Source organism: Leopardus geoffroyi, chromosome E1 (assembly GCF_018350155.1).
Source record: "Leopardus geoffroyi isolate Oge1 chromosome E1, O.geoffroyi_Oge1_pat1.0, whole genome shotgun sequence".
NCBI classification, from domain to species: Eukaryota; Metazoa; Chordata; class Mammalia; order Carnivora; family Felidae; genus Leopardus; species Leopardus geoffroyi.
Window position 1 is genome coordinate 22,572,170 of NC_059330.1, and position 112,006 is coordinate 22,684,175.

Genomic DNA, 112,006 nt, shown 5'->3' on the forward strand with positions numbered 1-112,006 from the left:
TTTTTTTGTCTTACTATCAACAGGTCATCAGGCTTGTTTGTCCATCTCCTCTGAGTTAAGTTCATGAGACTCAACCTCTGGAACATGCTGGAGTGTCTGAGTCTTTAAGATTGAGGACCACTGCCTCCCCCAGACCCCCTCCAGTGTGTTCAACTAAGGTGATATTCCACTGGGAGGCTGCTTGCCAGTCGGCCTGGAGGCCAGCTCTAACCTCGTCTCGGTGTCTACCTACTGGTTCAAGTGTGTTGGGAGGAAGGGACAGGAGGGGTTGGTACCACCCTGACTCTAGTCCAGCACACTGGTGTTTCTGAATAGGCACCATTCAGTCTCACATCAGTATTGAGAATAAGACTCTCTTTATTCTGTCCTTTGTGGAGACAAAAGCTGCTGCTCCTTTGAGCACTGACCTACATAAATTTCCACCCCCTTCTCCAGCCTCCTCGGGCCAAGCAGCCAGACAGGGCAGCAGAACAAAGTGTGCCCCTTGGGATTCTGCCAAAGGACACTGTCACTGCCCTTTGGCCCAGCTGACTTAGACCCAACCTACCTGCCCTTACCACTTAGACTCCAGGTGTGCCCTCATGGCAGAGGGGCCCTGCCAGCCACAGGGGATCATCTTAGTAATGAGCCTGGCCCTTTTTGGCCCTTCCTGGTCTTGCTGGGTGTTCTTTCAGTTCGCTGTTCAAGGTACTATGTCTGTTTCCTTCTAGTCTCTCTCCTGCGTGTTTTTTTCTGCCGCTGAGATTATACTGTCTACACAGCTTCATTTCCCAGACCCTGGGCAACGTCATCTTACACCTCCCCAGCACAGTGCTGGAGGCCTGCCCTCCTTGAAGACTGTTGACATGCTGCTGGTTGGCAGCGGACAGGAGGTGGTCCTGGGTGCTCAGTGGGGTGCTCAGCAAGCCGGTCCCCCAGAATAAGGACAGCTGCAGCTCAGCCTCCGGCCTTTACATCCGCCAGGCAAGATTGCTTCCTCGAGTCCCAGGGTAGATGTGCACGGAATCTAGCTCTCCCCACACAGGCCTGTGTGCACACAGCCATCTGCCCACGAGGCTCGGTGACCTCTGAGCCATAACTACTACAGCTGTATCCAAAAACTACCTTCTGTCTCCCAGGGTCACCTGAAGTCTTGACTGGGCACACTGGCTGTCCTCAGATTCCTTTCTGCCCACGTCTTCGAGGCCCATCTCTGTGAGATCAGTGTCAAGTGTCTGAACTCAGTTGGTGTTTCTTGCTATTTAGTCTTAAGGCTGGTTCTTTTGCTACGCAGCTCCCGTCCTCTCGTAGGCTGTTCCGTGGCTTCTCCCATACTCTAGCTGTGAGACCTCGAACAAGTCAAAAGCACCAAACTTCAGTTTCCTCATCTGCTGAACGGGAATATCAATAAGGCCACAGTGGCCCAAGCATCTCCACAAATAATGCAGTCTCTCAAGAGCATGCCTGTGTGCACACAGCCTGGGATTAGCCTGTGGTGTATCAACTCTCTTGTCAGTCTTAACTCTCAGACCTCTGGTGTTCTCTCACCAGATGAGACAGGCTTCTATAGTGAAATTTTATTACAAAATTATAAAGCAGAGCTCTGTAACAAAAAATACACATTTGGGTTTGCTTTAACACCCAAGTAATTCTGAAGACTCTTAATATAAGCCACTTGAAGTAACACATTCACGTCCCCATGATTTCAACCAATTTATACAATATATATTGTGCATGAATTCCTGTACAGCTTATTCTTACTAGCTTGGATCCAACTATTCCAATATATTATGAACCAGTCAGCTCTCCTAAGTCTTGAAACAAGTCTCAAATGAAATCTCAGAACAATCACAGCAAAAGCCATGGAATAACTGGAAGAATTAGAGGTTTTCATGATAATTAAGACCCAAGGATCCATGAGGGGTGGGGGCGGGGGCAGGGGGCGGTGGTTACTCAGAGAGAAAAATCAGGTTTTCTACCTAGATTAGATAGTAACTGAAATGGGATCTTGAATTCCCAGCCTTTATTTGGTATGATAATGATGGATGATGACAAATCGGGGTGGTTTGACACCATTTTTCCTGAATGAAAACCTTCGTCAAAATAGATCAAAAGACTCCAAGGCAAGTTCTTTCTCCAGAATGAAACGATACCAGTTATAATTCTTACTGAGGTTACTAACCTTCAGGATATTATTCGTAACTTCTGTCTAGGAGAGGGACTGTGGGAGGTGGGGAGAGGGAAGGCCTCAGCAGTGAAAGCAAGTTTTAGGGAGAGAGCCAGCATCTGCCCTGAAGTTATTGCTAGATCTTAACTGAGTTGCATAAATATAGACCTGTTTCACAGTGGAATCGAGAAGTGGTGGAATTCTCTGCCAAACTGGTACGCATTGTAAACCATAATATTTACTGTCCAGCAGAAAGGTCAAAGGTCCTCTCACTGACCTCTTGATTCCCCCAATTCCTACAAAGGCTGAGTCCCAGAATCCAGTCATCCAGGGCTTGGTGTAATGTCAAGGTAAGTGGCCCAGTGGTTCAACTGGCAACCACCTTATGCAATCATTTCACTCCTCTGAAGGGGAATAGTGGTTGATGATGGGGGAAAGCCTAAGCACATCTGTACCGATAAACAGGTCCCCTTGGAGTTTCCCACTGTCTTCCAAAGTCATGCTAGGTTCCAGTCTGAGAGAACTTGACTGTTCGGCAGGGGAGTAGGGTGGGGGCGGTGGTCTGCCAAGGCCCTCGGTGTCTAGGGTTTGTGTAGTTCATCCACTGGTGATGGCCGCACACACGGCTCTTCGATAGCATGTGTGTGGGTTCTTGACTAAGCTTCTCCAGCAAACCTAAGCCCTTTGGCTCTCCCAGTGGTAGAACAACCCTAAAAGGGCTCAAGAATCCTCTAGCTCAATGTATGGTCTTTCTAAAGGACCTTGAGAATGCTTCTTCCTGACCTGCCCTCAAGTCAGTGTTCTGAGAAAGGAAATGGGAGTAGAGAGTCCCCACCAACCTGGGGAATTAAGACTTGCAGCTGTCTGCTCAACAGCTGACTCCAGTCTCATTCGGTACCTTCAGATACCCCTCGGGTGTTGAGGTTTGGTCTCCAGGAACTTCAGGAGAAGTCTGGCTAGAGGAGAGCAAGGCTCTCTGCCTTCAGTGAGACCATGGAAAAGAGTGGGACTTCATTCTCAGAGGAAAGTGGTTTGCTATTCCTGTCTGCTGGAGAAGTCAAAGTTAAGCAGAAAGCCCCTGCTTCCACCCAACACTTTCCCTTCTCTCAAACTAAACAGGGATGGCGTGCGGGCCCTAGAGAAGCAGAGAGGCTGTGCGAGCCGTCTCACGCAAACGGACTCAAACTTCCCAGCAGTTTGGGAGCCGGGGTTGGGGTCAGGAGACTCATCGCTTCCAGTCCCAGCACTTAAGGAAGCAACTCTTCATGACTTTGAAATTTTTCAGTAGCAGTTGAGTTTTGTTTCTCACCAGAGCTAAGTTTACTGGTCCAAATTCAGTCCCAAGGAGGATCACTCTCGGTCTGGTAAGCTAACATCTTTTTGGTCTGAAGAAACAAATGGATTTTAGGCAATGTAGCCAGAGACGTTAGCAAAGGTAGGTTAAAGCACAGAAAGCCAGAGCAGAAATAAATCCAAATGTGCTGGGGAGGAAAAGAACCATTTCTACCAGGACTTCTGACCGGTGAAGGCCAGAGGCAGGCAGCTCAGAAGGATGGGCGGGGTACACAAGGGTGAAACTGTTAGGCTTTCGGAGGAAAGGAGGAAGATGCGGTCCAAGTTCTGGCAAGTCCTCTCTTCATCAGGTGCCATCATTACCCCAAGATCACTGAGACAGGGACTTGCCCGTGCAGTCTGTTCCGGTTTCCACCGGCCTCCGGCGCTGCCAGCCAAGAGGTGCGCCTCCGCGGCAGGACAGGCATGCCCAGAGGTGACAGCATCCTTGCTTGCCCGGGTCTTACGAGCACTGCAGATTTTGTTAGCCTGCCCCTCCGCGAGCTGCCCAGTCTGGAGCCCAGACACCTCAAGCTACGTCCCCATAAGGCACTGAAGAAGCCGGTGCAAGCCCTCACGATCGGAAGACGTGTACGGCTCGGATCACGTACTGCCGGCAGATGGGACACTCGTTCATGCGCTTGCCGCACTTGGTGCAGGTCACCATGTGGCCGCACTCCAGCAGGACACAGTCGATGGGCGAGTCCATGCAGATCCTACACAGGTTCTCCTCCACGCTGGACGGCGCCGCTCCCCCTGTACAAACACCGGGCAGGAAGCAGGCGGAGGGGAGGGGAGGCTGTGAGTGCGGAAGAGAACAAACGCCCCAGTCCACACACTTCCCTCAACTGGAGCTCCAGGCAGACATCTCCCCCACCCAGTCCTCAATCCCGGCTGCGTGCTTAATCTGCGCCTCTGTGGGGCAGGCTACAGATCTGAAGAATAAAGTACTTGGAGATCAAACACAAGCCAGCACAGGAGAACTAAATAAGGCCAAGTCCTCAAAGCTTAAAAGAATTTTCAGACAGTTGAGGATGTAATATGGTGAGAAAGTGGCACTTGGGGACTCATTATCCCCTGAGGCAGAACATGCTGAAAAGATAAAGAACTGGTTCCAAAAAGTTTAGATCTAAATGGTACTGTAGTGAACGGCTTGTTAACGATGGCAGGGCTTATCGGTAAACATATCCCCAATTTCATATAGCCAAGGATCAGGGGGGCCCCTGTGCTATCCCACAGACCTCCCCAGGGCCTCCTCCTCGGAGGGGACTTCCGGGCAGAAGAGCCCAGCAGAGATCATAGCTCCCTCTTCTGTGCCCACCCCTGACGCCTGCTCCTTCGCACTGGATCACAGTGTTTATCTCCCCCACCACACCAGGAGCTCCTTAATTCAACAAATCCCACCAATTTCTGCAGTTCTACACTTAGCATTTGTTGTGTGCTCTGAGGTCGGGTATTTCTCTTTGAATCCCTAACATGCCAGTCATGTGGTAGGTGTTCTCTAAATGTCTCATGAATGAACATCTCCCAAAGGAGTGCTAGCAGCTCACGTTTGCGGAATGCTGTGCCAGGCAGGGTCCTAAGAGCTTTGCGTATTTTCACTCTCTGATTCCTCATTAGAAACTAGGAAGTAGGTACTCTTGGCACCTGGGGCCAAGGAGTTAAGTGGCTTGCCCAAGGACACACAACTGCTAAGTAGAGGAGCCAGGATTCGAATCCCAGCAGGCAGGCCTTCCGGGCAAGTGGCCCGAGGACAGGGACTATGGAATTAGTATCAGCTGCTCCGTGCACAGGGCTAGTAGCAGCTGGCTGGCTTGGGCCAGTGATGAGGTGCAGTGGGCATGGCCAGGATCCTAGTTTAGTGCAAACAGAAAATCCACGTCCAAAATCCCAGCCATCCCCAGCATGTTTTAAATGGTAGCCCAAACCAGGTAGCCATAAGCAGGGAGCTGGCCGCGTGCCAGTCACCTGGCCCATGCCACTGCTGCTCTGCACTTTCTTCTGTTTCCTGGACTATTCAAAAAGTCAGGCAACATTTGAGGTGGCCTAGCTGTGAAAGGCAGTGAAACCTACTGGCCCCTTCGAGCAGTTGTTGGCCCCAACAGGGGTTTGGAAAGGACTGAACTATATACATAAAATGATCTAGAGCGAACTGCAGAATATCATACTGATTGCTGTTCCTAGGAACAACGATAAACCCATCTACTCAGTTGCCAGTATTCTCCCAGAGAAACAAACAAACAAAAAAGACAGCATGTGGATTAGCCTGATCTTGGCACCAGGAGAGGGGGTGAGTCTAGAACCCCCAAGGGTTTGTGGGGGCCGAGAACTCAATGTTTGAGGATTTATCTGAGCAAAAAGCCATTTTACTAAAGAACAAGTTTGGGAGAGTCTTCTGAAAGTTTTAAAATGGTCTGCAGGCCCCAACACTACTCTGAGAACATTCTCTCTTGGGGGCAGAGCTCAATCGCACAGCCTTGAGGCTTTCAAAAGGCAGAACGAAGGTATTTTTAGAATGAAGCCCAGGCCCCGCCAGATTTCTGTAGTGCTTTCTGGGGTACCTGCAGGCCCAGTGGCTGTCTTTAACACCCAGGTGGGGGTGTGGCAGCAGGGTGGTATAGGAGTCTTGTGGTCAGAGAGCACCACATGTGACACCTTTCCTGCTCCATCCCGAGAGCAGCTCCAGCCACCGCCCAGCCCTGTATGAACAAGGCTCAGGTCACCTCCCTCTCTTTTTGGTTGGTACCAGGAGCTGTGAAACATGTCAGGCGATTTCTCTGCAGGTACACGCAGAGACCCTCCCCACTCAGACCAGAACAGAGTGAAAACTGCAGGGGAAGGAGCGCCTTAGCAGCAGGAGTATGAAAAATGAAGTGAATGCAACACGCGCCGCTGCTCGCTTTGGTAAATATTTTACAGATGCTGGCTCCCAAGCTCTGGCAACCCTGAGACATGCACATCAGTCTGCCCCTGGGTAGGCTGCCACTCTTCACCTTCCCCAGCTTTCCCAGGGAGGCGAGAAGGACAGTTTTTAAAGATGCTGAGAAGCCCTGGTTCTCCGTGAAATTTTCCCTACGCTGTCTAGATGCCAATACGCTCACAATTCTTAGCCTGCTAAGAGGAAGCAGGGTTAGCAGAGGAGAAAAACAGAAGAGCTCAGAGTCCAAGCACGGTCCCAAATAGAAGCAACTACGTACCGTTCTGGTCTTCAGCACCACACACTGCAAAGGAAAGAAAAAGAAGATGTCTGAATGTGTGATGGCGTGAGGAACGTCTCCAACCAGCCTGTCCTCCCTTTGTGCTCGGACCGCTTCCCTGCTTGGGAGCCAGGCTGGCCAAGAGCCCAGCCAGACTCCCGCCCTCCTCGCTCACACGCTCAGAGCTCACACACAGCTCCCGCTGGCGTGTCCGGTCCAGTCTTGGTAAAAGGGATTCCACTGGTTTGGATGAACAACACTGCCAAGTAGGCAGGACCCTGCAGAGGCACAGTATCCTTTTCTATCACTTTTGAAGCAGCATTAACATCAAGAAGGAAGGAACAGTCAGCCAAGGAGTCTGGGTGAGGTACTCCCATGGGGCCGTGTCCTATTCCCCAGGACATCACAACTCTACAGGGATTTTGGGGACAATCCCAGAGAGGAAAGTGAGTCTGTGAGCAGGTGACTAGTCAGACATCCTCAACTCTGATAAACTAGTGGGACAGGAGAGCCTGAAATCGGATCTCGACCACCAACAGCATGCACGGAATCAAAATGCTGATTGCAGAAGCTAAATCAGGTGGGGAGGAGAGGGCTCTGGGTGAAATTTTAGGAAAAGAGGAGTTTAAAAACAGCTGAATACACACTCCTCTTCCACAGGACTTCTCTGCCTTTCTTATGGCATCCCTCATGAATCGGTAATAGGGAGACGAAGTTCTTTCCCCAAATTCATTCAACCACAGGCCTAGATATTTTGCTGAGCACTGCCTAAAACTGATGCCGTGTAGAATGCTTTGGGAAATGACTGCAGGGAAAGCCCACGATCAGGCAGAATAGATCTATTCCCCTGTACCACGTGTGCAGACGCACCTCCCCATCTCCCAACTGCTCAGGAGGGTATTGCTGGGCGGGGTATGGCGGGGTGGGAGGGGGGGAGGGGGACACGTGGTGGGAAAGGCTATGGACTCCGTCCGGGATGCCTTCAGTTCAAATACAGGCTCTACAATAAAAGGGTAATGCCAATCATGCCTATTTCGTAGGCAGCTCTGAGGATTAAATGAATGTACACAGTGCCTAACCCGGTCCTGGCACTCAACTTCAAATGGCAGCTATTACTGGCCGGTGCAGATGCGTAAGGTGACTCCTTCCTTGGCTAAAAGCACGGAAATCTAGTCAGGTCGGTGCCGTCAGGCTTTAGAGTGAGAGCAAGCAAGCGGTCCGGGTCCGTGTGCAGCTGCCGCGCAGCCGGCCCCTCACCCAGGTGCTGGAGGCCCTTCTGGTCCTTGTACAGCCGCGTCACCCTCTCCATCAGCTCCCACTTCTCACAGCAGCCCTTGTAGTTGACGAAGTTACGCGCCAGGATCTCCTTCAGCTGCCGCACGGTCAGACCTTCAATGTCCTCCAGGTCGGTCAGGTCAGACAGAGAGGCCCTCCGGCCTGGGACGAAGCCGTCCTCTGAGTCGACAGACTGCAATGGCAATGGTGAGATCGGTGGGCTCAGCTCTTACCTCCCAAGCTCTCGCCAAGAGACCGTGCTTCTGGGCCCGACCTCAAGAAGTAAGTAGGAACAGAGGCAGGAAGAGGACCTGGCCTGGTGCTTTGCTTTGCAAAAGAGCCCCCAGTCTCTTCCTGACCCACAGTCCTGGGCTCAGGCACAGCCAGCCCCAAACCCACCAACCGGTGTCATACAGGAGAAGGCGCACCGGTTTGAGTCACGCGGCCCGAATTTTGACTCCTCCACCGACTGATGCTAAACACCATCGAGCAAGTTGCTCGCCTCTCTAAGCCCGTCTTCCCCTCCGTAAAGGAGAAATTGCCGTCCTGCCGCACAGGGTTCCTGTGAAGATTAAAGGTAGCAACACAAGAAACCACCAAGCATAGTGCTGGCCTTTCCCCTCTTCCCTGGAGTGAGTTCTGCTTCCCTCTGGAAGAGGCAGACTTCCCTGGCCAGCACTCCTCTGTACGCGACCTCGACCACAGCTTCGTGGCCCTGCTGGCTGTGCCCTCTGGACTGGCCCCGCCGTGGCTGAAGCCTGAACTCCGTCTCATCTTTCCTCCTGATTTTCTGACCTCCTTCTCCTGACAATAGCTACTGTGTGCTAGAAGCAGAAGAAAAGAACGACAAGATTTGCGCGGCAGCACCAGGAGCCTGCCCTCTGGCGACTTACAGAAAGGCAAGAGACTAGAAACAAAGGGGCCGCGAGGCTCCCTGGTCTCCACTGTGACCTCACAACTCCTCACTTAACAACTAACGGCTTCCAAGGTTTATCTGGAACGCTAACACTAAGCTCCACCCCTGAAAACAGATTGGTAAGACTATCATCACAGGCTGATTCTTCACTTCTGAGTCCGCTGAGAGGGTCCCAATCACAGCCTGGCAACACCAGTGAAAGAACAAAGGCAAAGGCACAGACCCGAGCAGAGGCCCCACCTGGGTCTCATCCTCAGCAGGTGCTCTGGCTGTGCTCTCCGGGTAGACGAGTTCCTCTTGGTCCTGAGACACATGGCCATTGGCCTGTGGGAAGAGAAAGGTGCCATCACATCCACAGAGACGACCCAGGGATTTGCACAGCATGGCCCTCTTCCCAGCTCATACCATATCCAAACGTTTTCCCATCTCCCCCGGAAATCTGGTGTCTCGAACCACAGCATTACAAAAGACTGCTCTTTAATACTGACTCTGTCGGGGGGAGAAACAATACAAACAGATTTCAACTCTAAAAAACAAGCAATACATTACTTCTGCTCACCACCAGGGTGGCATTAGTGGCCACTCACCATCAATGTGATCTCAGCTTGAACAGTCCAAGTGAGGGGAGGACCACAGGTCCACTGCACTGCAGGCTGCTCTCTAACTGCCATCCAGGTTCTCCTTGATGCTGATCCCAAACTGCCCTTCCTGTAACTTCTACCCACCATCCTTGGTTCTACCCCTGGAACCAATGTCCACGATCTTCTCACAAATTGTTCAAGTCATGTCTTCTTGCCTCCACACCATATCTTCCTGGCTTCCTCATTTGACCCAGATGAGACTTTTTAGACCCTTATCACTCTGTTCCCTCTCTTCCATCCAGTCACTGCTCTTACATTCTAGAAATGTGCTCCGACCAGCAGTGCACACTATTACTAAGAGCTATCTTGATACCTGGTCAAAAATTACCTTAATGCACCAGAGAATCTATTAGCCTAAAACTATAAAGACAGATGTCTATGCTTAAGGAGTTTAGAATTCTAACTTCTCAAAAGGCTTTGTCAAAGAGGAGTTAAAACTGTGAGCCTCCTAGTTCCATCACCATTTTTTTAATGTATATTTTGAGAGACAAAGAGAGAATAAGTGGGGAAGGGGCAGAGAGAGAGGAAGAGAGAATCCCAAGCAGGCCTGCACTGTCAGTAAGCAGAGCCTGACACGGGGCTCAATCTCACAAAGTGGGAGATCAGGACCTGAGCCAAAATCAAGAGTCAGATGCTTAACCAACTAAACCACGCAGGCACCCCACCCCACCCCCGCATCACCATTTAAGCCACAACCCCCTTAACTAGAGCCTCTTCACCCACTGCTCCCTCCAAGCAAAGGTCCTGGTGTGAGCCAGGAGCGAACAGGTGTCTGAGCTCACAGGCCTTTCCTCCAGACTCTCAGAACAATAAAGGGACAGCCCAGGAAACCAGTCCCCCATGGCCCCAACCACTCATCCCAGATTACGATGCATGACATAGAGCTAATTAAGAAGAGGCCAATAACTACAATGGAAATGAAAAGTAAAAATCACCACCACCACCAAAAATGCCAGGTGGTGGTGAGATCACACATGTAGCATACATGTACGGGGATGCACCCAAAACAGTATCTGGTTCTCCCTTAGCTTTACGTGGATGTGGTACCCACCAGTCTCCTGGAGTTACAAAGCCTTTCCGAGCCTAACCTCCTAAGTAGACAGCTTCTGTATGTCCTTTTTTCCTAGAAAGAGAAACTGGAATCCACACTGCAAAGCATGCTCTTGTCTTTTCAGTTTGCCCACTGGCTAAATCAAAATCTGTAACTAGTGTCTACCCACTATTTTGCTTATTCCACCCACTTCTACCCCTAGTAGTGATGGCCAGGGTGCTAAGGGAAAGGGAAAGAAGCCTGGAGCGGACGCCATGGCAGATTTGCGTCCTCGGTGCAGGTAGTCTGCACGAGTTACTTGACTTCCCATGTCTCTTCTCCTGGTTTGAAAACTGCAGATGTCACCAGAACAGGGGATGTGAGCTGTGACCTGCGGGTGCAGCCTGGAACTTCTGCTTAAGGGCAGGAAGTTAAGAACCTACTCCTTTTCATGGAAAAACCCACCTGAAAGTTCTTTAGGGAACAGCAATTTCCTCAAGTTACTTTCCGGGCTCCCCATAAACAGGAGTGCTCAACCCAGCCAAGGGAGGAAATCATACTAGGGGGTAAAACCTGCCAGGAGACAGAGCCCCAGTGTAGGGAAGAGTTAAACTCCAGCTGGGGAGAGGGCACACCACAGCCCCCAAGAGAGCTACGTGAGTTTACTGCAGGTGAAGTAAGCCAGCACCCTGGCCTTTATGCCTCAGTGCCTGCCAGAGCTGAATCAGGGGCCCAGTCCCGGCGAAGGAGGGGGTCACAAGCAAGAGGCAGCGGCCAGCCACGGCCTGCACTGGACCTAACACTAGTGCTAAGCCAGCTGTAAGAGGTTCCCAGCTCTTCAGACCCGCTGTCACGCCAGCCAGTCCTCCCAACATCCTGGTGAGAGCAAAAGTGGTCTGGGATCGCTAACCCCATTTCATCGATGAAGGCTCAAAGCTTGCCCAAGGTGACCAAAGAGTCAGTGACAGATTGGATATGGAAACCAGATCTTCTAGGTCCTAATGCCAAAAAAACAAAAGGGTCACCGAGGCACTTCAGTGTATCTCTGGGGCGCCACCACTCCTGACACGCTGGGTAAGTGTACTGGCCTCGCTCTAACCCAGTAGCTGGTTTGCACATCTACCTTCCCTCTCACAGGGGCTTCCTGAAGGCACGGGCAGCTCTGTACTCCCCAGGCCTGGTTCACAGCTCTGCCAATGTGCTGCTCTTTGCCTGCTGTTTCTAAGCCCCCTGGGAGGATGCCAAGGCCACTTCCCATTCCATAGTATACCAACCACAACCTGACCCAAACGGTGACTGGCGAGAGAAGCAGCGACCGTGTTTTGGTCGCAGTGTTCCTCCGTTCTCCCTTCCCTCTCCATGTGCCTTTTCCTACGTGCCTTGTGACGGTTACTAAGGCACCGAGCTCCCCACCTGGCTAAGGAAGACTGATAACAAAGATAAGCAGGAGGGCAGTCTGCACAGAACTAAATTTGGAATTAACAGCTTTCTCACAATATTTCTGGAACAATGAGTTTTTAAAAACTAACAGGGATATATGTCTGTATTGAGAAGATACAAAAACCACAAAAATACCTGATGCTGTGCATTATCGTCTCTGAAAGAAACAAAACCGGGGTCTGATGTCCAGAAAACATGCCTGCATCAGTAGGCAGAAGGGACACTTAGCCTCACGCCCACTCGCACACAGCGAGCAGGAGAGCGCATTGAGCCCCCTGACCGGCCGAGGGCGGCCGTGACCCGGTGCATACCTGCTGGGTTTCCTGAGCCTGGGCTGGGGGAACAGAGGTGGCCTGTGCGGACGAAGAGGCGAGGTGAGGCGAGGTAGGAGGTACCGTGCTGGCGCGAGGCTGGGTCAGGAAGGCCTGCTGCTCGGGGACATCCGCGGACAAGGTGGGCGCGCGAGTCCTGCCCTCCTGGGAGATTACGGGCTGCTGGCCAAGCACCAAGAACACCAGCTCCTCTTTCTCCCGGCACATTTCGGTGGAGGTGTCATGGAGGCTGAGATAGTCCCTGAGGTCCTTCACCTTCATCTTCATGAGCTCCTCCCGCCGAAAGGCCGTGGCTCGGAACCGCTGGCACAGAAGGCAGAGGCGGGGCCCGTTTCCCACCTGGCTCGAACAGCTCAGGCAGAAATTCTTCTTGCAGTCCAGGCAGGTCTGCTGCTTAGAGCAAGAGGCAGCGGAAGCCATGTCAGACTGAGGACAAGAGGGGTGGGATGGGGGCCTACGGCTGCATGCCCAGCAAGGCCTCCCCCAATCACTCCTACTTGTACTAAGCTACCTATTTTTTAGGCTATTTTATTTTTTTTTTTTTAATTTTTTTTTTTCAACGTTTATTTATTTTTGGGACAGAGAGAGACAGAGCATGAACGGGGGAGGGGCAGAGAGAGAGGGAGACACAGAATCGGAAACAGGCTCCAGGCTCTGAGCCATCAGCCCAGAGCCCAACGCGGGGCTCGAACTCACGGACCGCGAGATGGTGACCTGGCTGAAGTCGGACGCTCAACCGACTGCGCCACCCAGGCGCCCCTTTTAGGCTATTTTAAAGTAGGCCCCGCGGCCCGACATGGGGCTTGAACGCACGTCCCCGAGATCAAGAGTCGGACGCTCTACCGACTGAGCCAGCCAGGCGCCCCAGGATGCGGGTGCCAGCTCCCTTTTTCAGGTTGAACACCACCCCCAGACGGCAGACCTCCCCCCGCCCCGTATGCATCTGTGTATCCATGTACAGGACGCTACGTTTATTATTCCAGTTGAGGCTTACTTTTTCATTGTACAGATAGAGAAACAGAGGTACTAAGAATACCAGCTTTAGGGTCAGAAAAAAAAACAACATTTTTATTTAGTCTCCCCCCTCCATTGTTTTCAAAAGTTTATTTATTTATTTTTTGAGAGACAGCACAAGCAGGGGAGGGGCACAGAGAGACAGAGGATCATAAGCATGCTCTGCACCATCAGCACAGAGCCCAACTCGGGACTCGATCTCACAAAGCTGTGAGATCATGACTTGAGTGGAAATCAAGAGTTGGACGCTTAACTGACTGAACCACCCAGGTGCCCCTCTTCCCCATTTTTTATGGTGTCACCTTGGGTGTGTAACTTAGCCTCTCTAGCCCTCAGTTTCCTCATCTGTAAAATGGGGGCAGTAATAGTATCTACTTCATATGACCGTTGTATAGTTAAGAGAGAATGCATTTAGCATATCTGACACATGATTCTTCAAAGTGTTAACTCTTTTAATTATTATTTCTAGGAAATGGGAGATAATTTTGACAGCCAGGATTCAAACTCTGAACTACGACTCTTTCTACTTTACTGCTGAGAAAAGAAAGCAAATGCATATGTATGATGGTGGTTACTACTATTATTAATTAAATTTACTGAGAGGCCACGATGTGCTAGGGCCTGTCATTTAATTCTCAAAGCAACCCCGCAAAGCACTACTGTAGCACTGTATTATGTATTAATGTACATAATCATTAATCAATCATTATTAACAGGCCTCCCTGTTTCACCAAGCAGGCGAGGCCCAGAGAAATTAAGCACCGTACTCGAGGGCAGGCAGGGAACAGCAGAGCTGGGACTCACACTGCAGGCCTGTCCATGTGGAATGTCCGCAGCCACGCCCGTTGCACCAGGCCATGCTGCCTAACTCAGTCCCGGTCAAGCCTACAGCAGGACCTAGTCCAGGGCCTGGCTCTCCATCTCCAAACCCCGCCCAGGAAGGCCCAGAGTGCTGGCAATCCAGAGACACACGGCAGCATACCGAAGGCAAATACTTAGACAGCTACAGGGGCCCCCCAGACGCGATTAAGGAGCTCTCATCTGCGCAAGTGCAGAGTGTCCCAGCCGCACGACGAGAGCACCTAGCAGGTAGGAGGTACTGCATGACAGCAGCCTCTCCCATAATGGCAGACCACACAGCACATGAGGGCTTGCTCAACTCACAGGAAGCAAATCCTCAGCCTCTCGCCCTACAGGCTGAGCCAGCACAGCGACATCTGACTGAGCTCTGTCCCAGCCAAGAGCAGGCCACACTCCCACGGCAGAGGTAATCCATGGGCACGCTGGCATGGCCCTGGAAGCAGACACTAGTCCTCTAAAGAAATTAAAAACTTTTCATCCTCTGGTGACTTGAGCATTAACTAAATATTTCTGTTCCCTCTCTTCTAAATATAGAAAGCTGAATTCAAACTCGCAAGAATGCCCGAGAGACTTAGGTTCTCCTAGGCGAGATCAGATACCCCTGTGCAGGCTGAAGAAGGCTCCAAGTGGCATTTGTGTCATAAAGGGAAACGGGCATGACTACCACCCAGTTTTGACCACTCATACTTAGAAGGCGTTTTGAAAGGGCACATATCCAGCTCCCTCACTCTCTACAGTCATAACCAGACAATAAAATGGTCAGAGCCCAAGTTAAAAGGACACATGGCTGCACGAGCATCATAACAGTCCTGAAACCTGTAGCCACTCAGGTGGAAAATAGATGTTTTGGGGTCCTGGGGGGTTCATTTAGATCTAAAGCTTTTCTATTGGGAAATGAAATACGTTTAGGATGACTGATCATGAAATGACGAGGCTTTGGTGTCATAAAGCTGCAGGTCCTGACGTGGAACATTACTTAAGTCAATGCAGTTTGACAAGACCTAGCCTGATGCAATTAAAAACCCTGAGTTGCTCAATCAGCCAGATCTAAACAACTCTCTATTCTTTCTTCAAATGTGCCCAGCTTATTGGATTATTGGATACAAGATCAGAATGCAAAGGCAGCCACCCAGCTTCTCCATATCCCCTTGCTCGCAGGGGACTCTCAAGTCAGCCGGCATCTGAAACACCCCCTCAAGGAGTGAGACAGCCTCCAGGCTAGCATACCAGCCTGCAGAGCCAGGACAGAACAAAGGGAAAGGAGAAAACGGCTGTCAACAAACGTGGGCAGAATGAGCAAAGGCAACACATGTGTATAAATTCTAGCAAACCCTGCAAACCAACTGAGTAACAAGGAAGCATGAAAGATGAGTTAGCGGAGCCAACGTCCCTGCAAAATTGCCAGGAGTACAGCACCTCCAGGCAGGCACCGCCCTTCAAGGGATGCCCGGCGTGGGGGGCGGGTCGCTCTCCTTGGCTAATCTGCCCTTGTTATTCCTCCCCACTCCCCGCACAGGTGGGACAGCCCCTCCTCCGCACCAGCCTTCCTATGGGCATTTCTCCCTGCAGCCCACTGCGGGGGGAAGAGGACAGCCTGAGGAGTGACACAGTTAGGATTCATTCCTGGCAGGTCCCTTCCTCGCTAAGGGAACTTGTACAAAACAAGTAAATTCCCAGGGCATCAGATTCCTCACCTGTAACATCAGAAGGTCAACCCACCTCTAAGGGTTACTGAAAGCATTACATGAGGTCATGCATAGGAAACCTTAGCATAAGGTGGGCACTCACAAAAAAAGGTAACACAGTCACCTTTTATTCCCTTCCCCCCTTTGCCTTATCTCTGAGCTTCTGCCAGTACTCTGAGATCCCAAGATCTCTTCCAGTTTCTAAGTACGACCTCCTCCTCCGCAGCCTCCCCCAACTGGTCCAACTAAAGAGGCTGAGCACCAGCCCCCCCACCCCACTTTCCAAAACGGTCGGGGCCCCTGCCAAACTACGGATGGGTATTGCAAATACAGAGGAGGTTTTGGCTTGGGGCAAAACCTTTGGCTTGTCATCCCTCTCTAGGACTAAAAACTCTAAGGCAGGGGGTACAAGCTATGTTCTCTCCAGATAGTCCTGAATGTTATCTGTGTATTGTACTGGATGAGTATTCAGAAGATACTGACCACAATGAAGAAAAGAAAAACAGCAGGATCCTCGTAATCATTTCCTTTCAACCAACTTCTAGAAAACACATTTTAAAAGCCTGTGGTTGTTATTTGCCAAGCCCTAAAGATATGAATGCTGATCCACTTAAGAAGGAAGTTACAAATGAAAAATTCTCTTAGGAGAAAACATCCTTAATATTCACAAAGTCCACTGTGAATTACACAAAATTAATTCTTATTTTTGTGGCAAGACAACATCGTACCACTAGCCATCTTTTTCCGTTCAAATTGGAACTTTTCTTCCTCTCATACCCCCAAAAGCTCTTTTTGCTACAGAAGCTTTCTCCTTATCTCTTTGATCTCTTTTGTTTCTCTGTTCAAAATCTTTCTTATGCTTCCTTGCTATCTGGTGACAAGCTCCTTCCAGCGGAAGTCATGGCCTTTCACCATCTGATCCCAGCGTGGTCCACCCTAACTCCTCGAGGATCTTGCACTCTGGCCAAACAGGCCACTCACAGTTCCCAAACACACCTGGCACTTGCCCCACCTCTGGTGTCTTTACTTCAGCCGCTGCTTTGCAGATCAATAAACTTTCTTTCATCCAGCTAGAATTATCTGGTGTCTCAATTTACCAGCAATGCCTGATTCCCTAGTACACAACTTGCACAGTTGCTATGAGGGCCTCCTTAGCCAGCCAGGGAGCTCCCCGAGGGAAAGGCCGACTCAGCTCCGTCTCCACAAACCTGTAACCTCTAGCTGCAAGCACACTGCTGCAGCAGCAGAGTTGGGCCCTCAATGAAAATCTTCAGCATGGAATTATCAACCCCGAAGTAATGAAAACAAACTCTCCAGCCTACTTCCTCCTTTACAAACTGTTCGCAACTCAACTGCCTAGTCATTCATTCATTTATCAAATCATATTGCCTATGACTGCATGTCAGTCACTGTTCTACTAGCACTGGGGACAAAGTTGCAAACAAAATCAACAGAATCCCCATCCTGTGCTCCACCTCTGAAGATGGGCCATGCACAAACATTTACGTCAGGTGGAAACAGGCACCATACACAAAAATGAAGCCTACTCCCACGTTCACCTACCCGCCATTCTCTCTTCTCGGGGGGCAGTTTCCTTGCTCACTCATTCTCTTTTCTGGCTCAGAAATGTCAGGAACTCTCCAGATCCCTTGGTTCTCTCAACATGCTTTTCAACATGCTTAGTGTGCTGGTGCCTGAGCTGATCACCATCACTGCGCTCGCTCTCTGCTCCCCTCCATTCGCCTTCCACAGGGTATAACTGATGTTTTCAAGAAAAGGTCATACAAACCTAGAGCAAATTCACGCAGCCTCACTGAAACAAATGTCTTTCCTGTTCCAAAGGAACAGGAAGTTACTTTGCCACTTCTTCCCGGAGTTGTTCCCAGCATTTCTCGTTGAAAACAGCAAGGTCTTGGACTATCCAACAGACTCTAGTTGCACCTGAGGAGTCCTGGAAACTACTGACTACCTTAAACAGAGCAATTTCTTCATCTCTAAAATGGGAACAAACAATACACACGTTTCATAGGCTGTGTTAAGGGGTCAAAGAGGGAACGCATTTGAAACACCAAGCTCAGTGCCCGGCAGGTGACAAGCAGCCCATGGGCCTCCTGCCCATCTCGCTTCGGCTCCCGAACCCACCCCACCGTCTCCATCACTAAGAGGACTCCCAGCTCCTTCTAGTCTCCGCATCAGCCTCCGTCCAAGGACTCGACCTTCCAGTCTAAGTGTAAGGGGAACAGTGTCGCAGCCACTGAACCACAGCTCCCCTGGCCACCTGCAGTGGCCTCTCTGGTGGCATTCTAGCAGTGACCAGGGCGGCCAAGCAAATCGTGGCAAAGCTCTGCTGAGAGCCCACCTTCGCTGCATTGGAGCGTAGGCAAAACACAACCTACGAGGCAAAATGCCAGTCCTCCTCCACCTTATGGGGACAAAAGGGTGGTCAGCACTACAGGAATTCTCTGACGTGCTGAATGTCTTCTGGGAGGCAGCTTGGGAATTCAAAGAGCTGGGTGTGAATCCTGGCTCTGCCCTCTACTAACCACATGATCTTGGGGGCACTACCTAAGTGGAGGGAAAAGACGGAGTCATTCAATCCCTCTTACGCCATCTGCCAGGAACTTGACAAACAGTCTCCTTCTTAACAGTTAAACTCTAAAGCCTCAGTTTCTTATTTGTAAAATGGGAGTTTCGGGACCCTGAAACCTCTATCACAGAGACACTGCGAGGATGAAATGAAACCAAAACATCCACACAGCTCACAGCAGACCCTGGCATACAGCACGTGGCTTAAAAAGTAGCTCTTCCGGGGGCACCTGGGTGGCGCAGTCGGTTAAGCATCCGACTTCAGCCAGGTCACGATCTCGCGGTCCGTGAGTTCGAGCCCCGCGTCAGGCTCTGGGCTGATGGCTCAGAGCCTGGAGCCTGTTTCCGATTCTGTGTCTCCCTCTCTCTCTGCCCCTCCCCCATTCATGCTCTGTCTCTCTCTGTCCCAAAAATAAATAAACGTTGAAAAAAAAAAATTTTTTTTTAAAAAAAAGTAGCTCTTCCTCTCAAAGTCCCCGTCAGCGCCATTCTAACATCACATCCAGGGCTGCAAACCGCCCGCTCTGCAGAAGAATGCAGGAATTCCCAGGTCAGGGTTCACCTTCAGCCCCGGCCGTGCTTGACTGAGGAGAATATGCCGCCTCTGAGCCCTAACCAGGGACGCCCGCACCCAGGCACAACTCCCCAGCCACTGGTCTCCCCTGCTGCTTGCTAATCTGGAAAACATGATGACTACCGCGCATGGCCAGTGAAGTCGCTACAGTAAAGGAGCCCCGGTCTTTGTCCTGTCAGGGTCTTGATGTACCTGAGATGTCCTCGGCACTACGAGTGATAAAAAGAACAAGTTAATCTGCGCCCGGGCTTTTTATGACGACAGCGAATGAAGGGAGTAACACTGAGTGCCTGGTCCGTTCCAAGCATCATGCTGGATACCCCTGGTGGCCTAACCATTTTATTCTCACAACACTGTCCGATGCGTATGACTATTACACCCCCATTTTAGAGACGGGGGAGGGAAAGAATCTCCAGAAAAGTTAGGTCATATGGCTTGTAAGCAGCAAAGCTGACATCTGAATTCAGGCCTGTCTGGCTCCAAATCTACGCTGAGATGCTCTGCTTTGGGCTAGTTTTTCTTTAACAATCTTGTGAAGGGATCAGGTGTGGGTTATGGGATCAGGCAACAGCAAGGCGACAGGCATTACAGAGGGGTCGGCAGGCTTGCCCGAGGACCTGAGGCTGTAGCGGCCCAGCGGGCCATGAGGTCAACACTCACCTTCCTGGCCATGTTCGCGAAGTGGGCCCCGCAAGCCTTGCAGCTTGGTTCCGAGCCTGTGGGGGAGGGGAAGGAGCTGTACCCAGGGTTGGAATAGGCCTGCGTCCTGGCTCCCTGGGGCGGGGGGACCTCCTCAGGCTGTCCATCCAGGCAGAACCAGTTGCAGCAGGTTGCCCACATGATAAAATCTGGTGCGAGGGAGGAAGGGGAAAAGGGTCAGAGTTAAGACACACCTCTACTGCATTCCCCCATTCCCGAGGGCACAAGTGAGCCGGGATACTCCATCCACACCTGCTGCCAGAGTCGAGCGTCGAGGTGAAGACATGTTTTCAGGGGCCGTAGGTTTCTCGCCACCTCCTGCTTCACCAGTGGCCATTGCACACAAGACAGACGCCTGATCTACCAGGACGACACGGACGGCCGAGATGGCACCCTACCTTTGAAAGGTTGCTGAGCTATGTTTTGGTTTAATCTGAGACCGGACTTCAAGTAAAGAACTACCTTAGCAATCATAAGTGACCTAATTCCCACTTTATTCAGGAAGATGAATTTGCTCCTAGAACTCAGGTAGATAGAACTTTATCAGGGGCGCCAGTGTGGCTGAGTGAGTTAAGCGTCTGACTCGGATTCAGCTCAGGTCATGATCCCATAGTTTGTGAGTTCAAGCCCCACATCAGGCTCTGTGCAGGCAGCTCGGAGCCTGCTTAGGATTCCCTCTCTCCCTCTGCTCCTCCCCTACTTGTGTTCTCTCTCTCTCTCTCAAAATAAACAAAAGTTTTTTTTTTTTAACTTAAAAAAAGAAAGGACTTTATCATACATGCACATGCACACACACAAGTATAATCCCATATTCACAATGACCATGGAGAGGAACTATTATTATTTCCTTCAGAGATGAGGCAACCCAGGCTCAAAGAAGTCAAGGTCACCCAGCTAATATACAGAGAACTGAGATTCTGAAAACCCAGGTCTTCTGACTCTAAACCTAATGTTCTTTTCCTGTACCATGCCACCCACCTTGATTTCCCCTCTGCCAGCCAGCAGAGCAAACTGCTCTGACGTTTTTTCTTCCAGTCCTTCCTAAACCTCTCTCCCAGCAGCTTAAACAGTTTGTTGCACAGACATTCTTACCCTCTATTTTCTGCCACTAAAGCATAAATTCCTTGAGGGCAGGGATGACTTCTTAGCCACGTGTGTACTGCATCCTAGCAGTGTCCTGCACACAGAAGACGCTCAACCAATGTTTGTAACCTTGCTGAAGAGGTGCCTCTATGGGTTTATTAAGAAATTCTGGAATATTATTCCCATTTAACATATCAAATAGGGGTGCTCCTTTGTCCAAAGGAGATTTTTTTTTAAGTTTATTTATTTTTGAGAGAAAGAAAGAGTGTAAGTGGGGAAGGGACAGAGAGAGAGAGACAGAGGGAGATAGAGAGAGAAAGAGAGAGAATCCCAAGCAGTCTCCACACCACCAGTGCAGAGCCCAATAAGGGGCTCAAACTCACGAATGGCTGGTTCATGACCTGAGCCAAAGTCGGATGGATACTTAACTGATTGAGCCACCCAGGCGCCCCCGATTTTCTTTTTTAATTTTAGAGAGAAAGAGTGAGAGGGAAAAAGAGAGAATCCTAAGTAGGCTCCATGCTCAGCATGATGCAGGGCTCAATCCTACGACCGTGGGATCATGACCTGAACTGAAATCAAGAGTCCGGGGGCGCCTGGGTGGCGCAGTCGGTTAAGCGTCCGACTTCAGCCAGGTCACGATCTCGCGGTCCGTGAGTTCGAGCCCCGCGTCGGGCTCTGTGCTGTCAGCTCAGAGCCTGGAGCCTGTTTCCGATTCTGTGTCTCCCTCTCTCTCTGCCCCTCCCCCATTCATGCTCTGTCTCTCTCTGTCCCAAAAATAAATAAACGTTGGGGGAAAAAAAAAAAATCTTTAAAAAAATAAAAAAAATCAAGAGTCGGACACTCAGCCGACTGAGGCACCCAGGCACCCCAAATGCTTTAAGTAGGCTCCACACCCAGCACGGAGCCCAGTGTGGGGCTTGAACTCACAACTGAGATCAAGACCTGAGCTGAGATCAAGTTGCTTAAGCGATTGAGCCACCCAGATGCTTAAGATCACAGAACAAAGAAGATCCAATCCCTCAAATGTCAGAATAACCTAAAGTTGCAAAAGGGTCCCCTGAAATGCCAAGCATTGCCGTGATGAAGTAAGAGTGTGCTTTTCTTAGTACACCATGGCAGTCAATATGGACATTTTGAGCCTGAACTCTCTGCCTACAGAAATAATAAATGAAACATTTAGTGTTACTATTCAATAATCAGGTCACACAGAAGAATGGTACCTTCTGCTCTGCCTCCTGACTCATGCAAAGTGCCTTTGTAAATTATAGTTCAAACATGTGCTAAGCTGGGAAGTACTAACAGTAAGAAGCCGACTGGTTCAAGCTTGGTCATCTCACAGAGGAAAAGACAGAGGCCCAGCAGGAGGATTCACTTCCTGGTTCACACAGCTATAACCTTAGGTCTCCTGACTACTCTAGGGCCTTCTTAGCTTCTAGCATTTCCCAATATTCCTGATGGAGAATTCATTCCCTTTTGCAGGCATGTCTGATTCACATCCGCCTCCTCCCACCCCCCACTCCCCTCCCTCCCCTGAGAACAGGGACCATGACAGTCAGCCAGTGCCCAGCAGATAGATAGCTCAACAAAGACTACAGGATGAATCACACACGGTATTTAAACTTTTAATCGCATTCACTCCATTTCCTACACATCAAACACCTTGGTCTCGGCCTAGTACTTGTCCAAGGCCTCTCAGTTCCTAGAAGACAGTCTTAACTGCAATGAGTAGTTCACATGGAAAAACAAAGTGAGAAACAGTTAAATAAATGAGTTCTGTGTTGGCAAGATAATGGCGCTAACAGCAGAGTGGCCCCTCTGAAAGAGGGGTTGTACGATTCTCTCAATCACCTGGACAAGAGCATCTGGGACCATGTGTTGTAATGCAAGGAATGCAGGATCTGGAACCAAAAGACCTGGGCCCAAGCCTTGCTTTACTACACCTGCCTCTAGTAAGTCCTACCTTTCTGTTCTTCCTTTTTCTCACCTGGACATTCTCTGGGCTGAGAGCCACTAAACAAATATCAGTCGTTGCTACGAGCATTATAACAATAGCTCAGCCACGATTTCTCTGGCAAGGTTCAGATTAAAAAGTAAACCTAGAGATTTCCCCCACAATTACCATTGGCTTTCTGGGCTATCCTAAAAAGGGATATGGACATCTGTGACAAAATTAGCAGAAGGCGTCAAGTAACTGAAGGGGGTGGGGGCAAGGCAAGGATCAGCGCAGCCCGGCTGTGGATGGTCTGCAACTTTGGTCAGAATCTCCACTCCCCCACGCATGCAACCTTTATGGAAGCCAGTGCCTTGCTGTTTCCAATGCTAGGCAGGTAAAGGGAGAAATCTGACCCTCGAGGGGTTCACAGTCTGGCAGGGGAACAAGAAATGTAAAAGCAGGGGCACCTGGCTGGATCAGTCAGTAGAGCACATGACTCTTGATCTCTGGTGGTGAATCCGAGCTCCATGTTGGGTATAGAGATTACTTAAAATCTTTTTAAAAAGACAGAAAGAAAGGTAAAGCCAAAGCTAGAAATTTCAGGGTGCTCAGTGCTTTAACAGAGGTTCCTACAGCATATGGGAGGCTACAAAGATACAATCAACTCCCCAGGGGTGGAGGGATGACCAGAGAAGACTTCTCCAGTGAGACGCCACACATATCCTGCTGTTAGAGTAACTGGCCCAGAGTAAAAGGAATTTGCAAGAAAGAGCAAACTGCATGCAACATGGCATTAAAGAAACCTCAAAATGGGGGTGCCTGTGTGGCTGAGTCTGTTAAGCATCCGACTTCAGCTCAGGTCGTGATCTCATAATTTGTAAGTTCAAGCCCCGCTTGAAATGGGCAAGCTGTGCTGACGGCTCGGAGACTGGAACCTGCTTCAGATTCTGTATCTCCCTCTCTCTCTTTGCCCCTTCCCCGCTCGTGCTGTCTCTCTCTCTCTCTCTCTCTCTGTCTCTCAAATATAAACAAACATTAAACATTTGTTTTAAATTAAAAAAAAATACAAAAAGAAACTACAAAATGTTCAGTAGGGTCAAGAGTAAGGGTGGGGTGTGCAGCAGGCAAACGAGCAGCCACTAAAGACCACGATAAGGAATCTGGACTTTATCCTGCAAGTAATGGAACACGGTGAGGGGTTCAGGCAAGCAGGTTTTCTGATCTTATTTACATTTTAGAGTGGGCACTCTGCCGGTAAGCAGCCTGGGGAACAAGCCTGCAAGGGGAAGGCCAGGAGCAGGAAGCTGCTATAGTACAGTCAAGACACGAGGACACAGGCGTAAGAGAAAGGCACAGACAGATCTCTGACAAACTCGCGGGATGGGTTAGTGAACTGAAGCAGTGGGAGAATGGGGAGAGAAAGCAGTCTTGGACGAATCCTGGGGGTCTCTGAAAAAAACAACAGGACACGGTAGAATCCTTAACTGTAATGAGGGACAAGGCCCTCAGGAGGAGGCATGTGTCTGTGTGAAGGCAGGGGGCAGTTAAGACGACAAGTGGGGTTTTGTACCCAGGGGACTTGCTGATGGACGCAGCACACAGGAGCACAGTCCTGGTTGAGGAGGAAGGTCTGGGAATCCTCAGACTGCTGGAAGCATGACAAGCCAGAATGGGGCAGAAGACTGAATTAGACAGTGGGTGGCCAGGGAGTGCCCCGGGGAAGACCCGACCTAAAGGGCTAGTGGAGGAAAACCATCACAACAGTGGAAGGAAGAATGCTCAAAGGTGGGCGATCTGGGGGCGCCTGGATGGCTCAGTCGGTTAAATGGCTGACTTTAGCTCAGGTCATGATCTCACGGTTCACAAGTTAGAGCCCCGCGTTGGGCTCTGCGCTGACAGCTCAGAGCCTGGAGCCTGCTTCGGATTCTGTGTTTCTGTCTCTCCCTGACCATCCCCTGCTCACGCTCTGTCTCTCTCGGTCTCTCTCTCTCAGAAATAAATTTAAAAAATCAAACAAAAAACCAAAACTAAACAAAACAAACAAATAAAAACAAAGCGGGGGGGGGGGGGGGGCACCTGGAAGAGGGTTGTGTTTCAGGAAGAAATGATCGATGCTGTCAAATGACCCGGAGATTAGAACGCATGGAATACAAAATGTCCAATGGACCCAGGCCCCAGTTTCAAGAAAACGTGAATGTGTTCTTCATCTGAGCAGTTAAGGAAGAGAGAACCTGATGGCTAACCACAGGTCAGATGTGAGGATGAGCCAGGCCCTAAGGATTAACTATTCTCTGAAGAAACTTCTGGCCATGAAGGGAAGAGAGAAGGCCAGAGCTAAAGAGGATGCAGGTTACTAACACAAGACAGAGAAATGCAGAAACTGCAGGAGACCCCCAAAGAGGAAGAGGTTACAGGGGAAGGGAAGCTGGCAACACAAGGTGGGAGTCAGGGCCAGGAGGAGAAAGAAAGACTGGGGGTGGGCGGGGAGGAGAAAGGTCACCTCTTTCACCAGAGACTGGAAGCAAGGGGAGACAGATGTCACCAAAGATAAGCTGCCAGCAGACAAAGGTGAACGGATGAAGTAAAAAGACAAGGCGGTGGGGGGGGGGATGTTAACCACAAGAAGAAAACAAACTTTTCCTTCGCACAAGGAATCTGCACGTTGCAATTTTTTCTGAGAGCCAAGGACTTTGCCACACGATGGGTAGGCCCGGAGAGCAAGGCGTGATCAACAGGAAAACAGCCAGAAGGCCAGCCAGCTGTACAGTGTTTAAATTCCTGTGCTTTCCCAAGCACTTAGGGAGCACCAGCGCGGTGCTGGGCACTGGGAATACCAAAAGTGAGGTCGACTAGGTCCTTGCCCCCAGGGGACTCTGGGCCCAATGAGGCACAACTATACAGCTCAACTCGGCCATCCTGACAGAAGAGCTAAGAAAGGTCTTCCTCAGTCGAGAACCAAGACAATCTATCTTCCACGGCGGTATTTTCATTCTCTCAACTTTGGTTCTAATCTTAACTGCCTCCTCTGAAGAGCTGTGAAAGAAAAGCCATCAGCCTATCCAAGTATGTGGCCTGGCTCAGGAGGTCTTGGCTCTGGGAGAAGACTTGAAGATTGCCTCTGGGTTCTTCCCCCGGCCCCATGTAGAGGTGGAGAACAGAGTCTTATCCCGGGCATATTGAGTACGTGGGGACGGGACTATTACAGAAAGGGCTGGGGTGGGGGGAGGTCTCCAGTGCTGAAGTAGCTAACTTCAGTAACTGGTGACCCTGTCACCAATGTCAGGAGACCAGGCTTTTACTCTTTTTGACATATAATTAAAATACCATTTCCTAATGTGGCCAGTTAAAAGTACTCTCTTGCCAAACCGGAAAATACGAAGCCTAAATTACAACTGTATTCAGGATTACCTCAGGGAGTAAAAGGAAAGCGTTTGTAATTTTAACATTGCCATACAAACCAAACGCTTTTCTCTTGGCAATATTTTTTCATCCCTCAGCCCTAAACAGACACACACACTTGGCATCTGATCGTGTTACCAAAGGGCTGGAAGTGGAACCAACCGTGGGTGTATAACGAATTTTGCCCATGGCGCCATCATCAGAAAGTTCCCTTTCTGATCTGCAAATCTCCTGATCTTGAAAGAAAATGATCAAATCTTCTTTGAGGGTTTGAAAATTCCTTCCCCGATTCCCCTCACCCTCTTCGGAACAGACGGACTTGGGGATTTAATCCCCAAATACAGTCTCTGACCGCGGTCCCAGGGAGCTTGTTTGAAGCCTGCGAGGCTCTCCTCTCCCGCTCTGCAGGACCGGGAGGAAGACGGGAGGTGTAAGGCCAAGATGAACAAGAAAACTTGCTCCTCCCTGTGGAGGAACCCTGCGGTCCGGGGGCCGAGAAGGCTAGTCAGCATGTGGGAGTGTGTCAGCTTGACAAGTATGCTGGCATTTCTTGAGAGACTAAGCTCTGCTGAACAGGAAAATTACAGTTTTAATAACAGGGTTAAGATAAATGATCTATCCCAGGTAGGCTGAGTACAGTCGTAGTTAGAGGCAAGAAGGGAGATAATGTGATTTCTCCCCATTAAGTCCTAGAATCCTAAGTAATTTTAAAACAGTCACTTCTGCACTCGTTCACCTGCCCAAGGCAAATAATTTTAAGCAGATCAGTGGTTGTCATGGGCTTTACCGAGGAGGAGGAGGGAAGGGTCAGAATGGACCCATGGAGTAGAAGGGTCAGAATGTCAGTGCCCTAGTAAAATAAGTGCTAGTTTGCAATGCGACTCCAAACCACCTTGCTAACCTCCAAAATCTAAGGCAGTAAAGTCAAGTCCCCAAGGTTCTCATCCAATCTGTTCTGATTTTAATTAACTGCTCTGTGTGCCAAGGTACTTCGGCAACAACGAGCTTTACATAGATGCAACATCCTGGAATTAACATACTTATGGTGAACCACTGTGTAAGATTTCACAAAAATCCTTTTTAGAAAACCTAATTACAATGCCCACAATCCTCAAAGAAGTACCTTTCTGACAGGGCAAATCAGAAAGTGGCTACGAAGCAAGCCTTCAAGAATGTCTGCAGTTCCGTGAGGGAGGTTTGCCTATTGTCACTACCATATTCCTGGAATTGTTAAAAGCAGCTAGGCTGTAAGTGCATTACGGAAAGTATCCCACGTTATGGATCATTAATACAGAATAGGTTTTGCTTCATCTTGTATATTATCCTTAAAAAGCAATTAAAGTACAATTGCAATGACTTTGAAAGGAAATGCTATGAAAGCCTATCAATATGGCTTAGCTATGCCTCTTTGAAATAACTGATAAGTAATTACATGTTTTCAGAAGTAGAGAAGAAAGTAGTCATTCTCCACTTGAAGAATACTTCTGATCTGTCAGGCACTGAGCTAGGGACTACCTAGTGCTTTATCATGTGATCCTCACAATTCTGGCAAGGCAAATTAGATTAGTGCATTCCATTTACAGGTGAGAAAACCAAGGTTCAGAGAACTTAACTTGCTAAAGGTCATAGCTAGAGGGTAGTAAAGCCAAGATGTGAAACTAAATCGCTTATACCATGAAGCCCGTGCTCTGCAGGCTGCAAGAAGTAGTCCTGATTCCAGTCCATCAATCAGTCAAATAATAATAAAATCAGCCTAGGGCGCCTGGGTTGCACAGTTAAGCATCTGATTCTTGACCTCGGCTCAGGGCAGGATCTCATAGTTCATGAGTTCGAGCCCACACAGGGCTCTGTGCCGACGATGCAGCCTGCTTGGGATTCTCTCTCCCTCTCTCTCTGCCCCTCCCTTGCTCGATTGCTCTCAAAAATAAATAAATAAACCTTAAAAAAAAAAAACTCTCCCAATACTCAACTCACTTCATCAACTTCACTCTTTAAACCCTCCAGTCTCACTTGAACCACTCCACCTAATCTCTTCCTCTCAAGGTCACCAAGGAATCCCAAGTGGCCAGATCCAAGTGACACTTCTCTGTCTTCCTCTTAACCTCCTGGCAGAGCCAGACACAAGTTACCCTTGCCTCCTCCTTGAAACACTCTCCACAACTCCGTGCCCTTGGTTTGCCTCCCAGCTCAAAGCCTATTTGCTGCTCTCTCCCCTCCCTCTGCTCTTCAATGTTGGGAGCCCCTAGGCTGTCTTTGGCACCCTCTCCATCCATAGTCTCCCAAGAGGAGCCCTGTCGGGTGACTTTGGGTACTGTTTTTAAGCTGAAGATTCATAAATTCCTATCTCCATCTCCCCTGTCACCAACCCCCTTCCCTCCTCCCCCCCCCCCCCAATACGGCAGAGATCTCAACCGCCATCTCTGATCTATTATGCACACGGCACACTTCCCTCCTTAGACGTTGAATCTGCTGTTTGCTTCTGGAAGAGTCCTGCCTGGACTCTTCTCCCCAGGATATCACATACCTGGCTCCCTCCTGCCATTCACTCTTCAGTTTCAATGTCATTTTCTAGTCTCATGCCTAACAGCATGAACTGGTATTACTGGCTTACTTGTTAACTGCTTTTCTAACTAGAATTTAAAAAATACACGAGGGCAGGGATTTTACGCTCTACTATAATTCCAGAGTCTAGAAGGGCTTCTTGGGTAGAAGAACTGATCCTAACTAGCTTCCCAGCTTCTGTTCTTGCCTCTCTCCAATTCTTTCTCCCCAACACACACACACACACACACACACACACACACACACACACACACACACGCTCTTCAACAGAGTCCCACTGCATTTTAAAAGGAAAACTCAACTCCTTGCATGGTTAAAAGACCCTGCATGTGCCACCAGTCCTCTTCTCTGATTCGTGTCATGCTGCTTTTCTCCCTGCTCGCTAAGCTTCAAGCCATGGTGGCCTTTAGGAGGTCAAGCACACGGCTCCATCCTGCCTCCAGGTCTCCGCTTGTTCTCCCTGCCTGGGTTGTTCCTCCTCATCTTTCAGGATGCAACCCGGACACCACCAATTGAGAGGAGTCCTCCTCAGTCACACTGCCTCTCTCTCACTGCCCTTAGTTTCCTTCCTGAGCACTGCCGATATCTGCAATTATAAAGCTTTGTTTACAGCTGATCTACCCACAGACTGGAAACTCCAAGGGCAGGAACCCCACCTGTCCTCACTTTTTTATCCACATCTAGCACCGTGCCACTTTGCAGCAGGCACCCAAATAATTGGTGGAATGAACAAACAGAGGTCAGCAGAACGTTCAAGTATTTTATCAATACAGCCAATGAGGCAAGTACTAGTTATCTCTCCTTAGGGCCCAAAGCATTTTGTCAATATTTATAGTGACATAAAGGGACTATGAAAAAAAAAGCCCTTTATCAAAAACAAAGGGTAGCTAACCTTGGACAGGTGACTTAAGCTTTTTGAGTCTGTTTCCTCACCTCTATAGAAGGGATAATCCCTGCGTTGGGAGGTAATTGTAGGGATGAAAAATAATATTCAGAAAGTGCCTAACCCACAGTAAGTGATCACTGATCAATAAATAACATGCTAAAAGAAATTATCATTTAACTTTAAGTTACAATTCTAAAATGGCAACAGCCTAGATGTTTAACAGTGACTATGGGCCAGATCCATACGTCTCACGCTTTTTCTCTCTGATGCCCCAAAGCTTGAGTCTCCTACCACCTAAGGGACTGGGTTAGGTGGGGCTCCGGCACAGCTGATCACACCACCCACACGATAAAGAATCCTTATCTTGAGAACTCACCTGAAATTTACAATCATCTCTCAACTTGGAAGGCTGCTCACTTCTAAAGTTTGAAAAGAAACTTGAAATCCTTCAAAACTATTTAATTTAAAACCCAAACTCAAAGTCACAACTTGAATTTTCCAGCAAACCTGCCTAAGGTAACCACCCTGGCTGGGGAAGGTTTAAAGGGCTGGCGACAACACCATGAGCATGAAACAGGGCCACTGTTGCATCTGTGAGTAAGCAACCCACAAGTGCACCATATTACACACTGGTCTCACTTGCTGGGCGTGGGAGAGTGAAGCATGTTCTCTGTGATACGGACATTATTTCTGAGATATTTACTTTAGGATAAAGAATTCAGAACACCTAAGTCACAGAGAAGACAAGTATATTATAGAACTCTTAACACCCGAGGCCTGAATCAGATCAGCAGCCCTGGTAAAGTGGTGTCTGGGCTGGGCATAAACAAGGGATCTGTCACAAGGCTGGAACACAGCAGACGAAAACATTTCCAAAGGCTTTAAATCCTAATAGACATTGTCCATCCTCCCAAACAGTCCTTAGGATGTGGGGAGTGGATAATGCATATTTCCTAGCTAGGCATTTCATTTGGGGGCTAAATTTTTAGAAAATACAAGAGTTAAAAAAAAAAAATTCTCGGGGCACCTGGGTGGCTCAAGTCGGTTGAGCATTCATTCCACCTCAGCTCAGGTCATGATCTCAGGGTTCGTGGGTTCAAGCCCCATATCAGGCTTTGAGCTGAAAGCGCAGAGCCTGCTTCAAATTCTCTCTCCCTCTCCCATTTGCTCGCACTCTCTCTCAAAAACAAAAAAAAGGAAAAAAAAATTCCCAACTACATCTTACTCTGGTTTTAGCTTCAGTCAGACGTGACCTTAAATCCAACTCTAACAAGGAGTAACGGAATGAACTTGAGAAAGTGGGCTCTCTGAGTTTCGGCGGAACAGGAATAAACTTGCCTGTACCTCGCAAGCTGGACACAGAGTAGGTGCTCAGTATAAAGAGGGAGCGTACTTTACGAGCTAATTTTTAGTCTTACAAAAAGAGCAGAAGACGGTACTAGACATTCAGTAAATGGCTGGCCTTATAATAAGGCATGGGGCTAAGGAGGATTCAATGTTTGCCTCTCTCCAAACCAGCTCCCAGAGCCCCTATTCATTCTGAGATGTCAGACTTCAAAGATACTAGGACTCCTATGTCCTCCAGTTCCCAAGTTCTACTTTAATATAAAGGATCAAAGCTCTAGGTGAGAGAAAGAATTTCCTGTGCTGTTATTTCAGGGGTAGACAAGGGGAAAATAGGAGGTATTTAGACTCAGGGGTTCAGAAATCCCTTCTCAGATGATCCTAGAAAACAGTATTTTTTTCAGGAAAAGTAAAAACACTACAAAACACCTGAGTTGTTTTGTCGGCATCTGTTGTCTCATTTAATACAATAATCCTGCAAACATCGAAATTACAATGTTCTTTTTGTAAATCAAGAGGCTGGGCCCTTCGGGTTGGGTCAGCTAGGGGTGATTAATCTGTGGCCCTACAGAAAGAGGGCGATGCTTTCACCACCCACAACTCCCTCCCCATAGCACTACTAACAGAGCCTGTGTGCTGGAGAGCAAGGTAAATGAGTTGACCATAGGAGAGACAGTGGAAACCACATACCCGCCGAGCCAACCTTTCAACACTTGAGGACCTTGTAAAAGGGATGGCAGACAAACCATCCCTGGGAATACAGAATTTTAATTTATACATCCAGTAGGCCATCTGCATTTCCGACCCACTACAACTTCGGGGTACTGACGCTATGAAGAGACCCCCCAACTTTCTAAAGATAGAGCCCTTAATCAATATTTAAGATGTTTCGGTTTCCATCCTTGCCCACCTTGGTTCCAGCTGAGGAGGGGTTTTTCAGTTAATTGTCTCAACTACCTAACACTCTATTACTCTCCTTTTAATAAGTGTTTTCACTGGTACCCATTAAATAATAATGAAAGCAAATCCTTAGCAATCAGGGCCTCGCTCTCCTTGCTCTTAGCTCCAGCTACCCTGCTATTCCGTCGACCCCTCAAAGACCAAGCTTATGTGGGTTTTCAGGAACCTCCCTCACGCTATACCCTCGACCTTGACCTCCTCATACAGCATTTATTTCCTCAGGAAAACCTCCTCTGACCCTGTCTGTGCTCCCAAGGCATCTCGTACACCTCCCAAGAACTCTAATTCATTCACCTGACTGTCTGCTTAGCGCTACTTTCTGCAGAGCTCTCTTCCAGGTGCTGGGGACTCCAAGAGGAACAAAACCAGGCAAGGTCCCTTCACCACATGGTGATTACATTCTGAGGGGATGAGCATTCTAGCAGCACTGCATTTAATCAATTGGCTAACAATTTGTGTAATTTTTTTTTTTCAAGTATTCTTCTCCCATGGTTAGGGAGTGAAACAGGAAAAGAGTCTACAGCTTAATTCCCAGCCTTAGTGCCAGGTAAACGTGATCACCAGGTATTTGTTGAAGTCTTATTAATGATAACAACAACAGAGCTTTAAAAAGAGAGAGAGAGAGAGAGAGAGAGAGAGAGAGAGAGAGAGAAATTCATGCTTGAAAACTCTACAATCCTGATTACAGGGTGATGAGCAAATTAAGGGTTTTAAACCCAAATGACCATAGCAGTATGTTAAGGGAAAGGCTTAATAGGTACATGCCTACCTCACACTTGCTGAGGATTAAGTTTTTAAAGTGTCTGCTAAGAATGGTAACAGACTGAGTTTCTAGAAGTAACACACACATGTTAAAACTGCCAGTTACGATAGCATTAGAAAGCCAGAAAACCTCGAGGATGAACAGGATCGGCACGTCCATCCCCTCCCTGCATCGAAAGGCACAGAAGCCTTCAGTGACCTCCCAGTGGCTTCGGTTGGGAATAAATAGCACAGTGATAAGAACTGCAGAGAACACAAATTAAAGTGAAATCAACACATGGAGAAGAGAAACAACAGAGAAAAGCAATGCTAGACAATCAAAGAGACTCTACCAGATCCACCCAGGTCTAAGCAGAGCTTTGCCAGTCGCTACCGATGTGCGCAGCCTCAAGCAAGAGGAGGGAGAAGCAGGACACAAGGAACCACGGCAGCGGGTCTTGGAACACAAAGCGTTAAAATGACAGCATGAAGAAGGGGAAAGGAGGGAGGTTTCACTTTTCGCTAGTAATACATGAGCTCTTTTCCTGAAGTGATAACTGTTGTAAACAAGTGAAAAACATACACAATAATCCAAGTTATAAATGTTCTTGAAAACTCCCTCGTTTCAACTAGTCTATGACAAATACTTGCAGAGGGACCTCAGCATCTGCTGCGAAGTTCAGGGAAAAGTAATTCTAACCAATGGCCTTGTGCCAAAATCTCACCCTCGGGGTCTGACCAATTAAATGGCTGCTTCTTAGTGTGGCGTTCAGGAGAGATGACAGATTGAACACTGCAGCAGAGAAACCTACACATTTAATTTCAGCCCAGGCATTTTGCCCCAAAGGGCAAGTCAATCAGGAAAGAAAGCAGTTCAGAGGAGTCTTCAAACAAGCTGAAAACAGAATAAACGGACCTGTGGTTTAATTACCACAGGATCCTTCTTCCATCAAAACTGATGACAGAGCTCATCAAAAATAAAGAGATTCTGATCCCTCTGAACTCTCGTGCAGAAAACAGGATTTACCAGAGAGGCTATTCTGGACCCAAGAAGTTGTTCTCCTGAGCTACTATCACGGTGACGGGACTACTGGGTCACCAGGATAAGGAAGCCAGGGATTCACTGAGAGGGTTTCTGCCACATGCAAAGCCCTGGGGAAAGGCAGCGCTTCAGGGCGTGAATTCTGTCTAGGGTCAAAATGACCCCGTCTGCCTTTCCAAAGTGGACCGCACAAAAGTCACTGCGGCTAAACGTACAGTGGCGTGAACTCAACTGAGGACTCTAGCCCCTGGTGTTATTTAATCCCTTTAAACGTTATTTTTCTCAAAAACAACAGAGCTTGCTAGGTTGAAAGGATAATTGAAAGGATTAAAATAATGCAGGTCAAGCATGTACTCCAGAGCCTAGCACAGAACTAGTACTCAATAAAAGCTGGCTACAAGTAACTTAAAGAGAAGCTGTTTTAAGGTTCTTTAAAGGGACAAAATTTACCTGCTCTATCCCCTATCTGCTTTTTTCAAGACCTGCTAATACCTTTCTTTCATCAGGCAAAGTCTAGTTTTCTAATGATCCTCCAAGAACTAAATCACCCAGGCCCCTCCCACCAGCTCTTAACTTTATAATCCCTGGAGAAGGGGCAGAGGGGATCTGGAGGTGGTTTTCCCTTCATGCAGCCCAGCCTGCTACACTTCTTCCCAAGTCCACCGCTTTGCCAACAAGCTTGCCAATTTTCCCACGGCTCAGTTACTGGAGACTCTCCCTCAGCTCAACCCTTCCGTCCACCTGATGCAGAGGACTGAGCACACACACACCTCTGGCCCCCACCTGGAGCCCCATAACTGCCTGTGCTGCGCTGAAGTCTGATGGGAGTTTGTGATAAACCCAGGATAAATTCAGACTAACCACCCCCTTCCTCCCACAGACCTTTGGCTTGGTTTGATGTTTGATCTCAATCTAGAAATTATGCTGACTCTCTGAAATGTTTTCTGCTCCTGCCAGGATGTGATATGTCCACTATCTCTCCCAAGAGGCAGAAATGGAGATTTCTAGTTCACCTCATACCACAAAGAAATCCTTCATGTTCTCATCACCTTCCCTCCTTGGGAAGAACACCTGTGCTTAACCTGGTCTTCGGGTTTTATTCTTTGCCTGTATATCCCACAATGAAGTGCAAACTGGCTCATATTTACCACTCCTTGCGAGAGTCAAGAAAAGAGACACCTGTGCTGATATCGGTCTATCATAATACTGATACTGTAATGCTATTCTCATTGATGCCAATATGTGCCACTTTACCCATCTGCTCCTGGAATTACAAAGTGGAAGGACAGGGGTGCCTGGGTGGCTCAGTCAGTTGAGCACCCGACTCTTGGTTTCAGCTCAGGCCGTGATCTCACGGTTCATGAGTTTGAGACCCGCATAGGGCTCTAAATGCAGCCTGCTTGGGATTCTCTCTCCCTCTCTGCCACTACCCCCTCCCCAACCCCCTGGCCACATTCACGTGCACAAGTGCACACTCCCTCTCTCAAAATAAATAAACTTAAAAACAAGAAAAGAAGAAGGATAGTCTGCAATGTGGCAAGGATGTGGATTGCACAAAAAACATTACCCAGACTTGTACCTGCTCCATAGTCATTAGTTTATGGTTTGAGACCACCAGAATGGACCTGTTCTGAAATAGCTCAAGTGGTTATGATAATCCACAAAGATCCCAAGATTACTTCCCACAGGGAGTTATTCTATAGACCATCCAGTTCCCTAACGAACGTAATAAAGCAGATTTCAGCAGTGGGAAGCAATGAGGAATGAGAAGGGGTTTATCAAATAGAGGTTCCTAAGATTGTTTACCAGCTGAGTGACCTCCCCAACAAGCAAACTGCTTATTTAATCTCTTCTCCAGAAACATGCCTACAGGGGTAAAACAGTTCAGCAGTTAGCTTTAGATCCAGCCTCCAACATACAAGGAAATTTTCAATTCAAAGACTAAAAAGGCCTGGGGGTAATTTGTAAACTACCACACTTAGGAAGCACTCAAAAGGTGTGCTAGAAATCCTGGAATCCAACAAAAGGAACCTGTAATTTAAAAGGCTGGGGAATTATAGGCTAAGATTTTCTACTGTTATTAAGAAATAAATAGCCAAGCACAGCTTGGATCCCTCATCTACCAAAAGTAACACATCAGCAGGCAATTCAGTGGTTTCATTTTATGAAACATATGGATGCAATACGGTGTAAGGGAGGAAAAAAACCATCATGCACCAGGAAGAATGGCTTAATCCCTAGAAGAAAGATGTGTACCTGTATACAGGCAAGGGCAGTAAAGGACTAGTTAGTTGCCTTACCACCTTTTCAAACCAGAAACAGAGACATCTTTGGTCAAGCTCAAATACTAGAAGTCTTGACTTTTTAACCACACCAAGTTTCAAAACACAGATACACAAAGTTACAGTAAAGACAAGCACATCCTGTTTGCACTTGACTTCCTGTTCTGGGCAGTCTGATCTATTTACACTGCTGCTGCCTAGCCACAAAACAGGTAACCTTTCATATCTGCCAACAAATGGTTCACTGAACAGCAGTCCACTGACAACATTTGTTCTATGAGTTGGGTTAAAAAAGATTCACCTGAAGAGCACCAAAAAAACAATCATGAGCTCCTGAGCCACTTTCGGTCTCTCCTACGCTTCCTACTGACGCCTGACCTAAATAATAAAAACTGAACACAAACACGCGCTGAGATAAGAAGTCACGCCTGAAACAAAACGTGAAATATGAAGGCTGGGAAAAGAGCAAGGAAGATTGGAAATGTTTTTATTATTAAACGTGGGTCTCTTTTCAAATGTAGAAGAAACAGGTCTCTGTCGGCCCAGAATCCCCACTGAGCAGATGCCCAGAAGGGAACCACCCCAGTGATCACAACACTTAAAAGGGCCCTTCTGGTGAACACTGCCCCCAACCCAACCTGCTACCAATCTGGGTCTACTTGGCAGCAAAAGCCTTCTGGTTTTACAGACCTGAAGCCTCCACGTGAAGTGAAATTTTCACCGCTTTCAAAGAGTTAGCGGTGTCCCCCACAAGCCACATTCAGTGTTGGGAATAAATGCTGGGCCAACAAATATCCCAGTTTTTATGGACCCATCGGTTAGCCTCCTAGGGTCTGTTTTCTCATCTGGAAAATAGGAAGGCTGAACAACACAAATCCCTAATGTTTCTTCCAGCTGTAGATTCCAGGATTCAACACTAAGAGAGGAAGCTTCTGTGGCTTTCGGCGTTATTTCTTTGGTCAAAAAAGACACCTCCAACACCCCACAAATCCACAGTGTGAATACATGCCTTGATCTACCTCTCAAGTAATCCAAGGATTCTTTCCCCTTCCCTTGAAATGTGGATCGGAAAGTTTCCCATTTGCAAGCTAAATAACAAACCTTAAGGACTGTTCTCTTTACACATGGTCTTTTTATTAAAATCTTAATGTAGTCACCACTCGGTTCTCATGCTGGTCATATGATTCCTGTACAGAATAAAGCCACAAAAGGATGGAGACAATCTGACCAGCAGCTTGTGGCACTCCCACACAGTGATTGTTAATGGGGAAAAAATGAGGCAAAATCTGAGTAAGAAAAAGGAGTGGTAAAGACAAGTTCGGTGAGTCAGTACAAAGGAAAACACAGCAAGTTTAACAGAAAAGAAAAAGAAATGAGAAAGGAAAAAAAAAGGCGGGGCGGGGGGCAGAATCCAAATCAATGAGCAGAAACTTAAATCTTAATTTCTGCTTCAGGAGGGGCGCCTAAGTGGCTCAGTTGGTTAAATGTCCAACTTCAGCTCAGGCCATGACCTCCGGTTTGTGGGTTCAAGCCGGCGTCAGGCTCTGTGCTCTGGATTCTGTCTCCCTCCCTCTCTGCCCCTGCCCCACTCATGGCTCTGTCTGTCTCTCTCTCTAAGCAAATATTTTAAAAAAAATTTAGTTCTGCTTCTCCATTTACCTATTCATCCAACAGATATCGAATGCCTACTACGTGCAGGGAACTGAGTTAGACACTAGAGGAGATACAAAGGTCATCCGGGTAAATCTATTCAGTGAGGTTATGGTCTAGTAGGAGACATAAAGGCATGTACACAAACTATTGAAATATATAGCAGAAAGTGTACTGTGCCATAAAAGAGAATTCTCTACTATGAGACCCAGAGGAAGGAGTGATTACTCCCAGGGAGGGATCAGACAAAGAGGCTTCACAGGAAGAATGACATTCTAAGCCAAAAGCACAACAGAAAAGCAAGGACACCCAAGTATGAAATCAAGGACATAGAGGTACAGTGAGAAACTGGATTTGATTTGAGCTATAAGTGGGCATGAAGGGAGGGATGGTAATAATAACAGTTAGCAATCCACAGAGCCACAGCTAAATTGGATAGCTGGACTGGAGCCAGACAAGTATTCCAAAGTCAGACTCAGAATTTGAGTTTAAATCCAGTGGAGAAGGAAGGGGAAGGAGGGAGGGTGACTAGTTAGGAGCTTGGAGGAATCTCATGACCCATAAAATTAAGATAATAAAATTAATGCAAAATCAATGTGTACAGATTAGTACCTCCAAAGAGATACAATGTCTCCCAAACTAAAAGCAAGAAGACAGGAAGACAAAAGGGCTTGGGTGATGGTATTCACATATTTAAATAAAGAATGTGACCACTTTGGGGTGCCTGGCTGGCTCAGTCGGTACAGCACATGGCTCTAGACCTTGGGGTTATGAGTTCAAGCCCGACATTGGGGGTAGAGATTAGTTAAAAATAAAAAGAACACAATCACATCAAAATGTGGTCAACAAACTTAGAAAAACCTAGAAAAAAACAGAGGGGGCCATTTTGAGTCCAGAATAACCCAAGGTAGAGAAATACTTCAACTAGGTGGCACACCATCTTCTCTCCTGTGGGACAAGGTCTGTTCATGAAGCTTAAATGGGAATTGTGTACAGCAGCAGTTAGGGGGTATGGGCTCTTAGAACTGGAGGGACTGGGTTCCAATCTCAGTTTATCCTCTTACCGGCTGAGACAGAGCTTTGGTTTCTTTATTTATAAACTGAGGATAATTGGCCCACTGGGAGAATTAAATGTCCTACTCTATGCAAAAGCACTCAGTACCAAACTGAGCGTATAGTAGGCAATCAACAATCTTTTTTCTTTTTTTTTTTTTTTTAGTTTATTTACCTACTTTGATGGGGGTGTTGGACAGGAGAGAGGGGAGAGAGAGAATCCCAAACAGGCCCCACAAACCTTGAGATTACGACCTGAGCTAAAATCAAGAGTCAGACAGACGGTTAACCAACTGAGCCACCTAGGCGCCCCAGGCAATCAATAATCCTAGCTTGTTTTTTTTCTAACTTCCCTCACAAACTATTCTATTATTCCATGCTCATCAAGCAAGAGTGGTATTATTAAATTTCATTTCTCAGATCTCTTGATATAGAAAAGCAATACCCTAGCAAAATCCAGAATCCCGTCAATAGGAAAGGCCTCAGCCACCCTAAAATAATAAGTTGTCATTCCTTTCTGATCGCAGACACTGAAGTCTGAATACAGTGCTGTCCCCAAAAGACTGATCATTTCCAGGTACGAAACAAGACAAATGTTGTGCCTTGAACCGGACCTAAGACGTAGTGACCGAAACCCTGAGGGGTCTTCCTGAGGAAACAGATGGCACCCGCCGGGCCGCCCCTACCTAGTGCCACCCTCGATCTGCAACAAGCCAGTCTGTAGAATACTTCCCCATACTTCTTCCCCTTCTACCGCTCCATACCCTTCAATCATGCACCACAGTCAAACACTTTCTCTCTCTCTGACCTTCTAGAGGTCAAAGATCCCATCTTATCATCTTTGCATTCTTGCCTCCATATCCCAACATACCTTGCATCAAACAGAACCACATTTATTATAAAAATGAATTTCAAACACAACTTTCTTCGACACCACAATCCATTGCAATCCACCAGTCCTACACCCTGAGGCAGGATTTATTGAACTCTCTTGATTTACTGAACTCTTATTCTATGGTTTTCTTCCCTTCTAACTCCCCAACCTCTCCACACCTGACCTACCAAGTATTACAGAAACGTCAGAAGACTTTATTTACTGGGTACCCCACAAATTCATACAACTGGGACCAAACCACCACTGGCCTCAGAAATCTTTTATTCATCGTTAGTTGATGTCTCCACAGGAACTTTCCAAAGAGCAGTGTTCGGCAGGGTTTTGGGACATGGGGCCTGGAGTTAGACAGAACTCACAGTCTTCCTACGTGACCTCAGTCAAGGTGCTAAACTTTCCCAATCTTCGCGTCCACTTCTGTAAAATGGAATCCCTAAATGAGGTAATTAATGCAAGCCCTTAACAACACAAAATGCTCAAAAAGTGGGAACTATTACTCTTTTCTACTTTGTGTAAGCCCAACCAATCCCTCTCCCCTCTTCCACGCCTTGGTCGAATAACCAGCAACTGCCTCACCTACTTTACCGAAACAATTCAACAGGGTTCTATTTACTTTGAGGCAGTGGTGGTACCTTGGGAAGAACACGGTGATCAGGCGTGCCGCGCCGCTGGTGCCCTACCCTAGATATGGGACCATGTGCTAACCGTTTACCTTTGCCTCAGACTCTTCAACTGCAAAATGTGGATTTCATTTTTAGTTTTTTTTAATGTTTATTTATTTTTGAGACAGAGCACAAGGGGGTTGGGGCAGAGAGAGGGAGACACAGAATCCAAGGCAGGCTCTGAGCTGTCAGCGCAAAGCCCGATGGGAGCTCAAGCCCACAAAACATGAGATCATGACCTGAGCCAAAGTCAGATAGTCAACCGCCTGAGCCACCCACGGACACCCAAAATGTGTATTTTAAGATGTGAGAATTAAATGGAAAAATATGAAAGAGCCATCAAGCAGACGAGGGGAGGGGGAAAATATGTCAGGTAAGAAGGCTTTCAAGCAAAACAGACCTGGCTTCAAATTCCAGTTCTACCGCTTAACTAGCTGTGTGACGTCGGGCAAGTTAGTCTCTGGTCCTCAGTTTGTCTGTAAATGGCAGAAACAGCATCACAGGGTTTTGGACAGGTTTAAAACAACGTACAAACTACCTGGTATGCTGATTCCCCACCCCCCTTTCTGCCTCTTCTTTTCTTTCCATCTCAACAACTCCCCTTTATTCAGTAGACCAGGAGAGCACCATTTCTGACCATCAGTTAAAAAAAATTAGCACATCTCCAATATATCTATATGTAATATAGGTGCCCCTACTGTGTTCTTTCTAAAACCTAATACTAAGAAGAAATTTCAAAGAGTAAAATAAAAATATTTTTAAAAACTTAGTTCTGGGGCACCTGGGTGGCTCAGTCGGTTAAGTGTCTGACTTTGGCTCAGGTCATGATCTCGCGGTTCTTCAGTTCGAGCCTGGCGTCCGGCTGTGTGCTGACAGCTTAGAGCCTGGAGCCTGGAGCCTGCTTTGGATTCTGTGTGTGTCTCTCTCTCTTTGCTCCTTCCCCACTCACGCTCTGTCGCTCTCAAAAACAAACATTAAAAAAAATTAAAACACACAACAAAAAACTTAGTTCTGATGTCTCCTTCCCATACCCCAAAGGAAGTTCTTATATACCTTAGAATCTAGAAATTCATTTTGGAGGTCACTACACTATTAGGCAAACTGTTTAAAAACAAAGATAAATAGAACAGACTCAGTATAGTCCCTAGCACAGCAACTGGCATATAGTAGATGCTCGGTAAACACTGGTCCATTAAAGTTTTTATAAATCTGTTTCCACACACATGCTTCTCTGTGCAAGTTTGCACAAGTGGGCTCTCCGCTTAGTCTCCCTTTCTCTCGAACTCCCTACTTCTCCAAAAAAGAGTGGTGCTCTGCTTCACCTCCAGGTCACACACTCATTTGTTAGCTCCACTATCTTACCCAAAGCCCTTTCTCCAAGGTCACCAAAGATCTGATGGCTGGACGCATGACTTTTCCCCAAATCCTCCACCTTCCTGACCTCCCTGCAGCGCCATATGCCAATGACCTACCCGTGTTCTTCCTTCTGGCTCCTTCTTCCCCTTCGGTTTCCACTGAAAGTGCAGTAGCTAGACTCCCCTTTGACTTCAAAAACCAATCTTTCTCCCAGTCCTTCCTGGCTCCTCCTTTTTGCCCCCTAAGTGTCCCCTAGGACTCTGTACTTACCATTCTTCTTTTCCTTCTCTAGTGAATTCTACTGGGTCTTTTCAAATCTATCCTGCAAATATCCCGTTCTCACTCTATACATTGCCATACCCTGTCCTACGTACCATTATCTTTCTCAAGAACTAGGGCAAACACGTCCTGACTGGTCCCCTCTTTGCCACTCTCTTTTCTCCACACAGTACTCAGGATCACCTTTCATTAAAAAAACAAAAACAAAAAACAAAAAAACATACTGCTTGTTACTCTCCTGCTTTAAAACCTTCAGTGACTTTCCCACCACCATGCTTATTTTGGTAAAGCTTAGACACCCCATAGAGCCCACAAAGGCCTGTGTGATATGGGGCCTGCCTTTCTCTCCTGCTTTACCTCGCCCCCCATTGCTGCCCCGCTCCCCCATTCACCTCACTCTAATCCCCTGGTGATCCTCCTTTCAGGTCCTCAAAAAGAAAAGGACGATTTATTGCCCCCCACCCAGGTCTGCCCACTTGTGGTTCCTTTTCGTCCTGGAACATTCTCCATAGCTCTCTTCACCAAGCTGGCTCCTCTTCAGCGAGACTTGAGCTCACCTGCCCTGTAACACAGTTTTCTGGCACACAGTCGGAGCTCATGGAGTCTGTGTTGAATGAATGGATTCCACAGACTTTAGTCAGATAACTCCCAAATCTAAATATCTGGAATCAGTTCTCACCCTTCAGTGTCAGCACCTGACTTCTAAATGCTCCCTAGATATCCATACCTCAAATTTAGCACAGCAAATACACTCAAAACCAAACCCTTCATCTCCACCCAAACCAGTTCCTCTCGTCTTCTAGAATTACATGAGCAATTTAATCTGCACCTCCATTTCAGAACCATGAATTTCCCAGTCATTTGCTCCACCTGTCCACAATTCTAATCACCCTTTAAAACTGAATTCAAGTATCACTTCATTCATGCATGCATTCAATCAACCACTTATTCATTCAACAAATACTTGCTGAGTGCCTTTTATGAGGCAGGTACTATGTTAGCTACTGGAGAGCAAAGCAAACATATTTTTGTCTACTGCATATCAGTCAAATAATCACACAAATATTACAAATTGTAAAAACTGTAAACAAAAAATGTTATGAAGGAAAAAGGTGCTAGAAACTATGAGAAAAAATATGCGAGGTTTCAAAAAACATTCCTTAAATGATGTGCTGAATGAATGAGACATAATTTAGCCTAGGCAGACTAGAGGGCAGAGCATACCAGGCGGCGGGTTCAATCAGGTCCTGGAAGCAAGAGGAGACCAGCAGGCCTATCTTAAGGCACCCACCATTCTGCCTTATGTTGTACCTATCTGGATCAGTCTTGTTCCCTTTCTCAACCCCCACCCTCATTTTAAGGTTATCTGAGAGAAAGGACATAGACTGTCTCACACATGCCAACACCCTCCAGGAGATACTGATTAACATGCCCAGGCTTAGGCCTTAAGAGGCCCTGCAGCTTCCATTATGGCCACCTTGGAAACCAACCACCATGTAAAAGGAGCCTGATTTTGATTAATGAATGATGAGAGACCAAGAGAGTGTCAGAACTCATGGAGGAGAACCAAGATGTCTCAGCTAACGGCTAGCAGAGAGGCCCACGTATGTGAGTGAACCCATGTTGGATCCCCCAGTCAAGTCAAATCACATGGAGCAAAGCAATATGCCCTTCTTCCCTGAATATAACTCACAGATTCATAAGCAATAAAATGGTTGCCATTTGAAGCCACTCAAATTTTAAGATGATTTGCTACACGGTAATAGAAAACTGAAATCGTCAGAAATTCAACGCTTTTAGCAATCATTCAAATGTTTCCCAACTTGGATGATCAAGAAAATCTTCCTCATATGCATTACAATGACTCCTCCTTCAATTTAAGCCCATTTCCTCTTAGATCTTTGAAGTACCAAAGAACAATTAATCAAAACCCCCCTGGCAAAAACTATTCTTCTATTTTAAGATGGTAATCAAGCCATCCCTTAGCTTTTCCTTCAGTAGGCTAAAATCATTCCTTTTTTTTCTTAAACTTACAATGATAGGACTGGTTTTTAAACTTTGTAATCATTTTTATCCTCTCAAACATTGGGGCAGTGCGGGCAGGGGGACAAAAATTGGAAGTCACATGCCAGCATCTAACAGATTATTTCCTTGCTCTGTGGTTCATCGTATTGGTTCAAATTCCACACAGTCCCAAATATGGCATGTTAGCACGACAGAAGTTATTACCCTACAAATGCAATCATACGCTGACATTATTACGAAAACTTTTGGGCTCTTAACGTTCAGCTTACTCCACCTTGTTCCAACTCCCTTCACTCATCAACCTGGTTTCACACTCCATTACTGAAATAGATTTTAACAAATTCTAAATATAGGAAATACAACAGAAAAGCTAGAGGTTGGAGTGGGCACGCCATTAAAATTTCAGTCAAGGTCTCTAACCACAGTCAAGGCCTTTCTGTAGGTCAGGCGGGCTCAGGGTACCTCCTTCCACCTTGATGGCAAAGCGGTCTTGTAAAAGGCAAGATCCTTAGCACTTGCCTATTGAGCAAAGGCACCTTTTTTTTTTTGTAGAACCCAACAGGGTATATTTCACTACAAAGAGAAAAACCAGTTGCTTAAAGCAATGTAAAAACACATTTTCTCTCTGAAGTAGCACATGAATGTAGGCTTCAATGTCAAATGTAGCTTTATAATCACCAGTAAAATAGGGATAAATAAAGCCTACCCAAAACAGAGTATTGTAGGTATCAAATAAAATGATACAAGGGAAATAATTTTGTAAAGTACTATATAAAAATGGTAGGTGATACTGTAGAACTAAGTTTCAGCAAGCCCAAGAAATATTCAAATCAACTTTGAATGGTTACCTGATGGTTTCAGGTGAAATATATGGAATAGGCACCATGGGCTCAAGTTCATCCAATAGGAACTAAAAAGCTGCCACCTAATAAGAAAGCTTATGAATTTTCTAATACTGCCAAGACTAATAAAAATGTTTGGACTAGTGGTTGGACCCTGGGAACCCACTTCAAACACTGTCTGATGGTGTCAGGATCTAGGCCAGGGAACAGGCTCAGTCAAGGAATTCAACAGTCTACTGGAAGAAACCAAATAATAAACCGTGGAAGTCCAAATAATGAGGAATAACTCTACTTGAAGAAGGCAGGGAAGGTTTCACATATGAAGTAAGTCTCCTGGGGGATGAGTACTTTGCTAGTCTGAGGGGGAGGCCACCAGAAAAAGACACAGAGTCCTAGAAGAAAGTGCAATAACCAGGGATTCGGAAAATGAGAGAAGTTGGGAAGGGGTTGGACTGGAGAGAAATGACTGGGGACAGGAAGGAGATGAGACAGGTAGGATAGGGTCAAATTGTGAAGGACTTCACCTATCAAGCTAAGTTGGAAACAGGGAACCAATGGCACTCTGAAAACCTGAGAATGAAAAGATTTGATTTGGGCTTTTAGAATGATAACTTTGGCAACAATGTGAAGGAGACAGGAGCAGAGAAAGACCCATGGTAGAGTGGCAAAAGCCCAGTCAAGATTTGATAAGGGGGCAGGGGTGGTGGTGGCACCTGGCTGGCTCAGTCGTAGAGACTCTTGATTTTGGGGTCGTGAGTTTGAGCCCCACATTGGGAGTAGAGATTACTTTTTAAAACAATAAATAAATAAATAAATAAATAAATAAAGTCTTTAAAAAAAAAGATTTGATAAGGGTCTCAACCACAAGTTATAAACTCAAATTCCTGGAGGCAAAGTAGGTAAAATGTGACATCTTTAGTATTTAACATCTGGGAGAAGGGTTACCTGTAATCTTTTTTTTTTTTTTAATGTTTATTTATTCTTGAAAGAGAGACTGAGCGTGAGCAGGGAAGGGGGAGGAGAGACAGAGACAGAGAATCTGAAGCAGGCTCCAGGTTCTGAGCTGTCAGCACAGAGCCTGACGTGGGGCTCAAACTCATGAACTGTGAGATCATGACCTGAGCTGAAGTCGGACGCTTAAATGACTGAGTCACCCAGGCATCCCAGTTACCTGTAATCATTGAAGAGTGCAGGCCCTGCCTAAAACTATTTACACACATTTTAAGCCATTGGACTGGTTAAACAAAATGTCTACTTTCTGACCTCCGGTACAGTAATGCAATACAGTGGAAATGAAGGAAAGCCACACATCAAACAGTACTCCAATAATACAATCAAAAGGGTTTAAGCAACCATGGATTTAGCATATTTAGATGATGTGAGGCATTAAAAAGTATGAATAGGAAGATCTGGTAGACATCATTAACAGAGTTCAAACCTACAGCAATACAAGCAGATAACTGATACTGGGTAGTGGAGATAATGTATGTAACAATTTAAGATGCCTTTTGAACACTCTGGTAGGTTTGTCAAGTTGGACAAAGTCTATCAAGTTGGAAATAAGGATCTGAAGCGTGGGACAGACAGCTGGTTGGTAAGACATACTGAGGATAGCTGAATTTATGGGTATATTTGAGATCCTTGGAGTAAAGCTACGGGGAAGAGTGGAAAGACACCCAAGGCAAAGCCTTGGAGTATCTCAACATTTATGGGATAGTCAAAAGAGAATACAAAGAAATAATAGAAGGACACTGGAAACTCAGAAGAGACAAGGTAGCCTCAAAGCCAAATGAAGAGGGTTGGGGGTGGCAGGGAAGGAATGGTTCAACACTGCCACATGCCAAGCAGAGATTAAGTAAGGTGGAAGCTAAAACCACAACACTGGGTTTGGTAATCTGGAGTTTACTTGGGTTCTTCAGGAAAACACGAGCAAGGTAATGTGGGTAGAAGCCGAAATAACAAACGGTTTGGTAAGAGGATCAGAGCTGAGGAAGTACACTATAGGTTCTTCCTCATTCTACCCTGAGAACCATGTGCCAAGTAATATGGATAGAAGTCTAAGAAAACAGACGGTGATTCTTGATATACCCTATGGTCAGAGTAAATTCTGTGTTCTCCTGAGTACTCATCCAGTCTTGGTGAGTAAGAGACTTTGTGGAAGAAGTGACTTCCGGGCTAAAGCCAGTAGCTAGGTTAAGTTGGGGCAGGGTGTTTTAGAGACGGCTGGCTTATGTAAAGGCCTTAAAGGCCTGAGGTAAAAGAACATGCGCCACTTGGGGGGAACTGGAAGGAGCAGAAGCAAACTTTGAGAGGGGCAACTGCCTAGCATTGAAGCTGAAGACTTAAAAAGGTTAGAAGAGAGGGGCGCCTGGGTGGCTCAGTCAGTTAAGCGTCCGACTTCGGCTCAGGTCATGATCTCACGGTTCATGGGTTCCAGCCCCGCATCGGGCTCTGTGCTGACAGCTCAGAGCCTGGAGCCTTGTTTCAGATTCTGTCTTCCTCTCTCTGCCCCTCCCCCATTTGCACTCTGTCTGTCTCTGTCTCAAAAATAAATAAACATTAAAAAAAAAATTTTGTTTCAAAACAAGGTTAGAAGTGAAGAGCAGGAGGGAGAGAGAATAGTAGTCTGATCAGAATTAGGGATGAGGAGAGGTGCTTCATAGTACCTCAGAAATATGGAAACTCACTGATAAGACAGTGTTCCCTATAATTCGATATTCCCAATGATTAGGTAGATAATAAAATACCTTTGCTTCTCTCTCTTCCTTTAATAACGGTTCAGTTTGACCAAACTGCTTCTCAAAAAACATAGGACAGAAACTATAAGAGCAAAAGATGGATAAAGCTGTAACCCTGATGTGTTTGGCTTCTCTAAGGTTTCTGTAATAAATGGTCTAATTAGGTCTAAAACCACATCCAGATCCCAAATGAAGTGAAACTTCTCCCCTTCAGACACCCTCCAAAGGACTGAAGGACTGACTTTAAGACACCCAAATTGTTAAGGCATTAACGAACTTCTGAGACAAAGGACTGGCCCAGTTCGTCCTGCAGCTCAGTCTAGCTGATGAAAATGAAACTAAGAGAAAACAGTCTGGGGTTACCTGGTTTTGCCTGTTTCAAAACATTACCACAGCAGAGAGCAGGCTGCCTCCAGTTCCTGCCGCTGAGGTCCTTGGAGCCATTTCAGATGAGCTCATCTCAGGAGCCAACAGCAGCAGCTTTCAGGCAGAGTGAATGGTGCCGCCTGGGGACGTATCTTTGGTAAGCGAGATTGCAACAGAGCAGGCGGTTTACCCAGGGCAGTGCTGACTCATGCTAGGCAAAACTCCTCTTTCCCAAACAACCCAGCCTGAGCCAACCACAATCAAGTGCAACCTCGAAAAAGAAGAGGCGCCCCACTGATTTTTTTTTTTTTTTTAAATCCAGTGCTGATTACCGGGGGCAGCTTCCTCATGGCCCTCCTGCTGGTCGATCGGCTGCCTCTGGAGCCCTTACCTGGGAGGCTCCAGTGGTCACTTTCCAAAGTTTCATTTGAGAACAGCCCGGGGCTCAGGGCAGCAAGATTACAGAAGGTAGCAGGTTCACAGCCCTGAAGATTTCTCCAGAGTAGCTGATAAAGAAGTCACTTTGCATTTACAAATTAGAACATCTGGGTCAGAGGACTCCGGAGCTTGCCCAGTCATCCTTAGCTGGTCAAATCATCAGAGTGAATTTCTGTCAGCTATGACCAGGCTCACTCTTCTTTTTCCCTACTAGGCCCTCTCTGACCTTTCTATTTCCTTAGGCAATTCAAAATCTCAAATTAAGACAGAAATAACTGAAGGCTTTTTTGTTTAATCAGCTGCCACACACAGCTTAAGCTACATTATCCACCATCACACCTACCAGATGCTTAAGGAATACAGGAGTGTGTGAAAACTGTATTACCACTTACATTTAAAAATCCCTAAATCTAGGTCGATTCTCATTTATTGGCCAGCTTATTAAATAATCAATTCTAGAATGACTGGTTCATCAACAGCTATTAATTATTATTGAATTTGCCCTGACCAGCTAGAACGGCTTTGGTGCTATACCAAGAAAACAAAAGATTAAGCCCTTGCTTTCTGTGTTTTCTCATTTGATAAGAAAGAAACGAGATTTCGTATCAGATCCTTCTGTTGCCTGCTCAAAATTTCCCACGGCTACCAGCTCTTCCTTAGCATGGGCATTCAAGGCTCCCATTCCAAGCCTTGTCCATCCTTCAAGGCAGATCCCACATGCTATGAACTCGGGATATAACTACCAGCCCAGCCTGTCATTCAGTAAACGTTATTAGGTTAATTAAAATGTATGTGCAGACCGTCAGATTTTGGGTTTAATAACTATGCTACTTAATTCTATTCCTTTTCAAGGGTCTAGTTAAAGAAAAAAAAAGTTATTTATCCAACTTGCTTAATTCCCCTTAATTACATTATTCCAGTAGGATAGCCACACTGGGCTTTATAAGGTTTTATAAAATGTTCTCTCTTTTATTTCCTCCCTTTCAGCATTTTCTTTTTCAGAAAATGGCTGTTTAAAAGAAGTTTTCCTACAGTATGTGTTAATTAGTTCTTTTCAAATGATAAAAGCGTTTTACAGCAGCTGACAACCATTATCTCATGGACCACATTTTAAGAAATATTTCTGTAGTTGATGATAAACAACATTCTGGTATGGAGCAACTCTCAAGGTTCGTACAGTAATGGACAAATATGAAACCTCTTTTGGAAAAAACATTATTGTTAGAGGCTTCTGGCTCATTCTATATTAGTAACTGTAAAAAAGGAAGAGAAAATTCAGATGGTACTATACCCAGGAAGTAAATATAAATTATATAAACAGCAACACGGGGGCCAGAAGCATGAGAATCTCCTAATTCTGCTAAAATAAACACCATTAGCAGGTGAAGAGAAATATGGCAGATTATCATTTCCCGGTTTGGGATTCTGTACAGTTCCAATCAGTTTCCCCAAAATATAACCATACATACCCATCCCAGTTCCTTCTTTTAGACTGGAAAGGCTGAGGATTACACTGATTTAGGGCTTTCAAAAGATGCTAAATCTGAACAAATGGCTTCAGGCACTTGAAGTTTTATGAGGTTATATGAAAACTAGGAGGTATATGAAAACGAGAAATAAGAAAAATAATGGTGGCTTTGTGCTTATTAAGTTCTCTCAATGCATTATGTTAAAACTCAGACAAGTTATTCCTCACCTAAAGGTACATTTTATGGGTGGTCACAGGAGAGATTAAGTGTGTGTGTGTGTGTGTGTGTGTGTGTGTGTGTGTGTGTGTGATATCTGCACACACTCACACTCACTGTTTTTCTTGAACAGGAATATGTAATGCTATTTATAGGCCCCCCCTTTTTTTTTCTGCAAGAGATCTTAATGTTACAAACGTTAAGTAAGCCAGGTGTCAAAACAGAAAAAAAAATTCACATCTCTGGATTCTGTCATCTTCCAAATCCATAGAGAATTACCAAATACATACAAAAAGATATGGGAGGATACACACATCAGGGAGGGAACTGCAATGGGAGATCCAGGAGGTATTTTTAGTTTCGCGAGAATTTGAATTTTTTTGTTTTAACAAGGAACACGTATTCAAGTATTGGTAATTTTTTTTTTTTTAATTTTTTAATGTTGATTTTTGACAGAGAGAGAGACAGAGCATGAGCGGGGGAGGGGTAGAGAGAGAGAAGGAGACACAGAATCAGAAGCAGGCTCCAGGCTCTGAGCTGTCAGTAGAGTCCGACGCGGGGCTCGAACTCACAGACTGTGAGATCATGACCTGAGCTGAAGTTGGATGCTTAACCGACTGAGCCACCCAGGCACCCCAAGTATCGGTAATTTAAAACTGGGTTAAACGTTTTACCATTTATTAACTAATCTTTTCCCTTTCTCACTTTTTCCTCTAATCATCTCCCTTTTACCTACTTTCTCCTCCCCAACATCCTAAAGGATACTGCACATTTATTCTTTTCAACAAAATTAATCTTATTAATGTCCATATCCTTTCTCTTATGGAGAAGAGGTTGAATTGATAAATCCAAGTCTCCAGAAACCAGTGGCTGCCTCAGCTTGTTGAGTATTAGGGACATTGCCAAATTCTCATCTTTGGAGTTCTAGGATCTTCTAACCTTTTTTAAAAAACTAGAGTACCTCCCCTTCAAAAAAGACAGATGAGCATCAACCAAACATCTATCGTCTAATAAATCACAGAAACTAAATGTGAAAAATGAGTAAATTTTAGGATACTCAAGAATCCACTCTAGGGGTACTTAAGAATCCACAGGGGTGCCTACTGAAAATAATTCTTTCTCATCCGAGTCCCTCAGACATTCTGGATTAGCCCAAGTGGAGAGGCCCCAGAATCAGAATTTTCAATAATCATCTCCTGCTCCCACATGATTCTGATGCAGGTGGGACTCAAATATTTTGAGATACCAGTCATATAGTTATGTTCCCTGAGCACTGTTTACAATAAAATGAAAAGTTGTGTTTCAAAGACCACCAAAATGAGCCACAGTCTCCCTGAGTATGCCACAGACATTAGTCCTCTTACCCACAAGAATCACCAAGTATACAACAACTGAACTATATTTATTTTGTCAACTGGACCATTATTTTCTTCAAGCCTCCAGAGACAATTATTACCCTAACTACTCTTAAGGATTTTAGCTGTCACCCACAGTCATTATACTGAGACACTTTCACACCTGGGATGCAGTACAAGGGGCTTAATGGAATTTTTATGGCTGTAAAGATTAAAGTTCACTTGACTCAACAGAATAGTCAAATAAAACAAAGGATAAAACCTCCCAAAAGGCACAGGTTGAAAGTAGAGGCTTTTGACTTCCTGATGAGGCAGTTTTGCCCAGAAATTCAAACCATGGGATGCTATATAGCTCATATGTCTTGAGAGTACCCAAATGCCAACTTATCACCACAGCATCAGCCAATGCAGGCTTACTGTAACATTTGGAAGCACAAACCTCCTGTATAAAATGGCCTCTCCTGGGAGACAGAGGCTGTCGCCATGCCGGGGATCATTCCATCTTGGGGCCAGAAGGACCAGGCAGTCCTTTTAATCTTTAACGAGCCACTTTCATGTTCAGGTGTGGGAACCTGCTTCACAGCACTTTGCTGCAAAACAACACCCCCCCCCCCAACCAGCTGTGTGAGGGCACGTGACGTGAGTCTGTCCCTGATGGTACCGTGACCAGAATCTGGTCTATAATGTAATTGTGGGCATTTGATTATCCACTGCAGTGTAATAGTTCAGAAGGGTATCCAATATCGAGGGTACAGCAACTGCCTACCTCAGTCACAGTGAAATACTAGATCCCTAAATGTCAGGGAATTGTAAAAGTAGCAAGCCTGCGGGGAAAAGGAAGAATCCTAAGCTGACAGGACACAGTGGGAGGCCCTAATAACAAGATGGGGGGAAAGGAAGTCAGCAATGTGACCAATCTGCTATCCTGGGCAGCTCAACTTAGAAACCTGGCGATGGAAATGTGGGAACCGTCTGATAGTGTAATTTCCTTTACAAAGCTATTTCTTCATTTTTCTCTCCTGAGTTGTTAATACAGAAGAAGGGCAGGGACAGGCCCTTGTCCTCCAACTCCATCACGTAAACAACTCCCATAGCTTCATAATGAAGTGACTAGTAGGCTCACGTCCTATTCCCCAGTAACCACCCTCTCGGAACAAAGATTCTGTAATTCAACTCTGAAGATTTCCTGAATTCACAATTCTTCTTCACTGTGTACCTCTGGATTCTCCTCTTTAAATACATCCACACACACTCCTCTTTCTCTCTCTACTCCCTGCCACCTCCCATACCCATGCCCTGCCTCCCATAAGTCAAACTTTCTGACTTTTCACTTTGGTTTCCACTAAAATGCCACAAGATTTAAGTTACCTTCTCGCAGGTGCCCAAGTCTATGGGGCCTCTGTTGACATGTGTCTCATCTGGATGGGTGATTTCTGGCCAAGTAGATAAAACTACCTGTTCACCTACAGTTAATCTTCAAACTGGCTTGTGTAGGCTGTGGAAATAAAAGAGTAAGGCTGCACAGCTTGAATGTCCCATCAAGGTAATCAAAATAATGGAAGAGAGACAGTAGACAGGAGAGATTTCAAAATAAAGACTGAACTGTGCATTTCAGTAGCACTTAAGAAAACACTCCATCTGATTAAGCCCCTGATGAGTAGGCTAATACCCAAAGGACTGTACGTTCTCCAAAGATTATTGTGCTCACAGCTCTTGCTTCCCTCAAGGTTCATAAAATCAAACTTACATTACTTATAATAAAGTGGATAGGTAGATTCCAACATCCAGAATTCTGCTGATTTCCTTGCAAATAAAGCTACAACCTTATTTCAACCCAAACTCATGTAACGAAGAATAAAATACATTTTGTTTAGGTCTTTCAAAGGTACCTCTCATGCCTTCTCTCATGCCTTTTATAAGAGAACAAAAGGGGTTAGAAAAAGGAAAACAACACTATCCCAAGCTGAAGCACTTAAAAAAAAAAAAATCACAGCCAAAACGCCCATAATACATTCTCCACTGAAAACAAAAAAAGCATTAACACAACAGCAGATGGGGACTACGGGAACACGAACACACACACACACACACACACAGAATATACATACACATAGAGTGAAAAAAGATACAAAACACATATAGTTCAAAAGTTTAAAACCATTTCATAGTAGTTACTTCTGATAAGGATGGGGTTTACCTCCTGCTTTATATTACACTCTCGTGCTATTTTAGTATTTTTAAATGAGTGACATAAGCTAAGTAATATTACCAGAAGTGAGGTACCTAAGGTCACTTGACAAAAAAATAGCTATGTGAATAAGATGGTAGGGCCATTGTAAAATCAATTTTCAGCATATTTAAGGATATTTTCACTGAGGCAAATTTCTAAAGAACTCACCAGAAATTTGGGGCACCTGGGTGGCTCAGTTGGTTAAGCATCCAACTCTTAAAAAAAATTTTTTTTTAATGTTTATTCACTTTTTGAGAGACAGAGGCAGAGCGTGAATGGGGGAGGGGCAGAAAGAGAGGGAGACACAGAATCCAAAGCAGGCTCCAGGCTCTGAGCCGTCAGCACAGAGCCTGACGCAGGGCTCGAACTCACGGACTGTGAGATCATGACCTGAGCTGAAGTCAGACACTTAACCGACTGAGCCACCCAGGTGCCCCCAAGTATCCAACTCGATTTCAGCTCGGGTCATGATCTCATGGTTCATGAGTTTGAAGTCCCCGCCCCCCCTTGTCAGGCTTGCAATTCTCACTCCCCCTCTCTCTCTGCCCTTCCCCAACTCGTACCCTCGCAAAAATAAATAAAACATTAAAAAAATAAAAATTAATAAAATAAAGTAAGTAAAACATTAAAATAGTAAGTAAAAATTAATAAAATAAAATAAACATTTTTAAATTATACATAAGTATAAATTAAACATTTTTGAATTATAAATATAAAATAAAATAAAAATTTTATTATAAATAAATAAAAATAAAATAAAATAAAAAAATAAACATATATAAACCATCCAACTCAGCAATTGTACTCCTAGGCACTTAATCTAGAGAAATTAAAACTTGTATACACAAAACACCTCTAAACAAATGTCCGTGACAGTTTTATTTACATTCTGAAAACTGGAAACAACCAATAGGTGAATCGCTGAAAAAAACTTGTGGCACATCCATCCACTACTTCTCAACAAAAAGGAACGGGCTACTACAACACACAACTTGCATGGAAGGCATCGTGCTAAGTTAAAAATGCCAATCTCAGAAGGTCACATATTGTTGTGAATCCATTTCCATAACATTTCAGAAATGACAAAATTATACAGACAGAGAACAGATCGCTGGTTGCCAAGGATTAGGGATGATGTGACTATAAAAGTGCAATTACTCATTCAACTGTCCAATCACCACGGGGAACCCAGAAAGGCGAAAAGTTTGTAAAGCAAAGCACATTTCTTCTTATGTTGCAGTTCCTACCATGCCAGAAAAAAAAGAAAAAAGATTCTCTAAGCATGGATCAGTTGCTGGCCCAACCACCTGAAATACATTTCAGGCATTACCTGTGCCTCATCCCTCCCTATATTTCCGTCTGAGCTCCCCCAGAGCCATAAGCAATGAGCCAAAAGGCAGAAGTAACCCATACAGAATGAATTCTGCTGTAGTTTCAGCTCAGCATTCAGCCGAAAGTACCCTGCTGGAAATCAAAAGCATCTGAACACTGCAGCAACAAGACAAAGAAATTGTGAAAGACGTGGTTACCAGGTAGGGCACCTCACGTGTGACAGGCTTCTTACTACAAATAGCTTTCCTTACAAAAGTCTCAGGTGCATTCTCCAAAAATGTGAGGGAGAGGTTAGCAGAAAAAAATTAAATGATGCTTCTTCTGTGATTCTTCAAGCCAGTCCTCAAGGGTTTCATACGTAGGGGAAGCAGGACACGTGTCTCAAGCCCAGAGAGCAAAGTTTTACTTTCTATACTGATCAGGACTTCCTCCTGAAAATGGTCTATCACCATTTATTCCATTATCATTTACAACAGGAAGTCAGAACATCTACATGTCTTATGTAGAAGGCAATTTATTGAGGCCTAGTGACAAACAGGAAGACACTGCCCCCACCAGAAAAAAAATAATTGAAAAATGAAAAACCATCAATAAATCCTTCTCTAAGCCAAAGCTTTAGCTGTTTAGCCAAATGTGCTTTTAAGGGTGACTGGTTTATACACCAAATACAATTACAGGGGCACCTGGGTGGCTCAGTTGGTTGAGCATCCGAGTCTTGATTTTGACTTAGGTCATGATCTCATGGTTCGTGGGTTTGAGCCCCACACTGGGCTCTGTACTGACAATGCAGAGCCTGCTTGGGATTTTCTCTCTGCCCCTGCCCCACTTTCTCTCTCTCTCAAAAAAAATAAATAAATTTTTAAAAATACAATTATAATGTTAGAATTTGGAATAAACCATGAAACAACACTTCAGTGCTAACAGAACTAAAACTAGTAAGTAACAAGTGTTGCTAACTTTTTTTTTTTTTTTTTTTTTTTTTTTAAGAGAGAGAGCTAGAGAGCCAGCAGGGGAGAGGGGCAGAGGGAAGGAGAGAGGGAGAGTGGGAGAGGGAGAGAGAATCTTAAGCAGGCTCCATGTTCAGCATACAGCCCCAAGTGGGGCTTGATCCCATGACCCTGGGATCATGACCTGGGCCAAAACCAAGTCGTACACTCAACAAACTGAGCCACCCAGGCACCTAATACTCCTTTTAAATACCATTCCACACAAAGAGGCACACATATAAGAAATTTCAAAGCCCACCACTATATGAACTAGAACCTACTTCTGAAGACATACTCTGAAAAGTAATGGTAACGGATGTGTCAGTGGACCATGCGGCCACTATAGCCTGGTGGTTGAAAGCTTGGACTTCACAGCCAGAAGGGTTCAAACACTGTGTGGCCTTGCACCCATCACTTAACTTCTCTGTGCAGTGTTTTCACATCTGTGGAACAGAGAAACTAGTACCCATGCTTCATAAAACTGTTGGGAGGATTAAATAAGTTCATATAGTCAAGTCCCTGCACACAGCAAGTACACAGGGAGTGTTGGTAATTTTTATACAGGTAAAATATGGCACAAAGACAAGTATAACACAGCAAAAGAAATCTCAGTCTTTTCATCAGTCTTCCACCAAATTCTCTCATACTTTTAGACAAGAGTAAGCCTTCCCCTGACTCCCACCAAACAACGCATACAATTCCATTCAGAAAAAAAGTATCATTTTACACAACGGAATGAGTAAAATAAATCCTGCTGAGCAGGCCTAATGTTTCCCAAACTCTCGTGGGCAAAATATGATTTCAATAGGAAAGGGGGCTGTTTTGTCGAGACAGTTTTATAATGTCCTTCACCAAATCAAATGTTCAAAGTGCAAATTCAAGGCTTCACACAGCAGGCACAGACTTTCAAAAACATCTGTATCCTCACACTCATGTTCTCCATCCTTCTTTCCTAATCAAGGTTATAATAACCAAAGTCCTCTGTAGGTGGCACACTGCCGGACAACGTGCCATCCTACTGAATAGTCAGTAACTAGGAAAGAAAGGCCCAGGGAGTCAACATTCTCTTTACAGCCCCCCACCCCCACCCCACCCCACCCCACCCCAGTCAGAAAGATGGCGAGAGACATTTGTTCGAGAGACACTTAAAGAAAACAGTTTTGACTTGAATAATCTAGACACAATGCCATACCTTTCTCCACTTCTAGGTTTCCCAACTATTCAGGGAACAGCCAAGACGTTTTGGAATCAGAAACATAAATTGTTTCCAAAAGTGTTCAACAATGCTTGTCCAAAGGCCCCAACAGAGCTGGCAATTTAGACAGCTGTGCTAGGAGCCACAGAAGCTGCATTTTCTAACTAGTATTGCTTCTGAACAATTGAAACTTTCTCCAGTGCAAAGTCCAGACACAGGGAGCAGTGTTCCTTGAGAACATCCAAACAGTTTCATTTTTGTTTAACCACCAAAATAACAGCTCCAATAATCTATCAAGTTTGACATTTTATCCAACTAGGCAATTTAAACCAGGATGCGAAGCCTGCATAGATTATCCCCCCCTGCTCCATATAACATTCATGTTGACATTACAGCAACACAAACTAGGAAGATTTGTTCCTAGACTACTTATAAAAGGCTTCTAAAAAAGGCACCGCAAACTTTAGTGCCTCAAAAAAACTGCACATCCCCATATTTTATTTTGTCTTACACTTTTAAGCAGGTTTTATTAACTGTGAGTAAAGTTACTCACAGTTAGGCCAAGAGGTTGAAAACTCCTTTTTAGTGGTTAGTCAAAAGAGGTAAACATCCCTCCTGATCCAGGCACCAAATGCAAGTTGTACTGACTTATTCTTAAGCATATTAAAGGTAAGTATCCCTCACCTAATCTCCAAGTAGTAACACTGTGGTTCTGAATTAGCAAATCACCAGGTGATGGAACTTCTCTCCCCAAGCAGGGATGGGAGCTCAGGGCTGTTTCATTTACAGGTAAGAGGTAGCTGAGGAAGACAGTGATTTTCAATGTCCTCAGAACCACCTAGAACAATGCTATTCAAAGTGCCTTAAGCTCCTCTGGGCCTTAAAATCCTCCTCTGCAAAATAAAGGCAGCCTCCTAATTTCAGAATTTCTCAGCATCATCACCACCACCACCACCACCACCATCATCATTATGGTCGTCAGAAACCCAAGCCTCAGTCCCAAACACTGATTGTATAGGTCTAGGCTAAGAAGCAGGAAACTGAATTTTTTTACAAGTGCCCAGGGGATTATGGGGCACACTAAAATTTGAGATCAGCCATATATTTTTATATATTATAGCAATGTTTTTAGGAATAAAAAAGGTTACAATTTGTGTGTAATCCCTGATAAATTATCTTAGGTAAAGAATATTTTTAATTTCGTATATTAAAACTTACAGAAAGCATATTTTAATGTTTTAAAAAAATTTTTTCAATGTTTATTTTTTAGAGGGATGGAGTGTGATTGGGGGAAGGGCAGAGAGACAGGGAGACAGACTCTGAAGCAGGCTCCAGGCTCTGAGCTGCCAGCACAGAGCCCAACGCTGGGCTTGAACCCACGAAACATGAGATCATATCCTGAGCTGGTCCAGCACTTAACAGACCGAGCCACCCAGGTGCCCCTAATACACTTTTATAATATTTGTAATATGTAACAAATTTCAACTTTTCCCCATTTTTTAATTTTTTTTTTTAGTAATCTCTACATCAATGTGGGGCTCGAACTCATGACCCTGAGACCAAGAGTCACGTGCTCTACCGAGACAGCCAGATGCCCCAACTTTTCCCCATTTATAAAAATGACATTGGTGAGGGTGCCTGGCTGGCTCAGTAAGTGGAGCCTGTGGCTCTTGATTTCAGGGTTGTGAGTTTGGGCCCCACGTTGGGCACAGAAGTTAAAAAAAAAAAAAAACCAAAAAAATGATGTTTGGTTGGGAAGACCAAATGTAAATTAAAATACATGTAAATATGTACATGTTATGACATCAAAATTGTTTTGTTTGTTTTTAGAGAGAGTGCAAGCAGGGGTGGGGAGAGAGAGGGATGGAGGGAGAGAGGGGGAGAGAGACTCTTGAATTTTCTGCAATCCCTCCCAAATAAAACCAGTGGCTTATTTTTATGTTTGTGTTGTTTCTCAAAAGATGAGACAAGGAGGATTTCAGGCTACGGTTTATGAGCATTTCCAAAAGTATGTACAGTGCAGGTATGGACAGCCTATCTCAAATAAAAACCAATTTAAATATAATTGTCAGTGTATTTTCATTTTCAGTATTAGTTTTGGTACTACAAGAGACATGTTGATATGCTGTATGAAAAAAAAATGTTTAATGTTTATTTATTTATTTTGACAGGGGGTGGGGAGAAAAAGAGAGAGAGAGCGCCTATGTGCCTGCAAGCAGGGTAGAGAATCCCAAGCAGGCTCCACTCTGTCAGCACAGAGCCCAACACAAGGCTCGATTTCACAAACCCAGCCCATGAGATCATGACCTGATCCGAAATCAAGAGTCAGACACTTGGGGCGCCTGGGTGGCGCAGTCGGTTAAGCGTCCGACTTCAGCCAGGTCACGATCTCACGGCCCGTGAGTTCGAGCCCCGCGTCAGGCTCTGGGCTGATGGCTCAGAGCCTGGAGCCTGTTTCCGATTCTGTGTCTCCCTCTCTCTCTGCCCCTCCCCTGTTCATGCTCTGTCTCTCTCTGTCCCAAAAATAAATAAACGTTGAAAAAAAAAAAAAATTAAGAGTCAGACACTTAACTGAGCCACCCAGGCACCCCTCAAAAATTTTATCACACAAAGTTTAAGAATCTGATGAAGATCATCTGGAGGTGAAGTGGCAGAATGATACCATTTTTATGTCCCCTATTAACTGGCTGGCTCACTGTCCCTATTCATCAAGCTGCTGGTCCGCAACTGTGTCAACAACCCAGAGAGTTAGGAAACACCTAACTGGATCAGACCAGTGGGCATGGGAGTAGAGGATTCAGATTCATCTGGAGTGCTGGGTCCAACTATACAGTGAGGGCAGTAAGGAAGGTGGAGTGGCCTGTGTCAAGCTTTCTGGGAATATTCAGGCACCCCCTCACTCCACCCGTCCCGTAGCAAACACTGGCTAAGGCAAACTTCAGCTTGTACTCAGAATGATTAAGCAAATTCTTCCATCAGTAAATAAAATGACCAAGAATGGTACCTGAAGTCCAGTCATGCCCAAAAGGTAGAAACCAAGGCAAACAGGAGAGAAGCTGAAAGACTAAGAATTTCCCGCTATGGGCTGAGAGGGTCCTAGCATCCGCAATTCTTCCTGCCACCTTCTTCCAACTGTACAAAATGTTAGCCCCTAACTCTCTCTCTTCACCCCTCCAAAAAATCCCAAACGCCCAAACAATGGCTGCTACTTTACAAAAAAAACAATTCCCCCTCTTCCTAGAACCATCCTTGACTAAAGATTCCTCCAACTAACTGAACTTCAGCTGACCTATTGCTGCTAGAGCAAGCCCTAGAAAACACTCTGCTCTCTTTCTCCAAACTAGAATGCTCCTTTTGTCCAGCATTTTCGATTAAAGCCTTATGCTTTGGTGAATCTTCTTCCACACCCATAAAATAATAGTTTACCATGGTCAAGAGGAGGTATAATTAATTGGTTGTGGACCCACTGACTCAGGACCTAGGAAAAGGTTGGAAGCAGAAATAGGATGAGGCTATTTCCCAGGCAGATGTCTTAAACATTATCATAAAGAAAAAAGGTAAGATTCACAGAAAATGCTGGAGGGACAACACACTTCTATACATTTTAGGATCAAATCTTGTGCTGTTCGTCTGTATGCCTGTCATCTGGACTGAGACTGGAAAGATTTTCCAAAGCAAATGAGTAGAGCATGAAGAAGATGGGGTGGGAGAAAAGGATGCTCCATTTACTTAAGAAAAGCTTTTTTTTTTTTTTTTTTTTTGCAAGTCTTTTAACATAATCCAGCAGTTGCAAATAAACAATGGTGCTGATTACTAACGAACTGCATTAACCACTCAGAGGCCAGCAGAGCCTCCAGTTGGCCTAACTTCCTGTAAGTTTCAGGATGACTAGGCAGCATTTCTTTCAAGAGGATCAAGGCAGTTAAAATGTTTTCAGCGATCAGACTGGCTCCTGGTAGTTCAAATGGGGATGGGCTTCCCCTCCCTTTAGAACTGGACTGCGGGAAACAAACAGTTGTCCTAGGGAGCCCTGACCACTCCACAACCCAGAGACAATGAAATCGGGTCTTTATACGCGATTCCAGAAGGCCTGAGCATGTTAAACTGGGAGATGGGGGCCTAGCCCCCAGCACCAGAGAGGGGCAGCTTTAAAAAGTCAAGTAACACTTGCTCAACAAAATTTTTTAAAAGTTCAAAATCAGCACGAGGGGTAGCTGCTGAAAAAGGCTGCTGAGATTGCAAGAAGGTTTTGCTTATCTTTTTATAGGAGAGGACAATGGAGAAATTACCAGACCAAGGTCACTTTCCATTAAAAAAAAAAACACACACAAAAAGTGCCTGGAAGCCTTAACAGAGCTAAAAACCTGTGTAAAGTCATGACTCCATGAAATCAGCAGCCTGGTGAGAATCTCTGCAAGAATCCTATAGGAAATGAAGGGCGGATTAGAGTAATTAAACGTAAAGTCTCCTCGAGAGTAACTTCTGTTCCTGAAGACTAGAGCCATTTCTGTGAAACGTATCATAGAAATATTGTGAGGAGGATTTGCCAGGCAGCTCAGCCTCTCCACTTTCACATCAGGTCTGCAAATGCTATGATCTAAAAAGAACAGAGTGGTGATTTGGGGAGGGCATTAAATAATACACCTTATCAGAGAAACCCACTCCACTCTCCAGTCTTTGCAAAAGTCCACATGCTCGTGTAAGTGTAATATACTCAGAGGTTTCAAAAATTACACACATTTCCTCAAAAGAGATGTAAGGAAAAAATATAATCATGGGGTAAAGGCCAAACATTGTCTCTTCTGAATGCTTAAATAGCCAATTATGTGCCTTAATACATTAATTCTATGGAGAGAAAGAAGACTATTACAGGAAAGTTGAATAAGACATCTTAAAAAATGTACCCTGGGGCCTAAGTCCATTCAACTGACAGTAAAATCACCCCCTCAAAAAAGCAGTTTTATGCAACATCTAGTATTTTAATTTCCCAGCTGCCAAGAGAAATATATAAGGAGCAGAAATTAAACTAATTATGTCAGCAGTGCAGTGAACAAAACTTTAATTGTATTACACACCAGTTAGACATTTGCTGAACAATACAAAGGCCCTTAAGGGTAGAAACTTCTTTAGAATATAAATGATTCCCAATCAAATGACAAAAATTAGTCTGTTTGGGCAATAAACAGATTCATGGTTTAGACACAAACTTTCAACCAACATCATAATTCAATATAAAAAATAAATATATGGTATAAGAAAGAAATCTTGAAAATGGCTTTGAATCACTCTCTGATTTACATATGCTGTATCATTAATAGGTCCTTTAAGCCAGTATTGTACTAATCAGCTTTTTTAACATCCTGCCCACAAAAGGGCCTATTCATTTAGCTGGGAGACAGGTGTTAGCAACCAGCAACCTCTCTTTTAGCCTGGAGTTTCAGGGGCCTGGCCTGTGATTACTGGGGCATGATTGGCAAGTCGAAAGGAAGGGCACTTTGAAAGGGAGGAGAGAGGGAAAGAGAAACAAAAGAGACCGAAAGGGAGAACGGGAGATGAGGGAAGAAATGGATGTCAGCTGCTACTTAACGGGGCCACCCTTACAGCCTCCTAGACTGACGTGAGTGCCCGCGCACTACCACCCAGATAGACAGATACGTATGGCTGAATTTGGATGGCATTAATTCATTTCTGCAAACAGTAACTCTGGATATATGCCTATACTCCTCTCATTCTAAGAACACTTTTGCGTGTCCTATGACTCATTCTTCTTTACCCATATCATCCAGTTCCTAACTTTAGTCCTCACTTTCAGAGACTCTCTAAAAGAGCTGACAGAGTAGATATTCCTGGAAAGAGATACAGAGAAGGCCAGATTTAGAAAGACATCTTAAGCCTCTGGAATAGAAATCCTAGCAGAAAGTAGGAGAAGTGAACATTCATGGAGTTGCCTGCAATGTATAAAGAATGGATCTTCTCTCTTTTAATCCACGGAGCAATCCCATCAGGTATTATTTTCATCTCGGGGATGAAGAAAATGAAGCTGACAAAGATTAAGGAACGTGTCTTGAAGTAGCAGAGGCCAGGAGGTGGAAGAATTGGGATTCAAAACCAGGTTTGTCTATTTCCTCAACTGTTACACTTTTCCCAAGTTTAATTCCCTAACTAACATGTTGAGTGCCCCAATTCTGTTTTAACTGGGATGGTTCTGTACTTCAGCAATTGTGCTTCCTTCCATGAACTCCGCAAAGGACCCGTGACTAAATTTTATTGACTATTAAGCTTCCATTATTTTCAATAAAGCTCTTTGGCTATGAAGCAGTGAAACATCTGGCAAGTTGGCTTTATTTTTAAATCCTACACGCGGAGAATTCCCAGGCATCTCTCCTATCCAACACTGATCGTAACTAGATTCGACTACCGATTCAGACCTCCAGTTGTTTCCACATTATCATTCATTTGTCCACTCAGGAAATAAAGGAAGCTACTTTCACCAACCCTCCCTCATGACTCCAGATAGATAATACAGCGGGAGGGCGGGGGGTGGGGGGGGGGGCCTCTTTGTAAAGTAATTTACATAAAAGTTATAAAAGCTCTTTGTTATCTGTCATGACTAGGAAATGGGCTATTCTAGCAAATCAAACATCCTGGATACCATAATGATGCTTTTAAAGGGACTACCATTTGTAAAGAATTTCAAAGCAGTGCAACAGTGGCTCCCAAACCTGGCTGCATATCAGAATCGCTGTGGGGACCTTTTTGGAAATAGATGCCAGAATGGTTTTTAAAATGTAGATTCTTGGGGCGCCTGTGTGGCTCAGTCAGTTAAGCTTCTGACTCCGGCTCAGGTCATGGTCTCACTCAGGTCATGATCTCACAGTTCGTGGGTTGGAGCCCCCCATTGGGCTCTGTGCTGACAGCTCGGAGCATGGAGCCTGCTTTGGATTCTGTGTCTCCCTCTCTCTCTGCCCCTACACGGCTCATGCTCTGTGTCTCTCAAAAATAAAATAAACATTTTTACAAAATTAAAAAAATTAATAAATAAAATGTAGATTCTTGGTCATCACTCATTCACTCAATCAAATCTCCAGGAGGTGGGCTGGGGCGCCTGGGTGGCGCAGTCGGTTAAGCGTCCGACTTCAGCCAGGTCACGATCTCGCGGTCCGCAAGTTCGATCCCCGCGTGGGGCTCTGGGCTGATGGCTCAGAGCCTGGAGCCTGTTTCCGATTCTGTGTCTCCCTCTCTCTCTGCCCCTCCCCCGTTCATGCTCTGTCTCTCTCTGTCCCAAAAATAAATAAACGTTAAAAAAAAAAAAATTAAAAAAAAAAATCTCCAGGAGGTGGGGCTGGGAAATCTGTATTTTTAAAGAACCCCTTAGTGACTCGGCTGCAAACTGCAGCTTTCAAGGAATGGCTGGCTTTTGGGAACTCCTTGCAATAAAACACACTAAAAAGGCTAAAGGCTGCACTGAATACAATGTGACCTTTTTTTACTGATTCGGGAAGACTTGGGGATCTCCCAAAGGCTCTAGTTCATCATTCACTACTGTCACCAGTCACTGTACTGGCAAAACCAGAAAGGAAAGGTTAAGATTTTGTATTGGTACAAAGCTGGAAAAACCAGCTTTGGTTTTCCTATCAGATTCAAAAAGCTAATTTTCCCCCAGAGGAAACACAGATTTTATGCTTGCTCTGAAAAAGGAAAATGTTTAAGATTGTGCAGTAGGATTCTCTTAACCAACTGTTTGACTCCAATTCAGAACGTTGACAGGCCCAAATTCATCAAAAATGGGGAATATTCAACCTGCACAGGGGAAAGCAAAGAAACTTCATGACCATCTTAATCAAGAGAAAGGAAGATAATGGGTTTAAAGTAAGAATGGCATTACAGGATTAGATAAAACCACTGTCCTGACCATGGCAACTGATAAATCCTGGAAACTGGGAGAGCCAAGGCCTAGGATTCCTTCCTGTCAGGGATGGCTTTCATTTGAGATGTAACAGAATATCCTATTAAAAGTCCTATTTAAAACACTGTTGATAATATAAAGTCACGATACAAGAAAATGACCAAACCATTTCCCTATTATAAGAATGGGAGTTCGCGTGTTTGCATATAAAAAGACTGTCCTTGTGTGTCAACTATAGTTCAATTAAAAAATAGGGGCGCCTGGGTGGCGCAGTCGGTTAAGCGTCCGACTTCAGCCAGGTCACGATCTCGCGGTCTGTGAGTTCGAGCCCCGCGTCAGGCTCTGGGCTGATGGCTCAGAGCCTGGAGCCTGTTTCCGATTCTGTGTCTCCCTCTCTCTCTGCCCCTCCCCCGTTCATGCTCTGTCTCTCTCTGTCCCAAAAATAAATAAACGCTGAAAAATAAAAAATAAACCAAAAAAAGGTAATAAAAAAATAGATTGTCCTTATAATTACCAAAATCTTTCTTACATAAACACAAGTAACCACTACCAATAACCAGTAACCAAACAAAAATAATAACCAGTAATCATTACCAAACAATAATAAAGCAGCTCGTCCCTTGAGATTTAACAATAGCAATTGAAAACTATGTATTCTCATTAAACTCTATAACTTAGCTCTGTATTGCAGAGGTGAGGAGATTCGAAAGGCACATAGGTTAAAACTTTCATCCCAAAATATAAACACTATGGTCAGTACAAGTTTGACATAAAAGTCTCTAGGGGCACCTGGATGGCTCAGTCGGTTGAGCGACCAACTCTTGATTTCAGCTCAGGTCATGATCTTGAGGTTCGTGGGTTCAGGCCACGTGTGGAGCTCTGAGTGGATATTGTGGAGCCTGCGTGAGATTCATTCTCTCTCTCTCTCTCTCTCTCTCTCTCCCCCCTCCCCCTGCTCATGGGTGCAGCACTCTCTCTCAAAATAAATATTTTTTTAAGTCTCTAATCTACCATTAAAGCAATAGCAGCATTAAAGATTCTATTATAAGACATCAAGGTGGAATTTGTCCCCCTAACACTCTTTAGGTGCCTATAGGTGTTTCCAGAAAGTTCTAGGGACAATACTCTCACAGATGGGTGTGGCTATATTAAACATGACAGTGAACATGTGTTTAGGGAAGAAATTGTGCCCTTTTTTGTTACTGTTGCTGTTTTGTCTTTTCTAAATGCTGGTAATTGAAAATGCTTTTTCCACTGCTATCTTAAGAGGCCTTAAAGATGCATTAGATAGTGCTAAGCAGTTAGTTATGTCAACCCCTTGGCCACGAGAAAGATTAAAAACAAATTAATGTCTGGGGCACCTGGGTGGCTCAGTCGGTTAAGCGACCGACTTCGGCTCAGGTCATGATCTCACAGTTGGTGAGTTCGAGCCCCGCGTCGGGCTCTGTGCTAACAGCTCAGAGCCTGGAGCCTACTTCAGATTCTGTGTCCCTCCTCTCTCTACCCCTCCCCTGCTCACACTCTTGTCTCTCAATAATAAATAAAAACATTAAAAAAATTAAAAAAAAAAATTAATTTCTAATCTGAGAACAGCTCTTGTTTTGTGCGTATTATTTTAGCAAATGGTTAAATTAAGTCAATTTAGAGGATTTAAAACCCTTGATCCCAATGTAAACAGTCAGAGTAACAGCTCTCTACCTCTACCTGACCAATTTGAAAGTTTTTAGTGGGCTTATCTTCATAATTAGATATAGACATTAAAGTGTGTGGGTGTCTCCTAGATTACATGGAAATTTCCTTCAAGCACAATCAAGTTATTATTTAGCCTTGCCACATCAAGTTGTTATACACAACTTCCAAACTTAAGAAAAATAACACCTCTAAATCAACTGTAATTTATGAACTGTACTCTGAAGTCCAAAATTATTAGGAAATATGCCATAATGCTTCAGAAATACTTGCCATCACCCACTTCCTTGAATGTGAAAAAGAACACAATCAGGAAAAAACGATAGAGAAGTTATTCAAACCTGAAATCCCCTGAACAGACAGCAACCCTGCATCTCCCAACCCTGGAACTCTGTATAGGAACTCGGCCCAGCACCTGTCCCCTGCCTACTCCCATTCCTAAAAACAATGGCTCAGTAAATAGGACAGCTTTGGTCACATTGCAGTAACTTGAATTGTCACTAAGAAAATCACAAGGCTCCCCAGACAGCTGTAGCAACAGGAGTGACGGGAATCTTCCCGGTCCTCCAAACCACCTGTAAAAGGGGATGAATAAGGAACTCGCTGCTTTCTAGAAGGCCACATGCACCTGTGGATGTCTGTAATTAGGTCACCGTGGCCTTTAGCCAAGGTGCAAAGTGACAGTAGTGGGTAAAGCCCTATTTCCAAGCTAACCGTAATTCCTCCCTGCGGTAGACTGGGAGGAGCTTGATACACCCTTCCTTGATTACACAAGCAGTTTTTTCCCACTAGAATAAATGACAAGCCAACAAAAAGGAGAAAATATGCTGTTGTTTGTATCTTCTACCAGCCCGAAATCAGGCTCTGAGCAGACAGATGCCTGCCATGCTCTGACTCCCCTGGTCTAGCCATACTTCCCTACGCCTGGGCAAATGTCTCAGGGGCTGCCGGCTGCAGAGAGGCCCCACTTCCCTCTCCGTCTTGGCCACTGACGACCTCACACACCACCTCACACGAACAGAGGACAAATCCCTAAAGCGGGAGGGGGTGGGGGGGAGCACATCCCCAAACTTCTCCACTAAGCCCCCAAACTCCAGCCGTCTCCTTCCGAGAGGCCCGAAAGTCTCCTCCGCTAGGAAGCAGGGACAAGCCAGCTCCTTTAAGGGGGCACCAGGCCGCCGCGTACCTGACTCAGTTTCCTCTGCCGTAAGGCGGCATCTTTCCCCCCACAAACCAATTGAACCTGCCGGTATGTAAGGCGTTTGGGGATATTTGAAAAGACCCGTCTCCTGTTACTGCCCCCACAGGTGAAATGCTTTCTTTGAAAGGACTTTTACTGGGACAGGTGCGAGCTGCCCCGGATGCGGAGACTTCCAGCGAGGCAGGGAGAGTCCCAGGCCGCGCCCCGCACGGAGGAGGCGCTTCCAGACCACAGCGCGGCGAGAGCCGAGGCCGAGCAGCGCCCCCACCCCGGCCTCCCCCAGGACCCCACCCAGGCCGGGCGCCCCGCGGATCCCAGCGCCGCTGCCGCCGCCTCCTCACCTGCCGCGGCCGCCCGCCCGGTCCGCACCTGGGAGGGGAGGGGAGGGGAGGAGCCGGATCCGGGCCGCGGACGCCTCAGGCAGGGGGGCTTCGGACTCCGCCGCGGCGGCGTCTCCGGGGCTGAGGGGCACCGGGGGGCGGTCGCGACATCCTCACGGGCGGCCCCAGGAAGTTGGCCCCCCCACCCATTCCCAGCCGCCCGGCCCGGCCGCTCCCGCCCCTCGCGCGGCCCCGCCCCCGGCGCGGCCCCGCCCCCTCTCGGGAGCGCGCCTCCGCTCTCGCAGCGCCCGAGCCACCATAGAGAGGGGCGAGGCACGCGGCGGGCTAGAGCGCGGCCTCCGAGCGCGCCCCCTGGCGGAGCTGGGGCCGCCGGAGGCGGGGCTGGCCGAGTCTGAGCCTGAGTCCTGTGGATGCATGCATTCGCCCCTATCTGGGCATCCCTCTGCTCCTCGTTGCCTTGGTCACCAGACTGCGCGACGAGCTGGAGTCCAGGTCTGAGGCTCAGCTAGATGGTGGTCCAGCCTGGTGACCTCGAGCGAGTCCTTTAACATCTTTGAACTGGTTTCGTTGTAAGAGGTTGTGAGTCGCCTCTCCTATCTCATTGTTCCTCGCAACAATGCTATAAGCAGGTGATGGTTCATAATGGAGGCAACCCGGGCCCATCAGGGTTCATTAGTTTAGTCAAGGTTCTGTAGCTGGAAAGCTATTAGAAGCCAGATCTGTAAGACATCAAAACCCATGCTTGTCCCACTCACTCGCTGGCACCTCCCTCTTCTAGGATTTCCCAGTCTAAACCCCCAGGGTTAGTTTCACCCTAAGAGGGTGAGGAAACTGCTCAGAGGAAGGCCTTAGTAAAAGGAAAATGACCCTGTGCTCGGGAGCCCACCCTGGCTATTCATCGACTGTGTACCTTTCAGCAGGTACTAACACCTCCGAACTCCAGCTTCCTCATTCTTGAAAGAATTGGAATGGTTTAGGAGGTAGGTTGGTATGAGGATTATGGAGCACTACGGAGAAGTGCTTAGCAAACTATAAAGCACAAGGGTTGCATGGGGGATCGTTAGCCAGTGTAGACTAGGAAAATGCCTTAGGAAAATAATATACATTCTCATCATTCTTCTGACCAAGTCTAGTGATACTTTCTCCTATTTTTAGGTTCCTGTCAAAACCTCCCACAGTTGTGAACAGTTTGTATTTGAAAATAATAAGCATCACAAGGAAGTGATGTAAAAATACTATCATTTATACACGTAGACTCTCACAAGTATGATTTCCAATCTTCACAACCCAGCAAACTAAGTCCTGTCATTCCCATGTTATTAACGAGGATCTGAAGATTAATTCACCCAAAGCCACACAGGTAGAAAAAGGCTAAGTTGAAATTTTAAACCAGGTCTTTCCAACCCCAGGAACTCATGAAAAGACTAGCCTTCTAGAGGTCTCCTACCCCTAAATTAAATGTGCTCATCTTTTTCCTACCTGACTATATTCGTAACTTTCCTTGATGGAATTCTGTCCTCTCTGCTTCTCTCCAGGGCTTTAATTACCCCAGTGAAGGCATTTATTGTCTCTTATTTTCCCGTCTCAGGACATTGTTCATCTTCATTCTGAAATGGATTTGTGACCTGTGATTAAGGCCCAGTATTCTCCACCTGATCTCTCCTTCTCTCAGTGTTAATTATAGTCATAGAAAGTTAATAGGTTCAGAGCAAGGATAGGGTGAGGCCCAGAGATGTTTTTGTAAGCTCAGTTTACAGGCTGAATGCTCAGTTCCAAAGGGAAGTGCGCTCAATCCATGGGTTAGAGCCTAGATTCATAACATCCTATAGAGGTCATTTTTTTCCCAGGGCCCTCTGGTCCATATTATAGCTAAATCATTGGAATGCTGCTAAATAATGTGCAGATCTCTGAAGCAAGGAGGTCTCAGGGCTGCATTTACCCACACTCCTCATTTCTCCACCTTTAGCATTATCACCATCACTATTTTTCATCTTTATCGTGTCCTTCTGCAGAGGCACTCAATAATGTACCCATTGTGCAAGTAATCTAAAATCTTTTTCGGCAAGCAATAGTATTTAGTAGTAATAAAACACTAATTTGTCTACCAAGTGACATATTTATAGGAGCAGTTTACTTTGACATATTTTTATTATTTCTACTCATTTGCTAAGTACTTTCCAATACATATTTATGAAGCACATGCCTTTCCCAAAACAGTAGTGAAAAAATAAATCATATTATTTCTTTTATTAGTAGCAGCATGGTTTGTAAGTTCTAGTGCCCTGATTTTGTTACTTCTGGCAAGAGCCGAAAGAATTAATGGTGACTGAGCACCTACTAGGTGCCAGACTCTCTATGGAAGGCATTTTGCATAGATTATCTGTTAAATTCCCCTGAGACAATGTAATTTTACCAATAAGGAAAATATAATTCCCCCACAACATAGATTTTACCAACGAGACAGACACCTTACCTTGCCTGAGTAATTTGGCCAGAAAGAGCCCCGCAGCATTTTGAACCTGGATCTTTTCCTTATCCAAGACCCCAAATCATCATTCTACTTCATCAGCCCCCTCTTAACTTCTCTGAACCTAGTAAATTATGTAAAGTATAAAGTATTCCTTTCTGAAAGAGGCCATGTAGATTACCCCAGAATGGAACAGAGATAAGACACAAGATGTTAACACCAATTTTTCTATAGGAGGTAACTCTCTAAGGGAGTTATTCCCTAAGAAATCAGTGGTAGGGTATTTTCCAAAGGGAAGGGCTAGTACAAGAGTTCTACTCATTGCTGGGGACAGGACTGGTTATGTAGCTTGCAGGGCACAGTGCGAAATATGGGATGCTTGTTCCAAAAGTATTAAGAATTTCAGGATGGCAACAGTAGAATATAAGCACAGGGCTCTGTGCAACTGCACTGGTCATACTTCCTTGAAGCTGGCCTTGCCCGGACAGAAGGAAGCTGTCACTAATTATCTCCCAGGCATCAGAAGCCTCATAATAATAATATGAGGTTAAGTCCCATTATAGGCCTGGAAAAGTCTTCAGTGCTTTACGTAAACCATATGAACCTAAAGCAATTATAAGCAGCAGGTCTTATTTTCCCCATTTCACAGATGAAACTGAGGCTTAAGGAGTCTAAGTCATGCAGCCTCTTGTAAATTCCCTAGGGGAAATTGGAAAAAGCTAATAAAGTAGATCTCTGATCCAGCTTTTTATGGTGAACTAAGCTGAAAAGAGCTCAGGATGTATATAGCCTTGGCTGCTCTCTGGGCAAAATATGAAAAATAATCTTTTTTTTTTTTTTTTTTAGGATTTTATATTTAAGTAATCTCTACACCCAACATGGGGCTCAAACTCACAACCCCTAGATTAAGAGCTACATGCCCTTCCGACTGAGCCAGTGAGGCACCCCAACAAAGAGTTTTATCAAAACGTTTACATATTCACAGCTGAAGGCAGCATGAGGATGGACAGAAGAATTTAGAATGAGACAGACCCGAGTTTGGATTCTGTTGCTATCACTTATTAGCCTTATGTCCTTAGCCTTGCTGGGCTCCTATTGTCTGTACAATGGAAATGATTCCCCATGCTAGAAGGGTGTCTGTTCTAAGATCTAAGTGAGATGTGTACAAAGGGCCTAAGCACATGAGAGCCTTGAAAAACTTGCCTTCTGGACTTGGGGCTGCCCACCGGATGTCTAATTCCTCCATGCAACTCCCTCCTTTCTAGTAGTGCCCCCATTTCCCAGAAGGCCACAGCATGTGCTTAGGAGAAGCCTGACCCCAGCCCTAAGGCTATTTTCTTGTTGGTCTGGGCCAATCACAGACCCATTTCCCTTGCCATGATTTAGGTGTGGGCTATAAGAAAGCAATTCTGTGCTAAGGTATGAGGTAAATCTGCTCTGGCCGGAAGTTGAATTTTCCTGGTTCGTAAAAGGACCCAAGGCCCGGGTTCCTGCCTGTAGATACTGTCATGTCTGGATTGATGCTCAGAATGGCCACATCCAGAATTTAATGAGGAAAATGAGCTTGAAGACAAAACCAACACAAAAGGAAGGCAGAGTGGAGAAATGAAAGAGGCCTTATACCCCTTCACACTGAGCCACTGAACAAGCCAAACTCGGACTCCTTGCAACTGGAGATAATGTCCTTATTGTTTAAGCCTCTTTAGGCCAGGTTTTGTTACTTGCAGTGGAGAGCAGCCTCAAGGAGACATGGACCTTTTTTTGCCTGAGAGTCCCTGGGGGCTCAGGTGACTGACTTAAAGTCATCAAGTGCCAGCCCGGAGTAGGGACTCAACATTAATTTTTTTCTAATATCAAACCCAGGACATACAAGAATCCTCCGTAGAAAGCTCTATAAAAAGCTACTCTGGGGAATCAATGACTATCTAGATCTAGAGAAAAACATCCCTGCGTTCCTCATTTGCCATCTTTAAAATGCATTAGAGCCCACCCATTCATATAGTTAACCATTACTGAGCTCCCAGACTGCAGAGAACAAAAGGAAAATTGACATGGGGGCTCTTAAAATGGATCTTGAGCTTGTGGGCAGACAAGTGAACAGAAAGAGAGGCAGAGAGGGGTTATGATGTCTATCTAGACAATACTTGCTGCATAAAAAAGGGAGGATATCAGGGTGAGTGTGCACCTGACACAGCAGACACATAAGCAAAGGGAGCAAAAGGCACTTGGGCAGAAGAGCCAGCCCGGCCCGAGGCCTGCTAGGCCAACGCACCATGCAGCCTGCCCAGAATGGAGTGTGCAGTGGCAGCACGCAGGGTGAGGTGAAGCCCTGGTCTGACAGCAAGATCCAGGGAGGAAGCAAGCTTGGGGGTTGGGGGGGCGGGATCCTGCAGGAATGTCACAAGGTGGTCTGGAGCAGCAGTGAATGGGGCAGCTTCCCGTGGCCAGTGAGGCCACCTGGGTGATGACTGTGGCACCCTGAGTTGCAGTGAATTGTCCAGGGGAAGAGAAGTATGCAGATGGGAAACTAAAGGTAACAAGGAGACCCAAAGGTCTCTGGGGTCCTGGGTGCCCGCTCCTGTTCTGCCATGGGACCATCACTCCTCCTCTTTGGGCCTCAGTTTCCCTCTCTGGTTGGTCGTGACTACCTGGACTCCTGAGTTCCATAAAAAAAAGAACCCTTGAGTGATTGGGGAGACCGCTGTGCAGAAATTACCTCTGTGGGCTCAAAATGCCCAAATGTCAGGAGCGGCAGGGATTTGCAACTCCTAGCTTAACGTATTTTTCCCTGCTATGGTTGCAGAAATGCGCCAGCCCCTCATGGTGTGAGGATACCGAACATTAATTTCTCCCAGGGTCCTCTCTGCAAGCAGCAGTGCCGGGCTCCCCCTCATCTTAGGCTCACCAATCCTGTCTTCGTTCAGGCAGATACCCCGGAGCCAGCGTGCTGCTCGTTCCCGGTCCTCCACGCTTCCTGCTTCTGCCTCGGCTACGTTCATCATCTTAATGTCCTAGCTTCCCCCTGTAACTCTGACCCCCCTTTTCCTGCAGCCAAGACACAACTAATTAATTACATGACAGGCTCTCTAACCAAGAAAGGCGACTTTCCTTTAAAAAATGTAGTCAGTAAACAATTCTGATCATTTCTCTACTTTGCCTTTTATTATTCTTTCCCTGGCGTCCTCCTCACCACCCCCTGCCCCCCCCCCCTCCCCAGCCACAGCCCTCAGATGGATGGCCACAGTGCCAATAACAGACAGGGGGGTTATTTCATACACTAGGGCACCAGGCTGTGGTACAGCTGGCAGGAAGAGAAGGGTAATTATATTGCATCTCGGAGCCACTGGCAATGAATTTCTGCATAAAGGACTAGATTTGCCATGTATTATTTACGCCAGCATCAATTTTCCCAGCTGGCTCTATTTACTGTGCAAATTCTCCTCTGTCTGTTTATGGGCAAGGCCATGGTTCAGCACCTTTGGCTACTCTATACTGTAGAGGGGCCCTGCAAGGCACCGTGCATAATAAACAAGTAGCTGGATTCACTGTGGTCACATCCTCCCTTCCTGTTAGATTATATCCCTGGGACTGCAGGGAGTTCACAATCTCACCTAGTCATGGTGATGCATGCAGGTGTGTGAAACCAAATCGGCAAGAGGGAAAAAAGGAATAACCGTTCTTTGGAACCTCACTAGGGGAAACTGAAAAACAACCTTCTGGGGGGAAATTAGGTGGCTTTGGGGCTCAGGGAATTTCGTCTTTGTATTTTTCAGAACATGACATAGATAAAGGTTTTGCATTTACAAGGGCACTTCCACCTAGTACCTCAGAGACAAAGCTAGGGGAGCTCCATCTTACGGATGGAAAAACAGAGGCCAAAAACCCCCAAACAAAAACAAACAAAACAGAAGCGGGGGCAAGCCGGAGGCTTCATGGCTCAGTCACTGTGTAAGGATGGAGTGCAGGCACAACGATGACACACAGGGTTCTGCTCAGTTACTAGCATGCCTCTTCAGAAATGCCCTAAGCCAGGGTGAACTCAGCTCCCACTGGAAACATACATGATAGAAACAAGGAAGAAAACTTGGCACCGGCATGGATTTCTGGGTCCTTCCACCACAGCACCTCTCTCGCCTGTAGCTCTGTTTCCACAGAAAGAGAAGCTGCGGAAACAGAGATGCCTCTTCTGTCCAGCCCAAGAGCTTCGACTGGAATCCCAAGCGCTGGATGGCAGTGAACAGCAGGTGTTACTGTGCACAGAGTTGGGGGGCCCATGATGGCCCTCCCTTTCCCAATCAGTAGAACAGTCACATCTGATCTCCCTGTGACGTGGGGCTCTGCTCTGGAATCCCCCAGGTTCCAATGTCTACCATCTCCTGGAAACCTGTTGGCTGGGAGAAGACAGGAGGGAAGGGTAAGTTTTTGAGTGAAGCAGCCCAAGCCGGTGGCCACTTTGGTTGCAGGGTCTCAGCATCCAAGATGTCTCTATAAGACATCTGGGCCGATTCCTGGCTTTCCCCTGGGGCTGGCTCACCAGACGGGGAGATTTGGTCAGATAGGCCCTGCGCCAACTGCCTGACATCCCTGCCCCTTCCTCAATGTCCAGGAGAATCCGGGTGCTGGGGACAAAGCTCCAGGAGCGTCCAAGGGCAGGTTTGAGCTTCCCACTGTCCCTGTCTCGGGTCATGTGATTGGTCACCTGGGGAAGAAAGCATCAAAGACTTAATGCAAGTGTAGAGGACATCAGTTCCTACTGCTTCATTCTACAAGTGGGAAAACTGAGGCCTCGCACAGAGAAATGACTTCCCCAAGGCTCCATAAGTTAGTAACAGCAGGTCTTGCGTTAAGAACCGTGGGTCCTCATTTGTGCTCAACTCTTTCCATTAAATCACAATGCCTCAGGCTGGACTTGGACAGAAGGTGATGGGGCATGTGTCTGGGAAAAGCAGAGTTGTCTGCACTTTGCTGAAGGGAAGCCAGCGGCGGGCTTCCCTGACCCAGCAGACAGGCATCCTGAGACCACGTCCACCCAGCCTTTTGTGTCAGGGAGTGCCTCTGTGTGTGGGGAGGTTGGGGGAGCTTTGAAAAGGAGGTCGTAATCTGGTCAGTCCGTTCTACTCTGCCCAGGATAGTCATAGGTAGGCGACCTGAGCCTCACGGCATCCTCTTAATAAGATTCTCCCGACCAGACACCAACCAGGGGCAGGGGGTGTGGCTTATTCGTCACCGAGTCCCCACTGCCTGAGCCAGAGGCACAAGCAGGTGATCACGTGCATTCTAAAGTCAGGAGAGGGAGGCCCTGGGACTCAAGAACACTGCTGGTGGGTGTAGAAATGAGAATACCTCCCTGGAAATTAGTTGGCATCTACACATTTAAAAATGCGTGCACCCTTGGGGTGCCTGGGTGGTTCGGTTGGTTAAGTGTCTGACTTCAGCTCAGGTCATGGTCTCATGGCCCCATCGGGCTCCCTGTCGTGCTGTGTTGACAGCACAGATCTTGGAGCCTGCTTCAGATTGTGTCTACCTCTGCCCCTCCCTTGCTTGTGTGTGCTCCTTTTCTCTCAAAAATAAGTAAATAAACATTAAAAAAAAAAAAAAAGAAAAAGAAAATGCATGCAACCCTGACTCAGGGAATATACTTTCAGGAGTTCGAGGAAATAATATGAAATGTGCAAAGAGATTTAGGTATCAGCGTGTTGTTCACTGGCGTCTTCCTTAAAATAAGAGGAAAACCAGGAATGACCTACAGGCCCCAAGATCATTATGGTATACAAGGGGCTGGCAAACTAATACCCAAATGTGGCCCAAAATTGTTATTGAAAATCAAATGTGACTGGAACATAGCCATGCCCTTTTGCTCAAGTATTGTCTATGGCTGCTCTCATGCTATCTAGGCAGAGTTGAGTGGTTGTGAGGCAAACCGTATGGCCATAAAGCCTCAACTATTTACTGTCTGGCCCTCTACAGAAAACTTTGCTGACCCCTGTAACCTAGGTATTAGATAAAATATATAACTGCTAAAAATGGCATTCTTAAAACATCTAAAGACATGGGAAATGGAATGAGTTTTTTTAAAAAAATTTTATTTATTATGAGAGAGAGAGAGAGGCAGAGAGAGAGGGAGAAAGAGAAGCCCAAGCAGGCTCCACACTGTCAGCACAGAGCCCAATATGGGGCTCGATCCCACAAATTGTGTGATCATGACCTAAGCTAAAATCAAGAGTCAGACACTTAATCAACTGAGCCACCCAGGTGCCCTGAGTTTTTTTTTTTAAAACAAGGTTACAGTTTAGTTGGAAAGCTGGTTAAACGTATAGATATATATGCAGAGAAAAAAGATCCTATGGAGATATACAAAAATATTAATATGATTTCTGTGGATGTGGAGATTTATTGCAAATTTGATTCCTATATTTAACTATTTTGCCCTATGAGAAGCAGGCAGACTTAAAAGGCAAAACTATTGAGATAGAAACCAGATTGGTGGTTGTCTGGGGCTGGGTGACCTTTTTGGGGTGACCAAAATAGTCGAGATCTTGATTGTGCCAGGGTAACAAGACTGGATACATTAGTATCTGTTAGCCAAACTTTAAATGAGAAGAGAGTTACTCTGTGTGAATTATACCCGAACAAACCTGTCTTAAAGTAAAAAGAAAAACAAGACTGTCCTTGACCCCTTGGCTATTTACGTCCAATCCCATCAAAATCCAGTGCTCGATGACCCAGGGAAGTTGGGCCAGGACCCTTTCCTAAAGGGCCACTTTCGGGTTTCAGAGGTTGCCATTTAAGGGAAGTAAACAGCCTAGAAACTGAATTAGAAATTGAATTCATGTGCCCCCTTGGCAAAGCCCTGGGATCAGACACAAAAGCAGCAAGCTGGCCAAGCCCAGTTCCTCACCATTACCGCCACACCAACGTCCCGGGCCAGGGTCTTCAGCTCTCGAGCCAGCTGCATCATCAAGGCCAAACCTGGAAGAGAAGCAAAGGGCGAGGGCAGCAGGGCACCCGGGACTAGGCTGGATGGGGACTGGATTTCAGAGCTGGGAGGCAAGGTCATGTCCCGGACTGTGGGCTCTGCCACACCTCTTACCTTCCCTCTGCTGACCTCCCAGAAGTGGGGAGACCACGGCAGTGACCGAGTCCACAACCACCACCTTCACAGTCGCTGAGGCACTGCTCACCTGGGGAGAAGCAGGTGCCATGAACCAGTTAGTCTCTAGGGGGTGTCCATTACAGGACAAGATTGCTCCTCTATCCGGAACTGGTAAGAAGTAAGTTCCCCAACCCCAAATATTAGCTGTGCAGGTTTCACGGACTTTCAGTCCCCCCACCCCACCTCCTATGTAGGTATGAGAGATTTTACTGAAGACTTGGGTGGAGAGAGAGGTTTTAAATTAAAGGACACCACAGATATACCAAAATATATTTGCGAAATCCCTGTTCCAAGTTCTATAGCCCTAGCCATGAATTTTCTTTTTCTTTTTTTAGGATTTTATTTTATTTTATCTTATTTTTTAGAGAGCACATACACACACGTGCGAGGGGGATAAGCAGAGGAGGGAAGAGAGAGAATCTTTCTTTTTTTTAATGTTTATTTCTTTTGAGAGAAAGCATGAGAACAGAGGAGAGGCAGAGAGAGAGAGAGGGACAGACAGAATCCCAAGCAGGCTCCCAGCTCTCAGCACGGAGCCCCACACAGGGTTTGATCTCACAAACTGTGAGATCATGATCTAAGCCAAAATCAAGAGTAGGGTGCTTAACTGCCTGAGCCACCCAGGTACCCCGAGAGAATCTTAAGCAAGTTCCATGCTCATGTGGAGCCCAACTCAGGGCTCGATCCCACGACCCTGGGATCACAAGCCAAGACGAAATCAAGAGCTGAACGCTCAATCGACTGACCCACCCAGGCACCCCTTAAGATTTTACTATATTTTTTAAGTGTATTTACTTATTTTGAGAGAGAGAGAAAGAGTGCATGAGCAGGGGAGGGGCAGAGAGAGAGGACAGAGAGAATCCCAAGCAGGCTCACCATTGTCAGTACAGACCCTGATGTGGGGCTCAGTCCCGCGAGCTGTGAGATCACGACCTGAGCTGAAACCAGGAGTCAGATGCTTAACCGACTGAGCCACCCAGGCACTCCTTAAGATTTTATTTTTAAGTAATCTCTATACCCAATGTGTGGCTCGAACTCACAACCTTGAGATCAAGAGTTACATGCTCTACTGACTGAGCCAGCCAGGTGCTCCAGTCCCGAATTTTCTTAGCAGCCATCTTTCTCCTGATGGCCAGCCCTCCACCATCTTTCCAGGTCCCTCTTCTCCCTCTCCTTCCTACTCCCCAAATTCCTAACTCCCTGTGCTAAAGGGCTAGCCTTCTCTTTACTTCACTGTCTCCTTCCAGATCATCATGCCTCTAGGGCCTCATCTTCCGCATCTGAAGTGGTTCTAAATATAGACTATACAGACAGCCATCTGTTAAAACCATAAACTTTTGTCTTTACACAAGCATTAGCATCTTGGACCTAACCTCCCTTACTCCTTATATCCAAGTCATTTGCTGATTCTGTTTCTACAGCTTTCTTTCTCACTTCATGCCGACCAGATCTTGGATATTCAGCATTATCTGGCCTGTCTTTTGCATGTCTTCGTTCATCTTCCAGTTTCTGACTCTCGGCCATCAGCTTGTCTAAGAGAAGACGGCAGAAGAGAAGCTAAAGCTGAAATCAGCTTAACTCTTCCTCACTCTGGGAGAGCAGGTTGAAATCTCTGGCTAAAATGGGGACAGCCAGGCTCTCACTGCTGGCAACTATGGAGTTACCAGGTCATCCGTGGCAGACAAAACCTAAAGCAGCCCCTTGACCCCCACCTCCAGGTGTACAAGCTCTCATATAATCCCCTCCCCCCAACTACGGGTGAGTCTTATGGCTTGCTTCTGACTAATACAGTGTCAAAGGTGTTGGAATGTTACTCTCTTGCCTAGGCTACGTTATACGGCAAAGGTAATGAAACATCACTCCCAAGATTACATTATGTTATATGAGACTGCGTGTTGCTCTCATTCTTGTGCTGTCTTGAAAGCAAGTGGTCATGCTGTGAACTGCTTATGGAAAGGGCCACATGGCAGACAACAGGGGGCAGTGTGCCAGCAAGAAACTGGACCCCACTAGGAAATGAATTCTGACAACAACCTGAGTGAACTTATAAGTGGATTCTCTCCCAGTTGAGCCTCCAGATAAGAACACAGCCCAGCTGCCATCTTGATTACAGACTACTGAGATCCTAAGCAAAGGCCCCAGGTAACTGTGCCAGACTCCTGACCCATAGAAATTGTGAGGTAGTAAACATGTGTTGTTTTAAGTCATTAAATTTATGTAATTTATTATACAATAATAGGATATATACTATCATAACGGTCTTCCAGTAAAAAATACAGTCATTTGACTTGGGAGTTGAGAGATTTGGGTTATTCGCTTAGTTCTTATCCTTATTATGTGGTGACTATAAATAACTTACTAAACTTCTCTGGCCCTCACTGTCATCTCTAAAAATAGAGGGTTGGATTAGATCAAGGCTACTTGACTTCATGTCTCAACACACATGGGTCATAATCAGCAATGGCTCCTATGGCAAGTATCTGTTCAGTACATTCTGAAATTTGTAAAAATGATTTACTTTACATGCACATATTATGCTTTGGGGTCAGAGTTTAACATGAATTGAGCTATTCTTTTGTTTTCTTTTTTTAATGAATTGAGCTATTCTAAGATGTCTTTCTAAATCTAGTAGCTCATAAATCAGGGCACCAAATCCTAAGTACCTAGGCAAGTATAGTGCAGTACCAATCCAAATGCCATTCTAAACTCTTCTTCCTTGTTAACAGGATTCTGAAGGTTTTCAGGTACTGGGCAGAAATCTCCTGACATCATGGAAAGTGGGCCCAACTCCTAGTCTGAGATACACATAAAATTCTGTTTTGGCCAACTAGATGTAAAGCAAAGTCTACTAGTGGCTTCTGAAGACAGATTTTTCTTTCCTGATAAAAGGAGAGAAGTGCAGAAAAGGGGCCATCTATTACTGCCCTGAACACCGGGGTTGATGTGTGAAGACATAAGGCTTAGAGCTATAGCAGCCACTTTGCAATCATGAGGGGAAAGAGCAAGAGAATCAGACACACCAACCTAGAGCCCTGATACTGTGGACCAGCCAACCTCCAGACTCATGTGAGATAATTAAATGTCCTCAAGGTTCATGTGTCTGTCAGGCAGACTCTATCACTTGCAGCTGGAAGTAATCCTAGCTGATCCTGTGGGGGAATGAATGCAGAAACGAGTATGACATGATCCTTGCACTCAAGGGTCTTACTGTTTAGCGGGAAAGATGGGCGTATAAACAATGAGGTACTCAGGAATGGATTTAGCACTCAGGAGTCCCATCCTGGAAGTGGCATGCACAGCTGGAGTCACCAGATTGCACATCTGCATTTCCAAACAGTCTGTCGTAGGGCACCTGCCCACATACAGATCGCCCTGGCAAGTTGGGTGAAGCAGGAAGGGACAGAACAGCAGGCTCACCTGCTGGGACATAGCGCCTCGGAGGTCCTGCAACACGTCCAACATCTGGAAGATGTCAAACGCACGAACCACCTGGATCCTCTGGAGAGCTCCTGCCTAAAGAGGTGGGAAAGAGAAGGAGGGGCTTTCAATAAGAGGGAGCAGGGAATCAAGCAAGTTAAAGAGGGATTTTAAACCTGAGCAGACGCATCTAGACATAAGGACTCAAGTCCAAGATGGCAGATGGGCTTTGTCTACTGGGCCAGTTCTCACACTGGTGGTTGCCGGGTGCTGACCTACAAAGCCAAGTCAGAGTGCAGTCGGGGAAGTACAACTGGCAGGTCTGGTTAGGAACGTCTGCTGAGGGCAAGCAATGGGAAGGAAACACAGATTCTGGGTGTTTGCCAGCCATGACTTAGGGTGTGCAAGGGGTTGGATTACCTGGGAGATCAGTGCGGTAGCATCCCAGCTAGGATAATGTCATAACAGGGGAAGCTTGAAGAGTACAGGAAGTATTAATAGAAATGACTATTAATCCAAATGGCCATAATTCTTGCAGTATAAGGGATACTTGGGTCTTTCTGTGTCAGAACCTCAAAGGAACTCAACCCTCCTACCCCTTACCTGCTCCTCCTCATCTGGGGTTCTAGCCTGAAGCAGCTGGAGGAGGCGGGAGGCTGTCAGTCCTCCACTGGAATCAACGTATACAACATTCTGCTGCAAGCCATAGGCCACATTTGCAGCCACACAAAGACATACCTGAAAAGACAAGGCATTGGGAGAACTTGAGCCCCCAAAATGAGAACTCCCCACCAAATCCTGTCCAAATCCCAGTGACACGATCGAGCCAAGTTCAAGCCCCACTCCTCATCACCCATCCTCTCTCTTCCAAGTTCTGAGTCACAAGCACATTGGCAGAAGCTCCCTCAGGGATACGGAGCTATGCACCCACCTCCCCCTGTCCTCCTGGCTGCTGGCCGCACATGTACCTGGGTTTTGCCGCTACCTGGGCCTCCTACAATTTCAGTCACTTCTCCAGTGTAGAGACCAGCATCAAGCAGTTTGTCTAGGCTGATGAAAGAAGAGGAGGAAGGATGAGAATCAACCCAGGGGACTGGAGGGAACAGAGGGGAGTAGGAACCAAGAAGAAAAGGAAGACATTCCTTCCCAGCACTGGTTCTGCCCAGACGATCTGAACATCTCTGGGGAAAGAGGGCACGGCTACAAGATCCTGCTTGGGCCCTCCTCATCTGTTCACTCTCAGCCTAAAGATCACTCCCCACAGAGGTCTCCGCCGCCCCATCAAAAGGTCCTCCTTCCTGATCTGAATCTCAGTCCCTTGTGAGTTTCCTTTAAACTCTGAAATAATTATAGATTCATTAGGAAGTTGCACAAAAAAAATTGTACAGGGGTGTTGCATGTACCCTTCGCCTCACTGTCCCTAACGGCAGCCTCCTGCACTGTAAGATACACTGTACCACAGTATAACATCGCCAGGCGACCCTAGTGCAATCTGCAGAGCTTATCCAGATATCCCCAGTGTTATGTGTGTGCACGTACAGTTCTATGGAATCGTATCACACGTGGTTTATGCAACCACCACAATCAAGACACAGAATGTCTCCATCACTATAAGGCTCCCTTTATAGCCACCTTTTTATAGCCACACCCCTCCATTCAACCCCTACTCCCCTAACCCCTGGAAACCACCAATCTGTTCTTTATCTCTATCATGTTGTTTCAAGAATGTTATGGACATAGAATCACACTGTATGCAGCCATTGTGGCTGGTTTCTTTTGCTCAGCATCATTCCCTTGAGATCCATCCAAGTTGTTGTATCCATAGCCGTTTCTTTTCATTGCTGAGAAGGAGCCCATGGTAAGGATGTACCAAGTGTGTTTAACCACCCACCCATTGAAGTCTGTTCTAGCTGTTTCCACTTTGGGGCAATTATGAATCAAACTGCTATGAACATTTGTGTACAGGTTTTTGTGTAAACCTGTTTTTGTTTCTCTGGAATAAATGTGTAAGAATGGAACTCCTAGGGGCGCCTGGGTGGCTCAGTCAGTTGGGCATCCGACTTTGGCTCGGGTCATGATCTCACAGTTCGTGAGTTCAATCCCCACATCGGGTTCTGTGTGGACAGCTCAGAGCCTGGAACCTGCTTCGGATTCTGTGTCTCCCTCTCTCTCTCTGTCCCTCCCCCACTCGCACTCTGTCTCTCTCTCTCAAAAATAAACAAACGTTAAAAAAAAAAAAAAAAAGAATAGAACTCCTAGGGGGTGCTTGGCTGACTCAGTAGAGCATGCAACTCTTGATCTTGGGGTTGTAAGTTCGAGCCCCACGTTGGGTATGAAGATTACTTAAAAATAAAATGTAAAAAAAAAAAAAAAAAAAAAAGAATACAACTTCTGGGTTGTGTGGTAAGCATATATTAATTTTATAAGAAACTACTAAACGATTTTCCAGAGTGGCTATGCCATTTTACTATCCCACTAAGAATGTATGAGTAATCCAGTCTCTCTATATCCTTACCAGCATTTGGTATTTATCACTGCTTTTTAAATGTTTGTTTATTTTTGAGAGAGACAGACAGAGCATGAACAGGGGAGGGGCAGAGAGACAGGGAGACACAGAATCCAAAGCAGGCTCCGGGCTCTGAGCTGCCAGCACAGAGCCCGATGCAGGGCTCAAACCCACTAACCGTGAGACCATGACCTGAGCCGAAGTTGGGACACTTAACTGACTGAGCCACCCAGGTGCTGCTATCACTACTTTTTATTGTAGCCATTCTGGTAGGTGTGCAGTAATATCTCACTGTGGTTTTGTTTTGTTGTTTATTTTTTTAATGCTTATTTATTTATTTTTGAGAGAGAGAGAAGAGAGAGAGAAAGAGAGAGAGAGGGAGGGAGGGAGGGAGAGGGATCATGAGTGGGGGAGGGGCAGACAGAAAGGGAGACAGAACCCCAAGCAGGCTCCGTACTGTCAGTTCAGAGCCCAGCACAGGGCTTGGACTCACTAATTGTGAGATGATGACCTGAGCCGAAATCAAGAGCCAAACGCTTAACTGACTGAGCCACCCAGGTGCCCCTCATTGTGGTTTTAATTTGCATAACTAATAATGTTTGACATCTTTTCATGTGATTATTTGCCACCTGTATGTCCTCCTTGGTGAAATATCTGTTCATGTCTTTTGCCCATTTGCTAACTGGATTGTTTCATCATTGAGTTTTTTTTTTTAAGTTTATTTATTTATTTTGGGAGAGAGAAAACTTGTGTCTACACGTGGGAGAGGGGCACAGAGAGACAGAGAGAGAGAGAGAGAGAGAGAGAGAGAGAGAGAAAGAGAGACAGAGAGAAAATCCCAAGCAGGCTCTGTGCTGAGACCGAAGTGGAGCTCGACATGGGGCTTGAACTCATGAACCGTGAGAGATCATGACCTGAGCTGAAATCAAGAGTCAGATGCTCAACCGATTGAGATACCCAGGTGCCCCTCACCATTGAGTTTTAAGAATTCTTTATATATTCTAGATGCAAGTCCTTTGTTGAATATGTGGCTTGCAAATACTGTGTCCAGTCTATAGCTTGTCTTTTTGTCCTCTTTTGCAGGGCAGAAGTTTTAAGTTTTGACTAGTTTTTATTTTTATTTTTTTGATTAAAAATTTTATCTTTTTTTATTTTTTTATTTTTTAATTTTTTTTTCAACGTTTATCTACTTTTGGGACAGAGAGAGACAGAGCATGAACGGGGGAGGGGCAGAGAGAGAGGGAGACACAGAATCGGAAACAGGCTCCAGGCTCTGAGCCATCAGCCCAGAGCCTGACGCGGGGCTCGAACTCACGGACCGCGAGATCGTGACCTGGCTGAAGTCGGACGCTTAACCGACTGCGCCACCCAGGCGCCCCAAAAATTTTACCTTTTTTTAATTGATCACACGTTTGGTGTCACATCCAAGAACCCTTTGCCTCACCCTAGTTCCAGAGATTTTCTATATTTTGTTCTAAAACCTTGACAGTCTTAGGGCACCTGGCTGGCTCAGTCGGAGGGTGCAACTCTTGATCTAGGGGTTGTGAGTTTGAGTCCCACGTAGGGTGCGGAGATTACTTTAAATAACATCTTGAAAAATAAAAATAAAGATAAAAGCTTGACAGTTGTACATTTAAGTCCATGATCCATTTTCAATTTTTGTGTGAGATGAGGGGTTTAGGGATACTTATTACCCCATGATGCCCACCAGCTCCAGCACCATTGTTGAAAGATTATATCCTTCCTCCACTGAAGTGTTTTTGGACCTTTGTCAACAATCAGTTGGCCACATCTGTGAGTGTACTGCTAGGTTCTCTACGCCACTCCACTGATCTGTGTCTTTTGCGTGGCCAATACCACACCAGTCTTGATTACTGCTTTACAGTAAGCCTTAGCATGTGGCAGACTGATTCCTCCAACTTTATCTTTTTAAAATTGTTTTAGTGATCCTACATCATTAGCTTTTCTGTTTAATTGTTAGAATAAGCCTTATCTCTACCATCAAAAAAAATCCGCTGGGACTTTGGTAAGAACTGCATGAAGTTTTTAGGGCAGTTTGTGGAGAATTGCCGTCTTTACTCTGCTAATCCACGAATATAGTGGGTCTCTCTATTTATTTGGGTCATCTTTCATTTCTTTCATCAGCAAGTTTGAATTGTCAGCATACAGCTCCCATACCCGCTTTGTTAGATTTAGACCCAAGTATTTCATTTTCTTTGGGGCAACTGTAAATGGTATTATGTTTTAATTTTCCAATTCCACATGTTCATTTTCAGTATACAGAAATGCAATTGATTTTTATGTGCTGATCTTGTATCCTGAGGCCTTGCTGAACTCACTCAGTTCTAGGAGCTGGTAATTATTTTCTATGTGCTTGTTTTTGTCTGTCTTCCCCATTTGGCCCAGAGCACCCACGGGCAAGGACTAGGCTCCGATACTGGCATAGTGCCAGAAACACAGGAGATGAACAATGAATGTTCCCAGAGAAGCAAGTGATAGAAAAGTACCAATTAGTTCCTATATTGCCAAAACCCTGGCTGCAGAAGCCTTGGGATAAACTCAAGACACAGCCAATTCCTAATCCACATCCTGTCCTTGAACCATGATGAAACAGGTCACTAACCACTTTCCACTCCCTGCCTGACCTGTGGGCTGAAGCTTCTCTATCTACACCACAGCCCATACTAATGGCTCCATGTCCTGACCTCATGCATCCCTTTCCCAGCCCTGCAAACCCCTTCCCAGGCCCCAGCACTCTGCAAGGTTCTGGAAGACCTCCCCTGACCCTCCTGTGTACTCCAAGCATCACCTCAGTAAATACCCCATCTATTTCGATTCCAAGGACTCCATGATTATAGGCACACGTCCCTGCCAGTCAAAACGCTCTTATCACCACTCCAATAGCCTGTGGCTTCTCCCGCTGGGACCAGACAATCCCTAGCTCCATCACGGCAGCGGTTCTCCTGGTATGGTCCCCAGACCAGCAGCAACAGGGTCACCTGGGAACTGGTATGTAATGCAAATTCTCAGGCCCTGCCCCACATCCGCTGCATCAGAAACTGGAGACTGTATCTGATTTCAACAAGGCCTCTAGGTGGTCTGGATGCGTGCGCATGTTTGAAAACCACTAGGCTAGACTAGTGATTCTCAATCCTGCCTGCATATTAAAGTCTCCAGAGGAGTTTTGAAAAAGAGGCCTCTGTCAGCAGTTCCCAGACTTGTCCGCACAGTGGAATCACCTGGGAACTTCAAAAACGACTGATGCCTGGGGCACCTGGGTGGCTCAGTTGGTTGAGCATCTGACTTCAGCTCAGGTCATGATCTCGCAGTTTAGAAGTTCAAGCCCCAAGTCGGGCTCTGTGCTGACAGCGCGGGGCCTGGAGCCCACTTCCTATTCTATGTCTCCCTCTCCTTCTACCCCTCCCCCGCTCATGCTCTGTGTCTCTCTCTCAAAAATAAATAGACATTAAAAAACAAAAAGTGTGGGGCGCCTGGGTGGCGCAGTCGGTTAAGCGTCCGACTTCAGCCAGGTCGCGATCTCGCGGTCCGTGAGTTTGAGCCCCGCGTCGGGCTCTGGGCTGATGGCTCAGAGCCTGGAGCCTGTTTCCGATTCTGTGTCTCCCTCTCTCTCTGCCCCTCCCCCGTTCATGCTCTGTCTCTCTGTCCCAAAAATAAATAAAACGTTGAAAAAAAAATTAAAAAAAAAAACAAACAAAAAAACAAAAAGTGTTAAAAAAAAAAAAAAAAACCTACTGATGCCTGTGTCCCATCCCCAGAGAATGTGATTTAATAGGTCTGCAGGAGGCATGGGCTTTGGAATGTTTAAAGATTCCCCAAGTGATTCTAATGCCCAGACATGTGTGGGACCCACTGACCTAGAGTAATTAAGTCAGAATTTTTCTTAACCTCCCATTTGATTCTAACGTGTAGCCTGGGCTAAACCACTGGTACTGACTCTCCAGACAAGAATCAACCTCATTCTTGGCCACGAGGACCACGCTGCATAAGGAATTCTCAAATCCCCCTCTCCGCTGACTTCTTAGCTGTGTTCCTGTGTTTTCATTTCATGCCTCCTACTGCCCACAGGACTCTCCTACCGAGCACTTCTAACTCGGGGCATGTGACGACAGAGAGAGACACCTCGCCCCGCCTGCCTGGTGCAGCAGAAGCACACCCTGCTCTTACGACTTGCTTTGAATCCGAGTGATTTCTGGGAGTTAGCCTCCCCCTTTCCCTTGGGATTGGCTTTTAGTCTTTTCTTTTCCGGCCGTTCATTCCAACATGACCTAAGTACCTCACCATTTCCTGAAGGTCTTACTCTAAAACGAGGGAGATACAGAAACACAGAGAGACCTAGCTCCAGCCTTGGAGATACAGAGATACAGAGAGACCAGCCTTCAGGGAATCACCTGTCTCCCCCAGTCAATACAGCTTCTTACAAGGTCCACTTCACTCTCTATTGTCCTTGTAAAGACTGACATTGCACATCAGGCTCTGAGATGGCCTACAACAAAGAAACTCATTTAATTTGGGTTAATGAAGCATTTCCTCAGCGTGACAACAGAACTCCCCACCTCCCTTTTAAAAGTTACATCCATCCGTTAACTGTCCAGAGAACGTTGTGAGGAGGGCAGAAACCCAGCCTATCATCTGATTCCTCACAGCCACATCCCACCAGGTAGCAAGGCCTGTTGCGCATCTTTTCAATGCGTCTCCTGCTGTCACTTGCTCTCCATGGGACTCACGCACTCCACCGCTACTATCTCGGTCTTGGCCTCTCTCCTGCGAGCCTCCCTAGTCCGGTCCACCCTGCACACCTCTGCCTCCGTGCCCACAGCTCACTTTCACATCACAGCCTCCCTCCTGGAGGCAGGCAACAGGACAGAGCAGTCCGAGTCAGAAGTGTGACAGGTACGGCCTCAAGGGCCTGGTCTGCCACTTATTAGTTGTGCGAACTTGCCCACGTCACTTAACCGGAGTTCCGGTCTCTTCATCTAGCCAATGGTGGTTTTACCTGTGATGTGTCCATTGGTGGTCGTGGAGAACAAAGGAAATAATGTACTGTGGAGTGCTAGCATGGTGCCGGGTTCTTGGTAGGCACTCAGAGAAGGCCCGTACGTTCCTCAATGCCCACAGCCTGCCTCTGCCTCAGAACTTTCCAGAACCACTCTGATTTCCTTTTCTTTTAAAAAAAAATTTTTTTTTTACATTTATTTATTTTTGATATAGAGAGACAGAGCACAAGTGGGGAAGGGGTAGAGAGAGAAGGAGACACAGAATCCGAAGCAGGCTCCGGGCTCCGAGCTGTCAGCACAGAGCCCGACACGGGGCTCAAACTCACAGACAGCGAGATCATGACCTGAGCCGAAGTCAGATGCTTAACCGACTGAGCCACCCAGGTGCCCCTCTGATTTCCTTTACAACACCCCACTGCAGCCACAGTCCTGACCATTTATGACTTGACTTCTCCCTAAACGCTTCCTCTGCCCGTGTTGCTTTTCTAAGCTCTCTAAGCCCAGAGGCCAGGTCTGCTTCCGGTGAATCGCTCCCTCCTTATGCTGCCTCCACACATTGCGTACACCTCTCTTCTGTTCACCTGCTCTCCTATCTACCCACTACACCACACATTCATTAAGTGCAGGAGCCACGCCATACTGGGACACCTATAATCCGCATGTATCTGGCACCTAGTAGGCATGCAGTCGGTGCTTGAGGGGTAAGAGACTCGGACCACCAACCAGGAGGAACAAGCACCATGCTGTATGAATCTTGCCAAGAGAACGTGTTAGGGAAACAGCAAGGGCCAAACCAATCCAGAGACCTTTTTGGTGGCAGAGTTCCTCATCAAATTCTGCACGAACAGGCCAGGAAAGAGGTCAGACTCCCTCGGCCAGAAACTGGCTGTGGTCTTCCAACTCTTTCCCTTCCAAGACCACGCAGCAGAATATAACTACTCCACAGAAGCTCCCTTGGCCCCTCTTGCTGCAGGGTATGGGGCACACACCCGGCTCCGATCAAGTATCTCAGGGCTTTTCCCACCACTCCACGCCCCTCAATCTCTAGGGCTAAACTCAAGCTTGCTTAATCATCACTAACTCACAAGGTCACTGAAGAGATTACATAACCTAATGTCAGTGGCTGGCACGCAGGAGGCGCTCAATGAGTGTCAGTCTTGCCATGTTCTCTCGCCCTATCCTTTTTGTTTTATCTTTGAGAGACAGAGCACAAGTGAGAGAGGGGGCAGAGAGAGAGGGGGACAGAGGATCTGAAGCAGGCTCTGCACTTACAGCAGAAATCCTGATGTGGAGCTTGAACTCACAGATAGTGAGATCATGACCTGAGCCGAAGTTAGACGCTCAACCGACTGAGCTACTCATGTGCTCCTTGCCCTGTCCTTCAGTGAAATGGGAAGCAGGGCCAGAGAAGAACTGCTTTGATCTGCTGAATAATAATGAAATACTGACATTTTGTGTGATAGGATAGTGGTTCTCAACCAGAAGCAACTGTGCCCCCACAGGGGTCATTTGGCAACATCTGGAGACATTTTTGATTGTCACAACATGGGGAGAAGGGAGGTACCACTGTTATCTATTGAATAGAGGCCAGAGATGCTGCCCAAAATCCTATAATGCACAGGACAGACACTCCCCCACCCCCCGCCCTGGGGCAAATAATTACAAATCCCAAAATATTAGAAGTGCGAAGTCAAGAAACCCTGTCATAAGGTAAGACAACTCAGAAGTCCTGGCCATCTGCCCATGCTGCCCTCATCACAGCTTGAAAAACCCTGCTCTCTCTAGATTCAAGAGTGAAAGGTGGTACCGGAGGCAGCCCGGTCCTCCAGCCTCTCACCTTCCTCCCCAAATACAAACCTTCCGATGCCAGTGGACAGGATGGCTGTGGAGGTCTTTAGTTCCTCGTACAGATCAGCGCCATTGAAGGGGAAAGCTGAGAACTGAGCCAGCAGCACCCTTCTCAGGGCAACCAGGGCCTACGAAAGGGGCGGGGGCAACTCAAGATGGGGCCTGGATCGCTTCAACCCAAAGCAGCCCGGAGCACACAGCAATGACCCGCCAAGGGAGGGGGCATCCCAGGGTCTCATACGCTGCTGCCACCCCAGTTATCAATCTCTGGGAGCCCTTTGCTCCTTTGACTCAGGGCTGAGCATTTAGAGACACCCAAGTTTGTAGCGTGGAGATAGCTCACCTTGTAAGACAAGCCACACTTCTGGGCTACATCCTCCAGGTCTGCAGAAACCAGGTCCACCACTGAAAACAAAGCACACGTGGTTGATTGGCAGGAAGGGAGGCGCCGGGTTTCCCACACGTGGCTTTTCCTCTTCTGTAAAGCGAGGTGACAGTCCTACCCCGGGGCAGGCAGTCCCAGGCGGCCTACGTGACAGAACAGAGCTGTGGGGCCTGGCGGGGCGCCTGGCACCCAGTAGGGGTTCTGCCCTCCCCAGAGGCTCGGTTGGCCCCACTCCCGCCTTCCCGAGGCTCTGCAGAGCGGTGCGGGGCAGAGCACAGGGGTGCGGGGAGGACCCCTCCCGGGTACGCCTAGTCCGCGCTGTGCCCAGCTGGGTGGCGCGCACGCGGTCACCTGTCTTGATCCCGCGGCTCCTCAGAAGCTGGACCGTGTCCTGGGTGAGGCCCGGGCACAGCCCGGCCCTGAGAACGCCCATGTTCCCTGGGGGTCGGTCCGGGTAACGCCGGGCTCGGGGCTGGTCGTCCCGCGGGCCTCCGCGGGGCCCTCTCCCTTCGCCCGGCGGCACCCTGCTCGAGAAGGGGCGCAAGGCGGCAGCGCGGAGGGGGCGCGCCCCGCCGGGTCCCCGCGCCTCAGCCCAGCTGCTCGCGCCACGCCGCGCTTCCGCCGTCCAGGCGCCAGGACCTGGCTTGCAGCGCCACCTGCTGGCTGCGCGGCGACAGGGCGGTTGGGGCGGGAGCCGGCCCCCAGTCCCCAGGTCCCCGCCCCACGACGCTCCACCCCCGTGCTCCCCGGCGCCCGCCGCGCGCTGCCGACTGGACCCGCTCTCCGCCCGCCACGCCCCGCGTCCGCACACGCCTCCACCCGCCTCCACCCGCCTCCGGGGGCGCGCGCGCAGGTCGTGCTGCGCGCCCCCGGGCGTCGGCTTCTGTTCTAAACGCTGGGCCCCGGAGTTCCACCCGAAGGACCATCCCTACCCTCAGGCACCTACGTGTTAGCGGGGAGGACAGTGAAGAGGAGTCCAAGATACCGGGTAATTACAGATTTCTATGGTAGGTGCTCAGAAGCAGCAGAGAGGGCATCTGCGGCTCTATTTTTGAAACAACACTTTCTCTTTTGGGGGATGAATTAACAACAAAAACCCTGATGATTTGGAACACAGAAGATATGATTTGGCGTTTTAAAATATCCTTTGCAGGGGCGCCTGGGTGGCGCAGTCGGTTAAGCGTCCGACTTCAGCCAGGTCACGATCTCGCGGTCCGCGAGTTCGAGCCCCGCGTCGGGCTCTGGGCTGATGGCTCACAGCCTGGAGCCTGTTTCCGATTCTGTGTCTCCCTCTCTCTCTGCCCCTCCCCCGTTCATGCTCTGTCTCTCTCTGTCCCAAAAATAAATAAACGTTGAAAAAAAAAAAAAATTTAAAATATCCTTTGCTTTGCCTCGTCCTCTGGGAAACATAAAACAACTTTACAACTCCTCACAATCCAATAAGGCGGCTGCTGTTTTTATCCCCATCTCCCAGAGGAGGAAACTGAGGCTCAGCGAGGTGAAGTCACTTGCCAGAGGTTTAGACAACCTGTAGGTGCAGAGCGGGACTTAGAGTGGACAAATCCACATGTGAGTGCAAAGCCACTCTAACCACTCCCGGAGTTATGTGTCGGTTTTCCTACGGTAAGGTGGTTTCCTTGAGAACAGAAACATGTCTGGCCCATATTTGTATCCCTGTGCAGCATCCACCGTTGTCACTCAACACACAGAGACGCTCGGGGTGAGGATGTGGCACATTTAGAGTTCTAGCAGCAAAACCTGGCTGTATGTGGGCTGTGAACCCCATGAGCCATCTGGACTTCCCTGTGCCTACTGACATAGTTGGGGTTTGCTGCCCAGGATTTCTGGATATAGAGCCTCAGCATTCTGGAGACAAACTCCCCCCTCCCAGAGACCCATTTCAGTGCTCCCAGGGCCCCTGCCGACTCCCACCTGCCCCCAGGAGCCTTTCTCTTACCACCTGCTCCTCCTTCCCAGAACAGCTCCAAAGGGAACAGGTGGTAAGCATTTTGAGATCTTCAGAGAAGGACAGGGTTGCTGTAACCACAGAGCATTAGAACTGGAAGGGGCCCAAGGGATGATGTAGCCTGTCCCTTGTACCCCACTCCTCACACTGGCCCTGGGAGGCAGCAGCCTCCGATCAAGGGGGAGGCTGGCCCCTAATTGTTACACTCTGCCGTGATTATGAAGTCAGCTCATTGCACCCCCAGCCCACGCAAACTAAGGGTGGGTCCACTGCCCCCAGTTTCTCTCTGCTTCCTGTCAGCTGTGTGGTGACGGCTGCGGTCCCAAAACAGACAAGATGGCATCAAAGGCACTGTGTAAAGTGGGAGATGGGGGGGAGGCCATGCTGAAGAAGGAAAACCTCAATGTTCTGAATGCACTCTATCAAATGTCTAAGCCTTTTCCAAACCCCAAGTCTATGAACAGGACCGTCACTACCAAAGGACTCCCACTTTCCACAAGAGGCAGTTTGGTTAACTTCTTGGAGGAAGATACCATCAATCTACCGTAAGACACAAGTCTGGTCCTTTCCTTCTTTCTAAGGCCGGAGCTGAGGGGCAAGGAGAGGGTCCCGGAAAAGCAATGCTGCTTCCTTGACCTGTCACAGCTTGGTCCCTGAACTCCCCGGCAAGAGCACGGCACGTGTACAGGTTGCACTTTGGATGTCTGACCCCAAATCAGTTCTTGGAGGCTTGGAGGCCTCCTGCTCCAAAAGGCCTTCGAGGATTAGAGTTTTGTTGACGGTACTTCTCATCCTGCTTTGTCTAGCTGTGGTCCTCCCCACTCCCACACCCCCATACAGACACCCCTAGTCCATTCCATTCCCCATGGCTCCTCTTCCTCAGTCCCCCCTTTTGGTGCCTTTGCCTGCCTGATTATGTCCCCCCAATAGTCTGCCTGCTGTCAGCCTGAAGTTTATTGTTCTTCCTCAGTGATTCTGGGTTCTCTTTAGTTCCACAAAATTCTCTGAGCATCTCTAAGGTATCTGGCCTAATGTCAAGTTCTAGGAATGCAGAGTTGAAAAACACAGCCCCTGCCTTCAAGGAGCTCTCAGTCTGGTGTGTGTATGTGTGTTTGTGTGTGTTTGGAGATGTTTGGCAAGAATCAAGAATAATAAGCCCAATCTGTGCTATGACAGGACACCTTGAGGAACCAGACAGGGCTGTCACTGTCTAGAAATTCTTAATAATTTTGAAGAAGTGGCCCCATGAACTGTGTAGCTAGTCTTGATTACATGAAAGGGCTATGACGTCCAGTCCCTAAGGGACCTATAAGTAAGCAGGTGTGGCTAAAGTGACAGATGTTTGTAGGAAATGTCATGTGATATGACAGGAAAATCTTGGGCTAGGAGCCCAAGTTCAAATCCAAGTTCTATCACTTAAGATACATGACTGTAGACTAATTAAGATCAGGGACCTTCAGTCCCTCATTTGCAAAACGGGGCTAACACCCATCCAGCAGGCCTGTCATGAAGAGCATAAAAAATTTTTGTCCAGCATATAGCTCAATACTTAACTACTTTCTGTGCCCACTTCAGCACTGCTCTTTTGAATAAGAGAATCTAAAACAGATATTCTTGGGGTGCCTGGCTGGCTCAGTCGGTAGAGCATGTGACTCTCGATCTTGTGGTTGTGGGTTCGATCCCTGTGTTGGGTGTAGAGATTAGCTTAAAAAATTGCTTTAAATCTTATAGATAAATAGAGACTCATTAGGACAATCTGAAGTATAAGTGACCTAAATACAAGACTCCAGCCTACAAAGGACCTTGATGGGGGAGTCACCTATGGCAAATGTTCACCGAAGGCTAGCATAGAAGGTTTGGGCGGATCAGGATTTCTCAGGAGGTAGTCTTTGGGGCTGGAACTCAAGGAAAAGTTGGCATATCCATCAGCCATGAAGCCAGTGGTTGGCCTGGAGTGAGGGATCCGGGCGTGTGTATTGATTGCTGGATCTGTCCGGAGCAGCTGGGGAAATGGGGTAGGAAGCAGAGGAGAGGAGCCAGAATGCACCAGAGGCAGATGGGAGCTGTGAGGCAGGGGACCCAGGAGATCTGGGTTCTGGTTCAACCTCTGCCTTCAACTCACCTTGTGACCTTGGTTAGGGTACTTGGTCCCCAAAGGCCCAGTGACTGCTCCTGCTATACCACTGCTCTTCAAAATGTGGGTTGTGATCCATCACTGGAGTTGACAGAGACCAGGATTATAAAAATGAAACAGAAGAATAGAAAATTCCAGAGCATATCACACATAGAGTAATTACTGGTTCGTGAAATGTGTTTCAGTTTTACACGTATGTATGAGTATACCAGGTTTCCAGGTAGTATGTATTTCTTCCTTTTGGTCAAGGAAAAAAAAAAAAAAGATTTGAGACCCGACCTTTTTGGATTCTGGACTACATCAGTAAAAAAAAAAACAACCAAACAAACAAACAAAAAAACAAACTAAGGAAATATGTACAAGGTTTTTCTTTGTAATAGCAAAGAATTGGTAACAAGACAAATGTCCATGTAATGGGAAGTCTACAACAGTTAAAATGTCTGAACCAGAACTACATGTATCAATACAAATGAATCTAAAAAAACCAATGTTGAATGAAAAAAGCAAGCTGCTGATGGATATGACACCATTTATTTATATGAAGTTTTAAAATATGCAAAATAACAACTTGTGTAAGGATAGCGTACACATGTAACAAAGCTTTAGAAACACACATGAAGAATAAACACAAAATTTGGAATGTGCTGTACTGGTTACCTCTGAGTGGGAGGATGCAGACTGAGGAGGGGGACACAAGTGTCAGGGGCTTTAACTGTACTGCTGAGGCTTTAGAAGGTGTACATGATTTGATACGTGTGTGTATTATGAAGTGATTATCCCAGTAAGTTTCATTACCATCCATCACCACACATGGTTATAGACTTATTTCTTATGATAAGAACTTTCAAGTTCTACTTTCTTAGCAACGTTCTTCTTCTTCTTGTTTAAAAAAATTTTTTTTTAATGTTTATTCATTTTTGAGAGACACAGACAGAGCATGAGTGGGGAAGGGGCAGAGAGAGGGAGACACAGAATCTGAAACGGGCTCCAGGCTCTGAGCTGTCAGCACAGAGCCAGACGCGGGGCTCGAACTCACAGTTCACGAGATCCTGACCTGAGCCGAAGTCAGACGCTCAACCGACTGAGCCACCCAGGTGCCCCTTTCTTAGCAACTTTCAAACATACAATATAGTAGTACTAACTATAATCACCATACATTATTATATATTAATATATTATTCTTGATATCTCGTGTATGTCTAAAATATTTCATAATTTAACAAAATTAGAATGGAAGGAAGGTTTTTGAGCTTTTACCCCAATATATTCCTATTTACATGTACTATTGTTAACTTTACATGCTACATATTAATACTGTTAAATGTTGCAAAATCTAATTAGTAATTACTGTTCAACAGTAGCAAGTAAGTATTAGTAAAGCTTAATTATTTTTAATTTAGACACTTAGATATTTTTCCATACCCCACTAGATTGGTTTTGGGCATTCCCCAGGGTATTTGCACCCTGCTGTGGAAGGAGGACTTAAGATTTTAGCAGTGTTTCTCAAATTCTGGGCCTCAGAACACATGGCTCAGAATCATCTGAAGATCTTATTAAAGATACTTTAGTAGCTTCCCCAGTCCCATCCCAAAGCGGGGCAGGGGGGGTGAGGGCAGGGACCAGGAATCTGCATCTTTCAGTAAGTGCCCTGGTGGGTTGAATGGACTGCTGCAGGGTGATAAGGATGTTCTGAGCTATTCAGAAGCATCTGGGGTTACTGGCGAGTCAGGCTCAAGGCCTGCCTTCGGGGAGCTTCCCAGCTGCATGGGCTGGGGTGGCCTCCTTCAGTGGGCTCACCTGTCTCCCTCCCACTCAGGAAGCCGATGCCAGTGGAGGATTCTGAATGCAGCTCTGACGACACCAGCATCTCCCCACTCTCATCCACCTTGTTGAATCCCATCAAACTGGCTGTGACCCAGCCCAACAGCAGCTTCTTTGCAGGGATGCTAGAGGGGGAGCTGAACAAACTCAGCCTCTCCTCGATGGGCAACGACACACACAAGAGGGACCTGGCTCTCTGCCCCCGTCCATCGAAGTCCCAAATAGTCCCTGGGGGCCTGCTGGACCTTGACAACCCTGAGCTGGACACAGACACTTCCTCAACACCCTCAGAGTCCTCTGTGGTCATGGATGTGCCGGAGGCACCCTTCATCTGCGAACACACAGTCAGCGACTCCACGGCTGTGGTGAGTTTCCCTCTTCGTGCCTTCAAGTGCAGGCTTACTGGCCGCCCCCGTGTGCCAGGCACTGAGCTGAGCTCCACAGGGAGTGCGAAGATGCCTACCACCTGCATCCTGACCTCACGCTCCTGGCACAGGAGAGAGGCCGTGTCTGTAAAGCACTCCAGTGCAAGCTGGATTGGATGCAGTTCTATGGGCAGAGTTCAGATCAAGTGCCACCAGGAATTCAGGGGGAAAGAAAAATTACTTCCAGGTGTAGGAATAAGCTTGGTGGCTTTGGTAGCGTTTAAGCTGGGACGCAGAGGTAGGATTTAAACATCCAGGGATGGGAGAAAGACATTCCATGGAGGGGTTGACACTAGCAACACCTCACAGGTGGGAAAAAGTGGGAGCAAACAGCCAGGTCCCAATGTAGGGCTCTCGCACTTTTCTGTGCCTACAGAGCCAACCGTCTTCTTAAAAATGAGATTCCTGGGCCTCATCCCTAGAGATTCTGATTCAGTAGGTCTGGGGTGGGGCCTGAGAATTTGCACCACTAACAAATTCCCAGGTGGTGCTGATGGGCCTCATGTTGAGTAGCACTGTTCCAGGTCCAGGACAGGGAACAGAGTGGGGGAAGTTAGCCTGGAGTCATTTTTTTGGAGGTCCTGCAATGTTAGACTACTGTATAGATTTTTCTGTAAGCAGTAGAGAACAGCTTTTTGCAAAGCCTTCTATCTGGTGATATAAGGTGATATTTGAGCTGTATTTTAGGAAGATATATCTGGAAGTCCCAGATGAGCAGTGTCTCTCCAAGTGTGGTTCCCAGACCACCAACAGTGTCAGCATCGTATGGCAACATGTTTGAAATTTAAATTCTCCTCTCCTCCCCCTCCACCTGGGCCTACTGAATCAGAAACTGTGGGGGCCAGCAGTCTGTTTTAACAGGTCCTCTAGGAGGTTCTGATGCACACCCAACTTTGAGAACCACTGGCCTAGATGGAGGAGAAATTGGTAATGGGAGACCTGAGAGAAGACAGCATGGCCAGGAATCTGCAGTGTTATAAAAACTCCCCCAGCTCCTTAGCCAGGCTTGGCAACCACTGTTGTAGCACAAAGTATGTGGGCTCTGGAACTACTGGTTTGAACTTTGGCTCTGTCACTCTGTGTGACCACGGGCCAGCCACCCGCCTTCTCTGAACCCGTAATCTCATCTGCAAGGAGTGAGGTGCACAAGATGATCTCTAAGGTTCCTCTCAACTAGTCTAGAAGAAATATGGGCTGGGGGCACACCCTGAGGTGGGTGGGGCTGCCCAGGAAGAGTTGCAAATGCTACAGGCCCGTAGCATGCCTTATCCCTTCCATCAGACCTGCCTCAGCCCCAGGAGGGACAGGGGATGGGAGTGGGGCATTCGGACCCATGGTTGGGGGTGGGAGGTGAGGGGAGGACAGCCTGGAGCAGGTCTGAGGAAGCCTGGTGGCGGGGGGTCTCTTCTTCTAGATTTCCTGGACGTATTCCCTGGGCAAGCAGCAGGTCAGTTTCTACCAGGTCCTGTTGCAGGAGGTGGTCAAGACAAAAGACAATGAGCCGCCCAAGACAAAGAATCACCCGTGGATCTTCAACAAGATCTTGGGCACCACTGTCAAGCTGATGGAGCTGAAGCCTAACACGAGTTACTGCCTCACCGTCCGTGCGGCCAACACAGCCGGGGTGGGGAAGTGGTGCAAGCCCTACAAAGTGAGCCCTGGGAGAAGAGGGCCGGGAGGTCAGGGGATTTGGAGGCAACTCATCTTCTTGCTGGCTGCCTTTCTGCCTGGGCGGATGAGCATGAATTCCAGGCTGCTTCCTTCTGGGAGGTTTAAGGATTACACCACTCTGGGGCCCACTGGGAATGCAAACTAATATATTCACCAGCACCTCTGTAATGTTCAGCTTCCAAAGCCACTACTTTTGGGATTCTTCAACTCATAATAATCGTGAGTGGGCCAGGAAGTTAAGGGCACCGAGGGAAACACAGGGAAGAGGCGAAAGGGGGACGAAGAAGGGAAGGGAGGTGGGCAGGGGCACGGGAGGAGAGGCCCAGACGACTGTGGTTGGAAACCTCACACAACAGAGAAGGCACTGGTTTGTACCTGTTTCTGGAGTCCGTGAACAGGCGGTAAGGCTACCTAAGATCCCATTTGGCAAACAACAAGGGGGTTGCAGAGATGAAGAGCTGAGCTAGGGTCAGGTCTGGGATGGAATTTTGTTTTGTTTTATTTCAGTTTGCAACCGTGGCCACTGACTTGAACAGCTTCCCCGAGAACAACCCCATCCAGATCACTGTGCAGCGCAAGGAACCCCAGCGGAAAACCGTCTCCATCGGGTTGGAGGAGATGCGGAAGCTGGAAGATCTGGAATACCTATTTCCCTACTAAGGAGGGCCCCGGGAAGCCCCTCACCTATCTTCAGCTTCAGCCTCAGCCCAGGGCTCTCAGGAACTAGAATCGTGAGATGTACCACCAGCACCATGCCAGGGAACTGCTGACCACCCTGCCCGGAGCCTGGTAGTGATGCTCCCAAATCTCCACTCCTGGGCCCGGGCCTAGGCTAGATAGGAGCTCCATTCACCTGGAGACGCCACAGGCCAGGTCAGGTCAGCTACTGCCTACAGCTGCTCGGCATCCTCCTCCCCAGATCTGGGCTGGGTCCAGTCCCTTATTAAAGCACTGCAGGTCACCAAGCATACCGAATTGTGCTTCGTGTTGACAGCCGGGCTGGCTGCCATTCACCTTCCTAGCTTCTGCCAGGACTGAGAGTCTGGGTCGGGGGCTGGGGGGATATGGAACATATCCCCCTTTCCCTGGAGGAGGAAGAAATGTTAAAGACTAAAACGCACATACACTGGGATAAACAGCAACACTGGACAGAGGTGGTGGCAGCTCGTCGATTGTCAACAAGCTCCGGAAGGACGTGGCACAAAGTGCACAGGTTATGGGGCAGGGTCTGCTCTAATCCTAGTTTTTCCTGGATGTGAGGGCACGGACAAACCATCTAAGATTCCTGGACTGTTTCAGGGAGGTGAGAACCCTACAGGCAGGACAGTAGGGGTCCCATGAGGATCACGTGAGCACATAGAACGAGTGCACAGGGTAGGAACTCCGCCACTGGTGGCCCCCTTTGCCCTTCCTGCAGCCTCCCTGCAGAGACACACAAGGTGGAGACGGAGCACATCCAGATGATGTGCAAAATCACAAAGGCATGGTGGGCGGGGGATAAGAGGTTAGAAATGCCGTGGCCTTGAGCAGTCCGTACAAGAATCCAACTGCCGGAGCATTGAAACGGGACAAAGCAAAGGCAGGATGCATGGGAGGCAAGACTTTGTTCAAGCATTTGAGGACATCTGGTGGGGATTCCTTTCACTGTGTGACAGTCCTTATGGGGCAGAGAACCATCCTCCCATGTCACATCACACCCACTTCTGCTAGAGCCCTCACCCCTGCACGCTGTTAGAGGGAGCCCCCTGGGACAGCGGTCACCTTCTGCTCTGTACCCTGAGAGCCCGGCACAGTGCTCGGTGCACTGCAGGAGCTCAGGAAGTGTGTTGTGTGAGAGAGGGGCGGACAAAAGAAGCCCTAGAACAACACTGGCCCGCACGACTCCATGGGCTGGTGAAGGTGTTCTCCATCTGTGCCATCCGGTGCAGTGAGTAGCCTTCAGCTAGCATCACAGAACTGCACTTCTAACCATGTGGAATTCTGGTAAACACAGCCACATGTCGCTAGCATCTGCCACACTGGACAGCACAAGCTCACATCATCCTCTGGCCACTATCCTATGGCTTCCACCAGCGCCCCCAGCCACAACGAGCCTCTCCCTCGTAGGCACAAGAGAAAGAGAAGAAAGGCCACCTCCCAGTCAGTACGGCTTTGGTGTAGCCCGGAGAGAAAGGTTAGACAGACTGACTCAGCACAGCCCTTGGGTGAGCCTTGGGGACAAGGAATTAACCCGAACACACAAAATAGAAGTTATTTATTTGGTCACAGGATCCAGGGTCTGATGCTGAATAGAGAGAACATTCAGGAAAGGAGGAGGGGCAGCAGCAAGGGTCTGGTCACTGCCTGCCCCCCCCCCCCCCCCCCCAAGCAAGGTACGGAGTAAAGGCCAATGGCTGAGCCCAGTGATATTTTCCCGTAACTTCGACCTCCTGCTCTGGGGAGGGACCTCACTGGGATCTGTCCAAGGACAGCAGACCACACTGGTTCACAGGGGCACAACCCTGGCCTTTGGTCTCTGTCAGGGCGGGCACTGGCAGCAGCTGAGTCCAGGTGGGAGTCCAAGAATTTGGGATTTCTCATCTCCTCCATCTGTGGAGAAGGGGAGGGAACAGCATGGGGATCCTATCTTGGGTAGGGGAGGCTGCCATATAATCCCAGGAGCCCGCTACGGGGGAGAACCTGTATTCACTTGGTCATTAAGAGACTGGCTACCATTTCTGCTCTGGCCACCCAAACTCATGCTGGGCACCCACTGCCTGCCCCGGCCCAGACCTCATCCCAGGGCCTGGCCTCTCAGATGCCCACCAAGGTCATCTGATAGCAAACAATGACAACATTTACAAGTACATGTGCTTTGGGTTCCCAAGTGTGTTCGCCTCCTATCTTTGATCTTCCCATCTACTGAGTCTTGACAACTCTCAGGAGGCAGGTGAACCACGCTCTCCAAAACCGCACAATGAAAGTTGGAACCAGGATCGGAACTAGGTGTGACGCCTTCAAAACCCAGTGTTCTAAGACCTATTGCCTCATGCTGGAGGGACTCTGGGCTCGCCCTTCGGAGAGCACCGTCAGGGTCTCCCATAATCACTGTAATTCTGCAGTTCTCCCTCTTAACCACCGAGAGAACGTGGCACCACACGCTGTCTTGGGCACCTGGAGAACCCTTAGAATTCTACGCCAGAAAGGAAAGGTGCAAGGAGTGGCCAACTTAAGGGCAGGAGAGCCAAGCACACCAACCGCCACCTCCCCCAAACTCACATCCGGAGGCATTTGTCTTTCCCACCACTTGCCACTCTCTGGCCATCTGGACTCCAGTCGACAGCATATACCTAAACGGAGGTGGGGGTGGGGAGAAGCAGGTAAGGTGTCGGGGTGGGGGGGCAGGAGGGCCAGGCTTCAACTCCTACCTGCCCCACCTTTGCTCACGAGGTCAGCCATACCTCATCTGCGTGGCCTGGGAGATCAGCAGCCAGCTTCTGGCCCTTCACATCCCACACCTTCAGCGTGCTGTCACTGCTACCACTGACCAGGAGCCGGCTATCGGCTGACCACGCAATCTGGTACACAGCAGCCACGTGGCCACGCAGGGAAGCCAGGTACCTGGGCCAGGAAAGTGATGATGGGTATTAGGTCTGAAGGGGCCCCTGTGCCCTCCGTATCTGGACAACTTTGCATGACTTCGAATCCAGTGTAGTCCCTGCTCAGCCCATCTGCCTGATATCCCCCTAACACAAGTTGCTTGCTGACAAGTGGCATGGAGTAGTGGGCCAGGCTCACCTGGCACTTCCAGGTCAATACAGATTAGCTATGTCTATTTGGACAAGTCATTAGGACTTGTCATTTTGGACAAGTCTCTGAGACTCAGTTTCCTTATCTTGAAAAAGAAGGGAACGACCTATTTCAAAGACCGCTATACGGAAACCCACAATGGCCGAGACAGCAAGGCCCCAGCAAGGGTTTCCCTCGTCCCCTTTCTCTTCTTGCCCGTGCCTTTGCCTCTCTGCTGACCTGATTAACCTCAAGGGCACAGTATCTCGTTATACTGAGGCTTCTCAGACTTCAACGGGAGCAGAATCAGCTGATGACTTTATTAAGATGCAGATTCTGATTCTTAAGGTCTGGGGTGGGGCCCAAGACTCTGCATTTCTATCAAGCTCCCAGGTGATGCTGCAGCAGCTGGTCTGTGGACCACACTTTGAGGGGGGCCGGAAAAATGACTGCAGCTCAAGTCTACACTTCTGCTGCAATCCCGGCCGTCTTAAGGTCATTTCTCTCCTTTGATACAAAAGGAACTAGCACTTCAGTGCCCATTTATTGCCAGTCCTAAATATACCATCTCCCTTAGTCCTTGTAACAAAGCTGAGAGGTAGGTCTGCATATTACAAAAGAGGAGACAAGGCTCAGAATATCCAAATGCTTGCCAAGGCCACGCAGCAAGTAAGTGACACAGCCAAGCTCCTTCTAGAGGACCAGTGCCCTTCCTCTCCCTCCCCACGCCTCCACTCACCTGCCTGTCCTGCCATCCCACAGTTTGAGGGACTTGTCAAAGGAGGCACTGGCGATGATGCGGGAGTCAGGGGAGAAGAGCACCTGGTTGATGAGGGCCTGGTGTCCTGTCATCCGTGCGAGGGGCTTCTTGTCCTCTGCTGGGGACCACAGGAATAAGGTGAAGTCATCTGAACCAGACACTAGCCTCTCTGGGCCCTGGCCCTAGGAGAGGCAGAAAGCACACCGTGTTGGGCACGGTCTCAGACAGGAGAGCCCGACCTGGGCAGCAAACGCACCACTGATTGCCCAATACTAGCACGGAGGCCAGGACTAGGAGAAATGAGGCCTGGCCTGCTACCAACTCACATGGGACCCCTGGCAGTCACTTCCCGCAAAAGGAAATGTTATGCACCTGGGATAATTTCTAAGATACATAATCACAAGAAAAAGCAAGGTACAGAATAGTGTACTAAAAAAGGGAAAGATTTTATGTGTGGGTTTGTACACACGTGTATGTATACTGCATCCTGTGTATACATACACGTGTATGTGGAGGTATGAAGTCTCTGGAAGGAAAGACAGGACACTAGTAGCTCTGGATGTTTCCAGAAGGAAAGGATGGATGGGCAACAGAGACGGGAGACTTCTTCACCATCTACCTTTTTGTGTTCTTTGAAGCCTCGACCACATGAATGTGCTACTTAAATTAAACACAATAAAAAATACAGAAAATGCAATAAACAGATAAGCAAGTGAACGCAACAAAATCACATGGTCCTATACATTAAGATTTCAGGATTAAAAACTAGGATTTTCATGAAGAACTTTCTGGAAGAGGAACGTCTGAGCTAGGGCTAGAAGGGGGAGGGGCCTGAGTGCCTGCAGAGGGTTTGAGAGACCAGTGGAGGAAGAGTAGGGAGCCGGGCATGCTGGCGGCGGGCACACACTCACCCGCACGAGGCTGTATCGGCTCAGAGCCCTCTCCTTCAACTCCTGCACTGTGGCCAGGTACCAGAGGGGAGAGGAAGAGATGAGGAACAAGGCTGATTAGAAAATCCAACACAAATGGCAAACACCCCCGGCCCAGGTTGCACAGTAAGCCCGAGAACTGGCTCCTTCCCAGGCGGCCCTCTCCCATGCACTCACAGGACCCTCGGAGATCTTGGGCGTTAACCGAGGCCTCAGCTGGCTCGAAGGCGCCCGTGCGCAGGGCGTAGTCAGTGCTGAGTGCCATGGTGTTCACCCAGTGGCCGTGGCCTTGCAGGGTCCGGCACAGCACACCCTAGGGCAGAGGAAGACCGGTCAGACGCACACCCACCCTACTCTCCACCCTAGGGAACTGGTACCCCCAGATTAGCCCCAGAAGACAGCGACATGGGACTCAGAATTAGGTCCCTCGTTCATTGTGATCTTAATCAAATCACCGCTCTGGGCTGAAGTCTCTCCTCACTTACAAAATACAGGTACTGGCCCAGATTGTTGTTTCCAAAACTATGTTTCATGGAAAGGAACTTAAGTATGTGAGAAGAAAAGGGTTTCAGTCAAGTAACTCTGGGATGTGGCAGGTTTAATAAAGCTAACAACAGGCTTCCTTCAGCGGCAATTTCTGAACTACATTAATGAACACTGGAACCTCCACTATCATGCAGCACCAACCACAGGAACCCACTGTTCCTGAAGCACCTCCTGCCACCTGGATCCCAGAACACACTGGTCAACATTCCTTCCAGCCCTGGCATCTCATGGCCCGAGATTTCCCCAGGCTGCTCTCTGGACCCTCCCAGCTCTTACATCGTGAGCCCTCCAGACTTTGATGGTGCGGTCCTGGGAGGCAGAGTAGAGAAGCCCGTCCCCTCCCCACCGGAGACAGGTGACTGACTGTGTGTGCCCGGTGAGGATGCGCTCACAGCGGCCCACAGTTGTATCCCAGACCCGCACGCTGCCATCCTTGGAGCTGCTGGCCACATAGCGGCACTCGGGGTTCCTGGAGAGGGGAAGGGAGATGTGGCCCCACTTCTGATGTGGGAACGGCAATAGCACCCCCCACCCCCCTTCTTAGCTCAAAGGCCAGGGACAATGACTCAACAGCTTCCTGACTCCAAGACCCAGCTGCATTGCAAGGCAACTCTCAGGGCCCATGATGAACAGCCCCCTCTCAAGCAGCAACACAGATTTGGAAGCCCTAGCCCACTGCCCGCCATGCCAGTACTGTCAGTCGGGCTGGCCATCCCACCCCCTGAGGCAAAACCCCTCTGCATCAAGCAAGGGAGGAGACCACCTTGAAGCCCTGGCTCCTCACTTCCCCCAGTTCTGTGAGCATCACTTACACGTGGAGGGGCTCCCAGCTCAGGCCTGTGATCCACTTGCTGTGGCCAGCGAGGGGCCTGCCCACCTGCTTCCCTGTGCTTGGGTCCCACAGGAGAATCTGAGGGACAGAAGCTTACTGAATAACCCTCTCCATCCTGTCCCTAGGTCCACCAAAGTTCCCGCCCACTGCCCCCAATCCATCTTTCCCCGAAGGCCCCAGAACCTCACTTGACCCATGTCCTAGGAAGGAAGCCCAGAGTCCCTGACTGGTTACCATGACCACCATCTACCTGGCCATTCTTGCAGCCCGAGGCCAACTTCTTGCCATCTGGGGACCAGGATATGCTAAGGACCCAGTGTCTGTGTCCTAGGAAAGCAGGGGAGGGAGAAAGCAAGGAGCACATATCTGTCTTTATCCCCAGTACCTAGCACGCCTGACACTCTGCAGAAACTCCTCAACTAGCCCGAGAATAAATGATTGGTCAAACCAAAGGGGAGACGCAGTTTTCTAGGCAAAGGAAGAATTCATCCCAAGTGCTACAGCCGTGCATCCTGCTGCGTAGATAGTACTTCCGCTAATAATTCCTTCCATGATACGTGGTATAAAGTTTCAAATCCTTTTTTTTTTTTTTACCTTGACCAAAAGTAAGAAATGCATGCTACCTGGAAACCTAGTATACTCATACATACACGTGAAACTAAAACACATTTCACCAACCAGTAATTACTCTATGTGTGATGTGCTCTGGAATTTGCTTAAGGGTATGGAGCAAAGCAAAAATTATTCCCAATTTTCCAGATGACAAAACTGAAGCTTAGGGAGCAGGCCCTACCCACACAAGGTCACCCAGCTAGTGTGACCTCAAACTAGCAGCATCAGCACCAGCTGGAAACTTGAAATGCAAATTCTCAGGCCTCATCCCAGAAATAAAGAGACAAAAACTCGGGGGTGGGGCCCAGCAACCTATAGGTTAACAAGCCTCCCTGCTGATTCCGATGCTCAAGTTTGAGAACCACTGTGGTGGGGGTTGGATTTAAGGCAGGTTCTCCTTGCTACTCAGCACAACTCACAACCCCACACTGACTCTCTGGTCCAGTCTCTGGAAGTGGCTGGCTGGGTTCAAGGATAGCCTCTACCTAGGAACAGGCAGCTGCTAACTGGGTTAAGGGGTTGAATTGGCTCTGGGCCTCCTCAGAAACTAAAGAGCTGAGTAAATGATCACCCACCTACCACTGGGTTCAGACCCTCCCTCTAAATGGCTAACTGCATACTGACCCTGGCATGTGAAATGGGGTGTCTCGGTGCTGAGATCCCAGAAGCGCACAGTGGTGTCTCCGGAGCCACTGGCCAGGTACCTGAGGAAGAAGAGAGGACACCTGACCTCTGCAGTGGGGACAAGGGGTAGAGCTTACACCAAAACAGGGCACATGTGCATTTTGGCTGCCTATTCAATTGTCTTCTGCACATACAGTCTGGGACTGGACTTTTCTCCCTCCCCTGAGGAGGAGAAGTATAACACTGATACCATATGGGAGAAGAACCCCCTACCTCAAGGCAGCCATATCTCTCTTCTTCCTTTCTAAAAGGAATGGCCACAGCCATAATCAGATTTAGAGTTTCTCGTTATCCGTGTAGGATTGCGAAAAGCAAACAAACTCAGTTTCACAGATGATGAAATAAGTCAGAAAGTGATTTGTCTGGGGCACACCACCAGGAAGCCTACAGTTCAGCTCTCCTGAGATCAAGGCCAAGAAAGGCCCTTCCAAGGTGGGTGTCCTTCAAAACCAAACCCCACTGGGGAAGTCATCTACCTGGAACCCGTGCCCTGAGCTCAGGTCTATGATAGGCAGCCTGCGGTCCCACTGACTGTTAACTTGGGGTATCTGCCCCACCCCAGCCAGAGGCTGTACCCTCACATTCTATTCCACAATTCTGCATCTGTCCTTACTTTCCTGTGGGGCTGAAGGCCACAGAAATGACTGCCTCGCTGTGACCTTCCAAAGAGCTGGTGCAGCGGGTCACAGCACGGACCCTGAAGATAGCCTGTGGCTGGTAGATGATGTCAAGGACCTTCTCTGTCTCCACTGCCTGTGACTCCAGCGTCCTCCCCAGTGATGAGACGATCTCAGCATCGTGGACAAAGAAAGCCAGCGGCACGGGATCCTCCTGGAGGGCAATGGCAAAGGGCAACTCCTCCATCAAAGGATAGGAGCCAGGGGTGCTTCCCAGTGTGCTGTGGCCAGGTGAAGCTTCATTCTCTCCAGCCACGGTGTGGGTACCCCCACCATGCCCACCCAAAAAGGCCTCTTTTATCCTCCAAGAGCAACTGCAAGATACTTAAAATAGTACTTTAAAATCCTTTATCTGCATCTCACAACAACCCTGGGAGGCAGGCATTCATATTCCCACTTGACAGATGAAAAAACTTGAGGCTCAGAGCAACGAATTAACGCAACGTCCTATTGGTAACGACTAATCCAGAAAGAAAACTGAAGTCCAGAATTAGTGTCAGTATACAGGATTATGCGGCGTTTTCTAAACTGCTACACCATGATGTACAATGTGTAAGAAGTATCCAAAACTCTGGCTGAAAACACAGACTCTGCCTTACCCCAGGGTCTGGTGTAGTAAACCTGGGGTGGGGTCTAGGTATTATATTTTTAAGCCCCCAGCCCCCACCCCCACCCCCCGCCCCACTATAATGATGAATGGCCCCACTGGTTTAGAAGACCATGGGTTTTGAATCTGACATTCGGGTTCTAATTCCCAATCTACCACCTACGACATAGCATCGTACAAATAATTTACTGCCTCTGGGCACACTGTCAGATGGGGATATTAACGAGGAGCTGCGTCGCGGAATCTGACGATGTACCCGATGCGTTCAAAACGCGCGGTCTCCCTTCCCAGGTGGACCTCGCAGGTCGAAGCGTAAAGCGCTGTCACACGAAATACATCTCCTGACCGTCCCCCAACGTAGGTGGCACTGCCACGGACGCGCGCCAGGGTGGTTCTCCCAGTGTCGGCGAGCGCTGGGACCCCCGAACCCCAGACCTTGGGTCTCCCGGTCCCCTGCGGGCCGGCCCAGAGCAGGCCCTCCCGCCGAGGGGAGGAAAGAGGGACCGCCCGGGCCGCCGCTCACCTGGGCCAGCAGCGCGTTGCACACGAGCTGCAGCTTGTCCGGGGTGATGTCCACGGGCACGTCGAACGGGGAGCCCAGCAGCTGCCCGCCCTCATCCTGGAACTGCACCAGCAGCCGCTGCACGTCGCGCGCCGCCGCCTCGTCCTGTGCCTACAAGCGCCGCGGGGGTCAGCCACGCCGCCGAGCGGGAAGGCCCCCACTGCCGCTTCCCTCTGAGCTCGGGGACCCCGGGCCGGAGCGCCCCCACTCCCATTCACTCACACCCACCGCCGCCGCCGCCATCCCGCGTTCGCACGTGGAGGAAAAAGACTCAGGCGGGACGGAGCGCCGCCCCCGGGGTAGGGCGGAGCTGCAGCCCGCGACAGCGCCCTCTGGTGTGGCGGAGGGGACGTGTCACGCCGTGCCGGCCAGGCTTCGGCAGTGGGCGCACCTGGTACCTGCTTCCACAGCCCCACCTTGGACAGGTGGCTGTCACCCCGACCCAGTCCCTCCCAGTGCCGTGCAGGATACAAACAGCCTTTTGTCTCTGCAGAACAGGGATTTTTGCCCCACTTCATAGGTGGGGAAATCGAGGCTCTGAGCGGTTGACTTTCCCCCAAATCAGAGACCGGAAATGGCAGAAGACTAAATTGGGTTGGCTCTGACAGCAGCGCCCCTGCATGGGTGGCTTAGGAAACTAGAGCCTGTTGGGTTGCAGGCAAGAAATTATTATTCTTTTTTAAATGGACCAAATCGATTCATAATTCTTGAGTACAAAAGCAAAAAATGTCTGCAGTTTTCAATAATGCAAAGCAATAACAATAATGATGATAACGAGAGCAGTGTGTCAGGCATTGTTCCAAGCGTATCACACATATAACTCGTTAAATCCCCACCTTCCTCTCCCCACATTACAGATGAGGAACTGAAGCGCAGACCCACTAACATGAGGGCTCTTACCAGAAACCTGGGGTCTTCCTTGGCAGCTCTCCCCACATCTGGACGGTCTCAAGCTTGGTCAGGCTGGCCTCCTTAACCTGTCTTGAATTTGTTCTCTCCATCTCCACTATTACACTTTGGACTGAGTCACCGTGGTTGCCTACAAAAGCCTCTTCACTTGCCTCTCTGTTTCCACTCTTGCCTCTTCCGATGTATCCTCCACACTGCCACTGGGGTGACGTTTTCCAACCAAAAATCTGGTCTGTCACTCTCCACCCTAAAACCCTACAATGTCTCCCATAATAAGCAGGATGAAAGTCAAACTCCTTATGATGGCCCACTCAGCCTTACTTACCTCTCCAGCCACTCCTCTCTCTCTCTCTCTCTCTCTCAATTTTCTCTCTCTCTTTTTAATGTTTATTTATTTTTGAGAGAGAGAGAGACCACAAGTTGGGGAGGGACAGAGAGAGAGGGAGACACAGATTCTGAAGCAGGCTCCAGGCTCTGAGCTGTCAGCACAGAGTTTGATGTGGGGCTTGAGCTCATGAACCGCGAGATCATGACCTGAGCCGAAGCCTGACGCTTAATCAACTGAGCCACCCAGACACCCCATTCCTCTCTCTTTAAGATTAAATTCTTCTGGCTTTTGCTTAGTTCTTCCAAGGCATGACCCTTCTTACATCGGTGCCTTTGTACGTGCAGACTTCTCTGCCTGGAACTTTGATGGGCAGAGTTGTGTCCCTCCTCCCCAAATTCATATGTGGAAGCCCTAACCCCCAAGGTGACTGCATTTGGAGAGAGGGCCTATATGAGAGTAATAAAGGTTAAATGAGGTCATCAGGGTAGGGCCCTAGTCTGATAGGACTGGTGTCCTCAGAAGGAAGAGATACCAGATATTACCTCTCTTTCTCTCTCTCCTCCTTTCCCCTCTCCTCACATGGAGAAGAAGCCATATGAAGACACAGTGAAAAGGTGGACATCTACAAGCCAGGAAGAGAAGCCTCACCAGAAACCAATGTTGGTGGCACCTTGATCTTAAACTTCTAGACTCCAGAACTGTGGAAAAATACATTTCACTAATTCAAGCCATCCCACCTGAGGGTTTTTTTTTTTAAGTTTATTTATTTATTTTGAGAGAGAGTGAGATACAGAGAGAGTGCAGGAGTGGGAGAGGAGCAAAAGGAGAGGGAGAGAGAGAATCCCAAGCAGGCTCCACCCTCAGTGCTGAGCCTGATGCAGGGCTCAATCTCATGACCTCCAGATCACAACCTGAGCCAAAATCAAGAGTCAGCCCTTAAGGTACTGGGCCACCCAGGCGCCTCCTGCCTGAGGTATTTTGTTATAGCAGCCTGAGCAGCTGAAGACAGGGACAATTCCTCATTCTTCAAGTCTTGCCTGAAATATACATGCATTTATTCAACAAATGTCTCTGCCAAACATTGTTCTAGGAACTCTACATATATTAACTCATTTAATCATTCACTCAGGAAGCTTTCTCTGAAACAATGCCATGTTTCCCTATTATGTGTTTTCACAACCTCCTGGTATTCTTTGTATTTAGGAATCACAGATCCATAGAATTATTTCATCCATTTATTCATCGAATATGGTTGAGCACCTACTATGTATGCACTGTGATAGCCACGTGAAATATGTAAGTGAACAAAATAGACACAAATCCTTGCCTTCATGAGTGGTCTCTGCTTTCACTGTCATTCACAGTTCCTGCTACATAGTAAATGCTTACGAATTGACATGGAGTGAATTACTGAATCAGGATTTGAATCTAAGATTCCTAGGACCTAAAGTCAGAGAACCTCAGTTTTCTGCCAGTGGCAGGATCCTTTATCCCATTGCTTCATTACTATAAGAGCACTTGCCCAACAAAGGGGCCCAGGGTTTAAGACACCATGATGGCAGGGAATCCCTTCCTCCATTCATTCCTTCATTCATTTATTCAGTCAACAAACCTGCAACAGACAAATATGCATCAGAGCTGGGGCTTGGGTCCAGCAGGACAGTAGAACTTGTCCACAGTCATAGCTGTGTGTCCAAGGTTACCAATCAAAGAGCAGAATCTCCAGTGCATTTTTCTGCCATGGTCAGGTAGGTTTGAAGATGTATGGGGAGAGGGGGCAGAATTGTGGTAAGTGAAGAA

The 112,006-nt window shown here is 47.2% G+C and overlaps 4 protein-coding genes and 1 non-coding gene across 16 annotated transcripts; 2 read left to right on the top strand and 3 right to left on the bottom strand.

The window, feature by feature from the left end:
- Positions 1 to 1,541: 1,541 nt before the first annotated feature.
- On the bottom strand, positions 1,542 to 68,406 carry RFFL (ring finger and FYVE like domain containing E3 ubiquitin protein ligase). Of its 10 annotated transcripts, none has more exons than XM_045488119.1 (8): positions 68,185 to 68,396; positions 52,673 to 52,799; positions 19,690 to 19,877; positions 12,289 to 12,702; positions 9,107 to 9,190; positions 7,933 to 8,143; positions 6,676 to 6,699; positions 1,542 to 4,234 (listed from the first exon to the last, which is right to left on the bottom strand). In XM_045488119.1, exons 3-8 carry the CDS (start codon positions 19,867 to 19,869, stop codon positions 4,053 to 4,055), a joined length of 1,095 nt encoding a protein of 364 aa, XP_045344075.1. In that variant the 5' UTR covers positions 19,870 to 19,877; positions 52,673 to 52,799; positions 68,185 to 68,396; the 3' UTR covers positions 1,542 to 4,052. The 10 variants fall into 10 exon arrangements, with proteins under 10 accessions (XP_045344075.1, XP_045344069.1, XP_045344079.1 ...); XM_045488113.1 differs by lacking the exons at positions 52,673 to 52,799; positions 68,185 to 68,396 and adding exons at positions 19,981 to 20,088; positions 47,824 to 48,100; XM_045488123.1 differs by lacking the exon at positions 52,673 to 52,799 and having other exon boundaries at positions 12,289 to 12,699; positions 68,185 to 68,406.
- Positions 68,407 to 71,510: 3,104 nt separating this feature from the next.
- On the bottom strand, positions 71,511 to 91,655 carry RAD51D (RAD51 paralog D). Its single transcript, XM_045488127.1, has 10 exons — positions 91,327 to 91,655; positions 90,934 to 90,995; positions 90,600 to 90,718; positions 82,190 to 82,271; positions 81,825 to 81,959; positions 81,222 to 81,317; positions 77,742 to 77,832; positions 77,550 to 77,620; positions 75,186 to 75,350; positions 71,511 to 75,042 (listed from the first exon to the last, which is right to left on the bottom strand). Exons 1-10 carry the CDS (start codon positions 91,406 to 91,408, stop codon positions 74,959 to 74,961), a joined length of 987 nt encoding a protein of 328 aa, XP_045344083.1. The 5' UTR covers positions 91,409 to 91,655; the 3' UTR covers positions 71,511 to 74,958.
- Positions 91,656 to 92,918: 1,263 nt separating this feature from the next.
- On the top strand, positions 92,919 to 99,960 carry FNDC8 (fibronectin type III domain containing 8). Of its 2 annotated transcripts, none has more exons than XM_045488130.1 (4): positions 92,919 to 93,486; positions 96,892 to 97,261; positions 98,736 to 98,945; positions 99,500 to 99,960. In XM_045488130.1, the coding sequence occupies exons 1-4, from the start codon at positions 93,278 to 93,280 to the stop codon at positions 99,650 to 99,652; spliced, it is 942 nt and encodes a 313-aa protein (XP_045344086.1). In that variant the 5' UTR covers positions 92,919 to 93,277; the 3' UTR covers positions 99,653 to 99,960. The 2 variants fall into 2 exon arrangements, with proteins under 2 accessions (XP_045344086.1, XP_045344084.1); XM_045488128.1 differs by having other exon boundaries at positions 93,186 to 93,486; positions 98,736 to 98,972.
- TRNAE-CUC lies at positions 94,563 to 94,635 on the top strand. Its single transcript has one exon. It is a non-coding gene; the product is annotated as a tRNA-Glu (tRNA).
- A 1,269-nt stretch (positions 99,961 to 101,229) lies between the features above and the next one.
- On the bottom strand, positions 101,230 to 109,269 carry NLE1 (notchless homolog 1). 2 transcript variants are annotated; one of them, XM_045488125.1, is made up of 13 exons: positions 109,192 to 109,269; positions 108,931 to 109,080; positions 107,737 to 107,954; positions 107,064 to 107,143; positions 106,078 to 106,154; positions 105,808 to 105,905; positions 105,272 to 105,464; positions 104,627 to 104,762; positions 104,432 to 104,478; positions 103,500 to 103,702; positions 102,433 to 102,592; positions 102,251 to 102,321; positions 101,230 to 101,581 (listed from the first exon to the last, which is right to left on the bottom strand). In XM_045488125.1, the coding sequence occupies exons 1-13, from the start codon at positions 109,210 to 109,212 to the stop codon at positions 101,569 to 101,571; spliced, it is 1,467 nt and encodes a 488-aa protein (XP_045344081.1). In that variant the 5' UTR covers positions 109,213 to 109,269; the 3' UTR covers positions 101,230 to 101,568. The 2 variants fall into 2 exon arrangements, with proteins under 2 accessions (XP_045344081.1, XP_045344082.1); XM_045488126.1 differs by having other exon boundaries at positions 109,198 to 109,236.
- Between the last annotated feature and the right edge of the window lie 2,737 nt (positions 109,270 to 112,006).

Bases quoted from the DNA above. Each gene is read 5' to 3' on its own strand.
- RAD51D (XM_045488127.1), bottom strand. From the start codon at position 91,408: ATGGGCGTTCTCAGGGCCGGGCTGTGCCCGGGCCTCACCCAGGACACG. The intron at 77,833-81,221 runs GTGAGCCTGCTG...GCTTCTCCCCAG, and splicing joins GAGGCGCTATGTCCCAGCAG to GTGAGCAGTGCCTCAGCGAC. The intron at 75,351-77,549 runs GTGAGGAACTGG...TTTCTTCCCCAG, and splicing joins ACGTTGGTGTGGCGGTAATG to GTGACCAATCACATGACCCG.
- RFFL (XM_045488113.1), bottom strand. From the start codon at position 20,065: ATGGCCACTGGTGAAGCAGGAGGTGGCGAGAAACCTACGGCCCCTGAA. The intron at 8,144-9,106 runs GTGGGGCCTCTG...TTGCCATTGCAG, and splicing joins CTGCTGAGGATGAGACCCAG to TCTGTCGACTCAGAGGACGG. The intron at 4,235-6,675 runs GTACGTAGTTGC...GTGTTTGTACAG, and splicing joins TGGTGCTGAAGACCAGAACG to GGGGAGCGGCGCCGTCCAGC.
- FNDC8 (XM_045488128.1), top strand. From the start codon at position 93,278: ATGGCATCAAAGGCACTGTGTAAAGTGGGAGATGGGGGGGAGGCCATG. The intron at 93,487-96,891 runs GTAAGACACAAG...CCTCCCACTCAG, and splicing joins GAAGATACCATCAATCTACC to GAAGCCGATGCCAGTGGAGG. The intron at 98,973-99,499 runs GTGAGCCCTGGG...GTTTTATTTCAG, and splicing joins AGTGGTGCAAGCCCTACAAA to TTTGCAACCGTGGCCACTGA.
- NLE1 (XM_045488125.1), bottom strand. From the start codon at position 109,212: ATGGCGGCGGCGGCGGTGGGT. The intron at 103,703-104,431 runs GTGAGTGTGTGC...TGCCTCTCCTAG, and splicing joins GCCGATACAGCCTCGTGCGG to GGCCAGGGCCCAGAGAGGCT. The intron at 102,593-103,499 runs GTGAGTGGAGGC...TTCCTGGCCCAG, and splicing joins TGGGATGGCAGGACAGGCAG to GTACCTGGCTTCCCTGCGTG.